We start from the raw sequence: 144179 nt of genomic DNA, 5'->3' as shown, positions 1-144179 counted from the left end.
TCAATACCCATCACCCACCCTCCCCTCCCTCCCACCCCCCATCAACCCTCAGTTTGTTCTCAGTTTTTAAGAGTCTCTTATGCTTTGGCTCCAAAGAATACATTTATATATTACTTTCTGTAGCAAGGGCTACTTTTAAAACTTCTGAGTAGAAGGCATTGCCAGGAAAATAAATTTAATATGTGCAACAAAAAGTGAGCAACAAATGACCCAACTACTAAAGGTAAGCATTGTTCTACCTGTCCACTCTCCATCCTCCACTTCCTCCACATTAATGTACTTTACATTCTTAATTTCCATAAAAAACCTTTTTCTTCATAGGTAGCACCAACAGAGACTTCAACTTAATTCAGGTTGAGCAACTCTGAATAAGTATACACAGGTTTATACATTTCCATTCTATCATTGTAATTGCTATGAACACTGCTTATTATTTTTATTGGAAATAAACTGGTGTTGGAGTATAAGGTCTCAAAATACTCCCCATTATCATCTTAGTCATGAATATCTTTTGTTTCAATTATAAGTAAAAAGTTTCCATTTGTCATGTTAATAATCTCTTTCCTTATTTATTTTTTTTCTTTTTTGAGTCTCTGGATCCAATTGCAAGACATCCTTTAAAATTTTTTTTGTTTATTTATTTTTGAGAGAGAGAGAGAGACAAAGTGCAAGTAGGGGGGTGCAGAGAGAGAGGGAAACACAAAATCCAAAGCAGGCCCCAGGCTCCAAGCTGTCAGCATACAGCCTGACACGGGGCTCGAACTCACAGACTCTGAGATCGTGACCTGAGCTTAAGTCAGAGGCTTAAATGACTGAGCCAGCCAGGCACCCTGCAGGGCATCTTGATACATTCAAGTTGGGCAAAATGACAGAGATACCAGTATCTATATCTTGTGCCTTTTGCAACAATATAAGAAAACAATGGCAATGCATTGATTGCCTTTTATGTGTCAGAATCAATGACAGGGAATGTATATACATCTTCTGATGTAATCCTTCTGAGCAATCATTCCCATTCTACATGGCACAAAGTGTCGCCTCAAGTGGTAGCTTACCCAAAAGCTACAAGACTGGAACCCAGGTTTTCAAATACCAAATGTTTTTACTTAAAAAAAAAAAAAGAAGGAAATCCATCACATCTTTTCAACTGTACTCTGGATGTTCTAGTGTGTATTTATACTTATATATATATATTTTTTTAAATAAATATAATTATATATAGATATATAATAAATATATATAATCTGATATATTTTCTGATTATATATATATATATAATCAGAAAATAACAATGACCCTCAGCTTTTATATGAATGGTCCTTTTAGAGCTTTTAAGTTTTATCTCATTTAATCATTATGCAAACCTTATAAATTAAATACCATGAAAGAAACGCAGAGTTCTGGACACATCCCAAACACACTAAACTAGAATCTACATTTTAACAAAATCCCAAGGTAATCTGTATTCATATTAAAATCCAAGAAGCACTCACTGAGTTAGATAATATAGATCAAAATCTTGAAAAACAGAATTTCTGGATTCAGATTGTAAAGGTCTACTTAGATTGTTTTCAAGGAATTAAAATAGTATGCAAAGAAAATGTAGAGGACATGCTAATTCTCACCAGCTCCCTGCTTCAAAAATCTCACTGTAGCAGCAGAGGATATGGAGAGAGAGAATATCTGAAGTTCCTTAACAGCAGCCTCACCTACAACAAGGGAAACACTAAGAATTTATATCTACTGCCCCCACCCAACGGGGAAAAAAATCAGCCTATTCTAAAGGGGAGCTCTGGTCATAGGAAAATTCTGTTACATGTGAATGCCAGTGTCCATTTTTCAAAGTAACTATTATGTCATATACCAAATATTAGTTTGATTAAAAAATAGTTGGAATTCTTTCACAAGAGGAGCATTCTTACACATTCCGGTAGAATCTTCCTTTGGAAATCATAATACAGGCGGAATAAATCAGTGAGAAGAGAAGATTAATACCAAGAATCTTCTTCTCTTGCCTTCTCTCTACTCTGATGTTCTGTTTTTTCATCCTGTCTTGCTTTCTTCTCCTCTATCCTGTCTCACCCTTCTCCACTGCTCCCCACTCTGTCTGTACGCATAATGTTATCTTATCCCTCCCGTGTCTGGCACCCACCCAAACAACAATGCCATTTCTTTACAATAATGCAGTCTGAAATGAAAAAGAGGAGAAATAATAAAAGATTTCTGAGCAGATAAAAACCAGTATCTCAAAATCTATGCAGTGATGTCCATACATTTTTTTCATGAGAAAGAAGATCCTAGGTCCCATTTGTTTTCACTTTCCTTTTAAGTAAAACAAACATATTCATGTCTCTGTTTTTTTATTTTTATTTTTATAAGAGGCAAGTCATTTCAGCACATGTTTAAAGGCAGTCTTAGGCAAAGACACAGTGAAATCAGTAAGGCCAGTTCAGGCTATGTCACTGATGGGAAAGAGTAAGAAATGACACAAAACAAATAGAACCAGGGGAAAATAACAGAACGTACAATGTGCTGAAACTTCTAGAGGGAGATTGAAAATGATTCGGTATGCACATGAATGTTATAATGATGATTCTGTCTCATGAAAGTAGTTCAATTATGTGCAAATATGATACAGTTAGTTTTTCAAAAAGGAAATTAGTAAAATAACTTACAGAAGCCACTCTCTAAAATGTCAAATTAAAATTTAAAAATCATTTTTTGGTCTTTAGATAGTTATATTTTAGCCAGCTGGAGAATACGAGATATATTTTGGGGGGAAGAATAAATGTGATAGGAGCAGTATCTTCTAGTCTTCAGACATGTTGAATATGATTATCACCTCCTTTCTTGAGAACTCTCGCATTTTCAAAGTATTTCTGAAATATGTATTTTAATGTATCATCAGAGGAACCATTTGTGATTGGAGAATAAATAACAGTGTACCCATTTTACAGATGACGAAATTGAAGTTAAGAAAGTAAGTTGTCAAGTGTAAAAACAGTAAACACGTGGATGCTATCATCACCTAGTACTTTACCCAAACTACTGCCATTCATATTAATGATCTAGTTTTACTTTTCCTTTTACTTTTTCCTTTAATAAATCTCTCAAACGCAAGCACGCTATGTTGAAATGGAGTGATAAGCGTGTAAAGAGAGGCATTACTCACCTGCACAATCACACAAACATACACATATACTTGCATACACACGTGAATTTTATGGCCAAAGATGGAACAAAACTAACTGAACGAATGTTAAACAAGATTCTTTTCTACAAGCATTCTTAGGGCCTTTGTAAGATGGGGACACACTATTCAGCATTGTAAAAATGTATTTAACCTGATTAGATTAGATTAGATTAGATTAGATTAGATTAGACATTACATTAGGTTGATTAGAGATACATATAGACAGATTTAGATATTTTATCCCTTTGTTATTCATTTATTTGTTTGTTTTTGTATGTATGTATGTATTTAGAGATGCATCTCTTGTAATTAGTGTTGCAGAATCACAGAGGGCATTTAAGGAGTTTATGTAAGGGATGTGGTCTGAGCATGTTTTTGTTTTTGGAGGATAAATGGTAACTGGGAAGCAGAACTAGGGACACAGCCTGGGTGGGAAAGAAAAATGGGTGATGATGATATCAGATTATCACACTAGTAAATGGAAAATTAATGGAGTGCCGTGTTAGGGCTGTGGCTCAGAAGATGGTTTGGAAGGATAGAATTTGTAGCCTAGGTAGAAGTGACAGCTGTCATCCAGATGAAAGTAATATTCTTTTTTTTTCAGGATTTAATCAATTTATTATTATTGTTTTATTTATTTTTTCCATCACGATACGTGTATTCTTTCATCCCCTCCACCTATTTCACCCATCCCTACACACCTCCTCTCTGGTGACCATCACTTCATTCTCTATAGTTAAGAGTCTGTTTCTAGATTTATCTTTCTCTCTCTCTCTTTCTTTAAAGTTTATTCATTTATTATTTCTGAGAGACAGACAGAGCACAAGTGTGATAGGGGAAGAGAGAGAGACAGACAGATAGACAGAATCCAAATCAGGCTCCTGGCTCTGAGCTGTCAGCACGGAGACTGACACTGGGCTTGAACTCACAAACCACGAGATTATGACTTGAGCCAATGTTGGTTGCTTAACTGACTGAGCCACCCAGCTCTCCACCTTTCTCTCTCTCTCTCTCTCTTTTTTTTAACTTTGCTCATTTATTTTGTTTCTTATTCTACATATTAGTGAGCTCATGGTACTTATCTTCCTCTGACTTATTTCACTCAGTATTATACTCTCTAGTTCTATCCATGTTGTTACAAATGGCAAGATTTCATTCTTTTTATGACTAAATAATATTCCATTATAGATCTATATTGATAGATAGGTAGATATAGGTAGGTAGGTAGGTAGGCAGGTAGATAGATAGATAGATATCACATCTTCTTTATCCATTTATCTACTGATGTATCTATGGACACTTGGGCTGCCTCCATAGTTTGGCGATAGTAAATAATGCTGTAATAAGCATAGAGGTGTATGTATCTTTTTGTATTCTTTGGGTACATACTCAGTATTGAAATTCCTGGATCTTGGGGTAGTTCTATTTGTAATTTTTTGAGGAGCCTCCATCCTGTTTTTCCATAGTGGCTACACTAGTTTGCATTCCCAGCCAACAGTGCAAGAGAATTCCTTTTCTCCACATCCTCGCCAATAGTTATTTCTTGTGGTTTTGATTTTAGCCATTTTGAGAGGTGTGAGGCAATATCTCTTTGTAGTTTTGATTTGCATTTCCCTATGGTAAGTGATGATGAGCATATTTTCACGTATCTGTTGGCTATGTGTATGTCTTTTCTGGAAAAATGTCTGTTCATGTCTTCTGCCCATGTTTTAATTGGATCATTTGTTTTTTTAAGTGTTGAGTTGTATCAGTTCTTTATATATTGTGGATACTAGCCCTTTATCAGATTTGCCATTTGCAAATACCGTATCCCATTCGATAGGCTGCTAAAATTTTTGTTGATTGTTTCCTTCACTGTGCAGAAACTTTTTATTTTGATGTAATCCCAATAGTTTACTTTAGTTTTTATTTCCCTTGCCTCAGGAGACATATCTAGAACAATGTTGCTATAGCTGATATCAGAGAAATTACTGCCTGTGTTCTCTCCTAGGATTGTTATGGTTTCAGGTCTCCCATGTAGGTCTTTAACCCATTTTGAGTTTATTTTTGTGTGTGGTGAAAGTAGTGTTATGGTTTCATTATTTTGCTTGAGGCTGTCCAATTGTCCCAACACCATTTGTTCAAGAGACTGTTTTTTTCCCATTGTATATTCATTTCTTTGTCAATGATTAATTGACCATATCATTATGAGTTTACTTCTGGGTTTTCTATTCTATTCTGTTGATCTATGTGTCTATTTTTATGCCAGTACCATACTGTTTTAATTACTACCACTTTTTAATGTAACTTGAAATCTGAAATTGTGATACCACCAGCTTTGTTTTTCTTTTTCAAGACTGCTTTGACTATTCAAGGTCTTTTGTGCTTCCATACAAATTTTAGGATGACGTGTTCTAGTTCTGTGAAAAATGCTATTGGTATTTTGATAGGGATTACATTAAATCTGTAGATTGCTTTGAGTGGTACAGACCTTTTAACAATATTTGTTCTTCAACCCATGAATGGAGGATGTCTTTCCATCTATTTGTGTCTTGATTTTTGTCATCAATGTTTTATAGTTTTCAGAGGACAAGTCTTTCACCTCTTTGGTTAAGTTTATTTGAGATATTGTTTTGGGTGCAATTGTAAATGGGATTGTTTTCTTAATTTCACTTTATGCTACTTCATTATTAGCATATAGGAATGAAACAAAATTCTGCACATAGATTTTGTATACTATGACTTTACTGAATTCATTTATCATCTCTAGTAGTTGTTTTGGTGGAATCTGTGGGGTTTTCTGTATATAGTATCATGTCATCTGCAAATAGTGAAAGTTTTACTTCTTAACAATATGGATTTTATTCCATTCTCTTGTCTGATTGCTGTGTCTAGGACTTCCAATGCTATGTTGAATAAAAATGTAAAGGTCTTGTTCTTGACCTTAGGGGGAAAGCTCTCAGTTTTTCACCATGAAGTATGATGGGTTTTTCATATAAGGTCTTTATTATGTTGAGGGATGTTCCCTCTAGACCTACTTTGCAGAATTTTTTTAAATCATGAATGGATGCTGTATTGTCAGATGCTTTTTCTGCATCTACTGAAATGACAATATGGTTCTTACCCTGTCTCTTATTGCTATCATGTATCATGTTGATTATTTTTGCAAAAATTGAAACACCCTTGCATCCTGGGGATAAATCCCACTTGCTTGTGGTGTATGATTTTTTAAAGTATTGTTGGATTTGGTTGGCTAATGTTTTGTTGAGGATTTTTGCATCTATATTCATGAGAGATACTGGCCTGTAGTTCTTTTGCATTTGTGTGTGGTGTCTTTATTGATTTTGGTATCAGGGTGGTACTGGCCTCATAAAATGAATTTGAAAGTTTTCCTTCCTTTTCTATTTTTTTTGAATAGTTTGAGAATAAGTATTACCTCTTCTTTAAATGTTTGATAGAGAGGTTCCTGTGTGGCTCAGTCAGGTAAGTGCTGACTCTTGATTTTGACTTAGGTGATGATCTCACGGTTTGTGGTTTCGAGCCCCAGGGCACAGGTGATGATGTCATGGTTTGTGGGTTTGAGCCCTGTGTTGGGCTCTTTGTTGGCAGCCTGGAGTCTGCTTGGGCTTCTCTCTCTCCCTCTCTCTCTGCCCCTTCCCCACTTGCTCTCTCTCTCTCTCTCTCTCTCTCTCTCTCTGTCTCTCTCTCTCAAAAATACATAAATAAACTTTAAAAAATGGTTGGTAGAATTCACCTGTGAAGCCATCCAGTCCTGGACTTTTGTTTTTGAGATTAATATTCTTTATGCCTCATCACTTGCCCTTATTTTCTTTTTAAATTTATTTTGTCTATGGCATAATGTCCATCCATTAGCAGAATTATATTATAAAAGACATACTCCTTAAGTATGCACTAGGCTTGGGATTTCAACCTACAATGGACCTGCCACAAAGACTCTACCATGCACAATTCCCATCCACTAAGCATCAGAGTGAAGCCGTTATCCACAGAGTAGGAGAGGTTGCCTTTGTAAACTGCAGCCTTGCATATTTGTGGAACACACGAACTTCGGCTTCTAGAGCCCCCTGAATGATGGAAAGTTTGGCAGCTCATGGGTCACTGAGCTCCTTGTTCTACAAAGAGCTCCAAAGTTACTGAATAGTCCACACAGAACCATAAATTACAGGGTAGTTATTTCTTAGTTATTTAGCGGTTACAGTGCAATTAGTTCCACTTAATGTCAACTTTTGCCAATATGTCTTCCATTAGCCTGAAAATTATAGCTTGGTTCTATAACAGTCATATGTTCAAGCAGCTTCCAGACTCCAGCTTGCATTTGGGAGGGGAAGGCAGAGAGGAAATTGCTAGGAAAACAAAGTGGATTTGCATGTGGATATATGATCTTCATCCCCAACCATCCGCTGACAACCTTACAGCCCCTTTCTGTGTCCCTTTCTCTATCAATGGCCGAGCAAGCAGGTCAGAGGAATACAATGCCCACAGTCAGGAAGTGTGGTATGAGAAAATGATAGGAATACATACCACAGGAACAGGATAGGAATACACTTGTCAGTGCTGAAATTCCAGGATCTGACAAGATGAAATCCAGGCTGTGCCACTCCCTAGGTATAGAGAAAGCTTGGATTAGTTTGGGTTTATTACATAGTTCAGAGTTTATCAACATACCATTTCATATGCTAGACCAATCTCTCACTGAAGGTACAAGGGAATTACGAAAAGCAAACTTTCTTTCCTTGCTTTTATGCCAAATTTAGATAGCCTGTATATTTTCTACTTTATAGCATAACATTTTAAAGAAACATGGCTCATCATTTAACATATATACCGGGAGTCATCCATACAATGGAGTATATGTTTTCCAAAGTAGTCTATTTGGGCACTCTCTTAGCTTAATCTTTCAGAATGCTTTTGGGTCATCATTTTAATAACCCAATCATAGCATCTATTTACCAGGCAATTATTGTGTGTCAGACATGATGCTATTCATTTTGCTTGAATTTCTCATTTCATCCCTGAAACAACCTCAGAAGGTTTGTATCTTACTACAGTTTCCCGTTTAATAGATAAGGACTCTACATATCAGAGACGAGTAACTTATCCATGGAATAGTATTTGAACCCAGGTCTTCTGGAATTGAAAAGCCATACTATCTACAATAAACTATTTATTAATATTTATTGAATAGCCATGCAGTATGAGCCAAGAACTGTGAAAACACCATGATCCTAGTGTAGAAATGGAATGGTATGGAGTTTCCAAAACAATGCGCTTGCTTGTACAAACATGGGCATGCCCACAGTGCAATTTATAAACTGACTCTAAAATCACTCACCAGCAGGCCATCTGTTTTGAATGATGCCAGCTTTGTTGAAGCATGTGTGACTTCTGACTACAGGGTCAGCAAGAGCCTGAACATCTCCATTCTGTTTTCCTTTGTTTTGGTGTCTCTTGTGATCCTCATACCATCCTGCTTTGAATTGCACCTCACTATTTATGTCTGCTGCCTTCCACTTACCTTCGTGGGCAGAGGCTTGATATACTTCATCTCTATCCCACCTCAACACATGTACTCAGTAGGGCAACACACATAGTGGCCCAGGACCCAGGCTCTGCTTGACCATAAGCACATTTCATAACTGTTATAAACCCTAGTTCCTTAATTGGAAAAATGGGGATAATGACATTCACCTACTTCACAGGGGTTTTGTTAAAGTTAAATTGATCCATCCACAGAAAAGACTTAGAACAGCATGTGGCACAGAGTGAGTTCTCAATGAATGGCTTAAGTTATCATTCATAATATTATCATGTTGATGGTGGTAATATTTGCCTGTCCAGATATAAGAAGGAGAATGAATCAAGGCAAATTCTCTATGTTTTCCAGTTGACTAAAGAGTTGCATAAAATTAAACACAGTCAAGAAATGACCTAGGCTGTAGTGCATCCTGCACTCTTATCCACATCTTTTTCCCATTTACTGAAATGTGTGTGTCAATAAATTGTTTAGTACTAGAGCACATGACATCAATCAACACAGCTCACAGAGTATGCAACCCTAATGTCCGTCTCTTCAAGTATCCAGAGCAATGGTGATTGGCTTCCCCAGATTCAATCAGCAGATTTGCAGTAGGTCATAGGGATTGCCCTCCTTGGGCTCTACACTGGATTTCATTGTTATTAATAACAGTGTTACAACTGTGGTGGCCATGTTACTTCCATTATCTCCATGGCTCCAAAGACAGCCAATATGATAAATAAAACTTTTATTCTTTCACCCATTCACCTTCATGTTCCCAGGTATCCAACCTGGTAGCTCACACTTTCTGACAATCAATGAATATTTGCTGAATAAATGGAAGTTAAGTATAAATAAGGTCTGTGGTAAGTGACAGAAAACAATGAATCAAGTGATCAGTCAACCAATACTTATGATAGTCTTCCCCTAGAGAGGAAAGGAATTACAGGATAGGTACTGTGCCTTGGCAGTACTTTCAAACATTGCATTAAAATTATTAAATATAATTTAAAAATGGTACTAAAATTAAGCATGGCCACGAGTAGTCTGATTCTACTTATACGTGGCATCTAAAGTTGTCTAATTCATAGGAACAGAAAATAAAAGGTGGTTAGCAGGGCTCGGGATAGGAGCATAAGGACAGCTGTTGTTTAAAAGGTATAGACATGGGGCGCCTGGGTGGCGCAGTCGGTTAAGCGTCCGACTTCAGCCAGGTCACGATCTCGCGGTCCGTGAGTTCGAGCCCCGAGTCGGGCTCTGGGCTGATGGCTCAGAGCCTGGAGCCTGTTTCCGATTCTGTGTCTCCCTCTCTCTCTGCCCCTCCCCCGTTCATGCTCTGTGTCTCTCTGTCCCAAAAAAATAAATAAACGTTGAAAAAAAATTTAAAAAATAAAATAAAAGGTGTAGACGTTTAGTTTTGCAAGATGAAAAAGTTCTAGAGATATGTTTAACAACAGTGTAAATATAACCCTACTGAACTGTACATGTAAGAATAGTTGAGGGGTGCTTGGGTGGCTCAATCAGTTAAGCATCCAACTCTTGATTTCGGTTCAGGTCACGATCTCACAGTTGGTGAGTTCAAGCCCTGTGTCAGGCTCTGTACTGACAACGAGGAACCTTCTTGGGATTCTCTCGCTCCCTCTCCCTCTGCTCTTCTCCTGCTCACATGCATGCTCTGTCTGTCTCAAAATAAATAAACATTTAAATAAACAAAAATAGTTGAGATGGTGTTATGCAGTTTTTTTCTATAATAAAAAAAATTATGGCCTGGGGCGCCTGGGTGGCGCAGTCGGTTAAGCATCCGACTTCAGCCAGGTCACGATCTCGCGGTCCGGGAGTTCGAGCCCCGCGTCGGGCTCTGGGCTGATGGCTCGGAGCCTGGAGACTGCTTCCGATTCTGTGTCTCCCTCTCTCTCTGCCCCTCCCCCGTTCATGCTCTGTTTCTCTCTGTCCCCCAAAAAATAAATAAACGTTGAAAAAAAAATTAAGAAAAAAATTATGGCCTTTGAATAGTTAAAAACACAAGGTTAAGTACAAAAGGCAGGAATGCATCTCTTCCTACCATTGTTTTTTGTTGGTTGATTGGTTGGTTGTTGTTTGTTTGTTTTTTTTATACTAACTGCAGGGTTTAACCAGAGAAGAAGAACTTTGTAGGGTAAGCACACACATGCATGTGCACATATATACATACATGTACGTCTAGGAATTATTACATGAAGTTGGCTCATGCAATTGTTGAGGCTAGCTAAGAAATTCTAAAGTCTATAGGACAGGCAGTCAGGAAGAATACAAGCAGACCGAACCCACAATCATGAGCTGAAACTCCCAGTGTAGAGGGAGTGGTCAGGAAGGAAGTTTCAAGAACAAACTGATTAAATCAGGCCTACCCTGGATAATCTCCATCCTGATTAAGCCAAAGTCAACTGATTAGGGTCTTGAATCATATCTGTGCACTCCCTTCACAGCAGCATCAATATTAGTGTTTGAGTCACAGGGAGAGACTTGTACGTGCTACAAAATGACCACCAGCTTCCTTTTTGCCCTCCAGCTCCCCTGAGAGCAGACACCTTTAGCTGTACCTAACTGAAGACATTTGAATAGGGCATCCTGAGGACTTTAGGTCAGGCTAGCCAAGCTGACATGTCAAAAAGGCATCACAATGACATCACAATGGTACCATCCTCTGCATGATATTAATACTTGATTTTATATCAGAAAGATTTACCACACTGGTACAGAAGAGCTCATTCTTTTTGGCAGCTGCAAGATATTTCAAGGCATGTGTATAATATAATTACTTCTTCTGATTGACATTTAGGTTATTTCTGATCATTTTTCTTCCAACAATGTTTCAACGTTCACGTTGTATACGCATACATCTTTTCTCACATGTGCCAATATATTTATGGAATGTGCTCCTATAGTTGGGAATGCTGGGCCAATCATACATGCATCTTCAAACTGTGCCAGGTGTTGCAAAATGTCTCTCCAGGGAAGGTGCAGCAGCAGCTTAACTATCCACCAAATATTAGACATTTTCCATACCCAAGATGATCCTGCTTCCTTCTTTGCCGGGACTCGCCCAGCTCAGCAGTGCCCTCTGCTTTCCTAGGTAGAGATGATGTCTCCAAAGTGTGGGGTTTCCTATGAATCTACATTTTTACCTTGCATTTAACCCCCTCTCTTTGAGTGATTAGAGCAAATATTGAGTCCAGTATTCCACTTTACAAATAAGATATGCTAGCTAATATACGGTAAACATTTGAAGAGTCACAGACTCTTGGAGGGAGGAGACACCAAACCCCATAGCACGTATCTGTTCAATAGTGTACAAATTACTCACAGAAATGTACGTATCCATATTCTAAATCTATAAAGCCACCGGTGCTCTGTTTGATAAATTTTGCACATTTATAATTCTTTAAGGCAGTTTTATTTAGGCAAATGTCCTAATTAGAGAAGGATTGCACTGCTAATGGTGAATTCAGCTAAGATGATGGATGTAAGTGTTCAAAAAGGTTTTGACCTTAGAAAGTGGAGGACGCGACATACATGTGACAGGAAGAAGGAAGTAGTTTGGGCATTTTGCTTGTATCTTTCACTTTTATTTGAAGACCTGTACCTAGATCTGTTCTTAATTTAACAGTTTTAACTTTTCAGGATGAACTCAGGGCCCTACTAATGATGTGACCTTTGTTCAGTGAGGTACAGGACAGGTTGTTAAAGACTTTAAAAAAATGCCTGTGCACTTTCAGGAGAGGGAGGATGAACTGGCTCAGATGTTCTGAGTTCACAGATCTGCAGCTGTTTGAAAACCCAGGGAATTGAATGGGAATAAAATTGTCCACATCAAACAAAAGCTGTCCGTGGCTTTTGTGCCCGGGCTGATCCTTTGGAGTATCAAAGAAATCCTTTCCCTCCACGGACAAAATAACCCCATACAAATCAATAAAGAAAGAGGCAGAGGGAAGAAAGTTTGCCAGATTCAAGCAAGTAGATGGAGCAAGGGCTGAGGAGGATCCCAGAGAAGGAGCACAAGTGAGATTGGAGGAGGAGGGGAGAAGGGGAGAGAAGGCTGATGCTGTTAAAGGGACATGTCAGGCAGTGAAAGTTGCGGATGAAGACAGGAGCAAATGGAAGAGAGGGAGAGAAAAGGACAAGCTGATATGACTGAGAAACTATAGGGGAAGGAGACACAGAAAGAATTAATCCACTAAGCTATTTGGTACATTTTTACGGGGTGTTTATTACAGAGGGATGATTCTGAGCTCCTTACATGTCATGACATAGATACCTTACTGGCCTCAAACCAGTCCTGGCCCTGCCATTTAATGCTCAGAGAGAACTGTCCCAGGCCCCAGAGACGTAGGGATGAACAAGACAGGGCCCTTGATCTGAGTAGAGAGCACAAAAGGAAGGTCAAACAGGTGACTATAATCCAGTGTGATATCAACTAGGACAGGGGCCATTCGGGGTGTTATGAGAACATGTAATAGGGGCATAACCTCCTCCAGGAGGGGCTGAGAACTGAGAGAGACACTGGGAAAATGAAAAGAGGAAAGCAGGAGAAAGACTAGCATTTTGTTGTTGCTGTTGTTGTTGATGCTGCTGATGAAAATGATCGTGATTATTAAACAGCCCATTTTATTTTTTAGGCACTGTGTGTATTATTGTCTCCTAAGACATAGATTCTTCACAGATGTCATCTCACATCAGCACAGTTTTGCCCAAACTTTTTTATTGACCCATTTTGAAGATGAGTAAATCATGTATTTAAACTTTAGGCGATTTCCCCAAGACCACAGAAGGTAAACCCACCCAAGTCCATCTTATATCCAAGACCATGGTCTTTGCAGGGCACCGAGTTCCTGAAGCAAGGAGTGGAGGGCAGGGAAGGACGAAGAGGGGAGAGTGGGGTATGCAAGGAGAATGTGAAGCAGGATGTAAATGGAGAACAAAGGGAAGAAGGAGACGGCGGAGGGAAGATCCACAGCAGGTGAGAGAATGGGGGCGCGTGCTCAAGAGGGAAGAGCGAAGGGAAAGGGCGCCTGATGAAGACAGAGGGTAGTCTTTAGAAAATGGAAGTCTCCTGGGCAAGGAATGGTCGCAGTGAAGGAGCAAGCAGAGTGAGTGTGCGTGACGAGGACAAAATGTGAGAACGCTGCCTATGGCCTGAAGGTCTGAAGTCTCATATATGGAAAAAATTGGCAGAAGAGGACAGTGACGGGGGGCAAGAGTTGGGGAGAAGTGACACTGTGGAGACTCGTGGACCCAAATGGCAGCTGTGAAAAGCCTCCTCTTGGACAAAACTGGCCCCCTTGGGCACCAGCCTCGGCTCCCCTTGGCTTGGCCCCCACCGCACAAGCCACGTTTCCTCTTCCCCTGAAGGTCCCACAACAGGGAGGAAGACACGCAGACTGAGATGTGAGCCCCACCATTGCTCCTACCATCTCTGCCGCCAATATGAGTGCCCTGGGCACAAACGGTCCCCTTTCCTGCAGTCGTTAGGAATGGAAGGACAGCGGAGAGGGATTATGAACACTGAGGAGGAAGGGAAGAAGGAAAGAGTGTGTGTGGGCTATGGTGTGGGGCAGGAGGAGCGGTGAGGATTGCAATGAGGAGAACCACCAGGGCCAGCCTGTTAGAACTTAAGTGAATTCCCAAGACCTGCTCTCTGATTTTATAGATGGGGAAACTGAGGTCTGTGAGGGATAAAAAGCCTGACTGAATCATCCAGTAAGCTGAGGCCAAAGCTCAGCTCTGCCCCAGTCTTCTGCCCGGTGTCAATTCCGACACCCCATCTGTGATGGGCAGGGAGAGAAGAGACTTGGGGAGAGCAGGCACCTGGTAATTAAAACAATGTTCAGGGCCAGCGTCGCTCTTCTGCAGTTCCCCGTGGCAAGCGCTTTCGCCTGCAGGCACATCTCGTTCTGGGAGCTCAGGTTGTGAGATTGCAGATTGAAGCAGGTGCTGCTATTTCTGTCCCACTCTATTTTCAACCTCAGGATGCAGCCTCCCTCGGCTGCGGGAAGGACTTGGGGAAACATAGATCCATTGCTACTTCCTTTCTTCCTCCCCCAGCCAGTGTCCCCTTTTGCAAACATACCTCCAACTCTGTACATAAGGGGTGCTTCTACACCCCACAAGCCCTGCCTATGACCAGCTGCTTCCTGTCTAGAATGAGTCACTCTGGCTTCTGCAGGAATAGGTAGGGAGGTGACCTCATGTGACCTCTGTGTGAAGGTACCCTGGAGATCCCTTAAACTGTTACCAGTAAGCTTCTTAGCACAGAATAGCAGCTCAGGATATGTGTGATGGGTCAATGAATAGATGAATAGATGAATGAATGAATGAATGAATGAATATTGAAGTACTCCTCCTCAGTTTGTAGTAAGTACACTTAGGACCAAGAAGGGAAAAGATTTGGCTAATATTTCACAGCAAGTGAGTGGCAAGGCCAGAACTAGAAGGGGTTCTGGCTCAGTGGGCAAGGATAGGGAGTAGGGACCATCTAAAACATCTATGTCATAGTAAACCACGAAGGCTGTGTTTCATCTAAATTCTTCAGGCTCCATCCAGGCTAGTGAGTTCAGAAGTAAATCAAGAGAATCCAGGCATGATAAGACCCCAGAAACAGGAAAGAGAGTGAGAGCATGAGTCCTTAAGTCAAACAAAAGAGGTCAGTGCTTATAAGGTGAGGTAGGGCAGGGAATATAGTTGGAACTATATTCTGAAGGGAATGGCCAACAGGACGAATACATACACTTGGCGACAGTGAAAACTCATGTAGAAGGAAGACATTTGGAAGAGCAGCTGATGTCAGTGTGCTGCTTGAGAAAGGGTTTCATTCTAACAGGGTGTGGAAGAAAGGGTGGTCAGTAGGCTGTAGGATGGTCTGGTCAATAGCCTGGCCTGCTTTCCCGACCCACCAGGAACAGAGAACAGACAGGTGATGCCTCTCCATTATCTGGGCTCAAAGTAGATGTTCATGATGGAACAGGGAGGGACTGAAATGGTCTCTCTGGAGCGAGAAATCTTGCAAACCAGTCTGAATGTAAAAGAGCCAAAAAGTAATTCCAGAAGAGTTTTTATTAGTTTGTTTCCCTAAAGTGACTGTAGAAGAATAAAATTAATACGAGATGACAGCAGATCACTGTTTTACAGGAGGTAAGAGCTAATGTGTTACAACGAGCCCTGGATAAATATGCTCTCCTTTTGGCACCATCTGCGAATTGGAAAGAAATCACTTCCTGCCTCGAAGCCTCCATTTCCCAATATGTAAAATAATAATAGAGCTATAAGTGGCTACTGAGGCTCCTCGCTCCCCTTCCTTCCTTCCTTCCTTCCTCTCTTTCACCCTTCGCTCGTTTGTTCATTCTTTTGTTCATTCATTTGCTCCTTCCTTCCTTCCTTCCTTCCTCTCTCTCTCTCTCTCTCATTCTTTCTTTTTGGTAAGTATTTATGACATCCATTGTTTTTTCTTGCAAGAAATATCTGGGGATAGAAAAATCACTTATCCTCATTTATTACTTTTATCTGGTGAAAGAGAGAGAGAGAGAGAGAGAGAGAGAGAGAGAGAGAGGCATTTCAGAGAACCAGGAACCTCTGGGAGGAACCTAGTTTAGAAATGTGTTGGTAATTGCTTAGAAATCAGTCAGATTCTGAAGTCCTTGATAAGTAAGCTAAATGTTGAGAAGGTTCTGGATGCTTTGATATTTCAGTTCCCTACAAGCCCCCTTCCTCATACGCATAAGCAAAACTGCTTCTTTAACCAAGGTCAGGTTAAATTGACTGGACAGGGGCACACTCTGCATTTGGCTGCAAGCCAGTGAGAGCTTAATAACCATCACATTTCGTCCAGTGAACTTTGTGGCTCAGGTCGGTTTCACATTTCTTTATATACTTTCTCTCTGCAAATGCCTTTCCTCACAAAGAGCATTTCCAAAGGTTGAATATAGTGATTAGTGACACATATGCATTTAATCTCCTCTGGTCTTTCCCTGTCTGTGCCTCCCCTCCTCACTTTGAGTCCTTAGAATTTTATGCCTGTATCAAAGAAATGTTTTCATCTGCCTCACTTCTATTTTCTTTTCTGTCTTATAAATCCTTAAAGAAATGTAGTGTGGGTGAATTCAGTGAGAGGCTGGATAGATGGCTCCAGAGAATGAATTCTCTTCATCTGAAAACAGTCTCTATACACAGAGAAGCAAACAGCATCTTCCAGTTCTGTCAACGTGATTATTAAGCATTCATAGAGCTTTTCCCCTCCTTCTCTAGAATAGCTACAAGCAGTTTAATTAGTCGGTTTTCACCCCAGAGTTGTAAAGATAGACGATTCCATTTATCCAACCTTAGATTAAATGCACATTTGAACCTAGGCTCTCTGACAGAGTACCAAGAGTGCTTGGCTTGGAGTCAAATGCCCCAGGTTAACCTTTCAGGGCTGAAGTTCTTAAGCTATGTGGCCTAGTACAAATCACTTCATGATTCCAGGGTCAATGTGAAACAAGAATGCATATCATGACACCGACACACGTGCTCAAGGATAATGATGTACTTCCCCAAAGGGGTTAAAATTGGTTATTATGGGGCAAGCAGGCACAGGTTTACATAGTGTACAGAAGTGGGTATTTAATGTGTTTGTAGCATTAAAGTTTTTTTGGGGGGGGTGCGTGCAATTAGGGAAAAACATGTCTAAAATTCTCCAGTTGGAGGTGGCAATACAAAAAAAAAAAATTGAAAAACCAGGCGATGGAGAATAAGGGACGAAACATCCATTGAACACCCACTATATTCCAGTTCACGTGCCTCCGTTAGTCCACACAGTCTTATAACAAAAATGTATGTATGTCTCTTCATTTAATAAGAAGGCTCAGGATAGGAGGCAACTGAGATAATATGTGCAAAATACCCTTTAAACAATAAAGTGCAAATATAAGATGCTATTATTGGTAATTTCTGAATATACATAGGTTAGCAAGTGGTAAAAAACAAACCATCCAAAAGCTAGTGGCTTAACACAATATTTATTTAGTTCACGATTCTGTGGGTCGGTAAATTAAGCTGGATTCAGCTGAGCGGTTCTGACATGGGCCCGGCTCCGTCTCGTGTCTACCTGCAGTAAGCTGCAGGTCACTTAGGGAACTCTGTTTCTGCAGGCTGGCTGGCTGTTGGCGGATTGGCTTTGGGGATGCCTAAGACTGGTGTCTGTCATCATTCAGCCGGTTAGACCTGGTTTGGTTTCACAGGGCATTGGTGGGGTTTCAAGAGACCCAGATGAAGTTCTGAGCTCAGAACCAACACTGTCGCTTCAATCATACCACATTTGGCAGAGCAAGTCCTAAAGCAAGCCCAGTTTCAAGCAGTAGGGGGATGACCCCCATCTCCTGATGGCAGGGACCACGAGGTTACACTTCAGTGAGTGTGGATATAAGGAGGGGAATAATCGTAGACCTCTTGATCAACAGTCTTTCTCAACATAAGCATGACTGCATAATGGTCAATGACTTATCTTCCTTGTGAGCAAACAAACACCCTTAAAATTGTAAACTGTGATATGAACGTTATCACCGTCCCCTGGCTTTTGATCCTTAAAGCCATGCTTGGAATGCGTGAGTGAAAAAGTTGACACAATGTCCTCTTTTATATAAACATCACAGAAAGTGATGTTAACGGGAAACAAGTCAGTCCCAGTAGACAAGTACTTCATGATTCCACTTCTGTGAGCTATCGAAGGTAATAAAACTCAGAGAAGCAGAGAGGAGAATGGTAGCTGCCAGGGGGTGGGGTGGGGGAAATGGAGAATTGACCAATAAGTATAAAGGTGCAGTTTATACAAGAAGAATAAGTTCTAGAGATCTTCTGTACAATATAGTGACTACAGTTAGCAATATACCTTCGTGTAATTAAAAACTTCAGAATAGAGATCTCATGTTCAGTGTTCTCAACACACACACACACACACACACACACACACACACAGAGGGGACACATAGAAACTTTTGGACTTAATGGATGTGTTTTTTGCCTTGGTTGCCACAATGGCATAAGGGATGTATGCATATGTCCAAACTCATCAAAATGTATACATGTACAACTTTTTAAATATTAAGTATATCTCAATAAAAATGAAAAGTAGGAGAAAAAAAAGATTTGAAAGAGATACAGTTTTTTTTTTTCCAAAGCTTGCTTAAAACACCTCCATGTATAGAAAAGAACCTTAGTGGACATGCTACCTAGCCATTCATCCCAAGGCTCCAAGTTCTATTCAAGCATTAAGTTAGGCCAACCGTTATATCAGCCTCGCACAAAATTGCCTGTCCTGAGTTATGATTTAATGTCACACCCTCTGCCTTTATGGAAGGCCAGTCTGTGAATCGCCCAGGAGAACAGTGTTTCTGTGTATTTTGAAAAACTCTGGTTGTAGATAAAGTGCATGGAATGATGTGGGGTTTTTTTTCTTTCTTTGTTTAAATACTGATATACATGTTAAATTTCTTCTTGGGTTGAGGTCCAGAAAAGGATTTTCTCTAAAGATGAATTTGTATGTTTTCTACTATTGTGTAATTCAAAATGCTTCTCTTTATAGCTTAGCTGCCAGAAAATAAACTAATTGTCCCTGTACTATAATCTTCTCAACTCAAGTGGCTGAAAGTGCCAATTCTACTTTTTTCAAAAATGCATTTTCAAATAACCTTAAATGTTATTTCTCCTACTTGTTTTAACTGTGAAGTCACCTTAAGCCATTTCAGAAGAAGTCAAAGGACATATTTAAACTATTTCTTTTAAGTGAACTAATGTCCTGAGGAGATGTTTGCATAATTATAAGTTTGGGTTTGAAAGATTAGCCCTTCAGATTCTATTTTTATCACCCTGCATCCAAAGACTGTGTGAAGCTGCCTCCACATGCATGGGGGTGCCTGTGTTTGCTTTGGTCCCAATAATCTCACTTTCCTAAACTCTGGTTATCTGCACTATAGAGACTTTCTCCTGAGCTATACTTTTTTTTCCCCCTCCTGTAACAATAGAATTCTTTTTTAAGACTTTAAGGTATTATGTTTACTAGGATTACTAATTATATGTAATGATACACAATTTAGATAAAGATTTAAAGCACCATGAAATGTACCCAACTCTAAATTGGTTCTTTTGCTAGCCTTCAAGTTGATCACAACTTTAGAAATGATAGTTATTGTTCTGATTGTGGAAAGCTCAGCAACTCTTCTGGGGCCACTTTAGTTTTGAAGTCAGACAGGTAAGTTTCAAAAGGGTAGACACTTTGGGGTGCCTGGGTGGCTCAGTTGATTAAACGTCTGACTTCAGCTCAGGTCATGATCTCACAGTTCTTGCATTTGAGTCCTGCTTTGGACTCTGTGCTGACAGCTCAGAGCCTGGAACCTGCTTCAGATTCTGTGTCTCCCTCTCTCTCTCTCTCTACCCCTCCCTATTCACGCCCCCCCCCAAATAAATAAATAAATAGATAGATAAATAAATAAATAAAACATTAAAAAAGAGAGAGTGGACACTTTGTGTCTGGGGTCTGCTGTTGTTTCTCTAGGGCCTTGACCACAGAGCCCAATAAATATCTACTGAGAAATTAGAGTTACTTCTCTCTGGTTGAACTATCTCAACCATGCAATAGGCATAAAAGTATGCTTGATGAGTTGGTGGCAAAAACTGCAAAGATAATGGCCATGAAGAGAGGCGCCTACATGGCTCAGTCGGTTGGGTGTCCAACTTCGGTTCAGGTCATGATCTCATGGTTCATGAGTTTGAGCCTCATGTCGGGCTCTGTGCTGACAGCTCAGAGCCTGGAGCCTGGAGCCTGCTTCAAATTCTGTGTCTCCCTCTCTCCCTGCCCCTCCCCCACTCATGCTCGCTCGCTCGCTCTCTCTCTCTCTCTCTCTCTCAAAAATAAATAAACATTAAAAAAATATTATGGCCATGAGAGCTACAGTGAACTATGAAACACAATGAATGGGGACATATGTGAGAAAGAATCTTCTTCCTTTTTGGCTTTCTCTTCTTCCTCATCTCTACCATCATCCTTATCTTGACTTGTGACATTTCCCTTTCTGGAAACAGACTCAAGGTATCATCTTCTAGAATTGCTTTTGGACCAGCACTCATGAGTGTTCTGAAGCTTTACAGACCAGCACACTTTCCTAGGAGGTATTCTACATCACGATCATTCCACCCTTGCTGGCTCAGTGAAAGCCCAAATTCTTACAGGTGTAATCTCTGCTATTCAATTCTATACATCACCCTCTGCTCCACAGCCCCATTGAGGCTGTTGTGCCCTTTGACTGAAAGAAGCATGAGGTGTTGGTCCCTCTTTGTCATATTCCATAAACTTCCTTCCATTGTGAGGAGTATAGAAGCAGGGAAATGGAGACGATGGAAGAAGTAGAGGCACTTGAAGACAGACAAAAGCACCCAAGCCTTCCATTCTTCCTACTTTAAAAAAATCGTACAGGGTCATTCCTTTTAACACATATTTCACAATGACAAGCTAATGGCCACAACAGTTGATATAGAAAGAGAGAGAATTCCTTAAACACACACACACACACACACACACACACACACACACACATACACACACAGTTGTTTTAGAAGAGAGTAGAATATAGATGATAAAGTCACAACACGTGGAATGATGGAGTATTTCAGGGAATCTTTCTGGCACTGTAAAAAGAGCACTTTTAGACACAGGCCGGGGTCCTAACCTTGAATAAGATTTTGTGGCTCTTTGAACCTGAGTGTTTTTCATCTGCAAACTCAAAGTTCAGTGTAAGGTGGTCTCTAGGCCCTTATACAAATCTAAAACACCATAACTGTGTCCACAAATTTGTGAAAACAAAGGCCACACATTTTTGGTGACACGATTAGAGCTAGAACAAATGTATTAAAATGGCAGTGGTATCAGTTGCTCTGGAGTTTACTCTTTCTTTGTTATTTTTAATGTCACATTTCATGTATTTTTCTGGCTTTCAAAAGGACCTCTGTAGTCCCCTGTGCTTTTCTCACTTACACTGGCTATTGAACGGTATGGGAAAGAGGGGCAGGGGTTTGCTGTTCGGGACTTTCTTAGAGACCGTGACCAGGCTACTTTAAACATGCATTTTAATAAAGTCACCATTGGTTTGGTGTTTAGTTGCTGCATTTAATTTATTTGTTAATTACAAATAATTGGTGATGGATTGTGGAAGATGTTTAGTTATCAAAGGGAAGCATAGACTTTAATTAAAAAGTAGAAACTAGGGGCGCCTGGGTGGCTCAGTCGGTTAAGCGTCCGACTTCGGCTCAGGTCATGATCTCGTGGTCTGTGAGTTCGAGCCCCGCGTCGGGCTCTGTGCTGACAGCTCAGAGCCTGGAGCCTGTTTCGGGTTCTGTGTCTCCCTCTCTCTGACCCTCCCCCGTTCATGCTCTGTCTCTCTCTGTCTCAAAAACAAATAAATGTTAAAAAAAATTAAAAAAAATAAAAAGTAGAAACTAAAAGCATATCACATCCTACTGAAAACTGTGTTTCTCCAATGCCAGTCCATGGACTGCTCTTCAGTGGTAGGAAATATAATTCTTTTTTAGCATTTCATCCTCAGCCTAACCAATGGTGGATTCTCAATATTTGTGGAAATGAACTGAATCCCTCTTATCTGTTTCCTAAATAAAAGCCTATTTGAAAAATAAGGCCACTGCGTTTATGTGAGACAGGATGAAGACGGCAAGCAGAATAGATCTTTAATCCTATGAACTTCTTTATCTTGGATTTTTTTCTCTCAAATCCTTTTATGAAGGAATGGATTTTTTTTGTACTATAAAGTTTTCTAAAAAACTACTGTGAAATCTTTAACAAATAATAATTTTACACTGTACAGTTCATCAATAAAATCAGTTATGGAGGATTATGTAATAAATTACATATGAAATGTACTTGGAAGTAACAACACTCTGAGGTATCAGCTACGCATCACATTCGAGCTGAGGCAGACAGGTATATTGTTTATTGAATAAACAACCACAATGGACAAGCTGAGAGGGGACAGACATTCAAGAAGTGTTTTTGTCTCTTGTTACCAGTGCTCCAGAATTGAGGTTGTTTAAACCAAGCAAACACTTGTTGAGACAGTATTAGGTTGAACCGTAACAAACTACTCTTTATGTAGGTGAAACATAATTGGATACTGGCACGTTCAGATGGCGACAGAGATCCTGTTCCCAACCAAACTGAAGTCAGGTTTCTCTAAACACTCTATCAACTATGTTCCATCCTTGGGTGTGTCCTCCCAGAGGCCACTCTTAGGAAGAGTCTTGTCAGGTCAGGTTGATTTAGTCGGAATCCCCCACCCTCAATATCCGATCTTCCCCCTCCTCCTTCAACACCCCCCAGTGAGATGTCATTATCCTGGCCTGCCTTCAGCAAAGAACCCTCTTAGATCAGTTTAACAAGAATTATCTCACCTTCTTACTCATTTTCCACCCACAGATTCCCCAACCCCACTCTACTCCTTAGCTATAAACTCTCTCTTTTCCTGGTATTCCAAATTGAGTCCAGTTCTATACTGAGGGGCTTCTGTTTCCCTCCATTGCAATATTTCCTGATTAAAATCTCTTTTTACTGCTTTAGTTAATTTCTGTCCAGCTCTGGTTTTCTTTAACGGCGATTCCATCTAAATCTGTGTACATAAAGCAATGTAGAAAGTAGGGGATTCCAAAGATGAATATAGTCTTTACTGCAGTAACACATTTATATTCGGTTTTATTTGATTGAGGATATGAGGGGACTTACCAAAGATGAACAATAAAATAGAAAAGAAACAGTTACTTAAGAGGGAATCTAAAAAGTATATGGAAATTAAAGACCAGAGAAACTTTAAATTATGCAGATCCTATGCACTCATCACTAGTAAAGCTGATTCAGAATATGACTTGACTCCCTAGCAGCCAAGACTAGGGAGAAACAGTGAAAATAACACTGATTTTGCATGTAAGTGAAAAGCCTGCAAAAACAAGGTTTATGTCACATATGTCTAAATCACACATGGAAATGAGTGATCTGTTTAATAAATATATTTAATATCAGGAAGATAATATTTTTTGTTATTTTTGTTCTTTTGTGGTGGTGGTACTGATAGTGGTAGTATTTTATTTTATTTTATTTTATTTTAATTTCCTAATGAGATACAAGAGAACAAAGATCCAAAGAGGGAATTTTGGAAAATTTTATGGAGAATATATCATTTGAATTTTTATTTTATTTTATTTTATTTTATTTTATTTTATTTTATTTTATTTTATTTTAATTTCCTAATGAGATACAAGAGAACAAGGATCCAAAGGGGGAATTTTGGAAAATTTTAGGGAGAATATATCATTTGAATTACATTCAAAAGTGTATAGGATAATGATACTTAACACACGTAATATTTAATGTGTACAAGACGTCCTTCTAAATATTTCATATTATTAGCTCATTAATATTTTGAGGTAAGAAACATTATTTCACATTTTACAGATGCGGAAACTGAGGCATCAGGCAACTAAGTAACCTGCCCAGGACCACACAGTTGGTAAGTCCCAGATCACGTTTCAGAGCTGGCAGTTTCAAGCCCATACTCTCCCAAGCTACCATTCTGCCCCTCTTATCTCTCTACCGTCTTACATGTTTATAGGCCTTTAGAAGGAACTTAGAAAGCGTGCACCCAGCATCACCCACCACACACCCAAAGGTAGGAAGCGAATGCATGTGACCCTGATGAAGAGGTGTTTATACTACACGGTGTTGCCAGGCAACAGGCACTTGGAATAGATGTGGAGGCAACTTAGCAGGTTGTGGAATATGGTGGTTAGGAACATGGGTTCTGAAGCCAGAAAGACCGGGGTTTGAATTCCTTCAATTTACTGCCAAGAAGATCCAGGATGTTTTCAAATCTCTTGTAGCCTCAATGGCCTCAGTCTTAAAAATAGGACAGTGATTTCTCTCTCACCAACTTTGTGCATGGATTACATGATAACAATGCAGGAAAAGTGTTACTTAGTGTATTGTCTGGGAGCTTGCCACAAAGGGTACCAGCGAGGGTGGTGGTGATAATTAGGCTGGAGGAACAAGTCCTCAAACAAGGATGAATGAGCCCAGTAATCTGAAACTCCAGGAGTTGGGTAGAGAGTATCCATGTTGATCCATCCAGGTATGTACAGGTTGATTGAGATACTACCAAGCCCCAATATTTATCAATGGGCAAAGAAGGAGCAGAAAAATGAGCCTTCATCATTATTTCAGAGCGCTTCCTTTTATAAACTGGAAAGAAAAATTACAGGGGTGCCTGGGTGGCTCAGTTGATTAAGCATCTGACTCTCAATTTTCAGCTCAGGTCATGATCTCATGGTTTGTGAGTTTGAGCCCCTGACCATGTATAGAGCCTCCTTGGGATTCTCTCTCTCTCTCTCTCTCTCTCTCTCTCTCTCTCTCTGTCTCCCTGCCCCTCCCCTACCCATGCTCTCTCTCTCTGTCTTTCACAATAAATAAGTAAACTTTTAAAAAACTTAAAAAAATTACATAGCCCCCTCCAGGTTTAGCATACCCATTTTATGGGTGTCATCAAATTACAGGGCATGATAGCTGAAGGAGTGCCAAGAGTTGAACCAGTCCAACTTCTCCATCCCAGAGTACTTGGAAAATCAGGCTTAGAGAAAAACAAGCTACTCAGACTTCTAGGGCCAGTTAATGGCAGACCTAGCCAGTACCTCTTTCTCCAAGGTTCTTTTTGCTGCTTAGTTGGCCTCACTGAAGCACTCATTCACTGCTGATGATTAGGGAGGGGTGTCCTGGGCCAGGTGCTAGGGATACAGAGATAAGTGTGCTTTTTCCTTCACACCTTAGGGAGACATGAATCCCTGAAGCCGACTTGGAAGAAAGAGAAAGGATTGATCTGCAGAAGCTATAGTGATATTCACTAATTTTATAAGAATCATGAAGAGCCACCCAACCTTGTGTGGCATGAGGAATGGTCAGGAATGGCTTATGGAAAAGGTTAATGGTTGTGCAGAGAAAGAATAAGGTAACTAGGAGAAGACGAAGAGTCTGCTTTTTCCAGAGGGGGGTCTGAAAAGCAATGAACTTAGCTATGCCCACTTAGAAAGCACAGACCCCACCCCCAGGGAAGAAGTGAGACACTTCATCACAAAAGCACGGGCCAGATGCCTCTTGATAACAGTACCCACTACCTTGCTCCCAATTCTGTGCTGAAGCAGGACTACTATTAATTGTTTTCTAGATGAAGAACCCTTAGTACAGAGAAATCAAATAACCTTTCTGTGGTTTACAATGACTACCAGAAGTTGGATTCAAAACTCAGGCATCCTGGCTCCAGATTCTCTACACAATCCTAACTGTTCTAACTACTGCACAATATCCTTCTGTGAAATCAACTTGCATGTGAATCTATCTCAATTAGAAACACAATTCCAGAGAAAAGCATTGAAGAAGTTCAGTTTGGCAAAGGAAATCAGAATGTGTGCATTTAAGTTTATTTTAGCTTATATAGTCAGAATTTATTTGATAATTTTAACTACATGCTAATTCTTAAAATGATCAGAAAATGAGCCAGGTCTTGATTTTTTAACAGTAATTTTTCTGACAAAATTGTAGGATCAAATGAAACGAAATCCTTCACTTTGCATTTCGCTTTCATATCATGATTAGGAGGAAGGTAATTTTTGTAAAAATATTTGAGAGATTCATCATTTCCCCCTTAGGCTTCTCCTAATCCTTTGATATTCAAATATTTCTCTTTTGAAGCTTCTAATCATCTTCCTTGTTGATTTTCTCTTTTCCAATTGTTAATTGGTCTAACTCAGCCTAATCCTCCTTTGCCAATGGCTCAGAATGTGATTCCTGAGAAGCCCGGCATCACTTTCCTCAAATCCGTGGCACTCTGCAGCTTTCCCAGGATGATAATTTCATTTTGCATTGTATTCTCACCATGATATGGGTGCTCAACATATTTTACAAAACCAGCGATGGTCTAAACAACAGCAGTTCTTTTGACACAATGGGAAGAAACAGGGTAAATACGTTGGTGGAGACTAATTTTACAACAACTAGTGTTTTGCATATTTTTAGGTGGCAAAGGCTTTTTTTGCACTACCATCACTGTCTAAATTCAAGTAATGAACACTCATATCCCAAGGATCCCACATATATAAAGGTACCTTGCAATTCCCCAGGGTTCCAGAGCTGGCAAAGGAGGAAACAAGAGACCCCATCTGCTCAGTTTGAGAAGTAGAACATCTTGGGAAAAGAGGCAGGAAAAAGATTTTATAAATAGAGTTGTATTTTCTATGTACATTCTGCATATGGAATACAGCTCCTAATAATATATTTCACCAAGTTTATGGGAAGAAAGGATTTTTTTCCTGTACTTTGATGACTTAGTGCATGCTGTGAGCTGCCCAGAGACAATGTTTTTCTAGGGAGTTGAACTGCATGCAATCCCAATGATTTTGTTGAAGTTCCCATTGCCTAGAGTGGATAAAGGACTTCTGAAATTCAGCACCTCCCAGGCATCGTCCTTCTCCCAGGGAAAAATAAATAATTAGTTCTGTCTCCTTAATCTGCAGCTTTCTTGTGGAGCTGGGGAGCCGACACTTTCATGAAGAAGCTTTGAACAACATCAGTGCTACCTACTGGTAAGTCTGGGTTTAGAGGTCATCCCAAGAGTGCAGTCAATTCCTTGTTGTCAATGAAGAGAAGTAACAGGAATCTATTCTTCAATTCAAGGAGAGTAACACTGGTGGAGATGTTCTTTCTCCCCTGCTATGCCCAGAGCCTTTCTTCAGAGCTGGTTTGTGTGCAAAGAGCTGGCCATCTGTTGTGTCTAGGGATGCAGTGCGTATGTCTGAGTGCAGGAGAAGAAATGCAGACTCTCAGCTTTACAGAACTGAGTTCCAGAATTTCTTGTGTCTCAGGAGCTTCCTGGAGCCAAGAAGTAAAGGAACAATTGTTGTCAGTGGACTGTTCTTTCGGTTTACATCTTAGCCTTGGAATCCATAAAAACCCTCTATTCCCAGCACATGAGTCAATTCTGTTCAAATCCACACATTTTTATTAAGTTTGGTATTTTGCACCAGCCACCGTGAGAGTCACATAAACACACATGTGCACACACACATCTACACACTAGCTACCATTTTCTGCACATGTTGTATATGCCACTCATCGTGGTAAGAGATTTATGCCCCTTGCCTCTTTCAAGTTTTGCACAAACTCCTGCAGGAAGATCTTTTTATTCCTGTTCTACAAAAAGGACATTGAGGCTAAGCAGGGTTAGGAAACATACCTAAGCTCACAGAGCTAACCTACTGTGAAGAACTAGAATTTGAAAGCAGGTCACCTTGGTTTCAACACCTATAATCTAACACCTATAATCTAATTTTATCTCTTGTATATATGTATGTTTGTGTGTTTAGGTATGTAATACGATAAAATATTTGAAAGGTATACCATGCTGATTACTGTGATGGAGGTGAAAAGAACACCCCGTTGGGAACGTAGAGGTATAAAGATTCACTGAAGTCTGAACTTACAGATTCTCAGGATTAGAAGGAACATCAGATGGCCTTAAATTATCCTGTACTGAAATATTCTGTACTGATTAGTAATCAGGAAGGGTGACTCCAAAATCTATTTCAACTCTGAGATATTATGATCTTAATTATTACATGATATCAGGTGGTGCTTCTCAGTTTAGAGTATCTTGGCATGGATGTGCCAAGGATCAATTTTACAGGATAATGAGTATTTCAGAGACTATATAAACAAGAAGGGAAATATTGTTGAATTTTTTTTTTTTAATTTTTTTTTTCAACGTTTATTTATTTTTGGGACAGAGAGAGACAGAGCATGAACGGGGGAGGGGCAGAGAGAGAGGGAGACACAGAATCGGAAACAGGCTCCAGGCTCTGAGCCATCAGCCCAGAGCCCGACGCGGGGCTCGAACTCACGGACCGCGAGATCATGACCTGGCTGAAGTCAGACGCTTAACTGACTGCGCCACCCAGGCGCCCCAAGAAGGGAAATATTGTTGAATTTAATGCAAAGTGTGTATGACGTTTTACCGTAAATCAGGAGATTTCAAAAGAATTTTGCACTTTTAGAATCCATTTTGAACATACTTCCCCTAGATTCTTATGAGTACATTTGTATTCTCTTTAGTCATAAGATTTTCCTTGGGGGAAAGATTTTCCTTGCTTCCTTGGGAGCAAGCTGTGAGAGACCCTATGCCTCAGATCATCCCACTGTCATTTCTAATTCACGGAAAGTATGTCCACAGTTTGAATTGAGATGTCCCTTTCCTTGCAGCTCTAAGTTCTAAACTTCCCCTATGGAAGTGGCCAATCCTTTTACTAACCATGGTTTTCAGAAGAAGCCACACCCTCTCTTTTGTTGTGCCAAAGTCTTAGAGCAGTTTTTATCTGTGCAAATTGCTCATCAACCATATTCACATCATTTGACCAGTCAGACACATCCAGAACCTAGATCACACAGCTTTCCTGGCACAAAACCAGTATTCAATCGATTCTGTGATGCAGAGAAGATCATTCCCTTCTGGGGCCCAGTCTCTTTTTCTGGGCAGTATAGAAGATACAGACTGTTCATGTCTAACATTTATGGCTATGGATGTGAACAGCAGCTCAAAGGTAAGCCATTGCTAAGCGCTTGGCATTTTCCTTAAACAGAGGGTCCTACTGCACTCCTATGCTTGCTTTAAAATAACTTAACATCTCCTAGCACCTCTGAAATGAACCGGGCCTTTGATTCCATAGTAAGCCCTACAGACTTATATTTTGGCTGTTTAATTTCTGTGAATAAATATCAGAGGTGAGCAACGTCGTAAAAACAGCATCTCAAGTAGGATGAGCATTGTTTACTTCAATAAAGAATCTGAACAACAAGCTAGGACTGCCTAGTCACCACTGATATTTTGGAGGGTGTCAGAATGCAATGAAAAGTTAATAAGTTAGAACACCCCACATCCCAGGGTTTCATACTCTCCACCATGGCTAAGTAGCTTATGCACACCAATCATCCCTGGCTAAAGAAACCACAGGCACAAACTGCCCCCGGTCCCATTGTCCTGCCCAGTCCAGCCTCCTCCTGCTTCTAGATGCCTCCTCCCTGTTCCTTGAACATGCTTTCATGCCACTGTGCATTTGCAGAGGCTGCTTTCTTTGCCTCAAATGCTCTTCCCCCAACTTGGCAAATTCCCTAGTCATCCTTCATGATCTAGATAAATTGAGCCCGAGCTTTGGAGACACACAGAGCTGGGTTTGAATTCTTATATTCTAATAGGTGTGTGGCTTAGGTAAACCACCTCTGAGTTTGTAAATTGAGTGCAACAATAATTACTATGCTATGTAATTGCTGTGATTAGCACATTAAATATAATTTTTCAAATTATTAGTAAAATGCTTATCACATAGTTGATGTGGGTTATTTTTGTTATTATTAATAGTTGTTATTTTGTTATTATTAATAGTTTTTTCATGGGATTATAAATGGTATCAGTCTCACTCCTAATTCCTTGTTCTTAATTATTACTCAATAGTAACCGTTTTATTATTTGGAATTAGGAATCTACAAACTTTCTACAAGGGGTAGGATAGTAACCATTGTAGGCTTCGTAGGTCATAAGGTCTTTGTGAGCCCTGCTGGTGCAGCATGACGCTGCATTTACTGGGCGAACATTCCACAGGATATGTAAACATCAAATCATCATGTCATACACCTGAACCTTACTAATGTAAGGTTCCTTGTCAAGTATATCTCAATTTTAGAAAGCTCACATATGCATAAAAAGGAAAAGAAGTATAATCTCATTGGGTTAATACAAAAAGGAATGGGCTAGAGAGTTTTGAGCTCTGATATCAAATACCAGACTTCATTCATCTTGTGATGCCCAGCATCTAGCTCATGCCCAGCATCTAGCTCAGGTGTCTTTAAACGATGACCCGTGAGCCAAATCTGGCTCTCCCCCTGCTTTGAAAATAAAGTTTTATTGGAACACAGCTATTCCCATTGGTTTGTGTACTATCTGTGGTTGTTTTTGGACAAAAAGCAGAGTTGACTACACTGGTTGATAAAAGAGACCCCATGACCTTCAAAGCCTAGGACGTTGCCATCTTGTCTTTTTTCAGAAAAAGTTTTTCAGCCTAGCTTAATGCTTGGCATCTATTTGTTGAATGAATCGAGAGTGACCAGAAGTAACCAGACCAACAATCTGGCCTCGGGACCTTGTAAGCTTCAGTGAAAACAGATGAGAGGAAGCAGGAGTCATAGATCTCAGAAGATTCATAGATGTCAGAGAACCAGCAAGAGTGGTCATGGTGTAGAGGGTTGTGAGCATTGGTTTTAGGACTAAGACTAGTATCCTGTAGAGCTGTTCTTTTCTCTCTATTAGATATTGATGGACCTGGCTATGTCCAAAAGGGAAAATTAAGGCCCAGAGAAAGGAATAGCTTGCCCAAGGTCATATGCCTAGTGCAGCACCAGGTGGGGCCAGGCTGGTTGCAGTTCAGCGCCTTAAAAGTAACATATGCCCCTGATGGAGCCCTACGCCAAAATGCTTGGATCACCCTCAAAATTCTATGGTTATAGTAGAACTTCTAAGACCCTGAAATGTTTGTCTTTTATTTGTCCATCGGCATCTTCATGGCCTATGGTTCAAGATGATCAGCTTATGGTGTGCTTATTTTTGTAATGACTACCCATAAAAATTTAAAAACACATTAGAGCATTTCACAGATGAGCAAGTCTATGACTGATGAGGCATGAAATTCCCATTTAACCATATTTGACCAATATTATTCTCTACCCTGGCCCCCTCTTCTAAAGCCCATCATACTATAATAAGGTACTTGTGATAATTCTTTTTGGAAGGTTTTTATGTTGTTTAGATATCCCCCTTTTAAGCTCACAATATCACCATGCTACTTTGGGGTATCAAAGACAAAGTCTTATTTGATCATACCCAGTTAATTAGTTCATGTGGAACCACTTTTAATCAAGGATAAACCATTTTTCAGTTTTGCACTGTCCAGCTGCTACCCTGACTATCCCCTACATCATTTATAAACAACTGTCTCTCCTAGTTAACCAGAGATCCCGTTTCTTGAAGATGTCCAAAGAATGTGAAAACTTAGCAGTTGAATTGAAGCTGGAGGGAAAAAATAACATTTCACATTTTTAAGTGTACTTGTTTATTTTGAGGTGGGGAGGCAGAGAGAGAGGGAGAGAGAATCCCAAGTGGGCTCTGTGCTGATAGTGCAGAGCCTGATGCGGGGCTCGAGTCCATGGTACCATGGGATCATGACCTGAGCCAAAATCAAGAATTAGAAGCTTAACCAACTGAGCCACCCAGCTCCTCAAAAAATTCACATTTATACAGAAATTTCCACTGCAGGCATTTTGGTGTATGCATAAATTGTAAACTTTGCTCTCTGGAGCAAATACAAGCTATCTATCCATGAAATGTCTCATATGATCTGAGAACTGACTACTCAGAGGTATCTAGCTCACTCTTTCTGAGTCCCTCTTCCTGCCAGTGCACACCTTTATCTAATGCATTAGGCTCTCTAAGCAACCCAGCAACCCCACATGTTCCTTAACCTTGCAAAGGACATTTCCAACAATGGAGAATTCAGCCTCTCTGAAGGTTTCACACTCACCTGCTAGGAAGTCTGATCCTATAAGAGTTCTACCTAAAGTCCATACTCTTGAAGTCTCAGTGGTCTTTATCCTGACTTCTAGGGCCAAATCAAGCAAGTCTTCTCCCCTTAGGGTGTAAATCATCTTTACAGGATTGGGAATGACTCTCACACCTCTCTCTCTGTAACGTCTCTCCCTTCAAGTCTTATATCTCCAGTCCAACCACCCATGACAGTTAGTTTGAAGTCCCAGGCCACCTCCCACAGACATAATCCCACTCACCAGTGCTCTCGAAGAGGGCCTAAATATATTGCTTCATTTATCAGGTGTCATATTAGGCAGTGATTGGATTTGATTGTGTGGTTAAAAGGAACAATACACACATGCACATCTAGTCTTTCCATGGGAACATTTGTTCTAGATTCTGGAGTCTAGAACTGGATGAGCTTTACTAAGACCATACATATCTTTTGTTTTGTTTTGTTTTTCATCTGCTTCTGTATTTCCTTTATCTTTATTTTCTCCAACACTCTTCATTTTTATAAATGATAATAAAATTGCTATGCCCAAAAGTAATAGAATAACTTGCCTGAGTTCATGCTGTGAAATGACATATCCTTGCAAGTATTTAAAGCTAAGAAAATAATATTTAAGTAGAGTCACTGTGTGCCAAGTACTTTGAACATGTTTTCTCATTCAATCTTTGCAGAAAGCTCCATACTTTCATTCCTATTTAACAGATGGTGGGACTGAGGCTAGGAAAAAGGAAAGCTTCACAAATGCTCAACGGAAGTAAGCCCAGACCTTAGTCATTTTTCTGGAAGACCACTCTGCCCTTCAACTCAGAGTCCTATTTAAATCGTGGTCCTCTCAACCTTAGGCCAATGATGCTGCTTCTTTCTGAGAGAAGTAATTATTCATCTTTTCCCGTAATTATAAAATCCTAGAGCAGTAAAAGACCATATGGAGGCTGTCGAGTCCAACTTGATTACTAAGAAGAAAAATATGCTCTAATGTTGGGTTTCTGCATAACTCAGTTTCCTTTCTACTTTCACATGTAGCATTCTGTATTTTTGTAAAGTTTAATATCTTAGATTAAAAAGAATTCATCATCACCCTCGCCGGAACAGGTTGTGTCATTTTATGACATCATGGTCACCATAGCAACAGCTGGGAGTTAGCAGCATATTGCCCTCAGTTAGAGATCATGGCAATGAGTTAACAAAGTATGGCAGCTTCAGATGCTGATGTGAACGGGAAGGGAAGACGTGGAAAAGGAGGAACAGGTGTGCTACTTTTCCTGCCAGCGTTTCTTAGACCTGAGATGAAGTGGGAGTGAACATGTGAATAATCCTTAAGGAACAAAAATAAATCTCCTACTCACTAGCCAATAAAGAGAAGAAGAAGGGGAGGGGATAGAAGGGAAAGTAAAGTATTCTGGTGTCCTATTTCCAAATGTCAGAGTGTCGAAAAATCTCAGTCCTTTCTCTGCCTTTTGTCCTTGATCGTGCAGCCTATCAGAAAGATCAGGGGATTCAATAGACCTGCGTGGAAATTTTTGACTCTACCATCTATGAGCTTTCCGCACTTGAGAAAGTTACCTAATCTTTTGAATCTCAGTGATTTCATCTGTAAAAATGGTGTGACCTTTGCATCCTGAGAGAGTCAAGAAAGTGAAAAGGTAATGCAGCTGAGGTAGCTGACGTAGAAGGCCCTCAGTTTACCTTTTTTCTTTCTAGGTGGTGCAAATTTAGACTTACAAAAGAGGATAGTCAGTGGTAGGCACATGGATGGCCATTGTACCCAATTATACTTTTCTGCATGTTTGAACTATTCCATAATTGTTTCACTTCTAAATAAAAATGTGTAATTTAAGTCCCACTTGATGTAATAGGTATCAATTCTAGATATACTTTACTCTGTGAGCTTGGTCAAACCCCTTCGCGTCTCTAAGCCTTAAAATTGTATGAAGAGAATAGATTTTTATGCTTCTGTTATTCTTGGCTATTTATATCACACCTTGATTCCATGTAGTTGTTAAACATGCCTTTCTACACCCATGGATTTATCCATCGCTGTAACTGCGATATTGAAATTGGATATTTACTTCTATTCTTCTTTGTTTAATGAATATCTTTCTAATTAGACTTTAGCAAGTAGATTTTGCATGTGTTTTCCTTCTTGTACCTCCAGGTTTCTGGCACTGTATCTTGCACAGAGAAGGTGCTCAATATATACATTTGTTCAATAAGCAGATGTCGAGTAGATATCATTATTTGAGATAAGCACTTACAATGTTTACAAAATATTATTGAATACCTCTGAGTCCACTCACTAAATTAACCAAAAGTCTCTCTCTCTCTCTCTCTCTCTCTATATATATATATATATATATATATGTATATATATATATGACTTTGTCTACATCTCTGCCTTTCAGTCTTTTGTCCTTGAGTCTCTGTCTCAAGCTGAGTCTGCTTCTCTCTGTGTCTCTCTTTATCTCTCTAAACAGGCCTGCCATTCTCTTCTTTCTGTACCTTTAAAACTCTCCCTTCCTGTCTTCTACACTAGGTCTCCCTTTTTCTGCTCTCTGGTCTTTAGAAGATTTTTCCTTGGGACTCCCCTGCCAACATAATTCTATGTGAGTTACATTCGTTTGCAAAACCTTTCACTGCATGAAGATGTTCTATTAGTAAAAGTTCATTTTTTTTTGTCCCCGACAGAGCATCATACATCACTAAGTCCATAGAGTCATTAGCTATGAAATTAATCAGGATGGAGGAAAGCAGAATAAAATCCTCGACCTCCGTGAAGCTCACCGTGTCTCGGGCTCAGCTGTGCCTACCCTACAGGACCCAGCCCTCTCAGGACCCCTTGGCCCTTCCCGCTTCTGAAGGGGCACAGTGAGGGAGGCTGTTATTCACCCCAGCAGATATTATGCTACTGCTGCTCAGGGACAGAACAGGGGACCAGAGGAATGGAGAGTTGAATAACTCGAATATAAAATATCCCACCTGGGAGCTCCCGTTACTGTTTTGAGAGAAAGTGTTTATCTGCCAGAACCTCTTTCAGTTTAGGCGGAAGGTTAACTGCTCCCACCCTTAGGGGATAAAGAAGAGATTGTTTTCACATCACTGCCCTGCCTCATGTATAACATTTAGGGAATGCTGCCTTAAGATTATGATATGATTAGGAATACAAGGAAGCAGAATGCACATAAACCTCTAAGAAGCACTTGATCTCTGTATAAATTATGTTCATTGGCTACTCTCTTGGTCTTAACGCTCTCTGGGCCTCAGTTCCCATGTCAATAAAATGGAAATGATGATGCCCACTCTCTATTTCCCTGACAGAGTTGTGACAAGAGAAGAAAAGAATAATATTAACAGTGAGATATTAAAATGACCGTTTTATTTCTTAAGATTCTCAAAAGTTTACTTGGTCAAACAAAACCACGTGTTGGGATTCAAAACAAAACAAAACACCTGACCATTAATCACACACATTGTGTCCACCATGTGGATAGGAAGATCAGCTGTCATGTGACAAAGAGAATACTGGTCACAGCGCCTCTCTGCACTGGCGATTCGTGTGACCTCAAGTCTGTGAGCTTCATTTATGTATCAGTGAAATGAAGACAGTGGAGGTTACGTATCAGGGTGTTGCTATAAGTCCTGAACATCCACCTGCCTTTATTTCATCAGAAAATAGCATTAGCTAAACATTACGTTCCTGATTGTTTCAGTGTAACTGTATAATCTTTACGGGATGGATACGGTCTAGTATGCTATTCTCTCTTGTCACTTTTCTCTCTCCTAGATATTTGCCTCAGTTTTTCTCTGGAATCCGTCATTCGGCAGCTTTTACTCAGTTTCATGTGCTGTGTAAAGTAGCGTACTCATTTACTCCTCTGAACAGCTGTGTCAGAATTAGGCATTATCTCCAGTACACTGAGAGTTGGCAAAAAGTTTCCTGTAGTTAGTAAGCTGGCGGCCCAGGATCCAAGCTCATCATCATTCACCTCCAAAGTCAGAGCTCATTCCTCTTTATCCCATATCTTCTCATCAGGCTTTCTCTGGGAGCTGTAGAAGCTCTCAATCTCCTCTGGGATCTGAGATGGGTTTGATGTTCAGGTGTAAGGCATGAGCGAGTCTAAGGTCAGGTTGGATTTCCAAGCAGCAGCTGATGTGCTTGCTTTTCTTTCTTGTTCTTTCAAATGCATCATAACACACAGCCCAGCAGGTGACCAGAAGCCTGCAACTGGTAAATTCTAATAGTGCTAATACTATGCATCAGTATGGTGCCTTTCATCTGGAGGCATCTGAGGACGTCCAACATTAATTAAACTTCACAGCACCCTCCTTCTTTAAGGTCAGGGCTGTACCGATTTTAAAGGGAGATAAACTGAGATGATATTGACTCTCCTAAAGGAAAAATCATGGTGGATTATTTGTCAGAAGACTTTTTAGCAGATGATAGAGGCCCAGTCTCTAGGTCAACTGAAACAATCATTTCATAAGTGTGTCAGAGAAAACACCAGCTGTGAAGTCAGTAGAGTATGGTCTGTCATTTTCATTTTTATCAGGGTGAGTAGAGTGAAGCCACTTCTTTTCATTTTCCATGTACCCATCAGTAAAATAAGGGAGCTGCTGGCCACTGCCTTACTTAGCATCATTTATGCTTATGGAAGCATTGTCCTTAATCTGCCCAGTGTCCTAAATGGCATCTCATGAACTTATGCCACCAAGATGTTTGAGAATTGACTCAGGGATGGAGTGGGGTTGTTAGGAAGCTTATGACATGAAAACTCCCAGGACCTACCCCAGTGATTCTAATTTGGTAAGTCTGAAATGGGTCTCAGAAATGGAAAAATTTTAAACACTCCTCAAATGTTGTGATGCAGCCAGCTTGGGACCCACTGAAAGCCAACCTTTGTTTTGACCTTTGTATTTTCACTCTTTATAGTGAGACTTGGTCCTGCCCCATCTGCCCCCTGCCTTACATCCTTCTCCCATCCCAATTACTGCCCCAGATTTCACCTTAAAATATGGATTATCTGCTCATTCTCAACAGCAATCTAAGAAAAAAAAAAGGTTTTTATTGAGGTAAATTGTAGGCAACCCACTTACATTGATATACCAGAAGGTTCCAAAGGAAATTTTGATTATACAGCAGTAACAGATCATCACTTACTGTATGCCAGGCACTGTTAATTATTTTTGCATTTACCAACTGATTTGATCTTTACAACAGTCTAATAGATAGATAACCCATGTTCTTATCCTTACTCTATAGGTGAGGATACTAAGGCACAGAGGTTAAGTAATTTGTCCCAAGATAATGCAGTAGAGCTCCAGACAGTGTGGTTCCAGAGTCTTTCCTCCCAAGCCCTATTTATAATATCTCAAACAATCCAGAGAATAGAAATGATTCCAATAATCGCATACTATGAAGTATTTAAAATACTGAGACCTTTAAGAATCTGATGAAAATTATGAAAACCTCTCCCAGAGAACATTGGCTGTCATTTGGAATGGCAACAGACCTACTTCTGTGGTTTTGGGTGAAATTATAAAGACAGCACATTATGATTAAAGACAAAGGAACTGACATTTTTCTTCTTTTCTTTTTCCAGTTTATTTATTTTGAGGGGGAGGGGCAGGCAGGGAGAGAGAGAGAATCACAAGAAGCCTCTGCACTGTCAGCACGGAGCCCCACAAAGGGCTCAAACTCTAAAACCACACGAGATCATGACCTGAGCTGAATCCAAAAGTCAGATGCCTAACCGACTGAGCTACCCAGGTGCCCCAGGAACTGACATTTTTAATAATCAGACCTGTTGGAGATTTTGATAGAATTGGACTTCTTAAGGAGGTAGTGAGCTAACTAACCATTGCAAGGGGTTCTCAAAAAAAATGCTGACTGGCAAATTCAGAGAGATGCTACTAATGGAATTTTTCTATAATAAATCAATTGCCTTTCTGGGAAAAGAAAAAAATACAACTGAACATTCTCTAAAGGAGGTTACCAAAATAGAGTCTCAGTAGCATAGTATCTATGTTATTCAGTATATTATAGTAGTGAAGATATTACTAGTTACATGAAAAAGCTAGAAAATGTGACCCCAAACCTGGAAACTGGCCCTGATACAACCCAGCTATTGAAATTAGCAAAAAAAAAAAAAAAAAAAAAAAAGAATTTAAGGCAACTATCATAAAAATGTCAGGATTTAAAGGAGTATGGACATAATAAGTGAATCTCTAGCAGAGATTTTTGTTTCTAGAAACAAAAATATAATATCTAAAATGAAAAATTCACTGATCTGGTAGAATAGAAGATTGGAACAGCCACAAAAGAGATGAGTGAACTTGAAGATACAATAATAGAAATTAAAAACAGCAAATCTTTAGTGACTTGCAGGACAATATCAAACACTGCAACAGGCATATAATAATTTGAGTATAAATAAGAGATTATGGGACAGAAAAACAATGGAAGAAATAATGGTGGAATTACCCCCAAATTTGGTGGAAGGTATAAAGACACAAATCCAAGAACATCCAAAAGGGAAATGAGAAAAATTCCCCCGAAAGGATAAAAGCGAGGAAAATGACATCTAGGAACATTATAGTTAAACTATCAAACATTTAAAAAAATATATTGAATGAATCCAAATAAAATGACACATCAGATATGGTAAAACAAGGATGTAAATGATCGGTGATTTCTCACCAGAATCAATGGAGAACGAAAGATGACATCTTTCAAGCACTGGGGATGGGAGTGGGAAACTGTCAAGCTAAAAGTCCATATCCAGTGAAAATATCCATGAAAAATGGAGGCAAAATGAAGATATTTTACATTTTTTTTTAAATTGAGATAATTTGTCTCCTAAAGCTGGAATTCAAGAAAGGCTGAAGGAAGTTCATCCTGCTAAAGGAAATTGACAGATTTTTAGAAAGAGGTAGTGGTAAGCATAAGGGCAAACAGAAAAGACAATTTTTAAAGTTTTCTTAGTATATTTCAATGCATATGATTATTTAAGGCAAAAATTATGCCACATAGATATTGCACACATATTAGGTACAAGACATAAAAAAATAAGATGGTAAACAGAACTCCACTGTTGCAAGGACCTTTCACTTTACTGGAAATAGTGACATTAAGTAGAGTGTCATAACTTAAGGGTGCATATTGGAATCCTTAAGGCAATCATTACCAAAAAAAAAAAAAAAAAGTGAAGAGGTATAGCTGAAAAGCCAATAGAGGAATTAAACTTAAATGCTAGAAAATATTTGATTAACCCAAATGAAGGCAGTAAAGGACAAATAGAAAAGTAATAAGAAAAGGGTAGATGTAAATCCAACTATGTGAATAATAATATTAAATCTAGACGAACTCAGCATGACAATTAAAAGGTTAAGATTATCAAACTAAATAAAAAAGCAAGACGCAATGCATCAGGGAGTACTTCAAATATGAAGTCGCAGGTAGTTTGAAAGTTAAAAGATGCAATAAAAACACGACGCACACATTAAGATGAAGAAAGTTGAAGTGACTCTATTAATATCAGACAAAATAGAGTTCAAGACAAGGAGCACTTTAATTTTAAAATTGTTTCAGATGTGTAGAGAAATTGTGAAGTGCTTTTAAGAATTTTTGTATACTCTGCACCCAGATTCTCCACATGTTAACCTCCACTCCTCTCAATATCACTCTTCCTGTGTCTCTTTTCCTCTTGTTCCTCCTCCCTCTCCTTTCCCTTCCCTGTGTGACAATCTGTCCACACACACCCAGCCCTGCAGATTTTGTTTTTCCTGTGCCCTTTGGGAATATGCTACATACATGATTCTCATTTACACTTACATATTTCATTGTGTGCTCCCCCAAACCAGCGCACTCTCTTACAGAAACAGGAATACAATGATAAAAATCAGGAAATCAACATTGCTACCATATTATTACCTAATTTACAGATCCTGTTTCATTTTTCTCAATCATCCCACTGAGGTCTTTTTTTCCCCTTTTTTCTTTTTTCTTTCTTTTTCTTTTTTTTTCTTTTTTTCTTTTTTTAGCAAGTGTAATTTTTCTTCTCATTGAGAATTTAATCTGGAATTAAATGTTGAACCTAATTATTATATCCCTTTACTTTCCTTTGATGTAGAAAGACTCCTCGGCCTCTGGCCTTCATGACCTTTAGTTTTAAAAAAAATCACAAGTCTTCTTTGGTAGCATACTCCTCAAATTGGATCAGTCTGCTGTTTCCCCATAATCAGGCTCAGGTTATGTATTTTTGGCAGAAGTACCTTGGTAATGATACTGTGTCCTTTTCTCTGCAAAATATTAGGAAGGAAATGTTGTCTATTTGTCCTGTTTCTGGTGATTAACTCTGATCATTCAGTCAATGTGGTGTCTGATTTTCTCCTCTAATGTTGCCATTTGTCATTAATAACTATCTTATTGGAAAATTCTTTGAGACCACGTACCATGTGAATATCCTGTTTCTCATCAAGCTCTTACCTACTGGTTTTAGTATCCATTGGTGATCCTTACCTGAAACAATTATTACTCAGGTAGTTTCCATTTGAAAGCAAGGAGTATAGATAGCCAAAGATCAAGAGCAACAGTTGACATGGTCAATTCATTGGGAAGACATAGTGATCATAAATGTATACATGCCTAATAACAGAGCTTCAAAATACATAAGGCCAAAGTAACAGAATTGGGGGAAAATACATAAATCTACAATTATCACTGAAGATCTTAAAATCATGAAGCAAACTGACTAAAGAAAGATAAATCCTCAATCATAATTGAAGATTTCAGTACTGTTCTTCAGTTAGTGATAGATAACAAAAAGTCAGTAAGGATATAGCTATGAGTAACACTATCAACCACATGGACATAAGTGACAATTATACCACACTATACCCAGGAACTATAGAGGGTACAAACTTCTAGTATATATAGAATGTTCACCAAGATAGACTATATGCTAGACCATTAAATAGATCTCACTAAAATTAAAAAAAGATATCATATAGAGTATGGCCTCTAATCAAATGGAATTATATTAGAAATCAATAACTTTAAGATATCTGGAAAAGCCCCAAATATTTATAAATTATAATGCTACTGGAGTACACAATGCATTAGCCAAGGAAGTGACCTTATCAACAAGTTCTAAACATAACTTCCACTGCATGATGCGCTTAGAGGGTCTTGAGAGATAAATACTATCATAATGTATTTTGTTATTGCTTGATATTTGCATATTTCAACATTATGAACAGGTAAAGAAAGGATGACAATTATAACTAAGTACACATGCAGATGTTTAATCCCATGACTTGGCAAACACTTTTATTGGTGAGGGAAGTAAGGCCTGGGCCAGACCCCATGCCACCCTACTGGCTAGACACAATGATTCCCCCAGACGTATATAGGAAGGAGACCCGGTCCATTTCATAGGACCTGCATAGGACCCCATGGGTTCAGTGGCTATCTTCTCCATAATTTTGGAAGGAGGGGTACCTAACAACACTACTTTCCCTAGGTTCCAGCTTTTAGAGAAGTTGACATTATTCTGGCTCAGGGAACTATAGAAATGAAGCCGCCGCCGAAGAATTACCTGGCAGCACATCTCTGCATAAATGCCACAGGAACTTTATTAGAATGGGAACAGAATGCTTCAGAGCGGCTGACCTCAGGGGGTTATTTCTGCCAGTAGACTGTGGAATGAAATTGCATCTATATCCAGAAATACATGTATATATTTTATTTTCTTTTGTTTCACCTCTAGTAACTAATTTTTCTATTATGAACACTATTCTTTATATAAGATACATATATGTGTGTGTCTATAGTTTTTTTTTATTTTAAAAGGAAAACTGAATTCAATGCTTATAGCAAGGGAAGTTTTTCTTTGTTCATTACCCTCTTAGAACATGGTACTGTCCCTGTTATTTTGGGAGGTAAATCAGTGCTTTAAAATGATTAGGAAACTAAAGGGGGAAAAGTCACACTTGATTTGTTTTTTTCAGGTGATAAACTTCACACTTGGGAGGGAGAAAGGGAACCGAGAATGTATCTGTGCAAGTTAGGAACCAGTGTGCTAGTCAAAATGGGTGTCAGGAAGAAAAAGGCAGAAGGGGGGCATTGCAAATTAAGAAAAAGCAATTCGGTGACGAAGTGACTCAAAAGGTCAGGCTGATAAGAGTCCCAGCAGGGCGAGAACCAGAAATCACAAGATGCAGCCCACGCAGGCCCACATGAAGGACCAGAATAATTGATGATACGGGAGCCAGGATCTGCGTAATTCACAGGATCTTAAACCACCCACAGACGTGCAGCCCAACTGTCTCTGCAAAACTCCCAGAGTCTGGGCAACCGTGGGAGGTTTGGGGACCGCAAGGTGATAGGGGAATGAAAGAGAAGGTTTATACAGACTGAGGCCAGAAACTCACCCGTTTGCCCTCCTATGGTTTGAAGATAAACAGGGACAGTGCTCACACAAGAATCAAACTCCCCACTCGGTGTGAGTGCGTGTGCCAGTCTCTAGTAACACAGGGCAGAAGTCTCTGGTCAGAAGCTGGGATGGAGTTGATGTGTGGCTTCAAAGGTTAAGGAGACATCCTCCTGCTCCTCAAATCTGACTTGAGCTGCCACACTCAAGCCTGCTTGGGGGAGAAAGACATGGCTGGTTCCCAGTGGGGACTCTGGTGTAACTTTTGCTCTCTGCCTCTTGAAGAGGTAAAGGGCGTGCAAAAAGATGCTAATATCTAGTCCCAGCTTTCTAAGGCACAGTAAGCCTGTTTACTATTAACTTGGCTCAATGAGTGACTCAGACTTAACCAATCAGATGAACAACTCTTCCTGCCTTGGAAGACAGCCAGGCAGTGGGTGAAGAGTGGCCAGCCTGGTGTGGAGAGAGGGGCAGAACTGTCCCCATATGCCATCCCAGGGAAGGAGTTGTCACCTTCCAGCATGCACATTTCAGCACGTGTGAGCCTGGGTGTTGTTTCCTAACCACTTGTCCCCTTGAAGGGACTCTGGCTTCTCTTGATAGCTATTCTCAATGCTTCCTAAACCCACAGTCTTGTTACCTTGGACCTGACTCCGATGACCATCTCTTTGCGATTTCTCCAAATCAAAGCCAGGAAGGGTCAGCTCTTGGGCTGGTACAGAGGGAACTTGGGAAATCACTGAAACCCTCTGGGTCTGCCATTTTTATTAATGTTGAGATTCATTCGCCTGGTGCAAAGCCTAGTGCTAGGAACCTTGGGCACAAAGGTGAACAGCTGCTGTCTTAGATGTTCTCACAATTCAGTAGGGGAGGGAACAAAATCATACATACAGTGGCAGGCTCCAGTGGTCTGCGACGGCTGCCATAACAAAATTCTCACAGACTGGGTGACTTAAACAACTGACATGGTCTCAAAGCTTCTCACAGTTATGAAGTCTGGAAATCCAAAATCAAGGTGTCAGCAGTGTTGGTGTCTTCTGAGGCCGCTCTCCTTGGGTTGCAGGTGACCACCTTCTCACTGTGTCCTCAATGATCTTTCCTCCAGGCACATGCTCGTCTGTGTCCTAATGTCTTCTTATAAAGACATTGGTTGTTTTCTTTTTTTTTTTTTTTTTAAATTTTTTTTTTTTTTTCAACGTTTATTTATTTTTGGGACAGAGAGAGACAGAGCATGAATGGGGGAGGGGCAGAGAGAGAGGGAGACACAGAATCGGAAACAGGCTCCAGGCTCTGAGCCATCAGCCCAGAGCCCGACGCGGGGCTCGAACTCACGGACCGCGAGATCGTGACCTGGCTGAAGTCGGACGCTTAACCGACTGCGCCACCCAGGCGCCCCGACATTGGTTGTTTTCTATTAGAGCCATCCATATGACCTTGTTTTACCTTAATTGCCTCTTTAAAATCTCTCTCTCTAAATGCAATCACATTCTGAGGTACTGGGGGTGAGGACTCCCACGTGAATTTTAGGGGAGAGGGGACACAGTTTGGCGCATAAAATAGGCACTGTTTTAGGCATAAAAATCAAGAAAATATAGTCCCCACCTTTGAGATATTTTCAGGCCATTGGGAAAGGCGAGACGCCCATCTAAATATAAATCCGGAAGGGATTTAGCACTTTAGAAGCTTACATTAAAATTGAAGAAATAAAACATGTTTGCAAATACATAGTATTACATGTATATTTGGAAAGTTTTCATGGAAGAGATAGGAAGAATGTTAGGCCTTGAATAGAAGGAACTTTCCCTTCCCTCCCTACTAATAGCATTGATCCTTATTAGGACATTTGTCTTCCTACCCAGGAGTAAACTGTCAACACAATAATGCTACTCGGGTAGGTAGGGGGAAGCAGGAGGGGTGAGAATCTGGGCCCTGTAGTTCAAACTAGCACATCTCATTTGATAAATTCAAACTGTCTTTTGTTCAGCATTCTTTATATTATCAAAGATTGTTATTAAGTATTGCCATTCAGCTAAGCAGTCCTAATTCATTCAAATATACCCATGCCACGTAAGAGCTAGAAGGAGCCTTAGAATTCAGGGAAATCGAGAAGGAACACGGATGGTATCTAGGGAGAGCTGGGATCCTCCAAAACAATAACCGATTTTGTGATTGTGTGCATTGTATTATGGATGGGGTCCAGATTTCTCATTGCATAAAGATCATGTCACTCCTTTACAGATGACCCCCAAAGGCTTCTTTCCATGGGACTTGGAATGAAGTCCATTCTTGTTACCAGGCCCTACATGATCTGACCCTGTTTTTTACCCTCTAGCTTCATCTCCGACCACTCTCCCCCTCAACTCATTGCACCACAGCTACCCCAGCCTTCTTTCTATTCTAAAAACACACCAAACTGATTGCTGCTTCAGGAAATCTGCACTAGATGTTGCCTCCACATGGAACGTCCTTCCACAGATCTGTGTCTACATCGTTCCTTCTGGTCGTTCAGATCTTAACTTAAATATAACTTAAAAATCACCAAATTATTAACTTTCTCAAGCATTGTTTATCACATGACCCTCACCATCCTCTTTTGTTTTTGCAATAACCCTATCATGATCTGAAATTATTTGCTCTGTAAGTGGGTTAACTTGCTTATCTCCTCTCCTATGAGTAGAATATAAGCTCCATGAAATCAAGGCTTATGTTTATCCACGATGTCCAAGGATCTGCAATTGCACCAGGCACGTGGCAATTTGATGCCTGGATCCTCAAAGTGATCCATCATCCAGTGTTCTATCAAATGCTCATCAAACAAACAAATAGCAAAGAAGTAACACCGAGAAACACTAATTGCATTGAATCTGTTCTTTTTTTTTTTTTTAATGAGAGGGGCACCTGGGTGGCTCTGACGGTTAAGTGTCTGACTTCGGCTCAGGTCATGATCTCGTGGTTCGTGAGTTCGAGCCCCACATTGGGCTCTGTGCTGACAGCTCAGAGCCTGGAGCCTGCTTCAGATTCTGTGTCTCCCTCTCTCTTTACCCCTACCCCGCTCACACTCTGTCTCTCTCTCTCTCTCTCTCTCTCAAAAATAAACATTAAAAAAAATTAAAAATAAAATGACATTTATATTTAAATAAATAAATAAATAAATAAACAAATAAACAAATAAATAAAATGAGAAAATGAGGCCCAGAGTTCATTCATTTTAACAAGCCCTGTATCATAGCATTCCAGCCCTCTTGCCATCCAGGAACTCTTGTTGGGGTCTGATCCTATTGTCAATGTTCTTCCTGAAACATAGCCCCGGAAACACCTCATAATAGGGTGACTGGAAGAGAACAGAATGATGTCCTCGCTTACCCTGCCCTGCCCCCCATACTTTGGATTCTCTTTCAGTATCTTCCTTGTGCCATCAGGCAGCTCATCCCTTGAAGCTCTTTTAGAAGCAGCTGCCATATTTTCTGTTATTCGTTATTACCAATCCAAACAAGCACTTCAGTTTTCCCAAACTCTAGCAGGAGATATTTTTTCAAAGGCCATCTTAATTATGCATAAGCAATGGAGAATCACAGAGGGTTCATTAACATAATAAACAGAAGTCAGTTTCCAGCATATCCGCAAAGCAAGGTGATATCAAAACAGCCAACCTTTGCTGCTCAGCAACTATGAATTTCTCTTCCAGTCTCCTCCTGGCTTCCTTAGTTTGGGGGGGACTCGCTTTCACCTGAGGGCAAGGGGAGGGCTTTAAAGAGGAGGTGGAGCTTGATCTTTGCCTTGAGAGAGAGATGGACATAACATCAGGAATTCAGCCCAATAGAGAGTCTTAAAACAACAGAGATGTTGAAATATGAAGAAGAGTGGAAATAGGGCACGGTCTTAGCACCAGAGAGACAGGAGATCCAATCCCAGTTCCACGACTCACTAGCAATATAACTTCTCTGAGTCTGTGGCATTATCTCCTGCTTCGCTGGGTTATGAGATAAATTTGCAAGTATGGGTCTCCTAGACGAGTGCCTGGCACATCCTCAGAAACTCCAGTTCCCGTCACCCAAAGTCTTCAGTAGAGTGCGACGCCCTTCCCCACCTCTTCCCCTTATCCTTTCTTGGGAAGTTGACCGAACTTGATTCTTCCCGGGGCCTCGGGGCTGGATCGAGAAGCCTGCAGGCTCTGAGTGGTAACTGCCTGCCAGTTGGCAGGGAAGAAGGGTGTTCTGGAGTGGAGATTGAAGTGTTGCCATTGGAGATGGCAACAGATGCTTCCTGGTTGAGGCTGAGTTGGCTAAATCATGGCTCTGTGGTTTGAGACAGAATCCCAATTATTTCCAATTAGGAGATCGCAACGACAGCTGCTCTTTACCCAGCCCCTCCTCTCTGCTGCCGACCTGGCCTCCTTCACTGGAGAGCTGTAACCTGAACTAGAGATTTGTACGGGAGAGCATCTTCAACACACATTGTATTTGAATTCTTTAAATCTGCCTCCCTCTCTCTCTCTCTCTCTCTCTCTCTCTCTGTCTCTGGACCTGGCATCCCACACCCCTTAGCTTAACAGTAGTTCTGGGAGAAGGCAAAGGCCAAGAGAAGAATTGGATTCAGTTCCCAACTCTACCACTTGCTGGCTGTTTGACTTTAGGCTTGACCTCAGGAACCTGTGATCCTCTGTTTTCTCATCTGATATGAGGATGATAACTTGAGGCCTGTTTTGGTGCTGAGAGTGAGATGCCCAGTGTGAAAGGGCGTTGGGAATGGGGAGGGCCTCTGTGCAGTCCTCTCTGTCACTGGCAGCCCCTTCACTCTGAACTCAGCCTGATGCAGCCAGTGGCAGGTGAACTTGAACTCAGGGCAAAGTCAGATCTGGATGATGCCAATATGCTGCAAGGCTTAAGCCAGTCATTTACCCTCTCAGAACATTTTTGTGTCTTTCAAATTGAAGTAGAATTAATAGTGGGTTGCTTGCCTCACAGGGCTTACAGTTTTATGAGTGTAATGTGGAGTCCTTTGTAAACTGTAAAGTGCTGTGTACACATGAGCAATTATTATTATGTTCTTAGGGCTTTTTTTGGTTTGGCACCAGTTGAGTCAGCTGAATGCTCTGAGCAAGAACAATCTGTTTTCTTTCCTCTTGGCAAAGAGCACAAAAGACAGAGCAGCTCAGAGAAACTGGGGCAGGAGAGAAAAGTTAACTCTGTTTCTCTCCTCCTCTCTCTTTCCCCTAGACACACACATACACACACACACACACACACACACACACACACACACACCCCTATTCAGGACTCCCCCACAGATTCCCACAAGTCCAGCATCCCAAATACCACAGAGGAACGTGGGAAGTGGCCTCATTTCTTAACCGGTTTCTGTATCCCTAGTCCCGATGCTCCCTGCTCATGCCCAGATATAGTTAAGATCTAAATTAAGAACCAGTCCCTGGCAGCAGGCCTTGTCACATTGTGTGCAGCCCTAGACTTGGACCCCAGGTGACCGACTCTGCCACTTTAGCTTCTCCTCAACCCCCTAGTCAATCAGGCTCCAAATTATGTTCATTTTATGTCAGAAATCTCTGAGACCCACCAGCTTCTTTTCCATCCTAACTCAGGCCATTACCCCTCCTCTCACCCCTTCCTTCCCGTCCTCCCCTTCCCTCTCCCCTCAACTCCTCCCCACTCCTGAAAGAGCCTCCTTCCCACTCCCTGTATCTACTCCAGCTCTTGTCCAATGTACACCCTCCACTCTGCACCAGAGGGAACTTCTTAAAATGCAGGAGTCACTCCTCTGCCTGAAACTCGTCAGTCTCCCTGCTCCTCTATGGGGAACCTACAAAGGCCTTCACAGCTCATAGGACCCTGCATGATCTGGCTCTCTCTGTTTTGCCTCTGCAGCATTGCCCTCTGAACACCAGGAATACTGCCCCTCTGTCTGTTCGGGGAGCCCGTTCTGTCTGCTTCAATCCATCCGTGGAATGTCTCAGGCAAGCCTCTCCTACCCTGCCTACTTTGGCCCACTTCCAGCTAATTAACCCTGCACTCCTCTGCGGGTGCTAGTTCCCAAGTCCGCCCACCAGGAGCATCTGCCTCAGTTTCTCAGAGTGGGTTAATCCTTGTACCGTACATGCTGATGGCACTTGACCTTTTCCTGTATGGCTGTATCCCCGCTTGCCATTATTTTTGTATTTCTGTGGTGACGTCATCAATGAATCATAAAATCCTGAGCTCTGGGAATGCAGGAATCGTATGTTTGCTGACCACACGGTTGTAGCTTCTCACACACTCCATGGTACAAAATATTTTTGAAGGAATGAATGTGAATTGGGGCAATTCACGTATCCTGTCTCCTTTCTCATCTACAAAATGGAGATATTACTTTCCCTACCTATTTGAAACCATATATAGAAGAGACAAAGGAGATAATTCATTTGATAAGGGCAGTGAAAATAAAACATCATCTTTTGTGGGCACCTGGGTGGCTCAGTCGGTAAGCGTCCTATCTTGATTTGGGCTCAGGTCAGGATCTCATGGTTCAGTTCGTGAGATTGAGCGCCTTGTCGGCTCTGAGCTTTCTCTCTCTCTCTCTCTCTCTCTCTCTCTCTCTCTCTCCCTCTCTCCCTCTCTCTCCCCCGCTCTCTCTCTCTCTTAAAAATAAACATTAAAAAAAAATCTTTTGAACCAGCACAATGTCAAGTGAGTCAGCAGAGGCTATAGAAGTCAGAGGGAGGAGGCACTACTTGGGTTTGTATCCCAGCAGTGACACTGTAAATTCAGCATAGGCATCTACAAAATTGGGTTATACACCAAAACTGCCGCATTATTGTGACTCTCAGGGATTATGTACATAATGCACCTGGCAGCGAGTCTAGAGCATGTAGGTGCTCAGTAAAATTTATTACCATTACTGGTACTATTATTATTACTGTAGGTACTCGGGGAAAAAGTTGATTTTTACTTTGCTCCGTTTCTTACCTCCCTCAAAAGAGTATTTCCTGCAAGATGTAGTTGGCATTGCCTTCCTTTTCTGACAAGCCGTCTGCATTATGCATGTCAAATTCAGTATCATGAAATGTATGTATTTTTGTCATCCATTAATTAATGTATGTTTACAAATCCTGCCAGTCCTTAAGGGCAAGGACTGTTGTATGGAGCCATTTTATCACTAGCTGCCCAACCCCTAGTGCAATATGTGTTGCAGGTGTTTGAAGAACTGATTCAGGAGATAGGAGTAAAGTTAACTCACTAATTCACACTTCAGTAATTTGCACTTTGCAGTGAGTGGGTCAGGAGCTGAAGTGTGTCTGTAGGGAAGCCAAGCATATTCACAGATAAAGCCCGGGTGTTTCAACTGAGGGGGGAAATGGAAGGCTTTAAGAAGAATTTTGGAATCAACTTATCATTAGCCTCCACCAAGAGGTGAATAATTCACAAAGTAGAGTGGAGTTGGATCCTAAACACAATCCACTTGGAGGGACGTCTAACGCGGGTGACGGCAAGAGGTTGGTGAGTCCTCGCTGCAAAATCAGGTGTAAAACTAAATGCATTAAATTTACTCCGATGTCAACCTTGTGAGAAAGCAAGACAGAGAGAGGCAGAGTGAGAAATATAAACATTAATATAATTTGGGAAAACGTTCTCAGCAGGCCACTCAATGTGCGCATGCTCGAGGCGCATCAGCAGCTCTCACACCAGGGAGGGAGTCTCAGTCCGCTGCTGCCCCATCGTAGTGTGAGCATCTTGGCAGCATGGGTATGCTTCTGGTGCTTAAATGATGATACGCCATGACCCCTAAATCAGGTCAGCTACTGAAATGAGGAAAGCTATTTTATGGATAAAAGGCAGTAGGGTGTGATGGTTAAGGGCAGTTCCTGGAGCCACGTTGGTTAGTTAGTTCTAACTCCCAGAAGCACCATTTAATAACAGTAGGACACTGACAAATGATTCGATTTCTCTGCGACAATGTTCTCTTCCATAAAATGGGGATGATAATTGGGCTTCCTCATAGGGTTGTTCTGAGGGCTGACTGTACTCATATACAAAGTGCTGGGCACATATTAAGTACTCTCTACTTAGTGTTGTTATTATTTGAGGGATTTTCAAGGGCAATTTAGATCACACACAATTTTTGCCTTAAGCATTGACTATGGAAACTTACACCCAAGGAAGGTACACTTCACTAAATCTATATGATAATTACAAAATATTTTAGGTGATTATTAAAGGAGATATTTCATGGACCTGGCTAAGGTAGTGATTTGTCATCCCGATTCAAATAATTGACTTTGTTTCTATATACTCTTTAAATGGTCATAGGATGCACCTGTATTTAGTACAAGTCCATTTTTTTTAATGCTATAAACCTGAATTTTCATTAATTTCTACTTCCTATCTTCCTCCAGTGTCATTTGAAATAATAGGGAAGATTTGTTTCACATTACTCAGCATAAACTCCAGTTGGAAACTTTGTGACTCACTGGGTAGCTGGAAGTCTCTGTGCCAATCAGCTGTAGCAGCATATGGGGAAGAAGAGGCATTTGGAAGGAAATAAAGCATAGAAATTCAAAACAAGTCCTCTGGATTTGGATATGGTAATTAATCCCTGAAGATTAATTTACTTATCTGGAAAATGGGGGATGATAGTGGCATAAGTGTCAGGAGATTTATTGAGATAATAAATGGATATCAGCTGTACAGTATAGCTGATTCATACATACTGTTATCATGAACACCTACCTATGCCTGTGAACATCCCAGTTGTCTGCTATTCATTTAGGAAGTGTTTGCTAAGCTAAATAAAACTCAGAGTTGGGAATCATCAACTAGACAGTTTGGGGAACTGATCTTTCAGAAGACCCTCCTCCCAGACACATCCCTTTTTCTCACAGGGAACATTCAAAATGACTTTTAAAAATAATTTTTACACATCTGTACATCTCCTCTCCTCTAGAATTGTAGAAGACCTTGGGTCAAGAACAGGTTGACTGAGAAGCCCTGTTAAGAGCATATCTAAACATGGGTTTATGCCCTTCCTTTAGGACAAAGTACTTACCAATTACCTGAGGACCTGACAGGTTCCAGATGTGATGTCAGTGTGTTTGTTGCCCAAGAGAAATAAAACACGAGATGCAGATGATCTCAGAGGCTCTGAAATGTCCCTTCCTGATCCTCTCCATCTGACAAAATAACACCTATTTCTTAAAACACAACTCACTAGCCACCTCCGTGTGAATTTATTACTGATCATTTCCAGCCTAAACTGAGCACTGCTTTCTCTGAAGTCTTGCTCAGCACATGCTGACCATCTTCCATGAACACCTCTTGTATGCTTCATTGGACCAAAGTTAGACCCATAGATTTTGTATCTTTGTATATTCTTTTCAGACATCTGGATTTAAATCCCAACTTCTTTACTGTTCGCTGAGTGATGTTGAAAAAGTTAGAGCTTAAGCATCTGGAAGGCAGATGACAGGGCCTCACCAGAGTTTTCCAGGATGTATCTGATGAAAATGAAATAACAGGCAACTTCTGTGAGTCCATAGAGTTTAGCTTTTGTAGGAGTCAAATATTTGGTAGTGTTTCCACAGAAACCTTGGCAAGTGCTCTCTGATGAATTTCTGGAAACTATACGTAAATAAGGTGTGGGCTCTGATTTTGTACTTTTTTTTTTTTTCTTGAGCTCCCTTCAGTCTCAAGGATCTGCATGAACATCCTTAGAATTGGTAGACTTGGGATCCTATCCCACCTGCCAACTTTTTCATTTACTCTAAGACCTAGATTAAGTCTTGGTTTACTTATATGAAAAGAGGAATAATTTAATTTTAATTTTTAACTAAATTTTTAACCCATAAGATCCTTATGAAAATTTATTTGGATCAGCAGATCCTCAAGAATGTTCTGTAAAATGTTATTCACAGAGCACACAAACAGATATTTTAGGAAAAAATAAAAACCTGGCGTGACCAAATGTATTTGCAGATTGCTGGATTAAAAACACAATTAAGCAGATTTATTTAAGGTAGAACTTTATAAGACTTTTATTGTCAATATGCATTATAAATCTCCAGAAATGATATGTAGAATTCAATGTCTTCCAAAAATACTGTTGGTAGAATCTGTGGTCACCAGAGCCCTTGATTACAAGTGACGGAGACCAACTCAAAATAGAGGGAGAGACAGAGAGAATGCATTTGCTCTTTAACTAAAAGGTCTCCAGGAAGGGCTATATTCAGAAGATCCAATGTGGTCATCAAAACTGAGTCTGTTTGTTGTTAAGTTCTGATTATTCCTCAGTGTTTTTATTCTGTAGATACAGAATTGGGTTCTTGTTCCATCTCTGAACTAACCAGTGATTATGGTCAGATGGATTTCATGCTTGAACCCTGGAGCCTCAGATAAACTACTTTCTTTATTACTTACATAGGTTAAAAGTAGGAAAGGAGTGGCTTGAGGTCCCATTATTAGAATGGGTGCAAATAGGTTATACATAACATGATATATACTACCGAATTATGCCCTCTTCTTTTGGGTAGAAAATGAAATGACACAAATATACAATATTCCTTGGGAAATATGAGTTAGACAGGTGTTTAAAGGGCCTGGCCATAGTCCTCATGAAATATCCATCTCCTTTATTATTTTTTTTCAGTCCCCATATGTTATGTCAGTGTCTGGATGGGCCAATCAAACCATGTGGAAAATTCTGTTAATACCTAAAACTCAATCCAAGTGTCAAGTCTTACAACGTAAATCAAACTTCCAAGCACTTGAGAAATTCTTTAACCTTGGTCATGAGATCAGTCCTATAGGATGCCTGACTATATTCTACTGAGTATTCTTTAATTGAATACCAGAGAAATAGCCATGTTTCCAAATACCACACATCATACAGCCCCTAAGAGTTATACATATTTATTACTTTAAATGCCACAGGAAAGACTTTCACAACTTTTTTCCATTACTAAGGGTGTTTTTTTTCCCCCATTCTCTCTGAAGACATTAATACTTCAAGGTGGCCTTGACCTGTCTCTCCTTTCTTCTCTTCCCTAACTGTTTTGAGCTTCCACTTTACCTTTCTCACCTCCCCTGACCCCTCTCGGTTTACGTCTTGCACTCCCCTTGCCCAGTCTCTCTCTGGCATCAGGGCAGCCTCTGCCCCTGCCTTCTTCTTGATCTTTATCTATTTTTGCCATTGTGTACCTCCTCTTGGACCCTTTGGACGCCTTTCCTCTTGAACTTCTTTCCTCACCTTAGGCCCTCATGGCATTGCATTCTTAAATATTGTGTCCCCCAAATGAGAGTCATATGACCTTTTGTTTGCAGAAATCATATCCATATTCATAAGTAGCAAGGCATATTTTATAAATCATCGTGAAATACATTAACCCCCTCCTGCTGTTTCAGCTTGCCCAAAAGAGGAAGCTGCAGTCTCTTGCAATTTTGTTCCAGGGAATACAGGCAATGTTTGGCAAATGAGAGCTCAGTCTAGCTCCTGCTGTAGGGAAGATGCCAATAAATCATACTCTGCTAACCTGCTGGGGCTTTTGTCTCCTCAGTAGTTGCTCTGAGTGCAGGTAAATAATAGTAATAATGGAATGGAGTTGTGCATACAAATACATTTGTCATCGGGAGGTTCCCCTCCTTATCCTCAAACACCTTCGTTTCTGGAACAGTTGTCAAGCATCCAACTCTGTTGTCCAAGAACCAAGAAGGAACTAACAGCCAACAAAGAACTAAGCTAAATTACTGACTCTTACGGTAAAACAAAAGAGGAGATAAGAATTAGTGTTTATTGAATATTCCTTGGCAGCAGTAGGGTAGATATTTGACCTTATGTGAGCCTTAAAATTGTATCAATATGTATCTATATCTATATCATCTGTATCTATGTGTAGATATGTAGAGATATACATAGAGATCTAAATAGATCTGAGTCAGCGTAGGCTGCTATAACAAAATACTATATACTAGATGGCTTAAATAATAGGAATTTATACCAAACAGTTTAGGAGGCTGGAAGTCTGAGATCACGATGCCAGCATGGCCCTATTTTAGGAAAGGCCCTCTTCCTGGCTTGCAGATGGCTGTTTTCTTGCTATGTCCTCACATGGCAGAGAGATCAAGCCCTAGTCTCTTTCTCTTCTGATAAGAATCCCGTCATGAGGCGTGACCTCATCTAAACTTAATTACCTCCCAAAGTCTCACCTCCTAGTATCATCACACTGGGGGTAAGGGCTTCAACATATGTATTTGGTGGAGGGGGGTGGGGAGGAGCACAAGCATTCCCAGCACATAACAGTATAAGATCCCAGTTATTACAGAAGAGGGAACTAAAGCTCTGACAGAGCCCAAGATTACACAGTGATGGAATAGGGTGAGTTCTGAGCCCCAGTGTCTCGGGCCTGGTACATTTTAGGGCTGATTCCTAAAGAGATAGATAGATAGATAGATAGATAGACAGACAGACAGTATAATAAAATAAAATAATTCAAGTTCACTGTGAATGTTACAGTGTTAGGGAGCACACTTCCTCTCAAGCCACCCTGGTGTTTTTATAGCGTGGGCATTGAGGCATGGATTGAGAATTGTTCTCACCTAGTTTTTAGACTTGCTGCCTCCACCAGTTCCCTCTCTGGGGCTCCTCATTTCCTAAATAAAGGGGTTAGGAGGTTCTGTATAAGGTCTTTGTTCTGAATGCTTAAAGCTCTTATTTGTAGAATGGTCACAATGCACAGGGCTTAGTAAGTGCTCATTTAAACCACCTACTGGCAACAAACCATTTTTCAGATTAAGAAAACAACAGCTCAAGATGTTAAGTAACCAGACCAGGTTAATCCAAGTAGCAAATAGAGGGCATTGGAGCCCAGATCTGACATCAAGCGTGAACTCAACCACAATTCCAAGCAAGAGTTTAAATATTCTTTCCCAAGGAATAAAAATTCCTCTCAAAATGCAAAAGGCAGAGCCAGTGTGGTCTTCCACATGGAGGTGGCCAGTGAACCATCACCCCATTGATCTGTCTGCTATAAACACAGACCCTCAAAATGAAGGACATATGCAGTCTGCCTCCAAGACCAAATCCAAGCCCCCGCCGAGGCCGAGGATGATTGTAGTCCATTCACCCACCCACAGCCAGAGGATGAAAACATTGAGTTTTCTCTGCTGGGATTGGAACCTGTGCCTCCCAGCCACCTCAGGTGTGTGCAAGTGTTGTGCTAATTAGGCCCTCCCACTGACTCTGCCTGCCTCACTGGCTGTGTCATCTTTGTTAGTTCCCTGCACACCATGCCTATACTGCACCAATACTGTGCACTCTGATAAAACCTTTCATCTTCATATCTCAGGCTGCTTTACAAACAGTAATTAATTAGGCCCCATAACCCCCTGATGAGATCATTATGTATAAACACAGTCCTGTGTGTGGCCCAGGGAATGTTGTCATCAGGAATTGTGAGTTCAATTCACACCTCCACCATCGACCTCAGGCTACCTCCAGAAAGGCAAAAAGAAACATGAGAAAGAGTGACATTGGGATTCAGATCACGAAACCCCTGCTACTGAGCAAAAACAGAAGTATTTTTGAGCGCATGAAGTCCATCGGTGGCGTGACGGTCATTCGTGGAGCACTGGAGTCGGGGGATGGAAGAGGACCAAAGTCACAGTAGTGATGTCACCAGTGTGGTCTCGGGAAAGCTCATTAAAGCCCCTAAGCTTCAATTCTTCATTTGGAAGTGGAGATAATGAGTTCCTGTTTTACAGACTTTGAAGAAGAATCCTTCAATCAAGTCAGGACATAAATAACAAAGTGTTTTGGGCCTGTGAAGTGTTACACAAACATGAGTATTTGCGTATCATTATGATCTGAGCTCAGGATAACCTGCAGGACAGAAAGATCAGTGTCGTTCCATTTGCCATGTACCCACAGAGCACCTGGGAATCCTTGCAGTGCCTTTGGACACAGAAGGTGTAGAGATAAATAGAGTTCATTTTCTGAGGGCTTGCTGCCTCCTTGGGTCTATGCCAGGATACTATGGAGACTGATTTTGGAATTTTAGTCAGCACTGGTTGCAATTCTGTAATCATTCCCTTGTTTGCTTTTTGTTGTTGTTGTTGTTGTTGTTTTGCTATTCATGGACACTGTGAACACAACCTCAAGGTGGGGTAGCTATAGTCTGAATATTTCTGTTCCCTCCCCCGATTTATATTGAAAATTTAACCCCCAGAGGTGATGGTATTAAGTAGGTGAGGACTTTGAGGGGTGATTAGGTCATGAGTGGAGCCCTCATGAATGAGGTTAGTGCTTTTATATGAGTGATCACAAGGAGCTCCCTTGCACCCTCCACCATGTGAGAATCCAAGAAGTCTGAGACCTAGAGTACCCTCACCTCACTAGTTTCTGTTGTTTCTAAGCTATGCAGTCTGTGATTTTTTTTAGAGAAGCCCAAAGGAATACAGCTAGCCCCTGATGGGGTTTTGGAGTGATGAGGGTCTGGAGCCAATGACCCAGAAAGAACTTTCCAGACATCTGTGGTGCAAAAAGGTGATTTTATTAAAGCATGGGGACAGGACCTGGGGGCAGACAGAGCTGAACCGGTTATGAAGAATGACTGGTTATTACTATGGAGTTGGGGGAGATAAATTCAAGAGGAAGTTTCCTAAAGGGATTTCCATATGCTAAAGAAGACTCACAGATTACTGCAGGCCTAGCTATTGTCAAGCTAAGGTTGTTTTTCCCTCTGGCAAACATTATCATTAAGACAGTAGGGAGTTCCTGGAGATTACGCTATTGATAAGATTTATAAACTGATGGAGACTCTTATCAATTTAACCACTTGTTTTCTGTCCTTTCCTTTGTTCTTGGGCAGCCAGGAGTGCCTGAGGAGTGTCATATATCCCACCTGAGGAAGGGGGTGGTTTGTGGGGTATCAGCTTGCCTTATGCTCCCTCATCAGCCTCCTTGGCAAGGCTGTGCACTTTTCTATAACATAGGACAAGATCCTACTATCATATGACAGAAAAGGGAAGCAGTATATATCAAAAATCTGTTATTTGTGGTTGGAATATAAATAGCTTCTCTTGCTTAATAACATACTACCTGTATTGCTCACTTTGAATCTTTTTCATCAGATTTATGGTATTTTAAACTCTACGTATATAGCATTGTGCTGAAATTTATTTTTACAACAATCATAAATCTGAGGACTTCATATCTCTGAAAGCAGTTGGGTGATCAATTTAATATGTACAATGACCCCTCTCGTGACTCTATTAAGAAAAAAGAAACAATTTCTCACAGAGAAACTTGTTGTAGAATTATTTCATGGAAAGTTGAGGTCCTCTGATTCCATTATTCATTATTAATAAGGTAATTAATTAAGAAATTAATTTAACAAATATTTATTGAACATGTGAAAATTAGTAGCCTCACTAGAACAGAGTCGGGAGTTTTCAGCAGGGGGCGTTCTCACCCTCTATCACTCCTAGTCAATTGCAGACCCAACAGGAAGAGAGGGACTTGACCTTATGCGGACTTGACCTTGTGGTTGGATACTACTCTACTACTCCAGCCAGAGGAAGAGATGCCTTCCTTATCCCCACCACAGGGCAACAATGGCTCAGCCAATGAAAAGCCACCACACTTCAAACTCCCAGTTTAGTCCAATGAGCTTTTAGTTTATAACAGCCTTCTGGACTCACCCTTGTCTCCTTTAAAAAGCGTGCGTCTCCTTTGTTCCCCTGATTTGCCTATGGTTTTGCTGCAGCTGCATTGTCCCTGACTGCGATTCTCTTTTAGTCATGAATAAACCCCATCTTCTGTGGGTAAAAGAACTGTCAGTTTTCATTTTTAGGTGAACTAGCAAACATTACTGGTAGAAGGTGCAAAATGGCACAGGTTTTGACAAACAGTTGGGGAGTAGCTTATAAAAATAAAAATATCTGCCTACCCTATGATCCCAAATTCCCCCAATAAAAATGAAAATATCTCTTTATCCACCCCCTGCCCATCCAAAAAGAGAAAATAACTGTTCACCAAAAAAAAAAAAAAAAAAAAAAAGACTTATACAGGAATGTTTGTACAGCTTTATTTCAGCTTTATTTAAAATAAAGTTTATTTATTCCAGTTTATTCCAAGACCTGGAATAATGTCCAACAACTGGTGGCTGGATCAACAAATACGGTATATCCATAGTATGTGACACTAATCAGCAATACAAGTAAACTCCCAATATATGCATCACATCAGCGTGATGGTTAATTTCTTGTGTCAACTTGATTAGGACCCAGCTAGCTGGTTAAACATTACATTTGGGTGTGTCTGTGAGGATGTTCCAGATGAAATTAGCATTTTATTGGTAGACCGAGTAAAGTAGATTGCTCTTTTTTTAAAAAAAAATTTTTTTTTAACATTTATTTCTTTTTGAGAGAGAGACAGAGTGTGAGTGAGTGAGGGGCAGAGAGAGAGAGAGGGAGACACAGAATCCAAAACAGCCTCCAGGCGCTGAGCTGTCAGCACAGAGCCCAATACAGGGCTTGAATTCACGAACCATGAGATCACGACCTGAGTGGAAGTTGGATGCTTAACCGACTGAGCCACCTAGGTGCCCCAAGCAGATTGCTCTTACTGGATGTGGATGAGCTTCATTCAATCTGCTAAGGACCTGAATACAGCAAAAAGCAGAGATATGTTGAATTTGCCGTCTGCCTAACTACTTGAGCTGGGACATCAATCTCTGACCCTCAGACCTTTGACTATATGGCTAGCTTTCCTTGATTTCCAGCTTATAGATAGTAGGTCTTGGGACTTAAATCCTACATAATTCTGTGAGCCAATACCTTACTAAAAGTCTCTTTATGTAGATACTATATATGTATGCTACATAGACTAATTACTATACACTATGCTATACTATACTATACTATCTGTGTATATATGTATATCTGTCAATCTCTATATATCTATATATTGTGGTAGAGCCCCTCCTTAAGGAATGTGGTGAAAACTTCAAGACAAGGGGAGGCAACCTGGCTATGTGTGCATGTGCGACATTCCTTACATCTCTGTAACATAGACCACCCTTTCAGACTGTATCCTACCATATATGGGAGACAAAGGAGCAAAAATTGTACAAAAGGCTATACCCCCTGCTCTCGGGGCTCAGGTTTTTTGCGTATGAATCCACTGAGCCCATGCCGGCACAACAAATAAAGTAGCTTTCTGGACAGAAAAGCCTCAGTGTACCATTTCTCTGTGAGAATTCTGCTACAACACACACACACACACACACACACACACACACACACACACACATACACACACACAATTTCTCTGGACAACTCTGACTAATACAGTCACTGAATCTCAAAAACAGTATGCTGAGCAAATGAAGCCTGACACAAGAGTATATTCTGTGTGATTCCACTTACCTAAAGTTTTAGAATAGATAAAATAATCTATTGTAATAGAAGTCAGATTAACAGTTGCCTGGAACAGTGGGTGGGGAATTGACTAGAAAGGAACAGAGTGGAGCTTTTGGGGATGATGGAAGTGATCTGTCTTTTGATTGAGGTAGTAGTCTTATTGTTGTGAATTATGCCTCAGGAAAGTTGATTTTAAAAGTGTAGACAATGATTTTTATCACATTAAAAATTGTCAATAATACTGGTTTCTTCCTCACAGTCTAACACATGACTTATTCATTAAAAGAGAGCTTTAAAAAGCCCCCCCACCCATTGTGAGTTTCTATGTATCTAATAACCCATTTGAAAGTCTAGGAATTTGAAACTCCACATGGAAATACTTTTTTTTTCATATACAAAGGGATAAGCTGGCAGCACCTGGTCTGATTTGTCAAACCAAAGTTATCTCTCCCATATGGTATCTCACAACTTTGGGAACTGAACCAAGCCTTTCAAATAGTACATGCACACATTCAAAGTATGTTTTGGGCAGGGGCGGGGGGAGGGCGTATATATATGTATATACACATACACACACACATACAGTTCTACCTGTAAGTACCTGCTGTTCAGGTGTGCTTAACTCACGGAAGATTAAAATATCTCATTCTTAAACTTTCTCAGCAGAATGTCATGTTTAAAAAAAAAAATTATGTTGATTTGTTTATTTTCAGAGAGTGAGAGACAGACCACAAGCAGGGGAGGGGCAGAGAGAGAGAGAGAGAAGGAGAATCCCAAGGAGGCTCTGCACTGTCAGCACAGAGCCCAATGCAGGGCTCTATCCTGCAAACAGTTGAAATCAAGAGCAGGACACTTAGCCAGCCAAGCCACCCAGGTGCCCCGAATGTCATCTTTAATCGACCCCTCTTCTGTAAGGTATCTGAAGCATAAAGTTCTCACTTCAAGGCTAGGGTGCTATATAAGCTTCAGCTCTGGATAACAAGTAAAATTTGCTGAGTTCTTACTCTGTTCCAGGCACTATATTAATAATCATTTTATGGACATTACCTGATTTATTTCTCAGAGCAACTTGAGAAAATATGATGTTCTTCCCTTTTTGAATGAATAAAGTGACTAGTGGAAGAACGCACAGGGCACATAACTATGACGTACCTGGATTCCAATCCAAGGGAAGTGGTGACAAGCATGTGCGCAAACCATGGAGTAGCCTCTCCTTCCTTGATGACACAGCATCTGCCAGAAGCTGACTTACAACTCCTGGTTTTGGAGACAGCCAAGATAATGTAACTTCTATCCCTGGATGAAGTCCTATCATCTGAATAAAGTTGTCCAGAACATATGATCTCAGGCCGCTGGCAGAAACATCATTTCTGTGATTCTCCCCTCAGTTGTATCCTCTGATTTGTGGTAGGCCAAGGCCAGGAGATTCCATTTTAACTGCATTTGTGTTTATGTATTTTAAATAAAGCCATAGTAGAGCATAAGATCAGCAACATAATTTGCAGGGATAAGGGCAAAATACATTGTTGGGTATTGGCCAAGGGTCCAATTGCCCTTCAGGTCCACTTCCCACAGGTCCATTGCCCCAGCGCATGCCACAGAGGTTTCACTCTAAGAGATTTCCAATCCTCACTGACAACAGAGGTGTGTTAAGTGCTTGCTTGGATCATGGGTAAGCAAGAAGTCACTGCTGTGACTTGCCCAGTGAATGCATCATGGTGATGCCAAGGCACGGCAAGACACCCACTACCTTGCCCCATCCCAAGATTCCACAAGACACATGCCTGACTCCAGCCTGCCCTGTGACTTCATGCAGGCCCCCAGTGAGGACAGGAGGTGATGGTGAAACATGAACTTTTTGCTCTGTCAGTGTGATCTGGTCACCACCCTGGATGAAGGGTGGCAGTGGCCAAGAGGTGGGGTTGAGAGGTGGAGTCTGGACAAGGCCCAGGACACCATGGATAGAAAGCTGAATCTGAGAACACATCTCAAGGAGGTGGAACCACATGTAAGCAGTGGCTCTCCACCCTCAGGACATGCTCCATCATCCCATCCACCTTCACTCACAAAACAGAAATTCAAAGGTAAAATTACGAAGACTTTGAAGACAGCAACAACAGAACATTAAACCCCACACGTGGAACCTTTCCAAGTCAGAGGAGGTCTCCCTGTGGTGTAAGTGCATTGGTCACACATCCACAAAGCCACTGGCTGAAGGCAGTGTACGTGATGAGTAGGAGCATGGATTTGGGGGTAAGACCACGTGGATTCAAATCCCATTCCGTGATTTAGTAGCTTTAAGACTTCTGGCCAGTTCCTTAACCACAGTGTGCCTTACTTTTCTAATCTGCAAAATAGTGTCATTAAGAAAAATTCAATGTATAAAATGCATTAGGCTCACAGGCTATAGTACCTGGCACATAAAAATTTATAAGTGTTAGCTATTTACTGATTTTTTATACATTTTTCCCACATAAATGTCCCAAAGCCCTTGTATGCATGTCTCTAAGCGATTTTTTTTTTACCTCTAACTCACTGATGTGAATTATAGCAAGCGTGCTTCTGTATTTAGTCATCTCCTGCTGCACGTTTTTATTATTGAATAGATGGTTTCAAAGCAATATTAAAAAACAATTTGTAAAAGGGAAAAACAAATCTTTAAGGGTACACCCGTACATAATTACTTCGGTGTTTGCATATAAGATGCTAGTACTTGCCAATATGCATGCATATTTTTACAAGGCTTCTATGGTACTGTATATATCATTTGATATGTTTTTCACTTACCATGAAATTGTAAGCATTTGTTCACGATGCTGCATTGTCATAATTATCATTGTAATGGTTGCATAATACCCTATTATGTTGATACATCATAATTTAATATAAATTATTCCCCTATTGATGGACATTTAAGTTGTTCCTTTTTTTTTTTTTTTTTTTTTTTGGCAATTACAGCTAATGCTATAGTGATGGGCTCTTAGCTTTATCCTCTTGTTGAATTATTTTGTAGAGATCCATTTCCAGGAGGGGGATGGCTGGGGCAAAAGGAATACATATATATATGTGGGTCCTTACTACTGAACCATTGTTTTCCCAAAGAGTAATTGCAGTAACACTAATAGTAATAATTATGGCAATAAGGGGCATTTCATCTGCAGACTCTGTCCTAAACTCTCCGTACATATCATCACATTCTATCTATGGCCCTAGGTATTATAATCCCCATTTTACATCCGAGGGAACTGAGGCCACAGTTCAATTACTGGCCCAAGGTATATACTTACTAAGTAAAAAAGCTGGAAAAGGAACTAGTCTAGTCTGGCAGTAAAGCCTGGTGGTTAAACCAGGCACTGAAACCCTGAAGCCACTGACGTACTCCCCATACTTCTAGCTGTTGATATGGCTAGGATCTTATAAATTATCTCATAATTTCCCTTCAGACTCCCCAGAGAGAGTCCCTCCTAGCACCCACTCACAATGAATGCTTGCTCCTTTGAAATGCCTTCTTATCCTATGTAATCTCAAAAAATAATGACAATTATTTGTTCTGCCTTCTTCTCTTCCTTTTCCCTCCATTTTCCATCATTCTTTTCCTTGCCTTCTTTCATTCTTTCTCTTCTTCCTTCCTCTCTGATTTTCTTCCCTCCTTCCTTACTGCATATTTGAAGTATGCATCTTTTATGTGCTAAATTTCATGAGAAGGTGATATGACATCCTTATTTTCTTTGTTTTATTCAGTGGCCTTCGCATTTTTTCCCTTCCAAGTCTTTAAGCAATTGTGCCAAATGTTAATATAAATTTTCATCTACTTTGCATTTACTTTTTGCACTTACTTGGAGTCCTATTAAAATTTAATTGGTAAGTTCATATTTTTCTTTAAATACTATAAGCTTTTAAAGAAGATTACAGAAGTCTTGACTAATTTGTATCCATCTTGGGACTTGTTTTCCCAAAAGAACATTTCATCATATATATCACGTTTTCATCATATATATTTTCACAAGGTATGAGAGAATCAGTCTAGATGTAGGTAGACTTTCTTCACACACCTTTTAAGAACAATCATTTGAGATATTTTATTCTACAAAGTTCATACATTGTCTAAACATTTTCAGCGTGGAGTTGCTCTAGTCCTGTTGTTTTTGATATTTCTTTTTTTTTTTTTTAATGTTTATTTTTTTTAGAAAGAGAGAGGGAGAGAGAAAATCCCAAGCAGGTTCCATGTGGTCAGCACAGAGACCCATGCGGGGCTTGAACTCACAAACTGTGAGATCATGTCCTGAGTTGAAATCAAGAATCAGGCATTAACCAACCCAGGCACCCCATGCTATCATTTCTGTTGCAGGAAGGGAATGCTCAGATGGCTGTGAGCAAACATTTACTTAGCCTCTATTATGTAACTTGTAAATAACTATGAGAAAAAAGAGATGGGGAATTAAGAAGTTAAAAAAGGAAACAAAGAAACAAAACACAAGAGGGATTTGAACAGGTTGCAGAATGTCCTGAAGTTGAGGAATCATTGCACGCCCAGCACATTCCATTACAGGTGTTCCAAGGGCACTAGAGACAGTCTCTCAACGTCCAACACATAATTCAGTAGTGAACTTTAGAACTAAGCCCAGCTGAGAAATAACTTTCTGGATCACAACGCCCATCTCTTGGGTCTCACACGTCCCTCTATCTCATTCCTTCCCTCCTCACCTCTTTCCCCCTTAATCCCCTTTCAATCTACAGCAAAATGAAACATTCAAATACATTATTCAGTCTAGGAGAAAATGTCAGCTCTTTCTTTCCTCTCCCTATGTATTGTTTTCTCTGGTTTTCCTCCCAGTCCTGCTGCAGACATGGTTCTCAGTGGTTTTTGCCTATGATAGTTTGGAACAGAAAAGTTGCAAGGAAATATTTCCCTAAGCACAGGAGAGTTGAGTGCTGAGAAGCAGAAAATCAAAGATTTCTCCTAGTGCCCTTTGGCTGTGGTTGTAATAGGGTGCCAAGGAGACAGGATGCAGATTAAAAAAAAAATAGGTAAATCTGTTAGCCTCTCCTAAGACCCAGGTCATCCTCAGGCCCCAGGGGATACTGGGGCCAAATTATCTTTTTCAAAAAAAGCCTTGAGAGTACCCAAAACCTGAGAGATGTTTATAGAGCAGTAATAATAGTCAATTCCAATGGTTTTCTACCCAAACTGGGAGACACTTCAATTTTTATTTTTTTTATTTTTTGCAATGCTCAATGCCTCAGTGTCTCTATAATATTTGCATCTCATTTCTCCATCACATAAGAGGTCTCCACACACAGAACTGTGCTGGGTTATCTTTGAATACACAGAGAGTGCAGATACACCTTTGCTGAATGAACAGCCATGGGAGGCTCAGTCTCACAATTGTGAGATCATGACCTGAGCCCAAATCAGGAGTCAAACGCTCAACCGACCGAGCCACCCAGACGTTCCAAGGCCCACATAATATTTTTAAGGGAAAAATTTTTTCTGCATACAATATACAGAATTAACCAATTGTTCATACACACTTGGTTATGAGCTAGAATAACCAGAGCCAGAAGAATGAGCTAGAGTAACTAGGAAGTTGTCTGTGTGGGCTGGCGTGCATCGTGTCATTAGGTCCTTGCAAGCCATCCCAAGAGACAGGTCGTGACATCCAGTCCCAATTTTTCTTGAAGAAAATGAGAACCAGAGAAGTGGCGTCACTTGCCCAAAGTCACACAGGTCAGAAGTGGCAGGGTGGAGACACAAACCCAAGAAAAAGAAATCCAGGGCAGTGCCACTGGCTACCAGATGCTGCCTCCAACCACACTGTAAACAGTGGCGTCCCTGGGGGTGAGATCACTGAGGAGCATTTACTTTCTATTTCGTGGACTTCCATTTTATTTCGTTCATTTTGACTTTAAGTATTGTGTTTACCGTAAAATAATTTGTAGTTTGAAAAATTAGAAAGCAGAATACAAAATGCTTTAGGGGTTATGATAAACCATTATCCTGGTGCAGGGTGCGAGGGTGCAGAGTTTACAATTTCAGTGACGGGAGGAGTGAGGAAAAGAAGGGGAAAGTGAAGGAGGGGGGAAGAGGGAGGAGTAGTGAGAGCAGAGGGCAGGGGGAGGAGGAGTTGAAGCAGTCTCCTTTGCTTTCTCTATGGCTATGGGGCTCCAGGGAAGCTTAAGAGGGCCCTAAAAGAAAACAGCAACATCAACAGCACTAGTTTCCATTAGCAAACTACAACTATCGATTTCATAATATTTACTTTTGAATCCTACAAAACCTCTCCTTTTCTTCCCTCTTCCCATGTGCCCTTTGTCACCCCCACGTGACATGCCCTTCCATGGCCTGTTCTGCACCATCTGTGATGATGAATCCAATTCCAGGCTTTAAAAACTAGACTTTTAGTTATTTGTACAGTTCATTAACACAAGTCTTTGTTGCACAATAACTGGTTTCTATTATTTTTAATTGAGTGAGGCAACCCTGTGTGTAACGTAGGACAGGAATTGGCCTCGCCCTACAGTGATGCCCAAGGAAAAGAAGGAAAGGAAGCAGTGCTGAGGTTGAGGCCAGGCAGGGAAAAGGGAACTCATACCCAGCATCCCTGTGACCTCGAGGGAACCCTCCCGTGCGGGGACTTGGTTGGCTCAGGTGATTGCGCTGGCACTAAGTGCCAGCCTGGCACTAAGTGGCTCCCCTGACACTAAGGTGCCAAGGTGAAAGCTCAAGTTAAAATGTAGGATAGGAACTCTGTCCTTGGACTGTGCAGCTGGGAATGAGTCTGACACCCCAAGGGATGCGGATAAGTAAAGGCAATTTACTTACTCATCCATGAGCACATGACTTAACTAACCTGGGCTTCCATGAATAAAATGGGTCTAATTGCCCACCTTTCCAGGACTGGCACAAATACCAAGTCGGATAATGCATGTAATGCTCCTGTTGAATAGTAGGTATAAAACATCGTTCATGCTCCCCTTCTCCTTTCTTTGTGACTCCGATGCCCACGTCTTGCCAATGCCTGTTTCCCCCACCCACAGAGCTTCCCACTTCTCTTTAGGAAAAAAAAAGAAAAGAAAAGAAAGCCCAAGTTCTCCTTTAATATATGATTTAGAGCCTAGATTTCTGAAGCTTTTCTGGTCTAACACCAAGCAGCAGTGGTGCACATGGAATTGTATAGCCACTCCAAGACTCAGTTTCCCCACACGCAAAGTAAGAGGGATTAAGGGAACAATTTGAGTCTTTTTAGATATTAAAATCCCTTAAATACGCATATTTTTGTTTCTCTTTCTCTCTTCCTTCCTCCGTGTCTTCCTGCCACTGTCTCCTCTCTGCATCACAGTCTGCTAGTGAGTAGAATACAAACCATAAATCAGCTTCAGGTGTTTACTTGCATCAGTCACAGATAGAAGATCCAATCGTGCAAGAATAGGTTCCCCTTTTTCTGATGGAATTAGTCAGTTCTGTGTCTTCCTCCTCCCTCCCTCTGGATCTTCCTTTCTTTCTATTTTTAGATAGACAGTCTGAAAAGTCTTAATATATCAGTGACATTTATAACACATGTTAATATCTAAAGCGTCAAAGCTCTATTTGTAGAAATGACGGCTGATGTGATGAGATGCTTTCATTATATCAGTGACTTTTATGATAAATAGGATGAAGCTGTGCACTCTTTTTTTGGAAAATTAAATAATAATAGTAAACTATTCTCTGTCCCAGTTTGTCCAACCATTAGCTTCAAGTACTAGGTTTTACTTTTTTTGGTGCACTTTTTTATAAATTGCTCTTTACAACTTCAGGGTGAATATCTGTCTCCTGGAATAGATGACAGCGGGTTCTTCTGGAAGAATGCATTAGGGAGGTAAGTGCAGACACCGGGGGATCCATTTTATAATCTTTGTAGCTTTTCAGGCTCCCTAATGGGTCCCAGCACCTCAGAACTCTGGGGGTGGCCAGTGCTGCAATCTTTATATAAAATGTATAACCCCCATCTCTGCCTCACCACATTTCCCCTATCATTAAAGTGCATTTCACAATTATATGAGTTGGAAGTTAAGAGCATCTGTTTTGGGAGCACACAGACATGGGCTGGAGTCGCTGCTGTATCCCTTACCAACCGTGTGATTTGGATAAGCCATTCAACCTGTCGGAGCTTCATTCTCTTCATCTATAAAAAGTGGGAAGTCAGTACAGGTCCTCCAAAGAGATGGTGGGAGTGTACGTGAAGTAGTGTATGCAAAGTATTTACCAAACATTCAAGGTTCAGGGGTAGTAGCTATTGTTTATTTGAGTTGTAATTATGTTTATCACTGCCTCATCCATGAAGAATGTCTTTCTCGCTGTGCCACTCCCTGCAGACCTGCTACTCATCTGGACTTTCACTGACTTTTGGTTAAACATCACTTGTCACTTTCTGACTGTCCAAATTTGTGTCCCTTCCCAGACCAGAGCAGCAACGTGCACGTATCTAATCCACATTCCAAACATACAGAATTCCACTTTCATTCTTCAGACATGCCAGGACTTTGTAGACCCTCATGATTTGTCTTGCTTTCCCTCTGCCTATGTGTCTCCCTTTCTCTCCTTAGCTCACTCTTTAAACTCAGCTTGGCTTTCACCTCCTAGGAAGTTCTCACTCTTCTGCTCAGAGGTTAGTCTACCTCTGTGATCCCACAACGTCCCCTGTGATCTCTAGCATGGCTTTTGCCAGAATTTTCCATGCAATTGTGTCATCTCCCAGACCATGAGATCATGGAGGACAGATCTTCTGACTCCCTTGCCTTTCAATCCCCAAGTCCTAGCACACAGACCACAATAAATATGTATTGATCAACAGGTTTCTGTGCATTTCTGATTCTTCCTGATTGATTGTGCAATTCTTTAGTTTGTGAATTATTACTCGGCTTTTGCTGGCCACCATTGTCGCTAGCACAAGTCTTTATTTATTCAGCAAACACTCTTAAGCATCTTTACTCAGCGTGGACCTAACACAGATCTGTGATGAGGTATGGTGATACATAATGTAGAAGAAGCAATACTTCAGATTCTTCTGTCCATGGCAACTGTGAATGGAGCACCCGGCAAGGCAGAAAGCCATCTGAGTGGCAGAAGGAGAGACCAAGTCCCTTGGTGGCAAGATGACCATGCCTTAAATGCCTGGTCCCATACTTCTTATGTACTCAGTAAAAGAGTAAGAGGGCCACGAAGGACAGTCTCTTCATTTGTGCTTTTCCTTTTATTCCCTGTGTGGAATCTGTAAACTGAGACACGTGCTACTTCTTAGATGTGGCAATGGCATTGCCCATCCCCCATTTAATTCCCTTCAAGAAATCGTAAAATTTCAATATTTACATTGGTAGGGGGACAGTGTGCGATCGAAGAAGAAAAAGTCTCCAGGTAGACCCAGAACCATGGTCAGGTGTGCCAACTGAATCGTTACCTAGAGTATTGCACTGCAGCACGAGGTGTGGGGACAGTTATTAATAATTTAGTCCTGTCCTGTTACCATGACTTGTTTATCTGGGAACTCCTTGGGGCCCCATGGAAGCGGAGGTGATTAACTCTACAGAAGCCTTACATTCCTAGATTTCTGATCCTGACACCATATGATAGCACCAAAATTTTAACCTGGATTTAGAAGAAATAAATCCAAGCTCTTGCTTACTTCAGTTGCCAGTGGAGACAGCCTGAACACAAATAATGCTATCACAGTGAGCCAAGTATACAGAGTGAGAAGAAGTATCAGTGTATAGTCAAACAGCATTATTACACGAATGATTTTAAGGATCGGGTCTTACTCTCCCAGGCTGCCACTTTTATAAGCTGCGTGATTACGTTCTGCGTTTGGGGACCCTACAGGGTATCAGCTATTTGTCCTATTGCCTTTATGAAAGTTCACATACTTTCTAAAGGAGAAGTTGTTCCAAACTGGCTCTCGATCTCGGCTTCCCTCCTCCCTCCAGATTTCAACAAGTTCATAAAAGCATATTGGATGTTACTCGTGCCTTCAAATGTCCCAACTCCGGAATCCATGGCAAGTAAACTGATACAAAGAAAATGGGGAATGATTATGAAATAGTCTAGCAGAAGGCACATTTGGCAAAGATGAATCATAGTGAGTTAGTTAGCTACTGCCATAATAATGATGTAATAACAAACCACCCAGAATCTCAGTGGCTGACAACAGCAAACATCCCTTTTCTCACCCCGGAGTCTGTGGGTTTGCTGGGACAGCTCCCAGTTCAGTCTGCAGATCTAATGGGGATGCTCCTAGGATTCAGGTTGGTTTTGGTCTGCTCCACGTGTCTCTCCGCTCTCCTTGAATCAGCACCTCCTGAGATATATATTTACCATGGAAAGTCATAGGAGTGCAAGTGAACAAGCTGATGTGCCCAAGCATGCTTCTGTCTCTGCTCACATTATGTCTGTTAGCATTCTGCTGACCAAAACAAATTACATGGCCAGGCCCGTTACCAATAGTTAGGACTATGTGCACAGTAGGAGGGCATTGCCAAGTGGCATGGCAAAGTGTATGAGTGAGTCATTGGGAATGAAGAATGGGGACTGAATATCCACCCCAGCACATGTGTATTCTGCAGTTCACTCCCTGTGCACACGGGGCATGTATCATTTCTCCATCAAAACAGTCTTTCCTTTGTCTTCTCAATGCACCGAAGCATGGAAATTGCCATTCCTGACGCTGGTTGTTGTTCTTGCCAATAGGCAACCTCTTTCTATCTGTGTCTCTTTAAACAACTCATTTCCTCTCACTGGGTCTCACTTTTCTCATTTGTAAAAGAAAGTGGATTTGATGTTTTCTAACATTTCTTCAGCACCTGTGCTTTGGGGACTTTTATTCTTCAGATGGCAGTATGATACAATAATCAAGAGTGGAGGCTCTCAAGTCAGACTATCTGGGTTTGTAACTGGGCATCAAAAGTTTGTGTAACTTCAGACAAGCTATTTACTTTTTATGGTCCACAGTGTCCCCATCGGTAAAAGGGGGAACAATAATGGCACCTATTCATAAAATGGTGGTGGGTAGGAAATTAATTGATGCACATGAAGTGCCTAGATCAGTGCCTAGCATGGAGGTAGCTGGCACTCAACACAAGTTCCCTATTATTTGAAGGTTTAAACGATCCGCTACTGGTTGCTCTTTTTTCATATTTCTCTTCCCTCTTTGTCCCTCTCTTCATAGGTTTCTTCCTTCCTTCCTTCCTTCCTTCCTTCCTTTCTTTCTCTTTCTTTCTTTCTTTCTTTCTTTCTTTCTTTCTTTCTTTCTTTCCCTTCCTTCCTTCCTTCCTTCCTTCCTTCCTTCCTATCACCTCTGTTCAAATCCCTGTGAACTTGTATATTTTGTGGACCATGGAGAACTCTTTAAGATAAAGAGTGGTCAATAAGATATACTCTGTGATATAGAAAAGTACGGTAAACTCTGTGATAAGAAGTAGACATCAGAACAAAAAATAGAACAGTTCAGTTGGTCATCCACCCACCCATTCATTCATATAAAAATTATTTATTAACTACCTACCTACTGAAATTTGATCCAAATCAAAAGATCCCAAAATATGATGGCTCCACCAACTGAAAGTTTATTTTTCTAGAATCAAGCTGTCCAACACTTACAGGGAAGCTCTGCCATTTTCAAACATGTCTTTCACTTCTGGGTCTAATGTAACTCTACAGCTCTCATCCCCTTCCAGGCATCGGGGAAGGGGAAAGGGGCAGTATTGTCTACAACCATTTCTTTTATATAGCATACATCATTTCTCCTCACATACTAATGCTACAATTTAATCCCTTGGCCATAACAGGCTATAAGGGTACCTATGATATATAGTCTACAGTTCAGTGGTCACATGCTGTGGGAAAATTTAGGATCTCTTGAATTAGATAGGGGAGAACAGATATTGGCAAACAATTAGTAATCTCTGCCTTAGGAACTGTACTAGACAGACAACATTGTAAAAGATGGACATGTCCCTACCCTCATGAATTCTTGTGGTCCACTTGGGCAACATACAATTAATCTGGCTGTGTACAGGAGTTAACGAAGAAGAAAGGTCAGTAATAAGACTTGCCAAATGGGGAAGGTGAACCAAGTAAAAGCTGGGGGGAGGGGGAATAAAAGGCATCACCAACAAATGGGACTGCACAAATGTCTGGAGAGAATAAGTGATAGGATACATTTCAGGAATTGAAAGATGTTCTGAATGGAGGGGTAGGGACGGAGGGGAAGGTGAGGCTAGAAAAGCAAAGACAGCAGGAAAGAGGGGTTTATGCCGTATTAAGATCTTTGGTTTTTATCCTGTGATTGGTGGCCAATACTACCTTTTCAACAAGGAAATAAGAGATCACAGGGGCCCTCACAAACCAGAAAAGAATTGGATGACCCTCAAAGTTGCATAATCAGGGAGCATGCTTTAAAACTATATGCTTTGTTTGGGAGAGAGGGTGAAGAGGGAAGTCGAATTGGAGCAGAGTAAGAGTAGGGAGACTACGTGAAGGAATTAGGATGGTTTAAGTTTAGCTACTTGAAGGCACTTTGCCAGAGGCCCAGAATCCAGCGGGCCGGAGCCCCAGGGCGGGTGACCTCACCTCACCTCCTGTGTGTTGCTGGCTTCCCCTACCTGATGGCCTTAAAAGATTCAAGAAGGGTGACCAGGGGGAATGGGCGGGGTGGGGAGAAGCCAGCTGAACTTTCCTACCTTCCCACCACCCTGGGCCATTTGAGAAGTGAAGTGATAGCGGCTGAGGGCGGAGTTGAGACAGGTGCACAGATCCTTGCTTGTGTGCTGATGGAAGGAGCAGGCACCATGCAGAGGTACTGTGGACCCTGCCTCCTTTAGTCTTTAGAATAAACCCCCAAGGATTTGAGATGGGAGTAGAGCAGTCAGTGTGCAGGCCAGCCCCGCTCCCCTCAGGAGTTACAGCAGCGCGGCCCCTAAAGAGAGCAAGCAGAAGGCCTCTTAAAATCGCGAGGATTCTGGCTTGTTTACATCTTCACCTGAGTTTGGGGGACACTTTGTTCACCCCTCCACAAATCCCCCAAGGAATGCATACATCCTTCTTTTTTTGCTACTGTTCAAGAAAGGAATCATTAGCTTAGAGATCACCCATGTGTGCACGTGTTTGTGTGTGTGAGTGTGCGTGTGTGTATGTGTGTGCCCGCCCCTCCTTAGCAAAAGCTAGTCTTTTCTTCCCCCCTTCCTTTTCCTCTTTCTGTGGCCCCACATTAAGAGAGCCTCTTGCCTGTCCCTGACAGGACATGTCGCCCGGCAACATCTCTGTTCCTGTAAGTGGTCTAAAAATATTTTGCTTGCCTGGGGGCCTGCTGACCAGAGTTGGGTTTGGGGACTTGGGAGTATTGCAAAGGGAAACTCAGAAAATAACTCTGGATTGGAAACCTTGAGTCCTAAGTGTGTAAGAGTCACGAGGAGTGACCTTTAAAGGTCAGGCAGGATTTAGAGGTCATGGTGTAGACTAAAGGGATGTTCAGGTGTTAAAGCACAGATCCTCTATTTATTTTCTTAAGTCTCCCTATTTTAATTTATTTTTTAAATTTTCATTCCAGTGTACTACTTGTTTCTGGTATACAGCATAGTGATTCAACCCTTCTGTTCACCACCCGGTGCTCATCACAAGGAAGCACAGTCCCTTTAACTCAGCAGTTCGACTTCTGAGAATTTCTCCCGAAAGAACGATTGCAAAGGGATACAAAGATAACTAGCAGGACAGTAGTAACCTCATGTTTACAATGGAAAAAAAATGAAATGAAATGAAGGGGGGCAAATTTTGCCATCCGGAGCCATGCCTCTTTGGCATGGGAATAATTTTAAGCTGGTTATTTTTAAGAAACAGCAGACTCAGGTGAAGCTCTAAAAATGGAATAGAAGTTACCCTTTTGTAAGAGACATTTACATTAATGAGGGAAATCTCTGCTGGTAAGGGTGTCTCCTTACCAGAAAATGGGAGATGTCAATCTTGGAAACTCTTATCAGTGGAGAAGCCAGGGACTTAAATCTGCATAACAACATTACCTTTGTTTACTGTGCTTTTCCTAGTGACCTCCCTATCTGACTTCCCAACCCCAGTATCTTCTTTTGTCTTCAGCTAAAAACGGTATTTAAGTGACTTAGACCATTTCAGGGAGTTAGTTTTCAATCTTCCTTTTTGCTTTTTTTCTGGGAATTAAAAATAGATCTTTTAAAAAAATGGAATTTAAAAATGTTTGTAAATAAATAACCTTGTTTTTGTACAATACTTTCATAATTACTATTTGTTTGCTCCTCACAGCTATTGATGCAGAAGGAGCGATGAGGGGGAGAAGAGAGAAGGCAGGAGGGACACGTGCCACTGGGCAGGAATCTATCATGGGCCAGGTGTTTTACATACTTGACCTCATTTGGTCCCCAGGATACTTCAGGGAGCCATAGGTGAATTGTTAATCCTGTTTGCAGTTAAGGAAACTCTCAGATCAGGAGGTTGATGTTCAGGGCAATTTTAGAACAGACACAAGTTTGTCAGTTCACACTGAGGGGGAGCAGGATATAGCATTGCAAACTATGCCACTTTGGTATATTGATTATTTGGAATGAAAGTTACTTAAGAAACAGCCTGTGCCAGAGAACATTCTGATCTCCCCTGTCCCTCTGAAAGCAGGAAATCTCTCTCCCATGAGAAAGGTGTTCTCCTGTCCCAGGAGGGGAGAAGGCATCCTCCTCACCAGACACAGAGTTCAGCACTGTGAAAAGTCTGTATAAACAAACCTTGTTACTTCTTCACTAATATACTTGCCAAGCCCAAATCCTTTTGTCTTATCAATTCTTCACAAATGTGTTGCTTTCTTGTCTGAAAGGTATGAAAGCTGCCTGCCTCACTCATGTCTTTGAGTCTCATATTTTTATGGGTTACCGTATATATGAAATTAATTTTTTTCTCCTGTTAATCTGTTTTATGTCAGTTTAATTGTTAGACCAGCTAAAGAAGCTAGAAGGGAAGAAGGAAAAGTTTTCCTCCCCTTCAGTACCTCCATCAATCCATGAAATTGAGCAGGCCCAAGTGAATTAGGGAACTCCAAATTGATATCCAACACTCCTTGGAAATCAAACACAAAACGAGCCTCTTGCTCAGTTTCCCCCTCTAATCCTCTACCCCATGCCGGTAGCTTTCCCTCCTCTGGTACAGTTTATATATCTGTGAAATGAGGACAGTAATAATTTTCTGAAAAGATTAGTGGTAAGAATTAAATTAGTTAATACTTTAAAACTCTCAAATAAGGCCAGATATATAGTAAACTCTAAATAAATATAATCTATCTATCTATCTATCTATCTATCATCTATCTAATCATTATCATTGTTAGTATTAATTAGTTTTTGGCCCCAGTCTCTCGTAGATAAAACCATACACAATCACCATAGGGTCTTCCATTTTCCTCAGTGTCTTCCTAACCCTCTAATCAGGCACCCAGTCCTGTGGATTCCAGCCTTCATTGTATCTCTCATCTTGATAGCCTACTCTTCGATAACTCAGGGGAAAAAAATTACAGTAGGGATTTTATCGATATGGCAGTTATCTCTCAGGGCTTAAGCTGAAGGATCAATGCTTATGAGGCTCAGGAGGACAAGATGGCCCTCAGAGGGGCAAGATAAAAAATGGAAGGCTGATTAACAGGCAAGATAAGTGATCACTTCGGCACCTAAAGATGTCCCACTTCCCCTGGTTTAACAGGTTAAGGGAGAAAAGAAGATTCTCTATCTACAAAGGTCTTTTCAGCATCTAAACCAACCTCTGTTCTGCTAGCTTATCCGGCTTAGCAGAGAGCAATCAAGCTACTCATCCTAGACCTGTGGATGCAGGAGCCACGTAGAAGGTATTTTAAAAGAGGCGGTAAAACAAGCCCAACATTAAAAGCAGAGAATATTGCTTTCATTACTGGCTGTGTGATTTTGGAATATATAACTTCACCTCTCTGAGACTTGTTTCCCTCCTTGGTACTTAAAGATTATAATATTTATTTCACGGGGCTTTTATGAAGATGAAATATATGTAATCGATCTGGCACATGGGAGGGAATCAATAAATGGTGGCTATTATCATTACCAATCATGGTGATAAAATGAGTAAGACACAGCTCTTCTATTCTGGTAGGAACGTGAGGAGCAAGTGAATGTTAATTGAATAATGTTTAACGAATGGCAATTACATGTCATAGGGTGTGAGTGTATGTATATATTCATACACGCATATAATCAATGCTTATTGTTAATAATTAAGAGTTGTTAAGAGCTAGTGGTTGTTAATTGGCAATGGTTGTTCACAGTGCCTTAGCTTTGACGATAGTATCCCACATTAGGATGATAAAAGTTCTGAACCCAGAGCTCAGAGGGGCTTCCTGGTCGGTGTGCACATCAGTGTTCTGGAAGGGTGATGTGCTCTGATTCCACAGGGAGAGGGCATGGAAGCCCTGTGTTTCAGACTCTTCCAGATCTCACCCTCTATGTGTTCACTTTGCTGTTCCTAAGTTGCATCCTTTATAATAAAACCGTATTAAAAGTGTAATAGCACTTTCTTAAGTTTTGTGCATTGTTCTAGCAAAATATTGAACTTGAAGTGGTCGTGGGAACTCTGGAATTTGTAGCCAGTAAGCCAGGAACGTGAGTAGCCTGGAGATGCCATGAACTTGTGACTGGCACCTAAAGTGAAGGCAGTCTATGGATTCTTGTGGGGGATCTATGGTACATCTGAAGGGCTAGTGCCAGAATTAAATTGCAGTACACCAGTGAGTGTCGGAACAGTTAGGGTTGAAACAGAAGAGTTGATCTCAGAATCGTAATCCACCATTCACAAGCAAAAGAAAAAAAAAAAATCACATGATCGTATCAATTAATGCATTTTTAGAATTTCACAAATTTCAACATTCTTGATAAAAACTCTTAGAAAAATGGGAACAGAGTACTTTCTCAACACAAGAAGAAGTGTTTGTTTTTTAAAAAATAAACGATAGCAAACATTACGCTTAATAGTAAAAGGCTGAACCATTTTGTCTGAAGATTGGTAGCATGGTAAACATATCTACTCTCACCACTCTTATTCAACATAGTGTTGGAAGTTCTAGTCTGTACAATAAAGCAAGAAAATGAAGTAAAAAGGCATACAACTCAGAAAAGAATAAATAAAAATTTCCCTATTGAAGATGACATGATTGTCTACACAGACTGTCCCAAGGAATGTGAAAAGAAGAAGAAGAGGAAGAAGAAGCTAGAACTAATGAGTGAGCTCAATAAGTTGTCACAGAATATAAGATCAAGGTAAAAAAAAATTGTATTTATTTATACTAACAATGAACATGTAGATGCCAGAATTAATAATATGCTAATGTTTCCAATGACTGAAAAAAGAGGTGTAAGCATTACAAAACATGTATAGGACTTGATTACTGAATGCTACCCAATATAGGAGGAAATCAAAGCTCTAGATAAATGGAGAGACACAGCACATTCATGAATTGGAAGACTCCATAAAGATGCTATTTCCCACAAATGGATACACAATTTTAACTCAATTTCTATAAAAATCACCCCAAGGTTACTTTGTAGATATAGACAAGATTATTTTTAAGTTCTGAAAAAAAGAAGAAGAAGATGGTAAAAATCCGTCTCCCTGATCTTCAGACTGACTATAATAAGCTACACCAATTCAGATAGTGTGGTATTGGCACAAAGATAGACACATAGATCAGTAGAACAGACTAGAGCACCTAGAAAGAGAACTGCACAAATTTGCCCTACTGATTTTTGGCGAAGTTGTTATTTTAAGCCACTAAGTTCGTGGTCATTTGTTATGCCAGGAAGTGAAGATTAATACAGGGTCCTCACTAATTATTAAGATTATATAAATGGGTCCTGAGGCCAACTATTTGAGGACCACTCTCCTGTGATCTTGGGCAAATATTTTAAATTTTACTAGCCTCATTCAGCTTCCACCCCTGTAAAGTTAAGATAACAATTTTCCCAAAATAATAGGGCTTTCTGAGTATCAAATGAGATCATTCATTTAAAGTAGATAGCAAAAATGTTTGGCATTTGGTTAGTGCTAATATGTGTTAGCCATTATTATTGACAGAACTATAGTTGGTTAGATCAGAGTCACAGAGGAAAGAGGAGGGTAAAGAAAAGTACTAAAAATGAATAAACACAGTAAATAAAAGTCCTAAAAGTATCTTTTTCTTTAATGAACCAGATTTGACTGCAATAAAAATAAACTCTGTTGGGTGACCCTTCTCCTGAATCACTTTTTATTGTTGTGAAAATATTGATCTGTTGAAGCAGGTTCTCCTCAAAGTGTATAAAATACTATAACTCTTCAAAAAACAACAACAGCAAAACTCACACCAACTCTTACTGATGTGAAATATAATGGCCAATCCGACACTTTTAATTTTATTTCATTTCTGCCTATCTTGGCAAATGTCTTGCATAAGAAAGGCCTGGCCTTTTCACAAATTATCTTGATGCTTAAGAGCACATTTTTCTGAGCCTGATCTTCTGTCTGCATGCCTTAGGAAGAATAGACCCCCAAAGATCTCCTTTCTTAAAAAAAATTTTTTTAACGTTTATTTATTTTTGAGACAGAGAGAGACAGAGCATGAACGGGGGAGGGACAGAGAGAGAGGGAGACACAGAATCCGAAGCGGGCTCCAGGCTCTGAGCTGTCAGCACAGAGCCCGATGCGGGGCTTGAACTCACGGACTGTGAGATCATGACCTGAGCCGAAGTCGGACGCTTAACCGACTGAGCCACCCAGGGGCCCCGTGATCTCCTTTCTTAAAACCACTGGGTAGATCAACTGTCATCATCTGATCTTCGGGGATAGGGATGAACGCGTTCTTGTAAAAGCGACCAGGCTGGGCCTCACAACCCAAAAAGCAAACATACTAACAAGAAACAGAATTAACATCTTTAGCCTTCCACTACCCCTTTTGATCTCAAAACCAAGTTCATGAGGGGGTGCTGTTCTTTATTCATGTCTCCAACCATTAAATATATTGAGCAGGTACCATGCGTAAAATACATTTCAAGTCCCTGGGAATGTGCTTCTTGCTGGTGTAGGTCTATAGTCCAATATTCACTATAGTCGAATCCTTATTCACTCACCATGCACCGGTAATTCAATGAAATATTCCATATAGCACTCTGTACCACCCAGGTCCTAAGACAGTGCATGCTGGTTGTTATCATACAAAGTAAAGAAATGAATTCTTGTCATTCAGACGCTGTTCTGAGATTCTTCTTTTAGAACTTGATCTAACCCAGCCCTCTCCTCCTTTCTCTGAGTTACTTTCTATCATATCAACCCAATTTTTTCCTCCTTCTGCTTCTTCATATCCTTTGGAGCTGTCTGAAATTATTTTCTCCACTTGTTCTTCTACTTCCTTATTGTCTATTACCCCCCAATTAACCATAAATTCCAGGAGAGAAGAGATGTCATATAACTTATCTCTGTAGCCACGTGCCCAGATCTGTATGTGCCATAGTTAGTGCTCAGAACACATGAGTGTATAGATAAGGGAATCATTTGCCCATCTCACTTCTTTTGGTCTGGAACTTCACTGCCCAATATGGTAGCCACACATGGTTGTTAAGTACTTGAAATGTGGCTAATGCAGAGTGAGATATGTTCTAAGTAAAAAATACACATTGGATTCCAATGACTTGGTCCAAAAAAGCTTGTAAAACATTACATTAATAATTTTTATGTTGATTCTATGTTAAAGGAATAATATTTTGAATATATTAGATTAAATAAATATATTACTAAATATGTTAAAAGTTAATTTCACCTTTTTTCAACCTTTTGGAGTGTGGCTACTAGAAAATGTAGAATTTCATATGTAGTTCACCTTTATGGCTCGTGTTATGTGTCCATTGGACAGCACTGGTCTACAATGGTAGCCATTGAAAACAAATTCCAAGAAATACAGAGATGTGGATAGGTTAATTACTACCAGGGCCCAGGAGAAGAAGGAAACATTTGCAATAAATTCAGATTCTGGCTCCAGGCAGCTTAGAGAATGATCATTCCAAATGAAAAGAGGTGGTACCTTTAGGTCCAGTGAGGTGTTTAGTAGAAGCCAGATGCTGCACCCACAAGCCGCACTTTTGGGAAAAGTGGGCTAGGATTAAGGCTGCCACAACCACATTCCAGACCTCTTCAGAAACCGCATCCCTCCCCTTGATGTGTGACCCAAATACTATCAGGATGTTGGGCAGCGATTAATGGTGACAGTTTTACGAGCACAGTGGTGCATAGGGATACAGACAAGGAGCTCCCCAGCCGCTCAGGAGGGACTTTTAAAGGCCATTAAATCAATGCTGTGATATTTTATGTTTCACTCCGACGGTCCTGGCTTCAGACGGGCCAATTCAGAGAGGGATCTGTGTATGCATGCGTGAAGCTTCTCTAGAATTACAGTGGAAAGCTTTGATAACAGGCTGGTTCTGCTTTGCCTTAAACACAGGGCTTGGAGAACTTCTCAGGTAAGGAGCCTTGTCTTACGCAGTTTTCCCAGTGGAGAGAGGCTGCCTTTTGTTCAGGGTTCCTGATCTCTATTTTTTCTTTGGACACTTGAAGTATGTGGACATCCGGAAAGCCAGGGATGGCTTTGGTTGATATGGCTCTGAGACTTTTCTCGACTACTGCTTTTATTTGTTATTTATTTATTTTTTTACATTTATTTATTTTTGAGAGACAGAGACAGAGCACGAGTGGAGGAGGGGCAGAGAGAGAATGAGACACAGAATCCAAAGCAGGCTCCAGGCTCTGAGTTGTCAGCACAGAGCCCCACACGGGGCTCGAACTCACAGACTGTGAGATCATGAGCTGAAGTTGGACACTTAACTGACTGAGGCACCCAGACTTCCCCTCGACCACTGCTTTTAAACTGCAGCGGGAATGAAATTCCCCCATGGGAGAAACGGCTGATAACGCTCATGTTCTGCTTCCGTCCCAGGTCTGGAGCTCAGGAATCTGTTTTTAAGCCCAAGTAATTCTGATGCTGATGGTCTATGTAATTCACAGTGATCTGAGATATTTGCCTTCTGGGACAATGAGGGACTTGAAGTTCCCATAAGGAAAGGAGCTTGTCCGAATCTCCACTGAACCCCAACTTCTGGGGATGGTGTAGTCATGACGTTTTTAATGGCTCACTGAGACAAACCATGACCAGACTTTCGGCAGAACTGTTAAGCTAAACACTTGGGGGTGGAGGGCGGGTGGCACGTTATGATCTTCGGTGCCTTCCTTGACTTGGAGGCTGATCCCACTCCTACCCTATGCTCAATTGTCTTTCAAAATAGAAGCTCTTTGTATGACCTCCCACTCCTCAAAACACGTGAAAGGGGACATTAAATGGTGCTTCCAGGAGACTGAGTTCAAGGGTAAAGTTAGATTTGGAAACTACTAGGTTTCAAAACCAAATAAGATTTTTGTTTCTTCATATATACTCTGTTTACTTATAGCAGGGCTTATCAGGGTCTTTAATACATTCATGGCATTCAATTAATTTAACCTCAGAAATCTCACAAAACCCTAGGTAGGGAAACAACAAGGACTCTAGCATAGTCAATGTTATAGTATTTTAATATTTATTACTTCTTGCAGTTATGACCACTCTCATGTGAGGGAAGGGTTGCTACTAGGACCTTCCCCAGTTAATGGATGAGGGAAGCTAAGGTACAGGGGGTTAAGTCATTTACCCAGAAGCACAGAACTCACACTCAGGTCTTCAGCTATGAAATCTAGGATTTTTTCCCACTGTCCTGTGCACTGGGTTAGTGGAAAATTAAAGGGTCTTATTCAGGAAAGGGCACTTTCTATTTTGTTCTTCTCTCCAAATTACTTTGCACTTTTTTCCCCCTCCCAGACCCAGCTAGAACCCTGCAAACAAAAACGTGCCAGTTTCAACACCCCAGATGTGGAATCTGTGGATGAATAGGTTCGCCACCTACCTGCTCTCCACCCTTCACCACTGACTATGGATCCCATGCTTTCTTGATTGTCAATTAATATTTAACTTAAAAACAACACCAATACACACACACACACACACACACACACACACTAACAAAAAAACAAGAGCATGGAAAGTGCATGATGACTTCAGTGCTCACATTTCGGTGACCATTGTGACACCTCGGAACAGAGGAAAGTTGGGAATGAAGGGACCCTTCTCAGTGACCAACCCAAGCCTCAGACCCTCCATTCCTGTGAGGCTGGCAGTCTCCCCCACTCCAGATCCAGTCCAGTGAGAGTCAGATATGACCAAGAAACACAGTCCTTTTGGGACGTACCAGTGAGCAGCACCCAGGATCAAGCATAAGTTTCTGAAAGTACGTTGACAAGACACCAGCCTCTTTGCGATAATGTGTGATGATGGTTTGTCTCCTCCTCAGGTCTCTAACCATGGTGGCCTCCATGTTTCTGGCAGCCACACCACACAATGGAGTTCCCAATTTTTTTATTATAAAATTTTTTAGCATTTATTTTTGAGAGATAGAGAGAAACAGAGCGTAAGAGGGGAGGGGCAGAGAGAGAAGGAGACACAGAATCCGAAGCAGGCTCCAGGCTCCGAGCTGTCAGCACAGAGCCTGATGTGGGACCCGAACCCACAATCCTCGATTGAGATCATGACCTGAGCCGAAATCAGGGGCTTAACCGACTGAGCCACCCAGGCGCCCCTGGGGTTCCCAATTTTTTGTCTCCTATGTACACGTATACCTCTGGCTGGTAGGCCTGAGTCAGAAGCATCATAACGTGGCAGTCTCTCTGGACCTAGATTCCACATTTCTTTTTTATAGATTTCCATTTCCTTTTATTCTTGTATTTGTATGAGTGCGTGTGCATTGTGTATACATGAGTGTGCATATATGTGTGCAAGTGTGTGCGTGTGCCCCCACTGAGTGCACTGACGAGAAGGAGAGACGTTTACTAGTTCCTTAGTGCCACGTCGTAGACTCGTGTTCTCTCTATATAAACACATTTCTGCAAATGACAAATGCAGTCATTAATTATTCAAGACCACAGCTATCCTGGCATTCACCACTGGGAAGCCCTTGTAGAAGAAAGTAACAGACTTGCACAGGGGAAGCAGGACCCAGGGATGTTCCCAAACACCCCCCACAATCTTATCTTCCATTTCTACATCAAAGGAAACCACTGAGCGCTAACATTACAGACTAGTGCTCGATAGCACCATGGTTTAGATGCCCCTTGTGATGAAGAGCTAGCCACCTCGGGAGAGTTCCCCACTACTGTTTCAGGTTCTCTGTAACAACTTCTGATGGTCCTCAGTGGCTCTGTAGAGCTTTAAGGAGCTAACCTGTCCCTTCTACCTAATAGCATTTCCTATCTCTCCTCGGCCCCCGGCAGGAAGAAAAAAATTAAGTTTTAGAACATTAATAAACAATACCACTTTTCCTTTACAACGATCAGAGCTTATTAAGAAATAAGATTCAAGAAACACAGCAGTGAAACTAAAACCTCCCCTATTTGTTACTGACAAAGCTTATGTGGAAGGTAAACCAGGTCAGCAGTCATTAAGGGCTTTATTTTACCTCACCTCTGAATTAAATTTACCCACCTGTTGTATGCAGCACTGGGTCACTGAGTGCTCTCCATGTCCTGACCCCAATCTGGGCAGAGACTGCCTCTGTAAACTATCCACTGGGAAAAGGCAGACGTGTAGGTCCTGTGGACAGGGGCCGGCTCTACAAAGAGGCAGCTCAGAAGGGGACGAGATGAGCGAAGCCAGTGTTTTCCTCTCAAACAGCAACCATGTAAGTGAATACTTATCCTCTGGGGAAGAGGGAAAGTAAAACCAGAGAGAAACAGTAAGTCTCTTCCCCCCCCCCTTTTTTTTTTTTTTTTTTGCAATGGGATAAGATTTCCCTCCCTCGGCAGATACTTGAGTTGTAGAGAAGAGGAACATCCCTCCCCCTCCCTAGCGATTGATATCTCTTGTTCGGCTGGCCTCATTAACTCATAATCCTGGTTGACCTTCTCTGGAAGTCATTTGTGCTTCAAATTTCCCTTTTGCTTGTGAGCCTGAGAATAGATAAAACTATGTTGTCTAGGCAGAGCAGGGTCCAGTTGAGGAAACTGAGGTCCAGAGTGATTAAGCGGCTCCTTCAGGATCACACATCCGCACATCAGACCCCTGCCTCCTCCCCATCAGGGTTCTTTTTTTTGCCACAGCACCTCTCGCTGCCATGCTGGCTCCCCAGGTGAGGACCATTAGCAGGGCAGACTATTGTTACAGTATTATCTGTCAAATGAAATAATGATTCTGAGATCCTGGCAGCCTGAGCCAGATGAAAACTGGCAGCCCCAGGAGGAGAGAGTATTTGACTCAGCACAGTCCCTTAATCCATTCCTGTCTTCTACTTCCTCCTTGCACGGCACAGGGGGAGAGTGGTAATCTGTCTCTATTGCCTTGGCAAACAAGCAGATGTTGAAAGCAAGCTGAGAACTGACGACCGGAAAAGCAAAATGGGGGAGGAATCTGTATTCCAAAGGAAGATTTTGATTTGATCAAAGGGGAGGAAAATGAGAACAAAGGGATAAAAATGAGACAAAATGGTTTAAAGAGGGGGAAAGTTTCACTGTGCCAGAGCCTGGGAATAAGAAAATAGGGAAAGGTGATCATCCCTCATTAATGGAATCCCATGCCTTGCACACCCTTGGTGGGTGACATCCATGAGAATCTCGTTCAATTGGCCTGGTTTTGCAGCCAATCGGAAGTGAAGCGCTCAACGTGATCTATTTTAAATGTATTGCAGCTGAATTATTTAATTCGAAATTTAGCTGGTGCCACAGGCACTGGAGCGGGAGCAAGAAGAATGAGCAAAATTATTTCATTGGAAAACGGTTTAATTTTTAATTATGAGAGGGAGCACTTTGGGGGAATGAGGTGATTGGTCCATGAAAGCTCTGTCTCCTGGATTCATGTGGAGTCATGACAAGCACTTCAGCGTATTTAATTATCCTGTCCTGGTGTCTGTCCACTGATTCTGGGAACTAACAGGGAGAAGAGGCACAAACAGCAGAATTATAATAATAACAATGATAATTGCAACTCATGTTTGTGTGGAGGAAACTTCCATTGATTTGCTTGTTATAGATACCATAAGGTAACCTTGAAGTCTTTTTGTCTTTTTGTATGAAAAGAGGAAAGGATACAAAGCCCTCTGCAATGGTAGAAAGCACACTTGGGCTGGGAATGAAGAATACAGTATCCTATCTTTATTATTGCCACGGTAACTATAATCATGCAACCTTGAACAGGTCACTTTACCTCCCTATGTGTCTGGGGACTTTTGTGATCCCTTTCAACGTTAAAATGTGCCTCTCCTATGTGACTCTAAACCAGAATCTGTTCTCTGTAGATGAGGCTCTTTGGGAATCCAATCCATTCTACTAAATATCATTCTTATAATGCATCATTTAATAACTCTTTACTAAGCAGTACGTGGTCCATATGACCTCTCAGAGTCAGGCAGACTTGGATTTGAATTCAAGTTATGATAGTTCCTAGCCTGGTACTCCTGAGCATGTTAGTTGATTTCTCTGAGCCAAAATCTTCCCAAAACAGGGAGAATGGTAGTGTAGCTAACTCTTGAACAATGCAGGGGTGTGGGGTGTCAACACTCCATGCAGTTGAAAATCCACATGTAACTTTCGAGTCCCCCAAATTCAACCACTAATAGTCTTCTGTGACCAGAAGCCTTACTAATAACATAAACAGTCAATGAATACCAATTTTGTATGTTCTATGAATTATATACTGTACTCTAATAATAAAATAGAGAAAAAAGTTATTAAGAAAATCATAAGGAAGAGAAAATATGTTTTTAGTACTGTACCATATTTATTTTAAAAATTCATACAATCAACAAACTAAAAGACAACCTACTGAATGGGAGATGACATTTGCAAGTGACATATCCAATAAAGGTTCAGTATCTGAAAGGTATAAGGAACTTACACAACTCAACACCAAATCATCATCATCATCATCTAGTTAAAAAGCAGGCAGAAGACATGAATGGACATTTCTCCCAAGAAGACATACAGTTGGACAACAGACACGTGAAAAGATGGTTAACATTACCCGTCATTAGGGAAATGCAAATCAAAGCCATAGTGAGATATCACCTCACACCTGTCAGAATGACAAAAATCAAAAACACAAGAAATAGCAAATGTTGGTGAGGATGTGGAGTAAAAGGAGCCCTTGCGCACTGTTGGTAGGAATGCAAACCGGTGCAGCCACCGTGTAAAACAGTATAGAGGTTCCTTAAAAAGTTAAAGATAGATTACCATATGAACCAATATTTCCACTACTGGGTATTTATGTAAAGGCTACAACACATTGATATATGCACTGCTGTGTTTATTGCAGCATTATCTACAATAGCCAAATTATGGCAGCAGCTCAAGTGTCCATCAATAGATGAATGATAAATAAATGGTATGCACACACAAACACACACACACATATGCACACACAGTGGAATATTACTCAGCCATTAAACAGAATGAAATCTTGCTATTTGCAACAACATGGATGGATCTAGAGGACATAATACTAAATGAAATAAATAAGAGAAAGACAAATGCCTTATGATTTTACTTACATGTGAAATTTAAGAAATAAAACAAATAAGGGGCACCTGGGTGGCTCAGTCAGTTAAGGATCCGACTTTGGCTCAGGTCATGATCTCACAGTTCAGTTCGTGAGTTCAGGCCCCGTGTTGGGCTCTGTGCTGACAGCTCAGAGCCTGGAGCCTGCTTCATTTCTGTATCTCCCTCTCTCTGCCCCTCCCCAACTCGCACTCTGTCTCTCTCACTTAAAAATAAACATGAAAAAACAAGTTTAAAAAAAAAGAAAAAGAAATAAAACAAAGAAACAAAGAAAAGAAAAGAGCCAAAACTCTTAACAATAGACAACAAATTGATGGCTACCAGAGGGGAGATGGGTGGAAGGATGGGCGAAATAGGTGAGGGGGATTAAGAGTACACTAGTATACTTACCATGGGGCACCTGGGTGGCTCAGTCAGATGAGCATCCAGCTCTTGATTTCAGCTCAAATCATGATCCCAGGGCCATGGGATCAAGCCCTGCATTGGGCTCCATGCTGACCATAGAGTATGCTTAAGATTCTCTCTCTCTCTCTCTCTCTCTCTCTCTCTCTCTGCCCCTCCTGTTTGTGTGCACACACATGCATGCTTGCTCTCTCTAAAATATATATATATATTATATATATTATATATATAATATATGTATATTATAAAAATATATATTAATATAAAAATTTTATAAGAAATATATATATTCTTATTATGAAGAGCACTGAGTAATGTATAGGACTGATGAGTCACTATATTATACACCTTAAACTAATACAACATTGTATTTTAATTATTCTGGAATTAAACATGTGTTTAAAATATTTATAAGTGGATGTGTGCAATTCAAACTCCTGTTGTTTAAGGGTCAATTGTACTTGCTTCAAGGTTTGTGGTAAAAATTAAATGATGTTGTCCTTGTAAAGTACTTAAAAGTGAAATTCAGTAAATACTAGTTTCATTTGTCATTGGCATCATCATCCCCATCACCATCATCACCATCACCATTATCATCATCATCATCAGTAATATCATCACCATCACCATCATCATCCCCATTACCATTATCATCATCGTCACCATCATCATCAGTAATATCATCACCATCATCACCATCATCATCACCATCACCATCATCATCATCATCGCCATCACCGTCATTGTCATCATCATCAGTAATATCACCATCATCATCATCACCATCCCCATCACCATCATCACCATCACCATTATCATCATCATCGCCATGACCATCATCACCATCATCAGTAATATCATCACCATCACCATCATCATCACCATTACCATCATCACCATTGTCACCACCATCATCAGTAATATCATCACCATCACCATCACCATTATCATCATCATCGCCATCACCATCATCACCATCATCGCCATCACCATCATCACCATCATCAGTAATATCATCACCATCACCATCATCATCACCATCATCATCATCGCCATCACCATCACCATCACCACCATCATCACTATCACCATTATAACATGCTAGGTTCTCTCATAGACATTGGGAAAATGGAGCTGAATAAGATGTAGTTCCTATTACCAAAGGGACATTAATAGTCTAAGGAAAATAGACACAAACTGTAAATGTTGTCATTCAGGTTTGAACAAGGGACTCTAAGACTATAGAAGAAGAATGGGAAACTGTGGCCCATGGAGATCACATGACTTGCCCAAGAACATCCAATGTGTTATGCATAGTGCTGGAACAAGAAGCCCAGCATTCTGTCCTCACTGAAAATAAACACAACCTCCCCCCCCCCCAAAAAAAAAACATTTATAAGAAGATATTTCAAGAAACTAAATGAAATTAACATCCTGAGTCTAACCTCTGCAAATTGTCCAATAGTCTCTTCTATTTTCCCACACCTCGGGGACTATCAAACAAAGATTTTTACTATTTTCTATTCACAACTCGGTTTTAAATCAGTAACAAATGGTGCAAAACATGGTACATTTATATACATGTGTGTAATCTCGTGTGAATGTGTAAGTACAAATATTCAGAAATGTGTGTCTGTAAGCACATGTAGCTGTATATAGCGATGCATACTTGATCCCTATGCACAAACATTAGTCTGTTTGTGGATAGCCCATGTGCACATCCATATGTGACCATGCATATATTTATACACAGGCATGCATGTGTTCAAACATACATCCACACAGATACATATGCACAGAGGGTGTTTTGACAACACTGTGAACAGCTCCAGCAGCAAACACCATGGAGATTCCTATAATTTAATTCAGCAATTGTCAGTAAACTTTGATTCTTGTTCGGGAGGAGCTGGGATCTCCAGCTGCACTGGAGCCTTAGCTCTCAATCATCTTAAGTCAATTAAAACAATGCTTTAAAGCATCAGGCTTCCACCTTAACTGCACATCTAAAATATAGAGTTTGTACTTCGTCCCAAGTAAATCAGAGAATCCTAGATCAAGAGTAGAACTTGACAATGGGTCTCAAGTGCTATTAACAACTGCAGGAGCATGCTTGAGATGCCCATCATTCATTCTCAGTCCCAGAGACTCTAAGTCCAGACCCAGGGGTCTATGTTTTACAAGCCTCATCGGGGGCTTAGATGTGGTGGTTTGTGGAATATCTTTTGAGAAGTACTGCATTTGAGATGATCTAAGCCTCCTTATTTTGCAAATGTAGATAGAGATCCCAGATGGTGATGTGACTTTCCAAAGTTCTGCTGTTGTTGATGGCAAGATGGGATTTGCAACACAGACCTTGTGCCCATTTCTCAGCAGGTTTGTGTATGGTGTTACTATTTCACCTGTGCAAGCCCCTCATCTTCCAACAGGGTTTTAAGCTTCCCAGGGTAACCTCTTTCTCCTCATTCTCTCTTTCTATTTCTCCCTCTCTCATTTCTATCCCTATCTCTATCTCTATCTCCAGTATTTGAATACACATGATAAACCAAATGAAGAGAGCAAAATGTGGAGAAATGCATAAGAAAAATAGCTTGGTGGAAAAGGGGGTGGCCTGCGTTTGGAAGAGAGTGAATAGTTACTGAGTTTCTATTTTGTGACAGGCAGTTTGTTAGAGCTTTCTATCAGCTAGAACTACAATTGCCTGCAAGTAACCGAAAGCCTAACCAGAGGGCTAAAACTAATAGAAATTTATTTTCGTTGGTCAAATAAATTTCTTTTTGTTGGACTTGGATCCAGAGTAAGGGCTTGACAGTATGGAGACTGGTAGCTGTATGTTAATAGTTCTGTTTGCCATTTCCTTGTCACCTCCTAGTCACAAGATGGTTGCTGCAGCTCCACCCATTGCATTTGAAATCAAGGCAAGAAGAAGGCTGGCTAGACATACCAGTTTAATTTTTCCTTTTTATTGAGGAACAAAAGTTTTCCTAGAAAATTTCATGAGGCTTTAGATTATGTATAACCGGAGAAATATTTAGCTGGAAGATTGTTCTGAGAAGTAAAATGGCTTATTTGTTGTTAGCAAAGACGAAGAAGGATCGGCTTTGGGATATTTTGCATCTTCACACTTATATCATGATGGAGAAGGGAAGGAATAATCCATGTGATATAAAGACAAAACAGTCGGCCCTTCTTTGCCAATGTTTTGTAGGTGATGATGGGAAAATTGTGTTTTCATGCAGCAGGCAGCATTCCAAATTTCCTTTACATACCAAGAACTGAACAAATTTCCTTTACATACCAAGAACTAGGTGCTGTAAATATAAGATAGAAATAGACATGATTCAAGCAATGGTTACACTTAAGGACCAACCATGGGAGCAACATTGAAATTCAATATAACATGTGCTACAGTGGAAATAAAGTGTTCTATTTTTGCATGCCATTTGCATGCCCCTCTAAGCCTTGATTTGCTCTCCCTATGTCTTAGGACAAAGAACTAAACCCCACAAAGTTCAATATGATCAAAACTGGGACCACCTTACCAGACTCATCCCTTCTCATTCTGGGCACACATCCATCACAAGCTTTCTGTAATTACTGTAATGGGCCAAGCTTCTTTGCACCTCAGGCCCCTTGCACATGCCATTCCCTCTGTTTAGAATTATGTTTTACCCACCTCAACACACTTCACCTATCAATCTCTATTCATTCAATCTCAGCCCTCATATGATATCTAGCCCCTTTGACTAGACCATATCCCACCCTTCTAACACTCATAGCGCCCGTCACATTTTGCTAGTATATGCTTGTGTGACAATTTCATTGATGTATATTTCTTGCCCTATATTTTAGACTCTGTGTGGGAAGGGGCTATGTGTACTTGGATAACCATTTCACCTCCAGCACCTAGCACATAGTAGGTACTCAGTAAACATCTCTTAAATTGATGGACACATGAATGAGTAGAGTGAAGCCTCAAGTTCTGTTTAGGCTCCATGAGGTCTATAGCATTTGAACTTGTCCTCCTCGATCCTTTATTTTACCACCTCTTAAATAGATAGGACACAGTGATGATCGCTCAGGGGTTTCCCAGCTTTATTTTTTACTGAGACCTACTCCTGAGCTCTGACTCCAACGCTGCCTTTCTATGTGACCCTGGGCAACACGCTTAACCACTCTCAGTCTCAGTCCCCTTCTCTGTGAAACCAGTAGAGATGATCTCTAAGGTTCCTTCCACACCTGAAACATCAGTGAGTTTTTGAAACTCCAGAAGGAACATGAAAACCACAGGATGAGAGCCGGAGGGATTCTGCTGAGTTGTGGGTTTTGCAGGTGTATCTCAGCAGGTTCCCGGGAGCCATTCTTGAAGGGACTCAGCGTGTTACCTGGACTAATTTATAAAGGAAATGAAAAGGAAATGGACTCGTTATAATGAACACCATTAATTCACCACTCCAGACTTCACTGTTTGAACAGCGAGTATCAAGCCATTCAATTGTCATCTGTCGATTGAATTCTGCTATTTTGCCTGTTGGAAATGACCGGCCAACACAACAGCGTGCAGACAACGACATGACTACTAATTAGCATATATATTGTTTGTCCTGGTATAAATTTATGGCAAACAGAAATATTTTACACTCCAGTAAAGTTAATAAATGAAGCTTTGGGCTATAAAAATTTCATGTTCCTTTGTGCAAAGGTCAATTATAAATAGTTAAGCACATATTCATTCAAAAGTGTGAGGCCTCGCAGCCAGGAGAATGAAATATATTCTGGTCAATTTACACTCTGGCTGGACTTGCCTCTCATTTTATAGCTTTGATGACATCCCTCTTTGCTGGTCCACACTGGCTGGTTCCTAAAGAACTCCTCTGGCTAGAGAGACTGAATGAAATGAGTATGTACATGTTCCCGGGTCTGGTTTGACACCCACAGTGTATTCAACAAATGTTGGTTTCAACTGAAGGGGACAGCCCATGCGAGAGAAGGAGGAAGGGGTCCAGAGCAACTCCTAAAACCCTTTGCTCATGGCAAGAACACTGGATAGATAGGGGTCTGGTCCCAGTTCTGCTAAGACACCTTGGCAAAGTGACTTTCTCCTCTCCAGATCTTTTTTTTTTTTCCTCTCCAAATGAAAAGAATGGATTGTATCAGTATTCCAGTAATCTATGGCTCCATATAAATTACCCAAAGGTAGGTTGGTTTGTTGTTTTTAAAACATTAATCATTTTCGTACATCTCGTGCTTTTGTGGTGAGGAAATTAGACTGGGCTCCATAGCAGATCCTTCTCTTCTGTCTCAGTGGAGACCGTAGTATTTCCCTGGCAGACGGGCTGGTGTGGAGAGTGCAAGATACCTACTTTCATTTGTCTGGTGCCTTGGGACTATGGCTAGAAGGCTGTGCTCTGCTGAGACTGCTGACTGGAGCACCTATGGGTGCACACCCTTCAAGCACGGCATTGGCAGGATAATCAGACTTGGCGTATGGCACCTCAGGGCTCTAAGAGAGTTTTCCAAGGGGCAGGAGGTGGATGCGGACAGTTTCTTACAATCTGCACCCAGAAAACTGGTATGGCACCATTTCTGCCACATTCTACTGCAGAAAGCGATCGTAGGGACTACCCACATTCAAGTGGAGACAACATAGACCCTGCTTCTTGATGAGAGCAAGATCAAAGATCTTTCAGCCACCTTTAAGCTGCCACTATCTATGCTTTTGATTTTGCTCCATATTGAGAAGTGTTACATGGAAAAGGATTTGGTGGATAAGTAAATTGAGGAAGTTGAACCATTGTTTTTAAACAACCAGACACCTCAGAGTCTTTTACTTATCCTTCACTCTCTCAACACTTACTGTTCACTTGTGAGGCTACAAAAAATGTAGCAGTGAACAAAATGGAACTTACCTTCTAGGGAGGAGGGGGAGTTAGGCAATAATAAACGCATAATGTCTGGTCCTGGTAGGTACGTATTAGGAAAGCAAGCTGCAGTGACAAAATTTACATTTTCAGACGGGACAATTAGATGGGTTGAGAAAAGCATATGTCAGGAGGTAGCTGAATAGTTAGAATGGAAGCCATACAGAGAATCTGCACCGTACCAACAGCAGGGTCCGAGGCCCTCGGGGTGGGTGGGTTATTGGCCGAAATGGCTGGGATGGAGTGAAAGAGAACCTAAGAGCATAGTGTTGAGTCAGAGAAGTAGGCGGGGCCTTGGGGAGCCAGGAAAGACTTAGGAATTTATGGAAAGGGTAATGGAAAACAACTGGAGGTTCCTGGGTAGAGGTAGGATACAGTGTGACTTTCAAAAGAGCTCTCTGCCTGCTCTATAGAGAATAAACAATGAGGAGTAAACACGTAGAGGACTGGCTAAGAAGTCACTGCAGTATTCCAAGTGAGAGATGATAACGTTGGCACGACCAGTGATGGAGATGAGACTAGGAAGTAGGCGCACTCTCTCCTCAGATGAGTATATTTTAAAGATGGCTCCCAGGCCCTTGAGAAAGACATTTCTGGGTTATAAAACTTGCAACAGTCTGGGAGAAGATTTACATCTCAAAGGGACAGAGAAAGAATTTAAGACTGGAAGTTTTCTGAAGCAAACGCTCTACGAAAAGGCAGGTCGTGTTCAGGAAGAAACGTGTCGAAGGCTTAGTTAGACTAGGGGCAGTGTTAAGACTGCCTGCTCACTCTGTCATCTGATGCTTCCAGGTTCGGAAACTTTGGCATTTGAGATGGAATCTCAGCAGCCTGGGGCTGTTCTGCCACAGACTGCAAGACCCTGCACAATTACACTAAATTGTCTTTGTCTCCACTTGTTAATTCTTCTATCTCAAAGCCTTTGCATGCTTCTTCTTCTTCTTTTTTTTTTTTTTTGTTTCCGGAAAGGATCTTCTACCAGATCTTGGGGTGTCTGACCTCCTTATTTCCTGCCAGTCTTCAGTCTTAGTGAGGCCTACCCTGACCACTGTATTTAAAGCAGCAACTGTCCCTCTGCTGTCCTCTCTCCCCTTTATCCCTTATGTACTATTTCATTTATTTATTACATTTCTTGTTTATGATCTGTCTCCTTCTGCTGGAATGGCAGCTTTATGGGCCCTATAATGTAGCCCGTCATAGAATTACTTATGATAAGAAGTAATTTAAAATTAAAAACACTGTAAGGACAACATTAGAGGAAGCGTCAAGGAAGCTGATGCCTCTACTCAGAGGAATAGTATGCAGTCACTTAAATTATGTTTATAGAGAGAATCTATCAGGAAAGCATGCGTATAGAGAGGATAGTTTAAAAGGTTCACGTAAGTGCTATCTTATAAACACCAAAATTTAAAAAAATAACTATGGGGGCGCCTGGGTGGCGCAGTCGGTTAAGCGTCCGACTTCAGCCAGGTCACGATCTCGCGGTCCATGAGTTCGAGCCCCGCGTCAGGCTCTGGGCTGATGGCTCAGAGCCTGGAGCCTGTTTCCGATTCTGTGTCTCCCTCTCTCTCTGCCCCTCCCCCGTTCATGCTCTGTCTCTCTCTGTCCCAAAAATAAATAAACGTTGAAAAAAAATTAAAAAAAAAAAATAACTATGAATAGAAAAAAACATTGGGAGGAAGTGTGTCATGGCATTCATAGAGATTACCTTTAGGTGATATTATATCTATACTTATATATGTATATTTATATCTAGATAAAAAGATGCCTATCTATATTCATGTAGATATATAATGTTTTATTCTTTTCTTAACTTTAATGTTTTTCCATTTTTAATATTTTTAGATTTATTTTTGAGAGGGAGACAGCATGAGTGGGGGAGGGGCCAAGAGAGGGAGACACAGAATCTGAAGCAGGCTCCAGGCTCTGAGCTGTCAACACGGAGCCCGACGTGGGGCTCAAACTGGTGAACCATGAGATCGTGACCTGAGCTGAAGTCAGACACTTAACTGACTGACACCCAAGCGCCCCTAATGATTTGCAACTTTTAAATAATGAGCAGGTTTGTTTTTAGTATGGAAACGTAAAATATTTAAAAAATTAAAGACTCTATAAGACTCTTAAGATTATAAACTTCTGGTCCCAAATTTGGGACACATCCGTGTCATCCAAACTGCCTTGGTGCTTATAATGGGCCATGTCTTAAAATTTTTTAACTGATTTATTTATTTTGAGAGACAGAGAGAGCCCAAGCAGGGGAGGAGCAGAGAGAGGGAGAGAGAGAGAGAAAACCAAGCAGGCTCCATGCTATCAGCATGGAGCCCGATACGGGGCTCGAACTCAAGGACTGTGAGATCATGACCTGAGCCAAAACCAAGGTCGAATGGCTAACCTACCGAGCCACCAGATGCCCCTAATGGGCCATGTCTTGATGTGTATGAGGTATTGAGAACAGAGAAAGCTGAAGCCTATCTTTTGAAAAACTCCCATGGAGCAGTTTGGGGACAGAAGCATGCCCACAGGGTGCTTTGGGGACCCCGCATACCACAGAGAGGAGCTGGGTACGCAATGCAGCAGGTATTATCAATATTAGCCCAGTAACTAGGCAACTAAAAGATTTGTAAAGAAAGCACAGCATCACGCGATATGCAGGGATGTGTTTTAAGGAGACACGATGGGGATTAACAGCCCTGTGATTCATGGAAACAGCAATTTGTCACCGGCGCTATCTGCAGCCGGTAGGGGACAAAGGTAAAGACAATGCAGAACTGTGCCAAGGAGCTGAGTGATAAGCACAGACGGGCAAAGCACCAGCATGACTTTGCTTTAATTATTCTGAGCCTTCCTCTAAGCAAAGTCTGGGGGCATTGTTGTCCCACTTTTCTTTGTTTTCGTTTGTTTTTAAACACTGAAGTCAGTTTTTCTAGGCTGTCTCCTTGGACCAAAGGGAAGACTCTTGTTTTATTGAATACCTACTAGGTCCAGCCATTAGCTGCAGTGGTATCTTTTAAACCTCTCCGTTACCAGCAGCATGGGCATTATTATTATTCTTATTTCAGACATAAGTAAATTAAGACTTACCAGAGGTGATGGTGCAGTTTTGTTACAAGATTATACATTTGTAGCTGTAGGCTCTTTGTATACAATTCCTGTCTACCCAGCCTTCCTTAATGTCCGCATCTACATTGCCAATTAAGTTATACTTGTGTATTGAGTGTTTCCTCTGGAGCTGGGTTAAGAGAGACCTCCAAACCTGTTGCTCAGAGTTGGAGAATTACAGACGATTGCAAAAGGAACCACAGCATTTGGTGTTGGGTCTGTCAGTTGTCCAGGCTGCACACTGATGTGACAAGTTCACAGGCTTCTCAGCGTTCGATTTTCTAGCAAAATGGAAAATGCAATTACAGTATTCCGTAAAATATCGTTGTTGGTTCAAATATAATTAAGCATCTTATTAAATCACTGTTTTACCAAGTGGGATGCAGAGACTCTCCAGGGCTTCCTTAGAGAAAAACAGAGGCTGCTCTGAAAGGGTTGGGGGGGGGGGGGCGGGGGGCGGGGCAGTACATCTCCAGGGAGTTATAGTTAATAACCAGAGTTCTTAGGAGAAAGTGCTGCAAGGTGACTCCCTTATAGGGCAGACTCTCTTATTAAGAGTTTAATGGTAAAGTTGACTGAAGCTGACTCTTTCCATTACAATAGCTTTGGAATTTATTTCCTGGGGATCCACTTTCACTGCTTGACATTAAGGGAGTTGGCTGCAGGGAGAAGATCCAGGAGGTGAAACACCACTTGGGGAGATACTTACCTTGTCAAGGAGAATAAAAGAAGCCTCCATTAGAAAGAACCATAAGGACTGAGCATTTACTGTGCACCTACTATGCTCCAGGCACTGGGTAAGGATATTGTCCATTTTATTCAGAGAGAAAGAAGATGAGCTATTAATGTCCATGAACAGACTCACATGTCACTGAGCTTCTTTTCTGTGCCAGGCACTGTGCAAAGGTACTGATCAGGCAGTTTCTCACTGATTGCCACGACAACCTGAAGAGGCATTTAGCAGGTGAGGAACCAGATCAGAAAGAGATTAACAAATTGCCTGTGCCACATGACTAGTAAATAGGAGATATGCTATTGATTTCCAGAATCTTCATCTTTGGCCACTGTTTTTAATTGGCAGCTAAGAAAACTAAAGCTCAGACACTAAAGAACTTATTCTACACTAGAAAACACCTCATGCAACATTACAAGTTTAAGGGAAGACAAACCTCATTTCAAAACCTAGTGCTGTTCTAGGATTGTAGGCAATTTCCTTTGCCTTTCTGAGGCTCTTGCCAACGTTACTGACACAACAGTAGTCGTTAGAATCATGCAAAGGACTTGCTGAAAAGTCCAGGTGGCTTGGTTCTACCCCCAGGGTTGTTGATTCAGTGTGTCTGGGTGGGCCAGAGCACTTGCATTTCTAGCAAGTTCCCGTATGACACCGATACTGCAGACTGGGGACTCCACCTGGACAAACCCCACTCTGCCATACTCAGAATTCAAACTCTGGTTGTCCCTGGACTTAAAGACAGACTTGGCTGTAGCATCCAGGACATTGATGTTGGAGACTTGGTCTGATCCTTCCTTCTTCATTGCCTGGTTGTGTGGTCTTAGGCAAACTTACTAGTTCTTCTGAGCCTCATACTGCTTCCTTTGTCACCACACTGCTGATAAGGATTATAGGGAGTGTTGTATTGGAAAGTATCTAGCCTATGATCTAGCCAAAATATTCAATAGATACCGATTGTCAACATTAGAAAATTATCAAGATTATTTCCGTGGTGCATGGCTTCAGACTTTCTTTACTTTTTTATTCACTAAATATACCAAGTGCTGCAACATTTCTTGCAATATTTTCATTTCTTCAGTCTCTGCATTCCTAATTACCAAAATATGCTGTAGGTCCACTGTAAACCATACAGAGCAAACTCTGCACCTACACCTCCCATCATTATTGCTGGAGAAATATTACATATGTAGTTTTAGTTCAGAAGTCATGATTCACAGAATCCCCTAGAAGACAAGGTTCTAGGTGTTTTTGAATCTTAAGTTTCTGTAACCATCAAGGACCAGGAATCACCAGGGAGGAAGCCCAGAGATAAAAGTCAAGTTGGAAGATGGGTAAGTCCTTAATGCCAGAGGGACTGTGTCTCAAATTGAGAAGCTTCTCACCCTCTTCCATTAAGAAGGCATTGCTAGTGAATCTACATTAATAACTGTTGACCAAACCAGTTAGAAACTCTATTGGATTAAAAAATATCCTTTAGTAGTTAAGATAAAACCTTACCTCTCCCAGCCCGCTCAACCCCAAGCAGAAGCCACTAAATACTACATTCTTTCTGTCTCATCTTTTGTTCAAGTTGAAAATCAGTCCATCTGGTTCACCTTGAATCCTGAGCTGCATATTTTTAGCAGCATAAGAACCTACGTTGCCAGCATTGCTGGGGAAAAGGCAGAGCCCACGGTGTTCTCTAGCCAGGAGGAGGGCAGGAGGCTCAGAGGAGCTGAGCGCCTGAAGCTTGGATGGTTCACCAGCCTTGATTCTTAACTAAGGAGCATGCTGGCTGGTGCCATGACCGAAGGACTGTGGGCCAGGAGTTAGAATTTCCAAACAGGAACTCTGATCTCAGGCCACCAATTCTTTAATGATCAAGATCAGTGTGGGAAGAAGCTTCAGAGTAATAAAGAGGGCTCTCATGTACTATTATTATAATTAATACCAAGCAGTATCTATTAAGGAATGGACATGTCATGTAGTAGGAATTATAATAGTTAACACTCAAATATGCTTGCTGTGTGCCGCTCACTGTTCTAAGTGTTCTACCTTTGTTGGCTCATTTTATTATCATAACATTTCATAGATGAGAAAAACAAAAAACAAGGAACTGAAAGGTTGATGAACTACCAGGTGCTGTGTCATTAATTATCCTGCGATTTCGAGGGAAGGGTATTCTTGAAACCCTAATTTAGCAGATGAAAAAAAATGAAGGTGACTTCCCTGAGATCACACAGCTTGCTTGAGACAGAGCTGATAGATTCTGAGCCCACAGAGTAGAAATCTTTGCTAGATTAGTCTGAAGGTTTCCCAGAGGGGATGAGGCTTGATAGAGCTTTGAAAGATGGAACAAACCATATTGAAGAGTGTATCTTGTTAAGATTCAGGAAGCCCAAGTTTGGAGGAAGGTTTTCAGGATGGCCCACAGTCCCTGTGCTGGTTAGATGTCCAGGGTTATCAGAAAGGCCAGGTGTTAAAATGGATACAAACTCTGTCTGGAATACCCTGCCTCTGACAGATCCACATAGCAAACTCCTGTCATCTCCCGAACCCTCCCATCAAGGGTCATCACTCTCAGAGGCCATATCTTGCTCTCCTTCAGTCTTTGGGGAAGATTTTTTTCTCTTTTTCATTTGCCCCCATGCTTTCTTTACTTACTGCCCTGCAGATCCTTAGCAGGAAGCCCTATCTTCTTCACTAAAGTGAGGAGAGCAGAGTCTTGCCTCATTGGTGTCCTCAACCCTGTCGCTGGCAGGGACAGTCACACAGCCAACACTCGGTAAGTGTTTAATTAATTGTATGAGTGGACTTTTCTCACCCAGGCAACATTTGCATATCCTAATGTAAAAGATGGCTAGACCATTAATTGCACAAACATTTATTGGGGTGCTCTGAGCAGGACGCTGTGGCAAATGTGGGGGATACACGTGTGCACATGAAAGAATAGATATAATTTAATAGAGGACACAGCCAACGAGCAACTTATGTTTTTTATCCATTTGCATCCCCCCAAAATTCATATGTTAAAATACGAACCCTCAAGGTGATGGTAGTAGGAGGTGGGGGCCTTTGGGAGGTGATTAAGACAGGAAGACAGAGCCCTCATGAGTGAGACCCATGCTCTTATAAAATAGGACTGACAGAGTTCCCTTGTCTTCCTGCCATGTGAAGTGACATTAGAAATAACAGCCATCTAGGGAGCGGGTTGTCACCAGACACCAAATCTGTGAATGCCATAACCTTGGATTTTCCAGCCTCCAGCATTGTGATGAATAAATAAATAAATTAATTAATTTATAAACCACCCAGTGTTTTAGTTACAGCAGTCCGAATAGACTAAGACATCCATATATCCACTGAATCATTCATCAAAAATCATAAGCATTTATTCTATGGCATGGACCGTGCAAGGTACTGAAGATAATCTTCAACGAGATCTAATCCCTGCCCTTAAAATGCTTACACCCTAGCCAAATCCCCAATTATAATCAATGAACATAGCCCTGGGATTTTAGCTACAAATATAGAACGAGCAATTGAAGCAATCTTGCCTGTTATGGTTGCAGCCTGGCTTGCAGAATTTCCTCACAGCTTCCTCTTTCCTCCTGGGAAAAGAGGACCGTGGTTCCCAGGACACCACGCAGCAGTGACATTTCCTCTGGCTATTAATCGGCACCTTGCCGATGAATCTGCAGCAGCACCGTGGGGACAGGGGTGTGGAGGAGGCCTCAGATGCTATTTACTGTCTCTCCAGAGAAAGTCTCTGACCTCAATTTCATTTCTTGTTTTTATTGACCCATTTCATGCTAGTGGAGTGAATTTCAAAGCCCTTTAGGGACAAATCAGCTTCTCTTGTCCTTGTTAAGTGGACATACTCCATGCGGTCATGGCTGGACACAGCCTTATCATTGGAAAGATAAGTTCTGCAGTGCTTGATTTGGGTGCTGCAGTTACCCAGAGTGTGTCTAAGTCCTCAGAAATCAGGCTCTAGTGGCTGCATTTCATGAGCAGAACCTAGGATGGGTTCCACATTCTGAGCCTAGTTTGAAACAGAAGGAGGGCAGACAGAATGATTCTGTCCCTAAATTCAAGTATACTCATGTTTCCCCAGGGAGACACCCCCACTGAAGGAAGACTGTAGAAAGGAATTGCACAGGACCGAAACACAGAACGAAAAGTAGAAGGAAAGAGGTAGTAACAGAGGAGGAGATAGAAGACCTGGGGCGTTGTGATTAAGCAGAGAAGATTCCCAGGAGGAAGAGGCGGGACATTAAAATGAGCAAATTGGATGGATGCATCAGTTAAGGTGGACTGTTTCACTGTAGTAACAATCAACTCTGAAATCTCAGTGGCTTAAATCAACAAGAACTTATTTCCCATTTAAGCCGCATGTCTATTGTGTGTCAGAAGTATGTTGTGGCCATTGCTGTCTTTCAAGAATCCAGGTGACAGAACAGGCAGCCTCACAACCACGGCTGGTCATTGTGTCAAGGGGAAACTGAGTTCAGAAGGGTCTCACACTAGCAGTTAAATGCTCTAATAGCGACACACATAACTTTTGTCCATCCTACATTGGATGACCTAGTCACATGGCCCCACTCTCCCAAAAGGGGCCAGAACCATGTGCTCAGGAGTCAGAGAGCACTAACGTCTACCCCAGGGGAGCCAGGAATTGAAGGAAAGCCCTCGAAGGCGTTTATGCCAGTATATTGTTTCAGAAGTGGACAGGTCTCCAAACACTCTCTGATTAAGATTCCAGTCCTGGTAGGAACGTGACCCACGCTTCCTTCCAGTTGAAGAGGAAACCGGCAACAAAGACTAGGAAGGAACAATAAGTTCAAAGAGATAGTGTTTAATGAGCTACCATTCTACTCTTTCATTTCTGTTTTTCTGTGCAAGTTTGAATGCCAGCTACACCTTTCGCTAACTCTGTGACTTGAAGACTTTCTCACTCTATGCCATAGATTCTTTACTTTATAAAAATAGGGATAACCAAATTACCAAATCCCCAACCATTTGTGCATATTAAATAAGTTAATACAGGGCTTAAGACAGGTCCTGACACATAGTAATAAATATCCCATGGTGTTAACCATTCTTCTTAACAACTCAATGCAGTGGGCTATGTGTTATGTTTAATGGGTTGGGAATCGAAACCTGGGGAGATTTAGAATAGTCAAGATCACGTACATTGTCAGTGGTGAGGCCAAGGTTCACATTCAGGCACTTTGATTCCGGAGGATGAAGTTTATATTCCACATCAAAATTATCATCCCCTCAATTGATCCCCTCAATAGCCCTGTGGGCTAGAGTCAACAATATTTTTCCTATCACCAACCCTCTTTCTACTATTATGGTCATCATTACAACTTCCAGACATCATTCATAGAGTGCCCATACCTGCCTTCCATAAATCATGTCTAAGCCTTGCAACACTTCCCTGAAGATCGGGATGGATATCCGTTTTTATACAGCAGTAAACTGAGCCTCAAAGAAGTTAAATAGTGTATCAGTCATCTAGGGCTGTCATAGCAAAGTTCCATACACTGGGTGCTTTAAATAATAGAAATCTGTTTTATTAGTCTTTCTTCCTGGAAGCTGGAAGTTGGAGACGGGTTGGCAAGGTTAGTTTTTATCTATCTATCTATCTATCTACCTATAGATAGAGAGAGAGAGCCGGTGAGGGGCAGAGAGAGAGGAAGAGAAAGAACCCTAGGAAGGATCCATGGCATCATTGCTGAGCTTGACCTGGGGGCTCGATCCCATGAACCATGAGATTATGACCTGAGCCAAAATCAAGAGTCAGACACTCAACCCTGTGAGCCACCCAGGCACCCCTGGGTTGGTTTCTTCTACGGCTCTGTTCTTGAGTTGCACATGGCGGTCCTCTCCCTGCGGCTTCACATCATCATCCCTCTATGTGCGTCTGTGTTCTAATCTCCTCCGTAATGACACCAGTCATATTGAATTAAGGCCTACCCATATGAATTCATTTTACCTTAATCACCTCTTTAAAGGCCAGATCTCCAAATACAGTCACATTCTGAGGTATGAGGGGCGGGAGTTCAACATATGAATTTTGAGGAAACACAATTCAGCCTATAACAAGTGGCCTGCATCCAGATGGAACATGGATTTAAACGTAAGATGTTCTGATTCCAAAACTACATCATGCTTCCACCTTCAAGCCATTACGACAGCCCTACTACATGCTCAGCATGGTCCCTGGTGTTTTCCCTTCGTTTTAAACATACAGTCCTCAGAGGAAGTGTTGGTTCTTTTGGATAGATGAGAAAATCGGGGTTCAAGGTAGAGGGGAATTTCTCCCAGTCTGGTCACCCTCGATCACCTTGAGATGTGTTCAGATCTTCTCTGACTCCTGACTAAGAGAAACTTTCTCTCGTAGCTTACTCCTTTGGAGAGGAGGCAGTCTTTTTAAAATGATGCCACATCCATTCTGTCACCAATAGTTAGCATTTTTAAAGTACTACTACGTGCGGTCACAAAGACAGGCACTTACCACACGGAAACCTTAGACACAATACCAGTTTTCTAGGAAATTGCAACCGAGATGAAAGGACAAGTAATAGGCAGTAAAACATAAATACCGCTCGATATTCAGTGAGAGGCTCTGTCAGTAAATCCTGTGAAAATCCAGGGGAAGATAGAAGTACTATAGCCTGCGTACTCAGGGAACACTTTTGCCAGTGTTTAAGGAATGCATTTGGAGGTTGGAGGGGTTAAAATGCCAGCAGCAACAAAGATGGAGGTTTGTGAGTCGTGTTCGTGGCATGATTTCTGGTCATACTCTGGCTTACGTATGAATGGTTCACCATTGTCTTCAAGGTGAAATCTCAGTGTACATGTTGCATCTGCCCTAGCTTATGCTTCAGCTTTATTGTCCGCCATCTCTGCACTGTGCAACCTTGGAGTAAGAGCCTCGAGTGCCTTTCCTTGCCTGCCTCTGGTCCTTCACCTGTGGACGGACACTGGGGCGTCGAGGTAGGGGCCTGGTTCTCCGTCAGGCAGGTCTGAATTCTGGCCCTGCCCCTTACTAACCAGTGGGACATTCGACAGGTTATTTAACTTCTCACTTTCCTCCCCCATAAAGTAAGAAGAGTAATAACCTCCTGGCAGGGCAGGTGTGAAGATTTAATGGAATGAAGTCTATAAAGCACCCTAGTTACTGCCTACTCTATCATGCATACTCGGGAATGGTAGTTATCATCATAATAATGATGTTTTTCTTGGGCCAGCAACTCACGACTACTGCTTCTTAGCCTAAACAATTCCCATAGCACTTTTTCATATTTATACCTTAGCGTTGTATTACCGCATCATCTTACTTACAGAGAGAGGCAGAGCAATGTTTAGGGGCTCAGTCCTGGCATCTGCCTGCTTACCATTTATTAACTGTGCGACTTTGGGCCAGTTACTTGACCTCTCTGTGTCTCAGCTTTCTTATGTAAAGTGGAGATTAAGGCATTGTCTCTTCCACAGAGACAGTTTGAAGATTGGATGAGTCTGCATCACAGGGCCCGGAATTTAGTACATACTCAATAAATGGTAGGTATTGTGACCTCCACTGCAGAAAGGAGGAAAGAAACTAAGGAATTTGACCAAAGTTGGATGACAAGCGGGACAAGAACTTTTAGCATCAGAATTTTGAGTCAGATGGCTCCACAGTCTGTGCTCTTAATCACCAGGCATTTGGCTTCCCCCATGAATAAGAAACACGTCCACCTCCAAGTCCTTCCTCACTGTCATTATCAGATCCACATACTTGACAACTCCTCAGGCCGTGCGACAATCAGACTGGAGATACAGGACAAGCTGCCTCCCACAGTCATTCACTTTAGAGAGAACTCTGCATCAATACCACCCCACTCCCTTTATCCGCCCTCAGCTCGTCCAACTTTTGCACGAAAACGGAAGGCTCCGAGATAAAGCAACATGTGCAGGGTCCCACAGAAGACAAATGATCGAGGCCGAAATACAGATCACATCTAGGTGATTGTGTATTTTGGGGCTCCTGCTAATTGTCCTGGCCAGTGTTAGGCACTGGTGTTGGAGACTGGGACGTGTGTGTTTCATCGTGTTAGGAACTGGACCATGATTCCATGGCACACAGTGGGCACTCAGTGAACACTTATCGAATGAATGAATTCATACACCTATCTACTCATCTTTCTCTCCCTCCCTCTCTCCATTTCTCTATCTACCTACCTAACAAAGCCCCTGCCTCATCGAATGGGGGAGAAAGAAATAAATACTTCCTATATGTTGCATCAGGAGCTGTGATAAGAGTGGGTGCTAAAGGCACCAAGAAAAGCTGTCATGACTAGCAAAATGGTACATTCTGCTCCGCCCAAGGTACCTTCCTGCCCACACCAGCACACCAGAAAAAAGTCACGATTACAGTGAGAGCTTATATAATGCCATAGTTTTGCTTTTAGCAAGCAGCAACAATCGTGAAAAGAACTTTAAATACAAATGAAACAAAGAATGGAAGAAATCAAGTTGCCTTCTCCAATATGGAAAAGTAGTACTTTTAATTCTTTTTTTTTTTTTTTTTGCTCTTTTAGGAAAACAGTGTGGTTCTGCATGAAGACCAGAATCTGTACTACAAAATAAACACTGTTCTTTTTTTTTTCAAGTTTATCTATTTATTTTTGAGAGAGAGAGGGCAAGCAGAGGAGTGGGCAGAGAGGGAGGGAGAGAGAGAGAGAGAGAGAGAGAGAGAGAGATTGAGAATCCTAAGCAGGCTCTGCACTGTCGGCACAGAGCCTGATGTCAGGCTCCATCCCACAAATTGTGAGATCATGACCTGAGACAAAATCAGAAGTCAGACACTTAACCACTGAGCCACCCAGGTGCCCCTAAACACTGCTGTTTCTTAATGAGCTGAATCTTAGAGTCCCTAATATCTTTCTCTTGGCCAAAAGGTCTTACTAGGTACCTAAACAAGCTTCACCTCTTTTCTATTTTCTTTGTTAATTTTGGGTTTCTCAGCTCTTCTCGTTGCTTACTCTCTTATTTACCAGTAGCTTTTCTATCGCTTGTTTTGGTCTGGTTTGGTTAACTTTAAAGATGTATCAATGTTTTTAATGAATTGTGCGAGTGTGTGTACTCCATAGATGTCTGGTAATAGAAAGCCTCTAGGTACAACAAGGAAAACGTTACTTCATCTGTACGTCATGTGTTCAAAATAACATACTGGGGCTTCCTCGATGTTTTCCTCACTTTCATTTCTGCACCTTCAGAGTCACCAAGGCTTGTTACTTCTACACCCTAAATTTCTCTCACACTCAACCCTCTCTGGCCAACCTTAATAACTGCCTTTTTGCAAGCTGTCACCAGTGCATGGACCATCGCAAAGGCATCTGAAGTATCCGATCTCCATTTGCTCTTAAGCAATGCCATTCATCCCCGAAAATGTTGCCAGAGGGATGCTTCTGAAACCCAGATCTGATCGTGCTCTCTGCTAATTCAGTGGTTTTCCATCTGTTGGAAGATTCAGTCTCCTTGCATGACACGATGGACTGACCTAGCTTGACCTGGCTTTTGCTTATGTCTCCAACTTTGCCTCTAACCCAGACCAACGAAAAAGTAGAGATATAGTAACTCGACTTTCAATGTTTGTCCATTCTCTGAAAAAGGGCTTAAATCCCCTTGTCCTTTTTCCATGCTGTCTCTCTTGCCTGCTTGAAGAGTCTCCACAATTTTTGAATACCTATTGTCTGTTTTTTTTTAACTGCGAAACTCAAACATTAACTTCATCCCTACAAAGAGCATTTGTAACCCCCTTCATTTTAATACTAGAATAAGTATTTTATGGGTGCTGTTATCTTTACACAGATTACATTGAAATATTATTGCTCTCCTTTTTATTGTAAAGTAATATACGCACCTTCTAAAAATCTTAAGAAAATATAGATACAGAATGGAATAATTAAAATCATGCATAATTTGGTCACTCTGATGCAACTCTTGTTAACATTTTGGTGGACTCTACCTCTAGTCTTCTCTCCAAACATATGTAAGTGTTTATTTTGCAAAAATATGGTCATACTATCCATATTGTTTTATCACCAGCTTTTTGAAATCGAAGGGGATGTTGTAAAAATCACCTTGTCTTTAAAGTTATTTCCTAACATCACTGTCAATGCTGAAAAGTATTTCCTTGGATGAATAAAATAATTTTCTATTACTGGAACTACAGTTATGTCTAAAAGTTTTTATTACAAACAAGGCAATTTCTCTCTTTATAGCCAAATCTTTGAGTGTGATCATGATTATTTCTGTTTGATAAATTCAGCAGGAGTAATTTCTCAATCAACGAGGATATACAAGTTTAAGCCTTTTGATACACATTTTTAAATTGTCTTTCAAAAACATGCTATTAACTGGTACTCCCAAAAGCAATATATGTCCATTTCCTCACAAAGGTAATATAAATATATGATATTTAATAGCAATTGAATAAGCAAAAAGTATGACTTGTCTTAATATAATCCCTCTGTGAGGTATAATATACTTTCTTTGCATACTCAACTCATATATATATATGTTTCTTTTGTGATTTTCTTAATTGGGTCCTCTGATTCACTTTCAACTGCAATGTTTATCTCTTTTTTTCATTGGTTTTATATATCATCCTTTGTCTGTCATGTATGCCTCACAAAAATTTTTATCTCTTTTTGCTGTCTGCCTTTGAATTTGAAAATGATTTATGATACAATTCATCCAATCCCCATTGATTTGAAATGCTACCAGTGTTATATATTGATTCATATATATGCTCAGATCAGTTTATGAACATTTAAAAATAATACATCAGCCTGTTCCTCTACCACTATTCTAAGTTAACTTTGGTTCATATCAATATTATTTTTATGTTATTATTATTATTAACACCATTACTGCCATAGCTACTATTTCTTGATCATGACTCACATATTTCAGCATGCAATGCTTAATACTTTTATAAACTATATCTGATTTATTCTTTCAAACAGCTCTGTGAAATAGGTACAATTATTATATACATGTTTCAGCTAAGGAAACTGAGACATATTTATTATCTAGTAGAACTGAGATTAAAACTCGAGTTGTCCTGACACCAGACCTACAAACTGAAATTCAGGGCAATACTTTCTCTTTACTCATTTTCAAAGCATTTTTCTGCCTATTCTCACATGACTTACTCTTGGAGATAAACTTTAAAATAACTTTATTAACCTTATAAAGCCAGTCTTTGAATCTATTTAGTAGACTTTTTATTGTGGTATAGCATACATATGTACATGAACCATAAGTGAACAGATATGTGCAACCCACACCCAGACCAAGAAATTTATCAGTGCATCAGAGGCCCCATGGTGTCCTTTTCCACTTGTTACTACCCCCCACAGGTAAGCCCTGTCCTGACTTCCACATCACACATTAGTTTTACTCAGTTTTGGGTTTTAAAGGAACACATGCATTATGTTCCTTTATGTTTATGTTATCGAGGGTCTTTCCATGTTCCTTTTGGCTATATGTAGATCTTCTATTATGAAACATCTTTTATTTTTAAATTTTTTATTTGTCTGAGTTGAAGCGACCTTTATCTAATGTTATGCTAGTATTTATTGAAAATACTCTGTCTCCGTTGAATCACCTTGGAAACTTTCTCTAAAATCAATTAAGTATATAAAAACAGAGGTCTGTTTCTAAACCCTTTCTCCTGTTCCTTGGCCTATAAGTCTTTTATTTTGCTAATATCACACTGCCTTGATTATTTCAAGCTATATAGTAAGTCTGTTACATAAACGTTCACTTTTCTCTTTACTTTCAAAAATCGTTTTAATTATTCTAGGTCCCCTGTACTTCCACATACATTTTAGAGCTAGCTTGTCAATTTCTAAAAAAAAAGTGACTGGGATTCTGATTGGGGTTGCAATGAACTCATGGGTCACTATGGGAAGAGTATTGAATCCTATTGTCCACGAAACTGGTATATGTCTCTATTTACTTAGGTTTTCTGTAAATTCTCTCAGTATACAGAAGCCTGACATATCCATTTTACTATGCTTTTACATCTGTGTATACTCAAGGGACTTCCTCAAAAAGGAGCTCTTTTGGAGGCACCTGAGTGGTTCAGTCAGTTAAGCATCCGACTCTGGGTTTTAGCTCAGGTCATGATCTCACTGTTCATGAGCCCCTGTATGGGGGGGGCTCCATGCTGTCAATGCAGGACTTGCTTGGGATTCTCTCTCTCCCTCTCTCTGCCCCCCCCCACTCACTCATTCTCTTTCTTTCTCTCAAAATAAATAAACTTTAAAAAAAAAAAGTATCTCTTTTTCATTGTATTTCTGGTGCCTTTGAAAACTGAGTCACTAGTGAGTATCTTTCTGTTTTATGCTTTCCTTTGGTCACCTTTTTTAACATGCCAGATAACTTTTAATTGAATGCTACCATGTTATTTTCCTCCAGAGATGTTTACCCTGTCCTTTGGTGGAAAATAGACTGATGGTGGATCACCTTAATCTGACTAGAAACAGGGTTGATATGAAGCAGAGTTGCAGTTCTTACAAAGTATCATCTACCTCTGGTTAAGCACACTCCTTAATTCAAGCTCTCCATGGATTCCCAACTGAGATCCTTGGGTATTTAATAAGTTCCCCTGCCCACAGCTTCACAACCTTTTGTGGTTTCTCATCTCCAATTTTTATGTTGTCAGCTCTGAGAGATTTAAAGACAACTGTTCTACACTCAAAAGTTTTATGCCTTGCTTACTATTCCCCTGACCTCTACTATTGAAGAATTTAGCAAATGCCTCAAGGAGAAACCAACAATTATGCTCATTTCAGTGAACTATCCTTTTCATTAGAATTTTGGCTCCCTAGGTATTGGCTGCATTGGCAGTCACAAAAGCATTTTTTTCTTCTCCTTAGATTTATGAGTTCACCAACAGTTCTGCTGAATACTTAACCACTCAGGAATGGGCACCTGGCTCCATGTTCCAATAATTAGCAAATGCCCTAAGGAATAATGTGGGTGCGTGCTGTATGTGAGCTACCCTCTCCATGATTCTCTTCACTCTGATTCTTGGAATTTCAGCCTTATTTCCCTCAGTAGTTAGTTGTCTTGTGTCTTTTTAAAAATTATTTAAAATTTTCTTCTCCTCCTTCTTCTTCTTTTCCTATTTTGTTCTTTGTGGGAGACTGGTCTTATACACAAGCTACTGCATCACAGCCTGAGAGAAATTCTTTTTGTATGAGATTTGCCTTTCAAGACATTTGACCATTTTATTTATATCATCAAATTTATTGGCTTGAAGTAGTTCATATTATTCACTTATTATTTTTCAATGTTTGTAATGTCTAAATGATGCCTTCTTTTGTTCCTGATATTGGTAATTAGGGCATTCTCTCTTTCTTCTTGATCAGTCAAGCTAGAAGTTTTTCAGTTTTGTAGACTTCCAAAACAAAACAAAACAAAACAAACTCCAAAAACAAACCAGCTTTTGGCTGCAGTGATTTACTGAATTTGTTCAGTTTTTAAACATTTGATTACCACTCTGTTATTTCTTTATTTCTACTTACCTTAAGCTTACTTTTCTTCTCTTCCTTTAACCTCCTAAAGAAGAAGATTAGATAAGTGTTTTTAGACTTTTCCTGTAAATTAATAAACAATTTAAAGGTATAAAATTCTCTATAGGCACTGATTTTTGATATATGACCTGCAATACCTATCTATATCTATCTATGCCTATATCTACATCTGTAACTATATCTTACACAGCTATGTTACACTCAACAATACTCATGGAATAAAGTTTGCTTTAAATAGCCACATGTCTTTTGATATGTTCTGTTTTCATGTATATTTGAGTTCAAAATAATTTCAATTTTTTGTGTAATTTCTTTCATCCATTGGTTGTTCAGAAGTGTATTATTTAAATTTCCAAATATGTAACTTCCAGATTTTTTTCTGTTGTTTTATCTCGAATATAATTATGATAAAAAGATGTTTTGTATAAACTTATTATTTTAAATTTATTGAGACTCCTATGGTCTAAACAATTACCTGTGTTCGTGAATGTTCCATGTATGCTGGAAGAGAGTGTAATCTCTTGTTGGGGATGGAATATTCTAGAAACATCAAGTAAGTTCAATTAATTAGTAATGTTCAATTAGTTTAGTAGTAATTTCTTCCATATGCTTGGTGAATTTCTTTCTGTTTGTTCTATCAGTTAATGAGAGACAACTATTGAAATCTCAGATATAGGGGGAGCCAAGATGGTTCCCTTCACATGGAAGTTTTGTGTGTGTCTCTCATTTGTGAAATACAGCCAGACCAACAGTAAACCATCCGGAAAACTGATCTGAGGATTAACACAACAACCTGCACAACCTGAAACACAGAATTCAGCAGGTACACAGCACGGAGAGGTGGACTTGGGGGAGAGAGAAGCCACGGAGGGCAGGGAGGTGCTCTTGTGTGTGGAAAGAGGACAGAGACAATGGCAAGAATATGGGAAAAGCACCACTCCCCAAAAGCAGCTGGAGAGAAAGTGGAAAATTGGAAACAGCCACAGGGACTAAACTAAAAAGGGAGAAAGAAGAAAGGAGAGGGGTTAAATTCCATTAAGACTGTAAACAAGGGGAGCGCAGAATCTGCAGCTCTGCAGCTCGATACCTGGTGGTGTTCTGGTGGGAAGGGCAAATCCCCAGGAGCTGAATGGGATCTGGGAGGGTCTCGGGCCACACGGGGAGAAGCGGCTCCACTGCTGGAAGGACATTTGGTAGAGACTGTTGAGGCCACCTGGTCCCAGCAGACCCCAGAGAACAGCCACATTCACTGGTGCTGGAACAAGGTCCTTAAGGGTGAAGTCTGGTGCCAGATGTGTGTTGTGATTTTGTGATTTTCCATAATTCCGAAACACTGCTGCTATACTATCTCATGAACTTTTCCTGGGGCAGGCTGGCACTGGCTGCAGTCTCTGGGCATGGGCAGCAGCGTAGTCCTGCAAACGTTCTTGGGTGCGGCCGGCATTTGGCCATTGCTTGGTGAGACCCTCTGCAGAGGGGCGGAACGGGTCAAAGCTGCAGGCCCTCAGAAGTAAGGGGCCGGGGAAAACAGCCGTATCTGAGACAAAAGTCGGGAGAGAGGTACTAACTGGGGCTTGATCATGGACAGTGTAAAAGCAGAGAGTGGACTAAAGCTGAAGATAAAGGACAGGTGCACAATTGCTGATGGGAGAGAACAGAGTTCCGATACTAGAGACTGGGTAGCTGAATGACGCCATTTTCACTACTCCTGCACATGAGCATTTGCACCTACAAGCGCCACAACAATCCACCCCAGTAGGCTAGTAGCGCCATCTAGTGGAGAAGGGAGCCATTACACTAAGCCCCGCCCAACTGGGCCAACCTTGCTCTTCAAGAACAGAAGTCTCACCGCCTGCTTAGTTTATGGACTATAAAGTGCTTCATAGTCTGACTTCTAGGTGAAAATGAAGTAATTTCAGTCCTATTTCAGTCTGTTAGCAGGTCCATCTATTCAAGTTTCTTTCTTTTTTTTCTCTTTTTTTCTTTTCTTTTTCTTGAATAAAGAGAAAAAAATCATTTTTATTTTCAATTTTTATTAAAAATATTTTTACTTTTTTTACTATATTTTATACTGTTGTGTAAATTTTTTCAAATTCTATTTTACTTCCATCATTTTATTTTAGTCTACTTCAGTGTATTCATTTTTTCAAATTTTGAAACGATTTCCTTTTTTTCTTTTTTATTTTTCATTTCTTTCTCTTGAATACAAAAAGAAAAAAGTCATCTTTATTTTTAATTTTTATTAAAAATATTTTTCTTTAATTTTTTTCTACTATATTTTTTACTTTTGTGTAAATTTTTTCAAATTCTAGTTTACTTCCATCATTTCATTTTAGTCTACTTCAATGTATTCATTTTTTCAAATTTTCAAACGATTTCCTTTATTTTTCTTCTTTCCCCTTTTTTCTCTAATCTATCAAGCCACTTTCACCACCCAGACAAAAACACACCTAGGATCTAGTATCATTTATCCGATTGTTGTGTGTGTGTGTTTTTAATTTTTTGATTTTAATATTTTTTTATTTTAATTTTTTTAATTTTAATTTTAATTTTTCTACCTCATTAATTCCTTTTATCCCTTCAAAATTACAAAATGAAGGAATTCACCCCAAAAGAAAGAGCAGGAAGAAACGACAGCGAGGCTCTTAACCAACACAGATACAAGCAAGATGTCTGAACCAGAATTTAGAATCATGATAATAAGAATACTAGCTGGAGTCGAAAATAGATTAGAATCCCTTTCTGTGGAGATAAAAGAAGTAAATATGAGTCAGGATGAAATAAAAAAATGCTATAACTGAGCTGCAATCACGAATGGATGCTGCCGTGGCAAGGATGGATGAGGCAGAACAGAGAGTCAGTGATATAGAGGACAAACTTATGGAGAATAATGAAGCAGAAAAAAAGAGCGTGACTAAGCCAAAGCCAAAAGAGCACTATTTGAGAATTAGAGAAGTCAGTGGCTCATTAAAAGGAACAACATCAGAATCATAGGGATCCCAGAAGAGGAAGAGAGAGAAATAGGGGTAGAAGGGTTATGTGAGCAAGTCATAGTGGAAAACTTTACTAACGTGGGGAAAGACACAGACATAATCCAGGAAGCACAGAGGTCTATTAGATTCAACAAAAACTGACCATCAACAAGGCATATCATAATAAAATTCACAAAATACTTAGGCAAGGAGAGAATCATGAAAGCAGCAAGGGGAAAAAAAGTCCTTAACCTACAAGGGAAGACAGATCAGGTTTGCAGCAGACCTAGCCACAGAAACTTGGCAGGCCAGAAAGAAGTGGCAGGGTATATTCAATGTGCTGAATCAGAAAAATATGCAGCCAAGAATTCTTTATCCAGCAAGGCTGTCATTAAAAATAGAAGGAGAGATAAAAAGTTTCCCAGACAAACAAATATTAAAGGAGTTTGTGACCACTAAACCAGCCCTGCAAGAAATTTTAATGGGGACTCTCTGAGGGGAGAAAAGATGAAAATACAAATAAATAAATAAATACCAAATGCAACAAAGATTAGAAAGGACCAGAGAACACCACCAGAAACTCCAACTCTACAAACAACATAATGGCAATAAATTCATATCTTTAGTACTTACTCTAAATAATGGACTCAATGCTCCAATCAAAAGACATAGGGTAACAGAATGGATAAGAAAACAAGATCCATCTATATGCTCTTTACAAGAGACTCACTTTAGGCCTAAAGACACCTTCAGATTGAAAGTAAGGGATGGAGAACCATCTATCATGCTAATGGTCAACAAAAGAAAGCCACAGTAGGCATACTTATACAAGACAATCTAGACTTTAAAATAGACTGTATCAAGAAATGAAGAAGGGTATTTTATCATAATTAAGGGGTCTATCCACCAAGAAGACCTAACAATTGTAAACATTTATGCACCAAATGTGAAGCACCCAAATATATAAATCAATTAATCATAAATATAAAGAAACTCATTGATGGTAATACCATAATAGTAGGAGACTTCAACATCCCACTCACAGCAATGGGCAGATCATGTAATCAAAAAATCCACAAGGAAACAATGGCTTTGAATGACACACTGGACCAGATGGACTTAACAGATATATTCAGAACATTTCTCCTAAAGCAGCAGAATATACATTCTTCTTGAATGCACATGGAACGTTCTGCAGAACAGACCACATACTGGGACACAAATCAGCCCTCAGCAAGTACAAAAAGACCAAGATCATCCTGTGCATATTTTCAGACCACAATGCTATGAAACTCGAAATCAACCACAAGAAAAAATTTGGAAACGTAAAAATACATGGAGACTGAAGAACATCCTACTAAAGAATGAATGGGCCAACCAAGAAGTTAAAGAGTAAATTAAAAAGTGTATGGAATCCAATGAAAATGATAACACCACAACCCAAACCTGTGGGGTGCAGCAAAGGTGGTCATAAGAGGAAAGTATATAGCAATCCAGGCCTTCCTAAAGAAGGAAGAAGGATCTCAGATACACAACCTAACCTTATGCCTTAAAGAGCTGGAAAAAGAACAGCAAATAAAAATCCAAACCAGCAGAAGACAGGAAATAATAAAGATTAGAGCAGAAATTAATGCTATCGAAACCAAAAAAACAGTAGAACAGATCACTGAAACAAGAAGCTGGTTCTTTGAAAGAATTACTTAAATTGATAAACCACTAGCCAGTTTGATCAAAAAGAAAAAGGAAAGGACCCAAATAAATAAAGTCAAGAATGAAGGAGGAGAGATCACAACCAACACAACAGAAATAAAAACAATGATAAGAGAATATTATGAGCAATTATATGCCAATAAAATGGGCAATCTGGAAGAAATGGACAAATTCCTAGAAATATATATACTACCAAAACTGAAACAGGAAGAAATGGAAAATTTGAACAGACCCATGACCAGTAAGGAAATAGAATTAGTAGTTAAAAATCTCCCAATATTAGTAATCAAAAATCTCCCAAAAAAAAAAAACTCCAGGGCCACATGGCTTTGCAGGGGAATTCTACCAAATATTTAAGGAAGCGTTAACACCTATAGTACTGAAGCTTTTCCAAAAAATAGAAATGGAAGGAACACTTCCAAACTCATTCTATGAAGCCAACATTACCTTGATTCCAAAACCAGAGAGAGACCCCACTAAAAAGGAGACCAATTTCCCTGATGAACATGGATGCAAAAATCCTCAACAAGATATTAGCCAACTGGCTCCAACAATACATTAAAAAAATTATTCACCACGACCAAGCGGGATTTATACCTGGGATGCAGGGCTGGTTCAATATTTGCAAAACAATTAACATGATTCATCACATCAATAAAAGAAAGGACAAGAACCATATGATCCTCTCAATAGAAGCAGAGAAAGCATTTGACAAAATACAGCATCCTTTCTTGGTAAAAACCCTCAAGAAAGTAGGGATAGAAGGATCATACCTCAAGATCATAAAAGCCATATATGAACGACCCAACGCTAATATCATTCCCAATGGGGAAAACTGAGAGGTCAAGAACAAGACAGGGATGTCCACTCTCGCCACTGTTATTCAACATAGTATTGGAAGTCTTAGCCTCTGCAATCAAACACAAAGAAATAAAAGGCATCCAAATTGGCCAAGAGGAGGTCAAACTTCCACTCTTCACAGATGACATGATACCCTATATGGAAAACCCTAAAGAATCCACCAAAAAACTGCTAGAACTGATTCATGAATTCAACAAAGTTGCAGGATATGAAATCTGTGCACAGAAATCAGTTGCATCCCTATACATCAACAATGAAGCAACAGAAAGAGAAATCAAGGAACCGATCCCATTTACAGTTGCTTCAAAAACCATAAAATACCTAGGAATAAATCTAACCAAAGAGGTGAAAAATCTATATACTGAAAACTATAGAAATCTTATGAAAGAAATTGAAGAAGACACAAAAAAATGGAAAAAGATTCCATGCTCCTGGATACAAAGAAAAAATATTGTTAAAATGTCAACACTACCCAAAGCAATCTACATATTCAATGCAATCCCTATCAAAATAACACCAGCATTCTTCACAGAGCTAGAACAAATAATCCTAAAATTTGTATGGAACCAGAGAAGACCCCGAATAGCCAAAGCAATTTTGAAAAAGAAAACCAAAGCAGGAGGCATCACAATCCCAGACTTTAAGCTATACTACAAAGCTGTAATCATCAAGACAGTATGGTACTGGCACAAGAACAGACACTCAGATCAATGGAACAGAATAGAGAACCCAGAGATGGACCCACAGATATATGGCCAACTAATCTTTGACAAAGCAGGAAAGAATATCCAATGGAATAAAGACAGTCTCCAGCAAGTAATGCTGGGAAAACTGGACAGTGACATGCAGAAGAATGAACCTGGACCACTTTCTTACACCATACACAGAAATAAACTCAAAATGGATGAAAGACCTAAATGTAAGACAGGAAGCCATCAAAATCCTTGAGGAGAAAGCAGGCAAAAAACTCTTTGATCTTGGCTGCAACAACAGATTTCTCCTTGATTTCTCTTTCTGTTACTTCTAACTCAACACGTCTCTGGAGGCAAGGCAAACAAAAGCAAAAATGAACTACTGGGATTTCATCAAAATAAAAAACTTCTGCACAGCAAAGGAAACAATCAGCAAAACTAAAAGGCAACCGACAGAGTGGGAGAAGATATTTGCAAATGACATTTCAGATAAAGGGTTAGTGTCCAAAATCTATAAAGAACTTATCAAACTCAACACCCAAAAAACAAATAATCCAGTGAAGAAATGGACAAAAGACATGAATAGACACTTCTCCAAAGAAGACATCCAGATGGCCAATCGACACATGAAAAAATGCTCAAATCACTCATCATCGGGAAAATACAAACCAAAACCACAATGAGATATCACCTCACACCTGTCAGAATGGCTAACATTAACATCTCAGGCAACAGCAGATGTTGGCGAGGTTGCAGAGAAAGAGATCTCTTTTGCATTCTTGGTGGGAATGCAAGCTGGTGCAGCCACTCCGGAAAACAGTATGGAGGTTCCTCAAAAAATTAAAAATAGAACTACCCTACGACCCAGTAATGGCACTACTAGGCATTTATCCATGGGATAGAGGTGTGCTGTTTCAAAGGGACACATGCACCTCCATGTTTATAGCAGCACTATCCACAATAGCCAAAGTATGGAAAGAGCCCAAATGTCCATCGATGGGTGAATGGATAAAGAAGATGTGGTATATGTGTATACAATGGAGTATTACTTGGCAATCAAAAAGAATGAAATCTTGCCATTTACAATGACGTGGATGGAACTGGAGGGTATTATGCTAAGTGAAATTAGTCCGTCAGAGAAAGACAAATATCATATGACTTCACTCATATGAGGACTCTAAGAGACAGAAGAGATGAACATAAGGGAAGGGAAACAAAAATGATATAAAAATAGGGAGGGGACAAGCGTAAGATACTCATAAATATGGAGAAAAAACAGAGGGTTACTGGAGGGGATGTGGGAGGGGCAATGGGCTAAATGGGTAAGGGTCATTAAAGAATCTACTCCTGAAATCATTGTTGCACTATATGCTAACTAATTTGGATGTAAATTAAAAAAAATTAAATTAAAAAAAGAAATCTCAGATATAATGTTTGTCTATTTCTCCTTTAAAGTTTGCCAGTTTTTGCTTCATGCAATTTGTAGTCTTTTTGTTAAACATCTATAAATAATATATTTTTATATTTTTATTGTAGTCCTTTCATTGTTATAAACTATCTCTCCTTTTGTCTAGAAATATATTTGTTTTAATGTCTACTTTGATAGTAATATAACTACTATAGATTTCTTATACTTACTGCATGCAAGATTACTATCTCTGTAAATTTAATTTCCACTTGTGTCCTTGTATTTAAAGAGTATCTCTTGTAGACAGCATATAGTTGAATCTCACATTTGTATTGAATTTGGCAATCTAGGTTTTGATTGGAATATTTAATTCATTTACACTTAATGTAATTATTAAAATAGTTGGAATTAGGTCTAACAGTTTTATTATTTGTTTTCAAGTATTCCTTGTTTTGTTCTTCATCCCTTTTTGTTAAGCAAATATTTTCTAGTATACCATTTGAAATCCACAACCGAATTTTGGCTACATTTCCTTTCATTTTTACTCTTGCTTGATCTAGAAATTACAATATATCTATTTAAATGATCACAATCTACTTAAAATTAATACTGGATTTCTTCTGGCTAAAACAAAAAATAGATTATTCCGGCCACAGTACATTTCTGATTACCCCCTTCTAGCCTATGGAGTATTTTGCCATATATGTTGCCATATGAATAGATAGGTAAATCAATAGAGATAATACCTGTGTTACCTATAAAACCTATCCATATACCTAAATTATCTATAACACCTATCTGTAGCTCTCTAGACACATATCTACATCTATATCTACATACTTACACAGGTATGTTACACTCAACAATGCTCATGATACAATTTTTGCCTTAAATAGCCATGTATCTTTAAAGGAATCAAGTATGATGACCGTGGAGATGCATTGATTTGATCTCCTTTAAAACTACATGCCGAGGGGAGCGTAGTTAACTGACACCTCCCAGTGATGTTCCCATGAACACTGAGGTCATGCCTCCCCCAGGCTTCTCATAACCAGTGACTGAGCAAGCTAGAAAAATTAGTGCTGGTGCATTTCTGCCCAAGGTGGGATTACTCTGACAGGCAGCCTGGCTGAAATTTTCTCAGAAATGTACTGCGGGCCGAGCTTTTTCAATCCATCTTTTGTTAATGTAATTATTATGTTACATTTCCATCCATCTTTTGTTCTCTTTATTCATAGATGCTGGAGCTGCACTACAGTCTCAAGGCTCTCTGCCTACTCAACTTCTCTCCTTATTAATTCTTCATAAACATTTCCTTAAAATAATCGATCACATCTTAACCCATCGAGATATCTAATTCTTGGATGACTTAAACTGCCATAAGAAGAAAAATATATATAGACATACTTTTACCATTTCCAGCGTTCTTCATTCCTTCCTATATACACAAGTCACTATCTGATATAATTTCTTTTCAACCTGGAAGATTTCTCCTAACATTTCCTTAAATTGTGTACGATAGCAATGAATTCTGTCAGTTTTTGTTTATCTGAGAGTGTCTTTATAACATCTTTTTTTTTCTTTCAACGCTTTAAATATTTGAATCCAATATCTTCTGCCTTTCATTGTTTCTGATGATAATTCAGCTGTTAATCACCATTGTGTCTCTGCTTGTAATGTGTTGTTTTTATTTTTGCTGCTTGCAATTTTTCTCTTTTTTTGACTTTTAGTATTTTTACTGTGATTTACTTACATGTTTCATTTTGTTTAGTTTTGTTTTTCATCTGTATACTTCTTGGGGGTTGTTGAGATCCCTGGATCTGTAAATCAATGTGTTTTCTCCTACAGTTTGGGGAAATTTTGACCATTATATCTTCAACTATTTTTCTGCCCCATGCTGTCTTCTCATTCTGGGAGTTCATTTGTTGGACTGCTCAATACTGACCATAGGTCTCTGAGGCTTTTTATATATTTTTCCGTGTGTCTCTTCTCTGTTATTTTGATTGGACACTTTCCATTGATCTTTCTTCACATTTACTGATTCTTTCTTCTGCCATCTCAAATCTATCATCAAGCCTATTTAATGATTTATTTTTTCATCTTAGTTGTTGTATTTTCAGATCTAGATTTTTTAAAAATTCCTTTTCATAGTTTTGATTTCTCTATTCACTCATTAATACCACATTTCCTTTTAATTCTTCAAATTTATTTCCTGTTTAAAAAAATTAATGTTTATTTTTGAGAGAGAGACACAGAGCACGAGCAAGAGAGGGGCAGAGAGAGAGAGGGAGACACACAATCAGAATCAGGCTCCAGGCTCTGAGCTATCAGCACAGAGCCTGATGGCGGGGCTCAAACCCACGGACCACAAGATCATGACCTCAGCCGATGTCGAACGCTTATCGGACTGAGCCACCCAGGAGCCCCAAACTTATTTCCCCTTAAATCTTTGAATGCATTTATATTAGTCGTGCTGATGATTTTGCCTGCAACAATCCAGAAGTTGAATGCACTCAGAGTCAGTTTCCATTGACTGGGTTTTACGGCTTTGTTTGTTTTCTTACATATTGCTCATACTTTTTGGGTTTTTGCATTTTTGGTAATTTTTGGTTGAAAAGTTGGTTATAGGGATTGTGGAATCTGTCGTGTTCTTCTGAGTATTGTCAGTTTGAATCCACACTTAACTTGGCTGTTCTCACACTGAGTGCTCTCTCCCTGTGGTTGCAGCAACTCTTATCTTTTTTCAGGGTCTTTGGCCTCAGGCTATTGCTTTTTTAGACACGGAGCTCCTTAGTGGTCAGCGGAAGTTTGGGGCAGACTTTATACCTAGCTTTTTAGGGGCTCAGTGCTCTCTGTGGTTTTCATGAGTTAAGGCTTCTCCCTTACTTTTCTGCTTCCTGAAACAGTTTTCATTCATGCCTCTAACACGTCCAGCCGAGAAGGCTTCCACTTTCCTACAACTGGAGCTCTGTATGGGCTGTGCAGCACTGGTAGGTAAGAAAGCCGTGGCATCACAGTTCTTTTGTGGCTCAGTGGCAGTCTCTAGGTATAACCTCTTCCCCCATTCTGAGCTGCTGTGTACTGTTTTGTAGTGTCTCCAAATGGTGGTGGTTATTCATTTTGTCCAGTTTTTATCATTATTATCTGTCTAAGAAACCACCTATCCTCATCATGTGGCTATTACTGGCAGTCATGGTCCTGATTTCTTTATTTTTTAAAGTTTATTTATTCTGAGAGAGAGAGGAGAATCCCAGAGAGACTCCGCACTGCCAGCGTGGAGCCTGATGCAGGGCTGGACCTCAAAAACCCTGAAATCATGACCTAAGCCAAATCAAGAGTCTGACCCTCAACCAATGGAGCCACCCAGGTGCCCCATTCGGTACTGATTGAATAGCATTTTCTTCATGCTGGTTTCCATTTCTAAGTGTAGATAAAATTATATACTATATTTCTCACATTTTGGAATAAGTATAGTTTTTATTACAAGTTCATAAAATATATTAAAAAGCATCCCTCCATTTTTAGGCACTTAGGACGTCTAGAAGTTACATAGGAACTGGGTTTCTTAAAGATTTAGAAATCTTTCCATTAAAAAGTCTGAGCTCTGCACTGTCTCTATATTGCTTGGATGATTTGCACATTTTGCCTATGATCACTATGCGTTTCAGACTTTCAACATATGCTTCCATCAACCTTGATAATTTGTATTTATTTAGAGAATAATGTTCTAGATATTTTAGAGTATATTGGCAAAGAGTTCCACACCATATTATTTCAGCCATTTAAATGACTCCTCTCTTTCCAGAGTTATAAGTTCTTTCTGTTTCCTGGCATGGCATCGAGTTTCCCTTGTTTTCTATTACTCTCATTTAAGGTGGCTATTTATAGATCAGCCCTGTTCTTTAGGCTCTGAGCACCTTGAAGTCAGGAATTAGGCTTTGCTCACCTGTGTCTAAGCCACCAGCTACAGTGCCTTTCACACTGTAGGACTTAACTGTGTGCTCAAGTGAACTGCACAGACTTTGGGTTATTTATGGAGAAACTATCCATTAAGCTGAAATCCAAGAGTTTATTTTACGAATGGCAAAGCGAGAAGAGAGTCGACTTGTCCAAGTTTACACAGCAAATTGGTGGCAGAGCAGACGTCTTCCCAACAAACCATGCCGTCTTGCTAAAATGGATTGAACCTAAGACAGCCTCAATTACCATCTGTCCTGCACATATATATTAAAGTAAAATATGTACTGATTCCAAAGCAAGTTGAAGCTCTAAAATTGTGAAAGTCTTTGCATGAGTATTCTGCTTCGTAAGATCTGTTTTGGTTATTAATGACATCTAAATTAGGGCCTCTTGTTCGTGGTGTTGTGTCATCCCAGGAACATGTCAATGTGTGATGGATGTGGCTAATTTAGCGATTCTTTGCAACTTTATAGAGAATCATCCTGCCAGTTTTTGGCAAGAAGGCTTGCTTTATTAAACTTGGAATCCACCATCCAGGATAAATAATGTCTATGTCTGTCCCATTTTAGGTATGTGTTGCAATCGAAGGTAATACATAAGCTGTCTTTTTTTCCCTCTCTCTCTCTCAGCCATATCTGTTTGTTTTTATACAAAAATAAGCAGATACTAAAGAAACGATTAGACTAGAAGTCAGCAGATCTGGGTTCTTGCCCAAACTCGGCCATGAAGTTGCTGATGACTTCTAGGGATCACAGATTCCTTATCTTTAAATGAAGCACTTAAATAAGTACACAAAATCCGAACATACCTCAGAGGTGCTTTAGAGGGCTCTACTTAATGGATGAGGCCAGAAAAGCTTTCAGAAGCCTTATCTTTGCCTAACCCCAGAAAATAAAAGGGAAGCCCATTTTTTTTTGAGGGAAGCTTTAGAATCTGCCATTAATCAGAAAGTCAAAAATAGCATCCCTGTTGCAACAGAAGCCATCTCCCAAACATTTCACAAGGGAGCTACAACAAAAATGTTTTAAATGTCCAAATGACTGAGAAATCACTTTCAACACTTTTAAGATTGTGGCTATCAGGAAGCATAAGATAAAGCTGTATAGGGGAGATGGCATTTGAGATGGTCCTTGAGGAGCAAACAAGATTTTTTTTAATGTTTATTTATTTTCGAGAGAGAGAGAGAGAGAGGGTGAGCAGGGGAGGGGCAGAGAGAGAAAGGTGGACAGAGGATCGGAAGCAGGCTCTGTGCTGAAAGCAGAGAGCCCGATGCAGGGCTTGAACTCAGGGACCGTGAAATCATGATGTAGGCTGAAATCAGACGCTTAATTGACTGAGCCACCCAGGCACCCCAGGAGCAAGTAAGATTTTTTACATCCATTTATTAGTCCATTAACTTTTGTAATGTTTCATTTATTCACTATGTACACATTGAGATCTTACTGGGTACCCGGCACGATGCTATTGTATGCACTGGTGGGAATTATGGAGCTTACAGTCTACAGAAGACATAGCTATGAATCAAATAATTGCGTATGTATGTTATTACAAATAACTATAGCTGTTATGTAATAATAAAAGTACAGTGTGAGTTGACAGAACTCGGTGGGGATGGTGAAGGATGATCGGGGAAGGCTTACTGCCTTCGTGAAGCGATACCTGGGCTGACATCTGCATTAACTGGGTTAAGGGGTGGGGGGAAGTGAGGGAGAGGAAGGGTCCTGAAGAGAGAGGGAGCGTGGTTCCCTTATGGAATGGAAACGAGGTCAGTAAGGCTGGAGCTGAGAGTCAAGAGGGGACGCAGGAAAAGGATATTCTGCACTAAGAAAACAGATCTAGAAAAGAGCATCCCTTGTCCTGAGAATTAGCGGTAATTGCATTTGGTACGGGCTTTCAATACCTGAGGAGGAAAAGTGGAAGTTTTTGAAGGAAAAGTAGGTTGAGTTTGTATTGCAGAGGGGTTGAGTTGACAAGTTAAATAATCTGGGCTAAGGTACTATGTGTTAAAGAGAGACTCAGAAAAGTTATTGACCTTGGAGCCTGCTTTTATAACATTTGTTGCCAGATGAGGAGATTAAAAAAAAAAAAAAAGGAAAGGATTTAAGAAAAAAAGTCACTTGTAAGGGCTACGATGTGCACGGACAGCTGGATAACTATCTGCACTGATATTACCACACATTTCGTGGGTCCTTTTATGTGGCTACTTGCAAAATGTGTGAGGAATGGAAGCCTTGACTCGCCCTTTTCATCACTGATGCCGTTTGTTGTTGCTTTCTGCCTTTTTTTCTTCCTTGAGGTGTCACCCCAGCAGTACAAAATGACATAGGGAAAAATAAAAGCATCTCTTTTTCATAGTTGGGTTATGGTAACAGATGGTCATGTTCGCTCGGCAAAGACAAATAGCTCAAGTGATAAACACCGCAGGTTTGAGAGGTGGAGGAGAAAGGTTTTTGCCAGGATCCCCATTCGTAGCTGGCTCTGGAAAGAGAGCAATCTGCTTTTACAGGTTCCAGCCCCCACCAAGGAGGGGCAGTGGAATTCCAGTGCTGGAAGGAAGGTGGCACCAACAGAGAGGGGAGGAGGCTGCTGGGATACACGTTTCATCACCCCGCGGAAGGAGGGTTCCCGCTCACCCCCACTCAGCTCCTCCTCTAATCTCCCACCAAGTCCTGTCAGGTGCATTTCCTAAGTTTCTGTCTGTCTCTCCCCTCTTCCACCATTTATTCGGGCCTCCGTTATCTCTTGCCTATGTTACTTCTTTTAAAAAAAATTTTTTTTTTCATTTTCCCGGTTCTTTATTGTCTTGATTTCAGTACTGAAATGTTCAAGACAATATCCACAGGATTTAAGTAAGCACAAGATAAACCGCTAAACCTAAATTATATATTTTTCTAAATCTGTTCTAAAGACAATACTTCTTGTTCAGCTTTATTGAGGTATAATTACAAAATTGCAAGATAATTAAATGTACGTTGTGATGATTTGATATACCTATGCATTGTGAAAGATCCCCCCATTTATTAGCACAGCCATCACCTCACATATTTACCTTTTGTGTGTGTGAGCACATTTGAGTTCTACTCAGCACATTTCAATATGCAATACAATTATCCACTATAGCCATACATTATACATTAGATATTCAGACCTCATTCATCTTATACCCGTACCCTTTTACCTCTCTATTTCTCCAACCTCCAGCCCCTAACAACAACTTTCTACTACATTCTACTGTTTCTGTGAATTTTACTCATTTTTTTCTAGATTCCATGTGTAACTGATACCACGCAGTATTGACCTTTCTCTGTCTGGCTTATTTCACTTATCATCCATGCCCTCAAATTCCATCCATGTTGTTGCAGATGGCAGGATTTCCTTATTTCTCATGACTGGATAATACTCCATTATGACATATATTCCATATGATATGTGTTCATATATATATATATATATATATGCAGTTATATATATCATACAGTTATATATGTATCATATCTTCTTTATCCATTTGTCCATATCTTCTTTATCCATTGCTTAGGTTTTTCCATATTGTAGCTATTGTGAAAAATGCAATGAACGTGGCAGTCAGATATCTCTTCAGTATTTTGTTTTCGTTTCCTTTGGGTATATACCCACAGGTGGGAATCCTGGGTCATGTCTATGTTATGCCAATAGCCTCCCAATACTTCCCTCCCCTTTGCCACTTCTGCCTTCCTTTCTAATAACTATGTTGCTGGCAGCAACATCTTTCTAAAACACAAATCTCATTTGAAACCCAATGAAGGATCCCTGTTGCATTCAGTCTACAAACTAAGTTCCGAAATTCAGCATGAATAATCTCCAGGAATCAGCCCCTTCCTAGTGTGGAACTTCATCACTGCTTGTAAAAGACAGGTGGATTCTAAAAGAGGGTAGTTGGTTAATTATTCAAAGCTGTGGAAGCAAGCTCAAAGTGAGGCTCACAGGGAGGAAATGCTGAATAGGGTTTTGATAGGTGAGCAGGAGCAAGGAAAGTTACTCCAGTAAGAGCAAACCAGAAGGAGAAAGCATAGGGCTTGGATAATTTAGAACTCCATGAAAACATCAGTTTTTGAACAGAAGTATGTGCATGTGTGATTTCCACCTGTGTGCTTTCATCATTAATAATTGTAATATGTTATAATTATTTGTTATGTGACAATTTCCCCCTTACTTGGGGGCTTCCTGGGGAAAATAGGCATTCTGCATTCATCATCATTTATCCACAGAGACCCTTATGAGTTCCCTGAGCAACAATGCTAGTAGCTAATGTTTATGGAGAGTTGCTACGAGCCAGGAATTGTGTTAAGGCCTCCTTTCAATGACAGCATAGGAGGAGTCTTTTTGATTCCAAGTTGCTCATCAAATGGCAGATGATCCACTTGCTGATTCAAAAATAATGGGGACATCAGATTGTGTCCTTAAAGCATTGACTGTTGAGGATTTGAGATGGAAGAGACAATTAGGAGATGAACGAAAGAGTCATATGAATGCTATCCAAGACATTCATTCTAACTTAAGAGTATTGATCAAATATCTGCTGCGTACCCAACCTTGGACTAAGCAATTAACCAAGTGTTTGTTTCAATACAGGTGTTCCACCTTATTCAAAGCCAGCTTTTCCAATCTGTAAATGAAAATATATTAGTATTTTGATCATCGTGTTTTAATCCCATGCACATAAAAATTCACAGCAGGGGCTCAATGCCATGCTAAGTTCTGTGTCCAATGCCGACCGAGCATGTAGCATAAGAGAGAGCATGAACCTGGGAATCAGGAGGGTCCCAGCCCCTATTCTGCTCCTTTCTTACTGTGTGAGCTTGGGTTAGACTCTCCCCACCTTTGTATCTTAGTTTCACCATCTTAAAGTTGGGAGAAATGATCTGGATGGGCTCTCTTGTCTCTTCCACTTTGATACAATCTATGGCTCTATGGCTCCCTCCTCAGAAGTTTCTCTACAAATGCTGTTTTCTTTGCCTCGAATTGAAGCAATTTCCCTCCTAGCCTTGCAGGTAAAAATATCAAGAGAAGCGGCCAGTGGCATCAGGGACTTCTCTCCATAAGATAATTATAAGACTTTTTTTGGAGGGTAAGATATATTCCTAACACCAAGAGATAGGCCTGCAAAGAGTCTGTTTCCAGGCTCCGTGTTATTCTGTTGCCACATAATATCAGGCCAGGTGCTGGAGAAGTTAGAGAAGACGCCCTGAAGTCACAATGTCTGGAATCAGCGGCACCTGGATGGCTCAGTCTGTTGAGTGTCCAGCTCCTGATTTCGGTTCAGGTCATGACTCCAGGGTTGTGGGATTGAGCCCCAAGATGAGCCCCATGTCAGGCTCTGCACTCCATGTGGAGCCTGCTTGAGATTTTCCCTTTCTCCCTCTGCTCCTCTCCCTGCACTTTTGCTCTCTCTCTCTAATTTTCTTTTAATGTTTTGTTTATTTTTTGAGAGAGAGAGAGACAGAGTGAGTGGGGGAGTGGCAGAGAGAGAGAGGAAGACAGAGGATCTGAACAGGTCTCCCTGATGACAGGCTGATAGCAGCAAACCTGATGTGGGGCTCGAACCCAAGAACCATGAGATCACGACCTGAGCCGAAGTCGGACACTCAGCCGACTGAGCCACCCAAGTGCCCATCTATCTCTCTCTCCAAAAGCAAAACAAAGCAAAACAAAACAACCCACAATGTCTGAAATCACATCCCAGCTCTGCCAGTGGTGTGCCCTGGGATGAGAAGCTCACTCTCTCTAGGTGTCATTTCTCTCAACCTCAGAATGGAGACAATGGTACATACAGCATAAGCTAAGTTTTGAGTAAATACATATATAGTGTTTAGAATAGTTTTGGCATATAGTGAAAGCTCCTTAAATATTGTTCTACTGTTACTATTGTGCATATCATTAATCAAAGGGCTACCACATTTAACAAAAAAGAAAATCAAGACCCAGAGAGGTGATATGAAATTATGACATTTTGATGGTCACAAGAGCAACCCCTTCGCTAATATATATATACTATATTATATACATGCATATATAATAACAATAACAGAAACTGATATTTGTGTAACATCATAGATTCGCAAGTGTCATCAGATAGAAACTCCTTTTCCTACTTTGCAAGACAAAACCCAGACCTGGAGTGATTAAGTGACTTGCCCAAGGTTGCACAAATAATTCAGAACAAAGCTGGGATATGAACCTGGATAATTTAATGCCAAAGCCTCTCCCCATTCCATTAAATTCACCCCATCCCTTGTGCCTCCCTAAACTCTTGGCACCTCAGTTCCATAAGAAAGATTCGGAAGGTTTGGAGATGAGAATGTAGCAAGGTCATTGTATGTGTCAGAGTATCTGTTCGTCTGCATATCCGTCATCCATCTTCCAGTTACTCCCAGTGGATAAGGGTGGGCAGTGAGGGGGTGCTACGCCCTGACTGGGCTTGACTTTGCAGAAGAACATGCCTCCTTTCTCTCTCCAGAGTCTTGCTGGAGTCTGCCTCCCCAAGCGCTCCTTTGAGCCCATAGGGGAACCTTGAAGTTTTCTTTGAAATTCTGAGTCCCATACCCCCAAGCAGATGTGCAAGGACGTTTGCTCACTTAATGGCCTGTTCAAGACGTTTGAGGATCCGCACTATCTCCCTATCAGCCTCTCTGAAACATGCATTATCCATCCGTCCTTGAAGCAGGTCCCCCGGTGCAGTGATTAAAACAGTCCTGTGTTGGATAAACCCGATGCAATTTTCCAAAAGTCATCATCTCGGCATTTCCCCCGCCACAGCAGAGCACCTCGCCTCCAATTTCTGGGCTTGCTCATTTGTTTTCCTTCAGACAATCTTGGAGACACTCTTTCGAGTGACCTCTGCTAAGGGAAGGGAACAGTACACTCTTATCCTGACATTATGCAGACGCAGTGACAAATTGGTCTATTTTTTATGCTTGACAGAAATGGTGGGGGGCGGGGAGGAACAGGAGAAACATATTAACTCACCATATCTTTGACCACTGGTTGATAGAGTTTGGAAAAGACTTATTTCTTCTTTCTTTTTTCTTAAGTTTCCCTCCTTATGTCTGGTCTCATTGGTTCTTCTTTTAATTAGTCCTGGAATGTGACAATACTTCCAAAGTAAGCTGCAATCTTAGTAGATTTTTGAAGGTAATGTGATCAGAACAAATTTGTCATTACTCTCTTAAACTGGCTTCTTCTTACCTTGCTCCCTACCCACTCTTAAGACACACTCTCCAAGTTATCTGTGATTCAAATGCTGGATTCCATTTTTCCCCACCCTCTTTTCCATTTCTTGAGTCATTAACTTTTATTGATTCTTCCTCGGAAATATATGTTTTTGTTGATCTCTCTTTGCATTTCTACTGTGTGCCCCTAGTGTGGGTCTATGAGGGGGTGACTCTCTTGCATCGGTGTTTGTATAATTTTTGTGATCTCAATCACATTATCTTGATCGCTGCATATCATCTGTTGTTTTGCATTGAATTGTAATGAAGGTAAAGCATGGTCGCTCTACTCATCCTTCCTCACCCAGGTGGGTGTGGTGTTGGTTGGTGTTCTTTCCTGAAAGGTACAGTCACTCAGGGTGCCATTGTCCATGATGTTTCTCAAACCAGAAAGCAACAAAAAGAATGAGCTATAGATGGGAGGCGTGATGAAGATTTATCTGTTGTATTCTTGATCATGGAGAGATCAAGGTGGCTGGAAGATAATTCTATGAGGTGAATTGTATGCTGGAATTGTACACTTAAAAATAGATCAGGACATAGAGGGAGAAAACAGGAAAGTGGCCAGCTAAATCATTCCTTCCTCTGGGCTGTCTTTCTTCCTTATTCCATCTACTGTTACCGGACCCATCTTTCCATACTCTCATTAACTCCTTACTCATCTCTCTCCCTACATAAGACTATGAGCTCCTCATGAAAAAAAGAATTCTGCCTTTTCTAATCAATGTACCCTTAGCCCCTAGCAGAGTTCTCAGTTTCTCTTAATGGATACTTAATACTTTTTAATTGAGTTGAATTGTGACAGCCTTTGGGATCAGAGACTTTATAACAACTTTCATTTGAAAATATCACTTTGTTGAGGTGCCTGAGTAGCTTAATCAGTTAAGTGTCCGACTCTTGATTTTGGCTCAGGTCATGATCTCACGATTCATGGCTTCAAGCCCTGTGTCAGGCTCTGGACTGACAGTGAGGACCCTGCTTGGGATTCTCTCTCTCTCTCTCTCTCTCTCTCTCTCTTTCTGTCTCGGACCCTCCCCCCATCACATGCTTGCTCTCTTTCGTGCTCTGTCTCAAAATAAATAAACTTTAAAATTAAACAGAAAATATCACTTTGTTTTTCTCCTGTGTTTATTTTCCTTTTGTTCTTGTTTGGCATTAAATTTTTTTGTGTATGTTTAATCCTAACAGGTCTAAGCTCTATCATGAAAATTGAAGAAAGGAGAACTGCCTAATACTGGTAGGCCAGGATATTAAATTGGAGAAATATATTGCTTGGAAACTATTGAATTCCAAGCAAGAGAATCCATAAAAGAAGGCAAAACTCCTGGAAAAGTGTGAGATCACTTGTTCAGAGTTTTTGCTTGTATAATCATGTTTGCAAGTAAAAAAAAAGAAAAACTCTGATATAAACTGACATATACAAAAATGGTATTTATTATTTCACAGCATGAAATTCAAGAATTGAGATAGATTTGAGGGTGAATAGATTCAACGTCTTCAAGAACCTGAGTTATTTCCATCTCTCTTCTCTGCGGTCTTCAAAAGATACACTTTATCCTCAGACTCATTGTTCTAAAGTTCACAAGATTGTGGCTGACAGAAAATGGGGTGTTGTACTTCCTTATTTACATCTACTAGGAAAACAAGATTCCTGACTTTGAAATCTATTCTTCCCTTTAGCCAATTAAGTAGGTATGTGGACCCCAAGATGAATACTAGGCACCAACAGGATGTAATACACTCACAGGCTTTTGGCTGGATTCCTGAAACCATCAATGGCAAAAAGGGAAGAATTACCAGGATTGGCTTAGACCAAAGTTTCTCAACCATTGCACTATTGACATTCCAGGACCAGATAATTCCTTGTCCTGAAAATGCTATCCTGTGTATTGAAGGAGCAGCATCCCTGGGTCACTAGATGTCAGTAGCATCCCTCCCCAGTTGTGACAAACAAAAATATCTCCACACGTTGCTATATGTTCCCTTGGAGATAAAGTTGCTTCCAGGTTAAGAACCACTGACTTAGACCAATTGACTTAGACTTAGACCAATTGACTAGAATATTTGAAAATCAACCACAATCTCAGCCATAATTAACCATTCCTCTTTTCACAGATTTTCTCCTTTGAGAAATAAACCTTTGAAGCTGTATTTTTATTTTAAAATAAATGGTTCACTTAAAAGATCTGTATCATGGGATGCCCATGCACAATCTAACTGGTCTCTGATGTTTGCTTCTAAAGTCAGAGAGTAGAATCTGCAATGGCTACCTGCCACTTAGCTCCCTACTTTTACCTAACATTAACTATGCCACTCTCTAGTATGGTATCTCCTCAATATCCAAATGGGAAAGGTGCTATCTGTGGAGGGCAACCTACTTCAGGGTAGTTGATGTTACTATAAGTGACAGACAGAGACAGAGACAAAAATAGAGATAGAGACAGAGACACAAAGAGAGAGAGAGAGACAGAAATGAGAGGGAAAAACATGTGAAGTGTGGTAGCAAGCTGCGTTCTCCACACTCCTGGAATAGTTACCATTTGGTTGGCTCTCATTCTGTGGACAGGCATTGTGCTGAATGCTCACTTTGCATTATATTATTTAATTCACAATGATACGAGTAATTTATGCATGTGCGTAACAATTTTACAAGTGAGGAAACTGAAGCCAAGAGGTATTTTATGCTTGCCTAAGGTCAGAAACTCTTGCATTTGTGCAGCGAGTATGACATAGAAACACAATTTGAACCCAGTCCTCTGCCACTGTAAACTCGTTTTAGTCCAACGTCTGCCAATATCTCTGTCATTCTCCATTTATGCGCTCAAACCTTCTAGGATTCTGTCGTTCACGAGGACAGGGATACTGGACACAGGAAGAAAGAGGAGTGTGTGTGGGGAGGGTCGGGGGGAGAGGCTCTGAAAGGAAAGGGAGGTTATTAGATGAAAGTCTGAATCCGCCTTACAGACTTGTCCCCACAAGGCTGCCTTCTGACTCATGTGATAAATCCTGCTCCCTCAAGTTGCTTTCTTCAGCCACAGCTGCACACAACACAGTAATCACCATCAGAGGGGTCATCTCCAAATTGCGAAGGACAGCACAGCAGAGGAAATTATAACAGATAACACACACTGCCTGTATATATCTGTCATGCAGACAAGAGCTGCATGTAGAATTCTAGTCCCATCCCCTATAGTTCTCCACTGTCTTCCATTTCTTTTGCTATTACAATGGTTTGAACCACATTTTTCAAAAGTCTTCAAACTGGTCTCTCTGCTTTTTCTCTTCCCCCCTTCCATACATTTTCCTTAGTTGGAGTAATTTTTTTCCCCGGAACACCTAACATTTCATTTCTCTACTACCAAAAATGAACAAACAAACCAATAAAGAACTATGATAAAAAGAAATCAAGTCATGATTTTTCAGTTCTTTGTGACAACGTCCCTGGCACAGTATCCCTATCCTTCTATGATCTGGTCTGTTTAGATCTCATTGCTCTCTGTCAGCCCTACCAGATTCCACTGCACTGAGCCTCTGCATTTTGCATGTTGGGACTGTGCCCCGCTGCCCTTGCCCAGGCTACTTCCTGCTTAGAAGGCTGTCTGTTAACTCTGTCCGGTTCGCCCTATTTTGGCAATCCTACTTTCTTCTCCAGCATTAATCTGAGAGGCCATTATCATTTTTGGGGCGACCAAAAGGAGGATCAAAGATGTAAGAAATAAGATCCATGTCACGAAGTTTGTAGGTTGTAGAGCAGGGGACTGAAATCCACGTCTTCTGACCTTTGAATTCTTCGTTTCGTGTCATAATAGTCACTATTTTCACCATTCAATCCAAGCCTGAATACGCATAGCCAAAACTGCGCCCAGCCCCTTTCTCCCAGCTGCCTTATCTCCAGACTTCAGCTGCTAATATCAGCACAGCCCATTTAAGAGCATTATCAACAAGCCTTCTCTCCTGCTTCCTTTGTCCTAAACTCAAAGGAACCATCTCCATGAGATTAATTCCAAAACTGCTATCGCATTTGTAGAGACGATGCCACCTCCAGTTATATTAATTGCATATTTGGGAAACCCGCCCTGTGTCTGTTTCATATGGCACGCCATTTGGTGTTTATGACCATCATACTGGAGTTAACAGCATATGGGGAGCTCACCCACTCTGAATACTAAGCTTATCCAATCCTTCTCTCAGAGCCGACATGAGAAATAACTAATAAAAATGATTATAATAATGGAGGGTCATATAAATGCCAAATGCAAAAGCTATTCTTCATTCTAAAGTTTCTTAATATCTTTTCTCCACCAACATCATAAAAGTAGGGAGGGGGAAGACAAGATATTATATATAAATAATTAGAAGTGTTTCCTTAAGCTTTATTTCAAATCCTTCCATTAAGGGTTAAGATTCAATTTTAGGGTCAACTGGAAGGTGAGGCAAAGTTTTAAGGATAATTGAAGTAGAAATTGTGTGACCTTTGCAAAGACCTCTCTTTGTATTTATGCATTTTTCTCCAACCAGCAATAATAATAATATAAAAAGATACAAGAATAACACTTAACTAAATCAGATGCAGATGGCTGTTTTATCAAGCAGAGGCAATTTTTATCATTTTAAAAGCTTTTGTTTTTGTAAAGGAAAGAAAATGGGCCATGTTCCCTGGCTTTTTTTTTTAAGAGAGGAAAAAGCATATGTTTTTTAATTTGAAATGGAGTATTAATGGTGTTATCTCCCGAGAATTGCTGCGCTAGAGTGAATTGTAGAAAATGCATTTACTTGCAAGCTTTCTGGTAAATTCTTCTCTGACTTACAGAGTTAGTGGCATATTATATCAGCCTACCTTTCCAAGACTATACTGTACACACACCCCGAGAGTCAATTTCCTGAGCCTCTTTTACTAGATCATCTTGTTTCCTTTGTTTATATTATTGATTTAGGGAAAATCATTTGGTGAATATTGAGTGTTCACCTAAATGAGAAGGTGGTAATATGCGGCAAGTAGACAGAGAGGGATATAATATAACTGGGATAATAAAACCTTGTATCTGTGCTGCAATTTGTGGTTTGCATTATCCTATTTGAACCTCACGATACCTCTGAGAGTTATGGGGACAGACTATCATCCGAATTTTATAGATTGGAAGTGAGAGCATGGAGAGATTAAGTGGCCCCCTTCCTGTGTGCAGCTGGTAATTGAACCAGGACTACAACCTTCATGAGTCAATCTCATGTTCCCTCTTCTGCACAAAGCTGCCTCTCAATTAACAACCACCCCAATCATTCAGGAACATTTAGGGAGCACCTACTGTTTACTTGCATTAGAGTTGAAACAGTGACAGACATAATGGTGTTTTTAGGTACTGTCCCAGTGCACAGGTGCATACCATTGGCTCAAAAAGCAAAAGTGAGATGTAGGAACTATTCTGTGAGTAAGATATGATAAGTACGTAAGTATGAACAATTGCAAAACCAATATTGGCTGGTAATGTGGGAGGCCTTACTTGGAAATGAGTAGAAAATTAAGGATGACATTAGCTAACACTTATGGAGCAGTTACCATGTGTCACTTGAGTTGTAACTTCTTTCATTTGTTGGGCAAATATTTTACAGTTTTTACCCAGTGAAGGTATTTTGGACACTTACAGGAAAGAAATTCTAGTTCTGGCACTTTTAATTAATGACTGGGAACATGTGACTTCACCTCTTTGGGTCTCGTTTTATTCATCTGAATGTTTAGAAAAAGTTCCCAATTTTTAAGGTTTATGTAAATAGTGTGTAAAATAAAATAAAATAAATAAAATAAAATATTGCCAAATAATAATGGCCCTGCAATAATTTATGGGTTTTGGTAATACAGTTATTTTCATTATTAGTACTCTGTGATAAGAGCTGGAGATACAGAAATGAATATGAAAATGCCTCTTGCCTTAAGAAACTTCATCTAGTAAGAGAGATTCCCACATCCTTCCTTCCGTCTCCCTTCCTTCCTTCCTTCCTTCCTCTGTTCTTCCTTCTTTCTATATTCTTTTTCCATTTGTTATTCCTTCCTTTCTTCCTTCCCTCACTATTTACTGAGTGCCTCCTTCGTGCCAGACAAAGCACTAGGTCCTTGCTTTTTCAAGAACATATTAGGCATTGATCAAGCCCTGAAGGTGATTTCAGTATAGAGGAGAAATAATTCACAATAAAGAATTATGACAAAGGGTGCACCAAGATGCCAGGGGAACACAGTTCAGCAGCAAGAACATTTGAGAAAGTTATAGAAAGCTCCTCCCAAGATAGGAGAATTATACTGGATCCTAAAATACAATTGGGAATTGGCCAAATAAATGAACATTTGTTACTTTACTAGGTCTGAACAGTGTTATTCTTCTAGGAGGCCGGAGCCTAGACCAACTGCATGTTTCCTGGGTTCCGATAGCCACTAATCCACCAAGCAGGATTACTCTGACTCCAAACTTTCTTCACCTAATCTAAATGTTGTTTGTTTGTTTGTTTGTTTTTTGACATCTTACACATCAGCTTTTCTAGCTGTAAGATCACAAGAATAGTCTAGTGTTTTAAAGTGATGTTTCATCTTGAATATTAAAAACTTCTGGGGCACCTGGGTGGCTCAGTCAGTTGAGTATCCAACTCTTGATTTCAGCTCAGGTCATGATCTCAGGGTCATAGGATTGAGCCCTATGTCAGGCTCCATAGTGAGCATGGAGCCTGCTTAAGATTCTTTCTCTCTCTCTCTCTCTCTCTCTCTCTCCACAACCACCCCCCCCCCGACTCTCCCCACCACTTTCTCTCTTTCTCTAAAATAAAACAAAAAAACTTTCATAGATGTTAGAGAAGTGGCCAGCAGGTGTCTATTTGGGGTCTCTTAACTATTTGTATCCTTTCCTTGGGGATTGCATTTTATCCCAAGGCTTCAAAGATCACTGAAAACTCCCAAATATAGGTACTCAGTCACAAACTCTCTCTAGTTTGGGAATCATCTATTAAACTCCATAAATAAACTTGAATATCTAGTAGATGTCCAAAATCAAAATGTTGATTTTTTTCCATATCAATCCCTTGTCATCCCCTAATCAATTAACGGGGTCAACATTTGCCTGGTGGCTCAGCTTAGGAATCTTCACTTCTACTTTCTGGTGCCATCTAACATCAAGTCTTACTGCCCTCCAAAATAGCCTGTACTCTAATGAAACAATGCAGATCAAGGCACCACATATTTATGGCTGTTAAAACTATTAGGTAAGAAGTTAATGGGGGAACTTCATAGAGAATGAGTCAGATCAATGGTACCCTAATACACCAATCAACCTTAGTGTCACTGAAAAGTGACCACTAGACCTTGTGTCCCCTGGGATGCAACAGGAAGTTCCAGTCACCATCTATTAACCTGAATGTAATCAAATCTCTAGATATAGCTTTCAAATCTTAGGAAGTACAGGGGATAGAGGAACATGTATGATGACACCATGAATATATAATCAGACAACTACAGAATGTGGGAATGTCTGTGTGACAAAAACCTTACTTTAAAAAAAGATAAAAATAATGCCAATTTTATGTCAGAGATGGAAGAGTTTTCTTTTAGTAGTAATTCAGTCAAAACCAATCTGTACTACAAAATACAGCTTGGTGGTTCCTTGCAGGGAATGAAGTGTCATGCAGTTCGAAGTTATCTGGCTCATATCTGGCTCGAAATTATCTGGCTCATATATGGGTATGCAAAATTTATTGAGCTGTACATTTAGGATTTGCATAAATTATACTTAAAAACATTTCAATTATTTTATATAAACAGGGAGAGAAAACTATTATAGATCAAGGTGGATTTAAGAGACAAATCAGCCTAATTCAATGTGCAGATCTTGTTTGGATTCTGATTTGGGGAAAATAACTTGTAAAACACACACATTTTTTTGATACAATGGGGAAATACTGAACACGGGTTAGACATTAGATGACAATAAGAACCTTGTAATGTTGTTATGTGTGCTAACAGTAATATAGTAACAAAATAGCAATGAGATGGAGAAAAAGAGGAAGAAATAGTCATGATCTGTTAGAGATAGTTCCTGAATTAATTACTGGTAAACATAAGATGTGTGATATTTGCTTCATAAGATTCTAGGGCAAGAGCAAAACAAAACTATAGTTCATGAGTTAAATCCAACTTCCGCCTGTTTTTGTCATAAAGTTTTATTAGAACTCACCCATCCACATTCATTTACATGTTGTCTAAGGATGTTTTGGCATCACAAGGGCAGAATTGAATAATTGTAATAGTAATTTCTGCCTTCAAGACTGAAAATATTTACTATATGGGCTTTATAGAAAAAGTTTGCCAACCCCTGCAGTAAGAAGAGAGTGAGAGAGAAAAAAAAAAAGAAAGGAAGGAAGGAAGGAAGGAAGGAAGGAAAAGAGGCAGGAGGGAAGGAAGAAGAGAAGAAAAAGTGCAGGAGAAAAAAGGAAAGAGAGAGAACCATATATATGTGATATATATATATGACTATATATGACATGTATATGACTATATATATGATATATATATGACTATATATAAGATATATATCTTAAGATAAGATATATATAAGATAAGATATATATCTTAAATGTAGATATCATATATATAATATATATATCTTAAATGCAGACATATCTTACCATAATTCAAACCATCACGATCACCTGGAATTCTTCAATGGCTTCCAACTGTACTTCCAGCATCCTCTCTTGTCCTCCTACCCTCTTCTCACTAGACTTAAACCAAGATATCCTTTTAATATTTAAATTGAATCATGTCACCATGGATTAAAATCTCCAATGGAAACCCTAAAGTCTTTGAAAAAATTCCACCCTTTGGTCAATAACATGACTGTAAGTGAACTGGCATCCCCGTATCTCATAGGCTTCATTTTCTAACACTCTCTGCAATAGCCTCTTCTTAGTATTTGTGGTAAAGTCCAAACCTATCCCCAAATCAGGGCCTACTACATGCATTTTACCTGGAAACACTCTTATCTGTCTCTCTGACTTCTTCCATCATACAGGTTTCATTGGAGAAGCCTTCTACCTTATTAAAATAGCCATCGGCCCCTCCCTAACTAATTTGAATTCTCTATTACCTTGCAGTGTTTTATTTTCTTCAAAGCATTTACTTGTGGCCTTGTGTTTTTTTTTCCACTAGAAAGTAAGACTACACATAAATGGAAACTAACCTCTCTCATTCCTTACTTCATTTTCAGTCCTTAAAATAGAAGCAGAGCAGAGGAGTGGAAAGTAAAAAGAAAAGAAAGAAAGAAAGAAACAATAAGCAGGAGCTAGCATGTTTAAAATAAGTATACAGAGATATTCTAAAAGAATTCTAAAACATAAAGATCTCTGTGAGGTCAAAGAAACAGAATGCTGATAGTTATAAGAGAGCTCTATAAAGCTAAAGTCCAAGAGGGATGAAAAAAATAGCAGTTCACCATGATTCAGTTCACCAGACTCTTATGGAACCCTTACCGGATAAAAGGTGTGATATGATATTAGGAATTAGGGGTATAGAAATGTCTAATGCAAATTCCTTTATACTCAGTGACAATATTGGCGAGGTTAATAATAGGCTTACCTGCTAACCAGTATTGATCATTTCCCATATTCTGGGCCCTCTTCTAAGGACTCCACATATATTTTCCCATTGGCATTTTTTCTCACAACACTATGAAGTAAGTTCTATTCGTCTTCAATTAAAAAAAAAAAAAAAGGAAATTGAAATTCAAGGCAACAGTGACTCAGAGCCAGTGGGCAAAATACTTGTAGACAGCGACCGATGTAAAAGACAGTGTTAGTGAAGTATTTGCTAAATCCCTCTGTAGGATTGAAAGAATAGGAATGATTTATCAGGACATGTCAGGGAAGGCCTCATAGATGAAGCAGGCAGCATTTGGTCTGGGCCTGCTGGGATGAGAAAGGTACTGCTACCTGGAGACTGGGGTAATGGAAGGCCATGAGTACATTACAGAGATGTCAAAACGCAGTTGAGTGCTTAACTGCTGGAGCTATAGAATCTGCTAGTGCTCAAAGTTGGGATCCCATCGTGATATGTACCAGTTCTATGACCCTATAAGCAAGGTCTTAGCCCCAGTTCCCCATCGGGCTGTATTAAGAATTAAGTAAACCTTGCATGTGAAGCCCAGTACCTGGTGCATGGGAATCACTGATTTTTTTTTTTTTTTCCAGCTGTTACTCCTTCCAATTTGGGAACAGTAAGTATAGTAAGCATATCACCAAAGAAGTCTGGTGTGATAGAAGTCTGTAAAAAGTAATCTGAGATAAGTTCATTGTAAGTGCTGAATGCGAAAAGCTTGGACTCTGTTTCAGATTCACATAAAGGGGAATGAGTGCACAGGGGAGGAGATCCTAGGAAGCTGTGGTTTCAAGATGAACTCAAAAGGGCACCTCAAAGTGTTAAATCTTATTTTTTATCATTATTATTAAGTAAAGTTCGTGGCTAAATAAAACAAAACCTCATTAAGAGTCAAAAAAGCTCCCTGACAGAGGTCTTCTGTAGAGGGTCTCAAAGTAATGGTGATATTTTTAGAAAGAGCACCCTCCAATTTATTTTTGGAAATGTCACTCAAGCAACAATGGGGAGAATGGATAAAGGGAGGTGAAACTTGGGTCAGGGGGTCATTTTGAATGTTTTTGGAATCAAGCAAGTAGTGAACCCCTGAACAAGGAGTTGCAGACAATTTTAGAAGACGAGGGCGAATGGATAAGCACTGGGTCAAAAGGAAAAAAAAATATATATATATATACATATATATGGCAGAACCAAAACTGAAAATCAGAAAAATAAAATTCAGACACTGGTTTTGATAAAAATTAATTCAGAATTTCCAAAAGTTATGAAGTTATCCAAAACAACCCTTAGGGCAACTGGATTTACTCCAGAAGACCTGCACATCATTCAGGGCCTAAAGTTGGTGACACTGGTGGCAAGTCTGAGAATGTTAAGACCTCCTATCCCAGGGTGCTGTTGGTGATGTTGCTGCAATATATCTCATACAGCTAAGAAGACAGAAAAATAGGCATTAGAATGTCAGAGTCAAGTATCAGAGACTGGCATTCAGGAAAGGTGATGGGGGGTAACCAATTAAGACTTCCTGCATAGTACATCATATTCTTTTATATCACAGCAGAAAAGTCTATCTCTGAAGCTTCATAATCCTGTGTTTTCCGTGGAAGCATTTACGGAAACAATTCTTCCCAACAGACCGCGCTGAGTACCACTGTGCAAATGATTGTACTGTAGGCCATGTGGGTGATTTCAAGAACAAAGTCCCGGCCTCTTACCTACATGGTTTCTAGCCCTGAATTGTCCAATATGATAACTACTAGACACGTCCAAATCCAAACTGAGATGTGCTATAAATGTAAAAGTCACTCCAGAATTCACAGATGTACAATGAAAAAAACAAAGGAAGTATCTTATTAATGTTTTTATTTGCAGTGCATTGAAATAATAGTGTATTGGATATATTGAGTTAAAATATACTGTTAAAATTGATTTATCCTATTTCTTGTTTACTTTTCTAATGTGGCTACTTGAAAAACATTGCACCTGGCTTTCATTTGTGGCTCATTATATTTCTATTGGATGGTGCTGCTCTAGACTCTGGCCAATTAGACTTCCCGCTGCCCCCTAGTGTAATTGGCATTTCAATGGCTTCATGTCTCACCCCATGCTCATTTGTCAAAACCTACCTATTCCTGAAACCCATGTGAAAGGACATTGCTTCAATTTATTATTTTCTGAAGTCTCTAACTACATATGATATTCCTGAACTTCTCTCTTGAACTTCTAGAGGAATTTATTTGTCCTTATAATGTATTTATCATAGCTCTTTATGTTTTTGTTCTAATTTATTTTACCAGAATATAAATTCTTTGAAGGCAATCATGTATATAACACATTTTTATGACCCACAGAGACTAGCACAGTGCTTAAGTTTTCTTTCTTCTGAATTTAAGTCATTCAAGAACCCTATAATCTATTATGGAGTCGTGATGCTTCCTGGATCCCAGAAATTCTGATACATAAAGGGAAGAAACTTATCCCTTTGTTTCTGCTTTTGTGATATGATAGCTACTAATGTAGACTGTCAGCAGCTTTGTACGGCATGGGGCGGGGTGGGGGGGGGAAGGATGGGAAAAAAAGAGTTCCTAAGAATAGGGAAGCTTAGACTTGGAACAGAGAGACTTGGAACTTCTCTAAAAGAAAAGCTAATAAAATGTGTATCCATGTACAAAACATGAGAGACAGAGACAGACGGACAAAGGTCAAAAAATGCTGATTTGTTGTTTTTGCTAGGGAATAGCACACAGTCCAATTGGTCATATTTCAGATGTACTACTCAAAGTAGGCTAACTCCTGTAACATGTAACCTTCAACTTTCAATGGCTTGATGAAATAAAAGCCTAACATTATTTTTCCTGTACAGTACAATCCAATGTGGAGAATCAGAAGTTGAAGGGATGCTTGCTCTACATAGTCATTCAAGGTCCTAGACTCCCTTCATTTTGTGTCTTCTCCCTCTTTTAGGTCACAGGAGAACTTGCCATCCAGCTAGTCCAAGAGGAAAAAGAGAGATTGGGAAGTTTATTAATGGGTCAGTTCTGGAAGTGTCATGTGTAACTTTTATTTACATCTTATTGAACCAAACCTAGTCATGTGGCCACATCCCACTTTAAAGGAAGGGTAGGAAATGCAGCCTAGATGTGGGTTAAAGAGGAGATCAAGTGTGTTGGTCAATACTGGAGTCTCCAGCGCAATAGAGCACATGTAGGATAGGGCTTTGATCATTTGTTCTTTCATTCATTCCTTTAAGACAGGATTTCTCAACCTTGACATTCTTGGGCTGGACAACCCTTTGCTATACAGGGTTATTCTCTGCCTTGTAGGAAATTAACCAGCATCTTGGCCTCTACCTTAATGTGCCAGCACCACTGCCTCCCACCCCAGTCACGTCAATAAAAAATGTCTTCAAATATTTCCATTTGCCCTGGGGGTAGTGCTGGAGGGGATCACCCCTGGTTTGATGTCATATTCCTTTATTCAGTATTTTCTGAATGTCATGAAATATCTCCTATTTGTTAGGGTGGTAGAATTACAGAATTCTTTATTTAATGACATCAGGAGGTTTTTGGTTGTTGTTGTTGTTGTTGTTGTTGTTTTTCCTTCCTGATCCTTTATACACAGCTGTCCCTCAAGCATCACAGCAAGGAGAAACCAACTGTAGACAACAGGTCTAATCTCAATTTTCAGCCCATTTATTTGCCTGCATGTAATAGTTATCTCCACTTTCATCTCTCTGGATCTCCTGTCTCATATTCAATCACTGGCCTCTAGATTATCTTCTATTTTTAAATCCCTTTAGTCATCTCATCCTGGAATATTGAGTTCACCTTCTCACAACTCTCAAATCTACATGCTTAGTCCAAGATAATCTTTCTCCTATTCTCTAACAGAGAATAGGAATCGTACAGGAACTAAAAGCATCATATGTACACCAAGCACGTAAAAAAAAAATGGCACTCATGTTGTCATTTCCACATCCTGTGCCCTTGGTAGACATTGCTAATCAGCCTTGATACTCTTCCCCCCTGAGCCTGGAGTCCGCCACTGAATCAAGGAAGTATTTGAAACAGTCACTATTGATTGAACAGGGTTGTAACAAGAGATTAAAATGATTCGGTCTCTGAGTTCTGGTCCCACTCCTTCATTTCAGAGAAAAGGAAACTGAGAACCAGATTATGAAATGGATTGCTCAGGCCACATAGAATTTTGACATTTTGGCCTTTTGTTTCTTCTCTCGTTCCTGTGGTAAGAATTAACAACGAGGCTTGCCCAAGTCCTGTGGAAATGAAGCCTTGAAAAAGGTTGCTAAAAGCAGGACAGTTGCTTAGGAGTGTGTTAGGATGAACTTGAGCTCAGGCAGATTCTTTTTTCTCTGCTTTTTTGAACAACAAAGTACACTCTAGTATATTGAGCAGAGATTGGAGGGGTATAATTACCCCCACCATGCTGGTTTTTTAAGAGATCAAAGAAAAAGGAAGATTCTGAATACTAACTAAATGCCTGAATTTAAAATTCAAGAAAAATGCCACATGAAAATAGGGTTAACTGCAGGAGAATTCGCCAAGGGTGAAAGTGATATGTATATTTGAATGATAGGATTTGAGATTCAATGTTAGGCAGAGTCTTTTTAGGGAAAAAAAAAGCATCAGTGTCTGGTGGGAAATCAGAGGCTGTTTATGCTTTATCATTTGTATACAATAAAGTACATTGGGAAGAAAAATTGACCCTGGTTCATTTTCTCATCTGGGTTTTATTTCTCTACTTTCAGCTTTCCTGGCCAAGGCTCATACCATCCATGTTTATGTGAAATGGGCCAGTGCGCCCATCTTGCCTTTCGATAATTATAGGTCTCCCCAGGAAAATGGCTTTACAGAGGGATTTTATACAGGTTTTAAAGATTTTATTATGAAGGATTCAGCTCTTCCACAATTATTAGTTTTAAAAGGTGCTTTGTAGCCGCTGCTGGTAGAACAGATATTGATCCCTTTACAA

The 144179-nt window shown here is 40.3% G+C and overlaps 2 long non-coding RNA genes across 4 annotated transcripts; both read right to left on the bottom strand.

Annotated features, from left to right (window-relative positions):
- Nucleotides 1-90391: 90391 nt before the first annotated feature.
- On the bottom strand, nucleotides 90392-97340 carry LOC125150777 (uncharacterized). Of its 2 annotated transcripts, none has more exons than XR_007146474.1 (3): nucleotides 97268-97340; nucleotides 96385-96683; nucleotides 90392-90693 (listed from the first exon to the last, which is right to left on the bottom strand). It is a non-coding gene; the product is annotated as an uncharacterized LOC125150777 (long non-coding RNA). The 2 variants fall into 2 exon arrangements; XR_007146475.1 differs by lacking the exon at nucleotides 90392-90693 and adding an exon at nucleotides 91628-91772.
- Nucleotides 97341-110708: 13368 nt separating this feature from the next.
- Nucleotides 110709-138858, bottom strand: LOC125150776 (uncharacterized). Of its 2 annotated transcripts, none has more exons than XR_007146473.1 (4): nucleotides 138781-138858; nucleotides 138227-138322; nucleotides 129327-129437; nucleotides 110709-110743 (listed from the first exon to the last, which is right to left on the bottom strand). It is a non-coding gene; the product is annotated as an uncharacterized LOC125150776 (long non-coding RNA). The 2 variants fall into 2 exon arrangements; XR_007146472.1 differs by having other exon boundaries at nucleotides 138227-138317; nucleotides 138781-138849.
- Nucleotides 138859-144179: the final 5321 nt, after the last annotated feature.

This window comes from Prionailurus viverrinus, chromosome D4 (assembly GCF_022837055.1).
Source record: "Prionailurus viverrinus isolate Anna chromosome D4, UM_Priviv_1.0, whole genome shotgun sequence".
Lineage (NCBI taxonomy): Eukaryota > Metazoa > Chordata > Mammalia > Carnivora > Felidae > Prionailurus > Prionailurus viverrinus.
This window is presented reverse-complemented; position numbering and strand designations above follow the sequence as displayed.